The 115,012-nt window shown below is 51.8% G+C and overlaps 9 protein-coding genes across 20 annotated transcripts in view; 3 read left to right on the top strand and 6 right to left on the bottom strand.

Moving 5' to 3' along the window:
• WSCD2 (WSC domain containing 2) overlaps nucleotides 1–9,090 on the top strand; it is a 25,973-nt gene extending 16,883 nt beyond the window's left edge. Inside the window, exons 6-9 of the mRNA XM_027652099.1 lie at nucleotides 189–363; nucleotides 1,243–1,407; nucleotides 3,200–3,400; nucleotides 5,166–9,090. Coding sequence (XP_027507900.1) covers nucleotides 189–363; nucleotides 1,243–1,407; nucleotides 3,200–3,400; nucleotides 5,166–5,518 — 894 coding nt within the window. The 3' untranslated portion in view covers nucleotides 5,519–9,090. The remainder of the gene's footprint in view (nucleotides 1–188; nucleotides 364–1,242; nucleotides 1,408–3,199; nucleotides 3,401–5,165) is intronic.
• Nucleotides 9,091–10,921: 1,831 nt separating this feature from the next.
• Nucleotides 10,922–24,855, bottom strand: CMKLR1 (chemerin chemokine-like receptor 1). 8 transcript variants are annotated; one of them, XM_027652103.1, is made up of 4 exons: nucleotides 22,499–22,694; nucleotides 16,675–16,826; nucleotides 15,206–15,325; nucleotides 10,922–14,741 (listed from the first exon to the last, which is right to left on the bottom strand). In XM_027652103.1, exon 4 carries the CDS (start codon nucleotides 14,692–14,694, stop codon nucleotides 13,600–13,602), a length of 1,095 nt encoding a protein of 364 aa, XP_027507904.1. In that variant the 5' UTR covers nucleotides 14,695–14,741; nucleotides 15,206–15,325; nucleotides 16,675–16,826; nucleotides 22,499–22,694; the 3' UTR covers nucleotides 10,922–13,599. The 8 variants fall into 8 exon arrangements, with proteins under 8 accessions (XP_027507904.1, XP_027507907.1, XP_027507901.1 ...); XM_027652106.1 differs by lacking the exons at nucleotides 16,675–16,826; nucleotides 22,499–22,694 and adding an exon at nucleotides 24,803–24,855; XM_027652100.1 differs by lacking the exon at nucleotides 16,675–16,826.
• Nucleotides 24,856–26,578: 1,723 nt separating this feature from the next.
• Nucleotides 26,579–32,514, bottom strand: LOC113951212. 2 transcript variants are annotated; one of them, XM_027651924.1, is made up of 3 exons: nucleotides 31,258–32,514; nucleotides 30,797–30,969; nucleotides 27,195–27,580 (listed from the first exon to the last, which is right to left on the bottom strand). In XM_027651924.1, the coding sequence occupies exons 1-3, from the start codon at nucleotides 31,669–31,671 to the stop codon at nucleotides 27,565–27,567; spliced, it is 603 nt and encodes a 200-aa protein (XP_027507725.1). In that variant the 5' UTR covers nucleotides 31,672–32,514; the 3' UTR covers nucleotides 27,195–27,564. The 2 variants fall into 2 exon arrangements, 1 of the variants encoding a protein (XP_027507725.1); XR_003529089.1 differs by lacking the exon at nucleotides 27,195–27,580 and adding an exon at nucleotides 26,579–27,137 and having other exon boundaries at nucleotides 30,797–32,514.
• Nucleotides 32,515–38,313: 5,799 nt separating this feature from the next.
• Nucleotides 38,314–43,476, top strand: FICD (FIC domain containing). Of its 4 annotated transcripts, none has more exons than XM_027651921.1 (3): nucleotides 38,314–38,328; nucleotides 38,956–39,291; nucleotides 40,762–43,322. In XM_027651921.1, the coding sequence occupies exons 2-3, from the start codon at nucleotides 39,006–39,008 to the stop codon at nucleotides 41,835–41,837; spliced, it is 1,362 nt and encodes a 453-aa protein (XP_027507722.1). In that variant the 5' UTR covers nucleotides 38,314–38,328; nucleotides 38,956–39,005; the 3' UTR covers nucleotides 41,838–43,322. The 4 variants fall into 4 exon arrangements, 3 of the variants coding, with proteins under 3 accessions (XP_027507722.1, XP_027507721.1, XP_027507720.1); XM_027651920.1 differs by lacking the exon at nucleotides 38,314–38,328 and adding an exon at nucleotides 38,381–38,508; XR_003529088.1 differs by lacking the exon at nucleotides 38,314–38,328 and adding an exon at nucleotides 43,340–43,476 and having other exon boundaries at nucleotides 38,692–39,291; nucleotides 40,762–41,916.
• On the bottom strand, nucleotides 43,473–58,647 carry SART3 (spliceosome associated factor 3, U4/U6 recycling protein). The gene is made up of 19 exons (XM_027651918.1): nucleotides 58,451–58,647; nucleotides 57,420–57,546; nucleotides 56,491–56,595; nucleotides 55,988–56,172; nucleotides 54,959–55,064; nucleotides 53,947–54,071; nucleotides 53,338–53,493; nucleotides 52,414–52,552; nucleotides 51,925–52,032; nucleotides 51,410–51,487; nucleotides 51,141–51,199; nucleotides 50,233–50,342; nucleotides 49,858–49,970; nucleotides 49,349–49,425; nucleotides 48,799–48,964; nucleotides 47,640–48,088; nucleotides 46,998–47,150; nucleotides 45,701–45,879; nucleotides 43,473–44,837 (listed from the first exon to the last, which is right to left on the bottom strand). The coding sequence occupies exons 1-19, from the start codon at nucleotides 58,616–58,618 to the stop codon at nucleotides 44,657–44,659; spliced, it is 2,784 nt and encodes a 927-aa protein (XP_027507719.1). The 5' UTR covers nucleotides 58,619–58,647; the 3' UTR covers nucleotides 43,473–44,656.
• A 541-nt stretch (nucleotides 58,648–59,188) lies between these two features.
• Nucleotides 59,189–61,999, top strand: ISCU (iron-sulfur cluster assembly enzyme). Its single transcript, XM_027651925.1, has 5 exons — nucleotides 59,189–59,301; nucleotides 59,376–59,489; nucleotides 59,684–59,794; nucleotides 60,448–60,526; nucleotides 60,937–61,999. The coding sequence occupies exons 1-5, from the start codon at nucleotides 59,218–59,220 to the stop codon at nucleotides 61,029–61,031; spliced, it is 483 nt and encodes a 160-aa protein (XP_027507726.1). The 5' UTR covers nucleotides 59,189–59,217; the 3' UTR covers nucleotides 61,032–61,999.
• Nucleotides 62,000–62,677: 678 nt separating this feature from the next.
• TMEM119 (transmembrane protein 119) lies at nucleotides 62,678–66,020 on the bottom strand. Its single transcript, XM_027651923.1, has 2 exons — nucleotides 65,839–66,020; nucleotides 62,678–64,162 (listed from the first exon to the last, which is right to left on the bottom strand). Exons 1-2 carry the CDS (start codon nucleotides 66,018–66,020, stop codon nucleotides 63,391–63,393), a joined length of 954 nt encoding a protein of 317 aa, XP_027507724.1. The 3' UTR covers nucleotides 62,678–63,390.
• Nucleotides 66,021–69,397: 3,377 nt separating this feature from the next.
• Nucleotides 69,398–71,365, bottom strand: SELPLG (selectin P ligand). The gene is made up of 2 exons (XM_027651922.1): nucleotides 71,312–71,365; nucleotides 69,398–70,552 (listed from the first exon to the last, which is right to left on the bottom strand). The coding sequence occupies exons 1-2, from the start codon at nucleotides 71,324–71,326 to the stop codon at nucleotides 69,398–69,400; spliced, it is 1,170 nt and encodes a 389-aa protein (XP_027507723.1). The 5' UTR covers nucleotides 71,327–71,365.
• Nucleotides 71,366–72,711: 1,346 nt separating this feature from the next.
• Nucleotides 72,712–97,460, bottom strand: CORO1C (coronin 1C). The gene is made up of 10 exons (XM_027652156.1): nucleotides 97,261–97,460; nucleotides 86,716–86,838; nucleotides 81,204–81,333; nucleotides 80,239–80,420; nucleotides 79,534–79,653; nucleotides 78,559–78,663; nucleotides 77,528–77,673; nucleotides 76,845–76,902; nucleotides 76,516–76,761; nucleotides 72,712–75,311 (listed from the first exon to the last, which is right to left on the bottom strand). Exons 1-10 carry the CDS (start codon nucleotides 97,453–97,455, stop codon nucleotides 75,192–75,194), a joined length of 1,425 nt encoding a protein of 474 aa, XP_027507957.1. The 5' UTR covers nucleotides 97,456–97,460; the 3' UTR covers nucleotides 72,712–75,191.
• Between the last annotated feature and the right edge of the window lie 17,552 nt (nucleotides 97,461–115,012).

The following is a 115,012-nucleotide window of genomic DNA, read 5'->3' on the forward strand; positions in this document are numbered from 1 at the left end:
AGGGTGCTGGAAGGGTGCTGGAATGATGCTGGAAGGGTGCTGGAATGGCCTGGAAGGATGCTGCAAACCAGCCCGCACCACACAGCGGGACCAGGTCAGCGAGGACAGGCATTTGGGGCAGAGGAAGGATCTGCCATGGGGAACAGGGGCAGTGCCACTGGCTGCCCTCCATGTGCCCATCCCTGCAGGAATACCCGCTGTCAGCCCTGGCAGGGACCTTGTGCCACTGCGGATTCCCCACGACGCTGTTCCCACTGCACGAGCGCGAGGACGAGCAGCTCTGTGCCCAGAAATGCCCCGGGGAGGAGTTCGAGAGCTGCGGCACCGCCGACTTCCTCCTGGTGTACCAGACCCAGGTGCAAGGTGAGCTGGGACAGGCAGGGACCACTCCAGCACCCTTTTCCCACCCCCTTCCTGAGAATGCCGGCAGAAAGCGAGTGTGAGCTCGCAGAATCTTCCATTAAAAATTAGCATTTCTTTGAATTTCCTGGGAAATTGGTCCTCCTCTGAACAAACAGGTGTAGTTACTGCCTGACTCAGCTGCAGGGAAGAGCAGTTTTCCATCTGCCTCTGGCAGGGTCCCTCCTTGCCAGGGCTTTTCTCACCTCCTTGGCACCGGTTGGTGAACCCACAGAGGGTTCACCATCCAGAGGGGATGAGCTCCAGGGAATAATATGGGGGGAAAAAAACTGTGACCAGGCAGAAATTCCCCAGGATGCTGCACAGAGAGGGCTCCTGTCCTCTGGCATTGGGACCATGGAAACAGGGAAGCACAGAGAAAGGGGAAAACTTTTACTGGGAGAGGAAAGGGCTGAAGGGAACAAGCGAGGACCCAAATTCAGGTGGTTTTGGTTCAGAGCAGATCAGTCTTGTCACGATCCCACCTTCAGTGTTTGAGGCCATGCTGGAAATGTTTGTTCATTCATCCACATAAAAAGCAGGAACGTTGCTAGGCACACGCATCCCTGCTACTCACTCTTCCCTAAGGATGCAGGCAGCAAGGAGCTGATAATGGCAGAGAACTATCTTCTCCTTGGGATTTTTTGGGGTGTTTAGGACTCCTTGAGGTGTTCAGGACCTTTTGGGATGTCCCTCTGTGCTTTGGGCAGGGCACCTTTCCTTGTAGCATCCGCCTCCTCACTGTTGCCCCTCCATCCTCGCGGGAGGCAGAGGGACATCCCTGTAGGAAAACCATGTTTCCATGACACATTCCTGATGTGCCATGGCTGGTTCTCACTGCAGACAACCGTTGTATGGACAGGAGGTTTCTCCCCACCCGAGCCAAGCAGCTGGTGGCCCTGGCCAGCTTCCCTGGAGCTGGCAACACCTGGGCACGACACCTGATCGAGTTGGCCACCGGCTTCTACACCGGCAGCTACTACTTTGATGGGTCTCTCTACAACAAAGGTGAGGGGAGGGTGTCATTTCTGGGAGTGCACCAGTCCCACCTGAGCTGGGAAAGGTCCTGGTGACACCCCGTGGGTCTGCAGGAAGGGGAAAGCAGGGCTGGGTGTAAGCGATGCTGCTCCATGGGGTGGTTGGACTGAGGGTGTCCTGGTCAGATATTAGGAGGAAATTGTGAGGGTGGTGAGGCCCTGGCAAGGGTTGCCCAGAGAAACTGTGGCTGCCCCATCCCTGGAAGTGTTTCAGGCTAGGTTGGACAGGGCTTGGAGCAACCTGGTCTAGTGGAAGGTGTTACTTTCCAAGGGGGTCGGAATGAAAGCTGTAAGGTCCCTTCCAACCCAAACCATTTTGGGATTCTGAGGTTGTGATAACCCAGTTCATTGCAAGGGGAAGGAAAAACACCAGTTCCCCCATTTTATAGCCTTTTACAACAGTTTTATTTGTGGATCTTGATTTCTCCTGCTCCTCCTCCCCCTCCTGCACCTTTGAGAGGAAATCCTCTGCTCCTCCTTGGCTGTGGTGAAGCTGGGATGTGTGCCTGGGGTACTCACAGAGCTGGTGGGGTACCCCCTAAACCCCTGTTTGCCCAACACCACAGGAATTCCTTTGAATTTGCCAAACCCATACTTCCAGAGATAGAAATACTCAGCCCTGATTCAGGGAGCGCAGACTGTTCCAGCCCCTGGCACCCAGTCCCGGGTGCAGCCACATCTCAGAGAGCAGAGCAACCCTGGGAAAAAGCCTTGGCTGGGTTTTGCTCACCCACCCAAGCGTAGGTTACGTGTTAATTCCGTGTCAGAGGGGCCGGGAGGTATCCAGGCAACTGGCAGGTCAACCAGCACAGCCCCGCGTCGCCCGGCACGGCCCAGAGCAAATTACACTTCTATAATTGATGTCATACAGCTCCTTCCAGCTCATCTCCCCCTTGGCTCTGCTCCAGGTGGTTGTGCTTTGCAAGGATTGGGAGGGATGCTGGACTCAGCCCTGATGCTCCATGCAGGGCACAGGGGGTGGTGGTCCCCTCTGTGGACCCCTCATGGCATCATCACAGCCCTGGGCTCCTCCACAGCCCCACAAAAAGGGAGGTTTCCCCCTTCTTAGTTTAATGGGAGAGTTTAAATGCTGTGGTCAGGGAGATTATAGCTATAAAATATGTTCTTGACCCCCCAAAACAAGCAGGAGAGCTGAGCATGGCCAGGGAGATGCAGCTCTGAGCAGCCCCTGTGCTGGTACCCACCCTCTCACGAATTTTATGTGACTCATAACTCGGGCAAATAAATGATTTCCATCTGGGAGAGGGATGGAAATCCTCCTTCACGCCCCAGCTGCTTTTATCCAACTGTACTTTGCAACCTGATATCTCTGAGTCATTCTCTTTCACAGAATCCTGGGATCATTTGGGTTGGAGAGGACTTGAGATCATTGAGATCTATTCCCCCAGCACTGCCAAGGCCACCACTAACCCACGTCCCCAAGTGCCACATCCATATGGCTTTTAAATCCCTCCAGGGATGGTGACACCACCACTGCCTTGGGCAGCCTGTGAAGGGCTGGACAACCCTTTCCATGAAGGAATTTTCCCTAATATCCAACCTGAACCTCCCCTGGCACAACTTGGGGCTGTTTCCTCTTGTTCTATCGCTTGTTACCTGGGAGAAGAGATCGAGTCCCACCTGGCTCCACCCTCCTCCCAGGGAGCTGTGGAGAGCAATAAGGTCCCCCCTGAGCTTCCTTTTGTCCAGGCTGAGCCCTCCCAGCTCCCTTTTATTATTCCCACTGGACTCTGTCCCGGCAGGATTCAAGGGTGAGCGGGACCACTGGCGCAGCGGGAGGACGATTTGCATCAAGACCCACGAGAGTGGCCAGAAGGAGATTGAGTCCTTCGACTCTGCCATCCTGCTCATCAGGAACCCCTACAAGGCCCTGATGGCCGAGTTCAATCGCAAGTACGGGGGACACATCGGCTTCGCCGCTCACGCCCACTGGAAGGGCAAAGGTAGGCCAGGGGTTGGGATCTGATGGGAGAGCTCCAGCCTGGCCACCAGAGCTGGGAAGTTGGTGGTAAAGCCCAGTAGAGCCTGAATTGGGTCTCCATTGGGGAATCCTGGGCTGTGCCATCACTTTGGGGTCACCATGTCCATCTCCTGGCGTGACCCACAGTATCATCTTGCATGGCCGAGGGCTCCCGCACTGGGTGGGATGGGGTGGGATGGGATGGATTAGAATGGGGTGGGATGGGTTCAGTGGGATGGAACAGATTAGAATGGGGTGGGATGGGATGGGACACAATGGGATGGAACAGCAGGACCACGCTGCCCTGGGTGGGGCCAGAGCAGGGATGGGCATCTCCTCTCCCCACTGTCATCAGAGGGAGTGGTGGCTGTCACAAGCCCATCCCTATGGACAAGGTGGTATCCAGGTGGGATTTCCGTGTGCCCGGCTGCTCCAGAGCCACCACCTTTCCCATGCACAGGCATGTTGTGCAGGCTGGTTAATTACAGCAATTTACAAATTGCTGTTGTGGGATTGACTTCATTGGAAAGAGTTAAAATATTTAGCTTGATTGAACATCTGCTACCCTTAATTCTGAGTTTATTTAAGGGGAGCTTTTGCTGCTGTGGCTGTTTTGTGTCTGGATTTCGTTATCTCCATGTGCTCACAGAGCCAGAGACAGCCCAGCCCTGCTCTCCCCATCCCATAAAACCAGGAGGGAGTGATATCCCCCAGTCCTTGTCTCCCTGTGAAGGTCTCTGGGCTGCCACTGCCCCACCGTGGTGGGCCAGGAGCCTCTTGGTAGATTTTATCCCTATCCAACTGCACGTAGAGATGGAGAGGGGATGTGGGACCATCACTCCAGCACCACAGGGACCATCCTGACTCATCCCAATCCCAGCTCCCTCCCCAGCCTGTCCCATGCCTCATGCCTCCAAGGGGAGGGGCAGGCCAGGCAGAGGGGACCATTCCCTCTGCCCAGCACCTTCTCATTTGGATGTGCAACAAAATACATCACCAAATTCTTTCTGGAGGATGTACAGCATAACTAGGTTAATTGTCAGAACTTGCTGGGAAAGATGGAGATTTTCCATTGTTTGGTCGGTGAGGCCCATTTTGCTGATCTCGTCTGGGCTCAGGCTGGGTAGACTCTTGGCCATGGAGGAGGAGGGTCCCATCTGCAGTCTTCCCTGCAGCCCAGCTGTCCAAATAATTTCCTTCTCTCAAGAACTAATTTGGGGGCAAATTTGGGAAAAAAAGCACCATGACCTCTCTCCAGCCTCACCCTCAGGTGCTGGTGCAGAGAGGGGGGATTTCCTTCCCCCCCATTCCCAGCCCTGCAGAGGCCAAACTCCTGTTTGGTTCCATGACGTTAATTTTACGATATCCCTGGAGCGGTTCCAAAGCAAAGTTTTATGTGATATGATTACACAAGGTGAATTGTCCTGGATCTGCTTAATGAAACAGATCCTGTGTTTAATGATTCCTCAGGGAATTAAACCCAGCTCAGCAATTAATCAGGCATTGGTTTCGTGGGAAGGACATGAGGAAGAGGCCGATGTCCAGAGCTTTTATGTGTCGTGAATGGGTCTGTGCAGCACCATCGGGAGAGTTGTGGCTCATTATTGATGTTTCATTACCCCTTTTACCACCTGGTTTCTACGGGAGGATCAGTTAGCCAGTAGGATAACTGAGAGATCTCAACAGGGGTGTGGGAGGGCACAGGGCACACCCACCCACCCACTGTGTCCTCTGCTCCTTCTTTCCAGAGTGGCCGGAGTTCGTGGCCAACTATGCGCCGTGGTGGGCAACCCACACCCTCGACTGGCTGCGCTACGGCAAGAAGGTGCTGGTGGTGCACTTTGAGGACCTGAAACGAGACCTCTTCGTGCAGCTGCAGCGGATGGTGGGGCTGCTGGGCATCACTGCCTGCGAGGACAGGCTGCTCTGTGTCGAGGGCCAGAAGGACGGCAACTTCAAGCGATCCGGCTTGAGGAAACTGGAGTACGACCCCTACACCCCTGAGATGAGGAAGATGATCAGTGGCTACATCAAAACAGTGGACACGGCTCTGAAGCTCCGGAACCTGTCGGGGGTCCCGGACGATTATTACCCGAGATGATGGTGATGACGGCGGGGGGGACCTGACCCTGCTCCCGGCCTCTGCCTAATTCCACCCAGTGGGTGGCTCTGCTTTTAATTCTCCATTGCTGCTATAGCTGTTGATCAACTCCCTGCATGAGCGACGAGTGGTCCCCAGCCAGTGCTGAGCTTGTTTGACCATCACAGACCCCGGCAAGGCAGCAGCACCGAGGGGACACGGGTGCCTTCACCACCACAGGGTTCCTGCTCCATCCCACTCCTGTTCCGGCTGCTACAGCCCTCCTTGGAAGTGCAATGGGTTTTATCCGTGGTCCTTGGAAGTGCCCTGGGTTGTTTGTGGTCTCCTTGGGCTGGCTCAGGGACACAGGCCATGCCTGACGGACCCTGGAGCTGAGCTCCCAGGGGTGGGTATCCCCAAACTCCTTTCACTCCATGGCCAGCCCTGGGAGGCATCTGCTTGTCCCTGCATGGAATCCATCAGCATTAGGCCAAGGGGTGGTATTGCGTGAGTGTTGCTCCCAGGGATCCCATCATTCCTGATGGGAATCAGGAAGGCTGTGCTGGGGAGAGTAATGTCCCCAAACAAGGTGGCTGTGCCCCCATGAGCCAACCCTTGGCTCCCTTGGCTCCCTGGAGCAAGGCTGCATTCCCCGGTGCTGCCCTAGCACCAGGCAACATCGCTGCTCCAGCCCTGGAGGAGTCCATGACCCCCACCTGGGTGGCTACAGGTGGGATCTCCCCCCTCCACAGGGAAGATGCTCAAGAGGGGGACGTTGGCCCTGGACTGAAGAGCTTTTGCAACCCAGGAGCTCATCTGTGCCTCATTTCAGGAGCTCACGAGCCAGAACAGCCCCCCAGCAGCTGTTTTGGGGGCCAGGAGCTGCAGTGGGGAGCAAACCTTGGGGCTGAGCTTTGGGAGGGCTGAGCCCCCCCGAGCCCCAACCCAAACCAAAGGATCCCGTGGGCACAGGAAGGTGCCATTTCCAGGCTGGCTTTGTGCAGAGCTGCATGTGATCCCCAGCCATCCCCTCATCCCACGCTGCCCTCCCAGCCTGTCCCTGTCCTGGCTTTGCCCCAGACAAGCTCCCCTAATATTCCCAACCTGTGAGTTCCCTTTGGGTGTAGGTGCAAAAGCCATATATTGTACGCAGCCTTTTCTAGATTAGATGTTGAACAATTGGCTTTTAACTCTTGATCTTGATAGAAACACAGGCACAGGTCAAATCGAGACACACCACTCGATCTATATTTAAAGAGAGAAGAAAATTCCATGGAGAAAAAGGAGAATTTAAATAAAAATATATTTTTCTAATGTGCTTGAGGAGCAAACATGGGCTGGGGGGCTCCTACTCCCTGTTTCTTTTGCACGGAGGTGGGTGAATGTGTTCAGAGGGAATAGCCGCCCTGGTTTTAACTCTTCCCTTGTCAAATGGCTGGAGGTTTTTTGGGAATGGAGCTGAGCCCACGCTCCTTCACTCACAGCAGCCCTGGGGCTGTTTACCTCGGTCAGAAAAAATCCTCAGGTCAATCCAGCTATTAAAGGAGAGATTTTGTTGCTATTCTGCCTCCCCGTGTGTTTGTGGGGCCACCTGAGCACCTCCTACCCATCCCAGACCAGAGTGTCCCACAGGATACGGCTCCTCTCCCCCACCTTTAATCCCAACAATGTGATTTCTGTATTTAAACCACTGAGAACAGAACCAAAGGGGCTCCTTCTTGGGAGCTTTAGTACCTTTAGAGTGTCCTTCAGTACCTTGTTGGGGTCTATGGGGAGATTCACTGCAGGCTTTATTCCTGGTGCCTCCCAACCTTCCTCAGTGCTGGAGCAAGAGCAGGTTCAGTGCAATTTATTCCTTATTTCTGATCAGGAGTTGGTGAAATCCCTTTTTTTATAGCAGCACTGGGTGTGCAGTGATGAAGACACACATCAGGCGTGATTTGTTCTGACAGGCCGTGGCTGCCAAAGGGGCAGCGTTCCCTTCCGCCCCTTAGAAATAATTAAACCCCAAAAGCCAATTAATCTCGGAGATAAAACAATTAAGAGCTGACATTGCGTGCAGCCAATGTGCTCAGAGCCTGGGCTACAGCTTGTCAGGAGGAAGGGAGGGCGTGGGGAGGGGGACCCCACATCTGCCCCACCGCCCCCACAAACCCCTTCCCAACCCACGGCAAAAGGATTGATGGAGCTCCCTGAGCACCAGCAGATTCAATTCCCCTCTTTTATTTTTTTCCTCCTGCCTTTATTGCGCCGCAATTGCTTTTTTTAAAATTTAATTTGCACTGAAATGGAGCATTTGGAAGTCATTAGGTCCCTGTCAGCGTGTGCTGCACATCTGGCTGCACCTCTGGATTAGGGGGGGTGTCCCTCCTTCCCTTCCATTCCACTGACGCAGGAGCAGCTTCTCCCTCCTGCCAGGAGCTGCTGTCCCTGCACGCACAGAGCCGAAGCTTCATGCTCTCATTTATTTTTATTTATTTATTAAATGCAGGGTTATATTTTTACCACGTGGGACTGGCACGCACTAAAAAAATCTCCATTCCCCCTGGAAAGAGGAGCCAACCATCCTTCCTGCATCATTTTCCTGGGCAAAACTCTTGACATTTAATAGCCTCCCTGCTCAGCTGCCTCTGTAATGCCATTAGCCCGGGGTAGGCAACACTCAGTCTTTCCACGAGGACTGGAAAAGCAGGGAATCTTTCTGCTTGACTCAGCCCCAGCGAGCCCTGAGCAATCCCTGGGTAGGCACAACCATCTCGCCCAGCCCCATGTGGGGTTGGGGAGATCCTGACCCCCCTCCCTGGATTCCTGCACTGAAAATCATCTATTTCCATCAATCTCTCATCCCTGGGAGTGTTTCCCTCCCTCCCGGTCCTGCGCTGGCGGAGGCTGCAGCATCCTCCCTCCTGGGCTGGATGGGTTTCTCAGCGGTTGCTGTGGCAACGGCGGCTGCACCAAAACCGCCTGCATTTCCCCCAGTTCTGTGTGGGTTTTGTGCTCAGCGGTCCCTGGAACAGCGGCTGCACCAGAATCACCTGCAATGCCCCCAATTCCGGGGGGGGAGGTTTGTACTCAGTGGTCCTTGTGGTGCAAGAGATGATTCTGGAGATGATGACCAGAGCAGCTCAGGTTGGGGGTCCCTCCCTCATCAAAGGCAGTGGAAGCCCCTCTGGGGTGAATTCAGGGGGTTCTGGGCAATGACCCCAGAGATGTTGGGGGGCTCAGAGCAGCTCAGAAGGAAGGGGCTCCCCTTCCTCCCAAATTAAATCCCATGAAGTTCCTGCTGCGTTTAAATGAGAGGGAAATCATCCCCCTCAGCAGCACTGTCACAAAAGCCCCTTAATGGGGAGATGTGTCATAAATCCGAGAGCAGCAACATCCATCACTGATAAAACCAACATGCTTATTTATCAGCTTTGCTATTTTCCCCCAAATTTACAGCTGACAATCTGCCTGAATACAGCAGAGATTATTTAAACATGGCTCCAACCTGCCTGGCTCTGAGGAAAGGGAGAGGGTAACATGTTTATTCCTTTTTTTTTTTTAATTTAATTCCAACTCCAAATAAAGGAGTGATTTATGGGTGAGGTAAAGCATGGCTCTATTTCAGGGCCATGACAGCCAAGTGAAAAAGAGCCATCATTAAGGCCGGTAATGTGCTCCACAGAAATGGGATTGGAGTATTCCCAAGTCATTTCTCACATGGAATGAGACCCAGCCCCAGGTTTGGAGGGGTGGGAAGAGGACATGGAGAGGTATGAGGTAGGTTTGGGATGTGCTTGGTGAGGAATGGTCCTGCCCAGGCTCCTGGTGGGCTGCAAAAGCATCGGGGGCTGGGGGTGCTGAGCTCCTCAGCACCATGGGATCATGGGGTAGGGAGGGGTGGGATGGCTGGGGAACAGGATCTGGGGTTGGGGATGGGGGTTCACAGGGTTGTGAATGGGGGTTCTGGGCTGAGGGTCAGGGTGTTCCTGGGATGTCCCAGGGCTGGGGATGGGGGGTCCTGGAGATTGGGGTCCTGGGATGAGGATGAGGGTCCTGGGCTGAAGGTTTGAGTCCCAGGGCTTGGGATGAGGGTCCTGGGATGGGGGTTGGTGTCCCATCTCCAAAACCTGCTGCTCTTCCCCCACAAGCCCTGACCTACCCTAAGCTCGTGATCCCCACAGCTGCCTTAATTGCAGGTTTAACGGGGTCAGTGGCAGGTCTGCATCCCACTCACCCCTAAACTCTGAGATGCTAAACCCTCTGCATCCCTAATTACCAATTTCACCAATTTCTGCCCCGAAAGGAGCTGGGTGGTCACACTCAGGCCAGCACAGAGCTGGGACACCAGCCCTGGAGCTGCAGCTCCCACTGAGCCCCTTCCCTGGATGCTAATTCCAGTTTGTGCACATCCCCCTGGAGCTGGTCATTAACCTCCTGCTGTCACTAATCAAGAGCACTTCGTTAATTCATAGAGGACTTCATTAATTCATAGCTAAGGACATCTCCATCTGAGCGGCCCAGGGGGATCAGGATCACTGGGATGCATCCAAGGATCCTCAATTTAATATATTGAACCTTCCCCTCACCAACACAGCAACCGGAGCCCCCTCCCCTCCATGAACAAAATAACCAGCACTGCAAAAAAAAAAAAAAAAGGAAAGCTGACAGGATACATCTCCAGCACCCTGTGAGATTCCTGCTCCTGCAGGATTTAGGCAATATCAGAGGAATGGGGATAATATTGAGCTGCTTTGTTTGCCACTCTGCCAAAAAGGGAAGAAGAAAACCTGGCTGAAGGGGCTTGAGCTGCTGAAGTTTTAGGAGGAATATTTTTGTCCTGTTTATATATATATGGTCTGTTTGCTGTGATCAGTGGGTGACACAGGAACAGGAATCACTTATATTCCCTGGGGATTTATCGCTATTTCCTGGCTTCTTCAAAATCTGGGAGGTTACAGGGTCCAGCTGCAAAAATTCAGTGGATTTTTCCCTTTTTTCTCCCCATTCTCACCCCAAACCCTGCCAGCATGGGGAGAACCAGCAGCAGGAGGGGATGGAGCAGCAATTCTGGTGTCTGGTGGATGCTGGGATGGAGCACCGGGAGCCCATTGGGAAGCAGGAACCAACCCCTTCCCTGCTTCCCTGTCCCCCCAAAACAGCCTCAAGTACTGGGGGGAGTGGGCGTTGAGGGGTTGTGGGGTACAGGAGGTGATGGGGAAGAAGCCCCTGCTGGGGGGATGGAGGGAGATCCCACAGACAGATCCCACACAGGGACCAACTCAGCACTGGTATTAATAATTCCTTGTTCAATTTGGAATAACAGAGCATTTTCTGGATGTGATCCAACAGGGATCCACATGTGGACACGGGGAAATTATGCTCTTCCAGCTGCTTTTTACACACAGACACGTTTGGGTTTTTTCCCCTAAAGAGCCATTTGGTCTTTTCAGGGACAAATTAAAGTGGGAATCCCCGGAGAACATCTTTGGGACATTTCCCATCCAAAAGGCTCAGAGCACCACACTCCCATCTCGGTTGCTCAAGCCCCAGCCCTGCAACCCCTCTGCTCCTGGCCACTTTGACAATTCCAAATTCAATAGCAGGGATCAGGAATGCACACTGGGAAGTGACTGCTCAGTGGAAAACCCTGGGATCCTTCTCACTCCATGTAATGATCTTCAGCACATACCAGGGTATTTTTATGGAAAACAGGTTCTTTTATTAAATAAGTAAACAACTACAAGGATGAACTCAAACATTTGGGAAACTTGGGATTCCCAAGCTGTTATTATAGTGATGATTTAACCCCAGGTTAAGTACCAAGTCACTGTTTTTTTTGGAAAGCTGTTTGCAGGAATAATAGATGAGCTTGCAAAATCTAGCCACCAAAATTAGTGAGGAGCATCCCTGCTCCAGCATCTGCCATGGTTATGGATTGTGCACTGGTTTTAGGGAAAAAAAACATGTGGATTTGGGCTGGGAGTAGCCCTGGGCTTGGCCACAGGACACGGTGCAGCCTAAGAATGTGGCATTGCTCCCTGGGGAAGCAGCTAATTCCCAGCTCCCAGGAGATATGGAAACACCTGGAGCCAGGTGCTGCATGTCCTACAGCCCCCTGTGTAGTGAGAGCAGCATCCAACAGGTGAAGTCAGTAATTTTACATTAATTTCCCATTAATTTCCTTTATAAACCTCATCCCGTGCTGCATTTCCCTTTGGGGCTCAGGCAGGATATTCTTAATTTTCAGGATAAATCTCCCACTTCTAGCAGACTGGATCCACAGTGGTGGGAAGGAGGTCACCCCCTTGCCCTGGCTTCGGGGACAAACTTGCCCCAGCACAACTCACACCATCAGCAGAACCAAAACTGTATCCAAACACACCAGATCCATCAGGATCCCTGTTCCAAGGCACGGATGCTGCAGGCAGCCTCATCCCAGGGAAGGATAGATCCAGCTCCCGTGGTGTGGCTGTTCCCCTCTCCCCATCACACTAACGAGGTTATGCAGATCAAGGCAGAGCAGGAAGGCAGTGCCAGGGTGGAGGGGGCGCCTGATAATCCCTCTGAAATCCAGCTCCCGCTGCAGCATCCGCTCTGATCCGCAGCATTCCCGCAGCTCAGGGCGGCAGCTCAATTACCAGGGCTTTGTGGTTCAGTTTGTACCTGTCTGGCACGATCTGCTGCCACCAGGAGCCCGTAAATAGCTCTCTGCCTCTGCCTGGGAGCTGCCTCTTCACGTTTTTTTCTGTTTTCTGATTTTCAAGAAATGCTATAAATAAATATTTCAGCCTTTGTGGGCACCTGTGAGCAGACTTTCAATTGCCAGCGTGTCAATCCCTGCACAAAGCTCCTGTGGGGACCTCCTGAAGTGTCCCTGGTGCCACTGGGGCTGCCCAAACCCAGCTCCAGGGCTCCTCACTTACCTGGGAGAGAGAGGCTGTGGGTGACATGGAGAAACCAGCACATAAATAAGCGTGACACCAGTGTCATAGTCAAGAAGCCCTAATGGAGAAGGAGCTCCCAGATTAACTGTGTGTGAAATTGGATGGAGACAGTGGCTCAGCCCACCCTTCACCTCAGAGATTGCTGTGTGGCGGCAGAGTCTCCCACGAGACTCCCAGACTCTCCCAAGATGGGTTTGCTGCCTGGTTGGAAGAGAGAAAATCATCCCATAGGACCAATCAGTCCCACCAGGGAGCTGCTGTCAACGGAGCCAGTTCCCAAGGCCATCTGGATGCAGGAGAGGAGAGCAGGTCCTTTGCAGGAGCTCATTCCCAGCCCCTGGGCCCATTCCCTGCTGCCAATCAGGCCCTTTGCAAGGAATCACAGGGACTCCTGGTCCCAAACATCAAATCACTCTGCAAAATGTACCGTGTGGAACGCGCCCATCAAAGGGAGAGTTGCTCAAAATACACTTCAAATTGATCTTTCCCTCTTTTTTCTCTCAGTTTTCCACATCAGTGACCCTGTGCACAAGCCCAGCCCCCACCCACTGGGTCTGGATCACTTAGAAGACATTTGAGACTTCCCAGTTCATTGAGGTGGGATATTCAAAGCCGGTATGAGGACACTTCCCAGGGCCTCTCAGGGTGCAAAGTGCTCCCAACAGCTACAAACACGTTGCACTTGTACCAAAATACCTCAGGATTTAACACAAGTAGCCAAACAGAGACATAGGAGAGGAGTGTCCCCAGTTTGGCCATAGCAGGTATCACCTGTGGTGGTGCCCACCCACCACACACCTCAGGAGGTGCCTTCCCACACGTGTCCCCCACCCCATCACAATGTCTCTGGAAACACCAGGAATGCCCTTCCCAGGTCAGAGAGTGCAAAGGTTAGACAGGAACACCCTGAAGTGTTTCCTTAAATAGTTTGGTGCAAAAATCTTTGCAATGACAAAGATTAAGGGTGGTTGTGTCTTCTCCACGTGCACATAGTGGTGGTCTCCAATCTCTTCCAGCCCCCAGGCAGCAACACCAGTCAAGGAATAGACTATAGGACAGCGTTGGACCATGCTTGTCTCACATCAGGGACCACCACAGTGGTGGCCAGCATCCCAGTGGAGGGCATGGCCAACACCAGAGGACTTTGTCCCCCCTGAAGGCACCAGGTTGAATTTAGAGCACTGTCGTCTCCTTCTCAGTCATGGAAGAGATCTTGGAGAAGCTCCTGTGAACGATGCTGGAGTGGCCTGTCTCCTCACTGAGGGCATTCACCAGCCTGGAAAGGATGGTGACCTTAAACTTCTTGAAGTCCTGGCCCATGAAGACGTAGAGCACGGGGTTCATGCAGCTGTTGGAGGCGGCGAGGGCCGTGGTGATGGGGATGCCGACCTCAAACACGGAGGGCGGGACCATGCCCGGCTCTGTCTCCAGCAGGTTCAGCAGGTGGTAGGGACTCCAGCAGAGGAAGAAGGTGACTATAATGGTGACGATGATCTTGAAGGGCTTTTTGGACTTGGCCAGGCGATTCCGACGCAGGTTGAAGACGATTGCGATGTAGCAGAAAGTGATGATGGTTATGGGGAGGATGTACCCGCCGAGGAACCTGGTGATGTTCACCGTGCGGTGCCTCATCAGTGCCAGGGCTTGGTAAGACTTGTTCCTGGAGAGGGAGAAGTTGCTGAAACAAATCACGGAATTTCGGGTTTGTGCCGTGTCTCGGAAGACAAGGGAGGGGCAGCTCATGATGATGCCGATGGTCCAGATGATCAAACACACTAAATACGCCAGGTTGGTCGAGCGGTGGTTTTGGGACCACACGGGGAAAACCACCGAGATGTAGCGGTCGAAGCTGATGGTGGTGAGCAGCAGGACGCTCGTGTACATGTTGAGGATGAGGAGGAAGGAGTTGAGCTTGCACATGACCGTGCCGAAGATCCAGTTGTAGCGCATGGCCGTGTACGCGATGTTTATGGGCAGGAAGATGTTGAAGAGGAAGTCGGCCACGGCCAAGTTGAGGAACCAGACAGCATTGACTGACTTCTTCATCTTCAGGGTGATGATGGCGATGACGAGGCCATTGCCCAGGATGCCCAGTACGCAGGACACGGTGTAGATGATGACGGAGAGGATCCTCGCAATGTCCTTCGGGTCGTGGGATGGGTCTACCCACACACTGGTCACGTCCTCGTAGATGTAATCCTGGTAGTCACTGTAGTTGTCGACATCATCCAAGAAATTGGACAAGTTGGAAAGGGCCATTATCTGCATAAATCACGGCCTGGGTAGCCCCAGGATCTCCAGCCGGTGATGTTTCTCTGCTGGGCAAACACATGGTGTCAGCCACAGTGGGAGGGTCACAGCTCCCTGACACAGGTGGTGGGCAAGAGGGGACAGGGAGCACACACGTGTGGGGGATCCCATGGGAAACCCACAACTGGCCCCAGAGAAAGATGTTCCTGCAGCTCCTCACCGAGTTCCCACCCCCTGACCCTGAGACATCAGGACATGATTCAGCCCCTCATCTCCACCAGGATGTGGCTGCAGCCTCATCCTGCAGAAAATGTCTATTACCCGCCTACTTCCAGTAGAAAATCCAGGATAATGCTTATTAACAGCTCATTATGAGCTTTGAGATCTTCCAATCTGCAACACGTTATGGCTCTTCTGTATTTTTTCTCCGGAGCGCGCAGTAAATTAGACTGAAAATCCAGCAGGCAGCTCCCCATTTGCCCCATTGATGCCTCCCCATTTGCCCCATTGATGCCAAGCACTGTCTCACCTCTCACCTCCCCTCTCCTCTCCGGTGTGGTGGCCGTGCTCCAGCAGGATGGGGAAGAGGCAGTGGTTCAGTGTCCCACAGCACAAAGGCAGCTCCCTCCACACAGGCCTAGGGAAGGAGCTGTAACATTAAAGCCAAGATCAAACAAAGGCCATTAACCCTCCAATGTGGAATTAAGGGAGGAAACAGACTCGGCCGCTGCAACTTAACCCTGTGCAGCCTCCGCTGGGAGGGCTGTGCTGGCCTGGGGACCCTCCTCGCCACCAGTCTGGTGAAGTTGGGGTCCTATCCTCATCTCACCAGCTTTTGGAGTAACCCAGGACAGAAATCCTGTACTGTACAGTCAGTACAAGCACCAAACAGGAGCAGCATCAGTAGGTGCTCACAAAGAACCGACAACTAACCCCACAGCCACGTTACTATAAATAAAGACATAAATGTGCATGAGGTGCATTACCTGCATTATCTATTTTGTACCCTGGACTCTCATATGGTTATCTTTCCAATTGAACTGGTGTCCTGTGTGTATCCAAATGTTAATTGTGATACCCAACAGTGTCATTTGCCATCATCGGACTCCAGTCTCCAGCAGGTACTTGGAGCCCTTGTTCAACAGGTTCAACCACCCCCTGTGAACCATCACAATGAACTAAAGCCAAAAGCCACCAGTCTGAGCAAGCCCTGGCACAAGGAGCAGGATCTGTGTGAGCCCCAGCACAGAGCATTGCACCCGGATGTGTCCTGGAGGAGGGATGTGGCTCTGCCCGCCCAGGGACACTCCCTGTTCCCAAGGCATTTCACCTCGAACGTCCCCTCAGCGTCACCCTCCCGCCAGCCCTGCTTTGAAATTCCCATGGTGTTTGTGTTGGAACTTATTGTTTCTCCCTGGGCTTTTCCTCCTGTTCCTTCCTGCCATTGCTGCTGCAAAGTTCCTGGCCAAGGGGTTAAATCCCACCCCATCACCCCCCCCCCGCCCCCACTTGCTGAACTCCAGGGGGTGATAAGAGGCCAGAATAAGTGAGGTATTAGTGCAAAGTCTGGGAATTAGCTGGAGCTGGAAGGAGGTCTTGTCCTGGCAAAACCTTGATGGTCAAGAGATGAATTAAAGTTGATGATCCAGTGGAAGAAACAGAATCAGCAGAACTGACTCCTAATGTTAATGTTCCTGGGTAATGAGTCGCTACTTTATGGAACAGCAGCTTTCAGGTCATCACCTTCCCAAAGAAATGTGGGAGAACCCAAAACCACACATCCATCCCACCCCACCCCATTGCCTCATATCCCGTCCCACTTCATTGCATCCCAACCCACCACACCCCATTGCATCACATCCCATCCCACCCCACTTCATTGCATCGCATCCCATGCCATCCTATCCTGTTCCATCCCACCACCCCTCACCCAGAGAGCCTCAAAGCTCCCAGAACTTGCTCTACCACAGTGGAGAAACCTCCAAAAATACCACCCACCCCCAGTTCCACCACGGTGTCACCTGTGGGATGGGAGATGACCAGGGCTGGACCACCACCCCTCACCACCACAGGGTCACCCAGACCCCACGTTCAGCCCCTGCTCCAGGTGGGCAGGAACAATTTCTCAGCTCCACAGGTTCCTCTTCCCACTGTGACCACTTATATATTTTTAACACAAAATCTCCTTTTCATTATTATTTTTAACTGCTGAGCCTGAAGACTTTCAGACATTCCGAAGCTCTGTTTAATAGATTATTTATTTTGTCTATTTATTTTGCTCTGCCACGTTGGGCATCAGGTTGGTCTCAGTCCCCAGCTGGGATGAGGATGACAGAGATCAACAGGAACATCAGGATTCTATTTCCCCATGGGATTTGGCATGGGATGGGTTTGTCTCCAGGGCTCATAAGCAGCAATCCCAAACCCCACAGCAGCAGACAGGCAGCTGCCAACCCCACCATGAACATTCCAGATGGCTCTGGAGAGCTCAGGGGCAGGATGGGCACCGGGAGCCCAAACCCACTGGAAAATCATCCAGCAAATTCCCACCTGCCTCCCTGAAATCCTCCCCAAAATGGAAAGGGCAGCTGCATGAAACCTCCTCATTTCTCACTGCAAAAAAACCCAAAGTCTGGGAAAAAAAACCCAAACCATATAATACTACAAGTGTTTCATCGCTGCTCTGCGGGATGAAAATTCCCAGCTCGAGCCAAAACCACTGTTCTCCCTTCAGTCTATTCATCTGTGTCCTCCTACCTCAACAAAAATGAGCACAGGATTTACCCAAAATAGCCTCTTGGTCCGACATTCCCGCAGCTGTATTTGTCTTGGTACCCAGGGAAGGCCGAGCCCAAGCCGGGGCGCCGGCTGGGATTCCCGACGGGCGGCACATGGGCAGCATCCCGCGGATGAGGTCAGGGATGTTGTTCTTGGGAAGGCAACAGGAAGCGGAGAGAACAGCAGAAAATGTTCAAATCCAGCTTTTCTGGGCGAAAACTCTTCCGTGGCCAGCCCAGACGGGCGGGGGACGGATGTGAGTGGGGAAACGGGGGGAGCTTGGCTGGATCCGCCTGCCAGGGACACAGGGAGGGCAGGGGATGCTCGGCACCCTGGCGGGAGGGACCACCGGGCACGGGCGGTGCCGGAGCCCTGCACCGAGATTTACAGAGATGGGCAGGCTGCCAGCACCGCCTCCTGCCCTCTCAGTGCCCGCGGGCCAGACTTTTTACTGGAGGAACCGGTACAGGTTGCGGGAATAAAAGTAGAAGCAAATCAAATCAAACCAGCAGAGCAGCTTTTGAGCACATCAAGTCCTTCCTGAGCTGTCTAAGTGCATCACACTTTTATCCACATCATGCAATGAAATCGGGCTGGGACCTGCCTGTGCCGAGTCTGCAGCCCTGGGGAAACTGGGGGTGCCCCCGGGTTGGTGCTTGTCCCCCCACAGCACCCGCGGGGTGCAAGGGACACCCGGGGACAGGACGAACAATCCCCTGGGAAGCAGGTGGGTGTCAGGGTGGGCTCTGCTCGCCCCTCCCGCGCAGCTGCTCCGCCTGTTTCTCCTTGGAGCACTTCCCTCCCTCCTTCCAGCAGCGGCTTCCGAGCTCCCAGCACACCCCAAAACCCCAACCCACTTCCTCCGGCGGGTGAGAGGCAAAGGAGTTGCCCACGCAGCCCCGGCACAGCCCCACTCCCCGGGAGAGGGGAATTGCCAGCAGATGTTTGGAAGAACAAGCGGTCTCTCAGCTGAGGAGTTTTGGGAAGGGCACGGGGCAAAAAAGGATCTCTATGTCCCCCTGAACCTGCTGGTACCGGCCCCCACTGAGCGCTGGTGCAGTCCTGGATGTGCCTGGAGGGCAGGGATGTCCCTGGGGACATGTGGATGCCGGTCTCAGTCTCATGGGGGCTGATTGCTCTGGTTGAGTTTGAGTCCCACTCGCAGGCTGGATCCCAAGCATCCCTAGGGATTCAATGGGCCAGATCTCATGCTCCAGGGAAGATGGATGCAGGCCCCATCCCAGGCTGGCACCTGGAGCCACCCCCATCCATCCCTTCAGCATCCACACTTTTCCAGCCCAGGGTTACATGGGAGAGACTTCCCTGCCGGGATCTAGCTCCCGCTCCCACACGGGAATTGCCAGGGCTCAATGGAGCAAAACACCAAAAGGAATGGGAAAGCAACTCTGGGGACCCAGCTCCAACTCCCCCTTATTTTGGCCAGAAATTGCCATGGCAACAGCTGCTGCGGGGATGATGCTGTGCAGCATCCCACTCCCCACTGGGATGCCTGGGATGGAGCCCCAACTGGGATTTACTCCCGGGTGTAAATCCACCACCAGCCCATCAAAAGGGAACTTAGACTTCACCAGTGCAAAACCCTGAGCCCTGGCCTGCCCAAAGCTGCTCCTGGCCACAGTCCCAGCCCTGCCACCATCCCTGATCCCTCAGTCCTGCTCCAACAGGCATCCAAAGGGATGCAGGATGCCATGGGAGAAGCAACAGCAGGTTCAGCACAGGCTTCTGCCAGTGAGGATCCAGGCTGGAAGCTCTCCCAATGAGCTGGGGGTCTCCAGTGCAAAGGGAGGGGCACAGCCAGTCTCCACGGGGGAAACTGAGGCATGGGGCTCTTCCCCAAGGCTGAGGGTGGTGGGAAGCCTGATCCCTACCTGCATCCATGGCACTCAGACACATCCCACTTCACCAACACAGAGCCGGGACTCGCAGCCTTCGGCATTCCCGGCTGCTCCAGACTTCTCAGCTAAGGCTTCATCCCCCGCCCCGTGTGAACGGCACAGGAAAAAAAGGAATAGCTGGAAAAGGCAGCCTTAAAAAAGTTGCTGTGCCCAGGGTGGGACAGAATAACATGAGTCAGTGTTTATCTGGGCAGCGCCGGCCAGGCTGCGCGGGATGGGATGGCTTGGGATGGGATGGATCCCATGGATACCCTCCAGCCATGGTATGGGGTCACCTCGATAGGGAACACACCCTAGTCCAGGCAGAAACTGGTGTTTAACCTCAAAAATCGGGTCATGAAAGGCTCTTGCCAGGGTGAAACTCCAGCAGGATCCAGGCAAAGGAATGTATCCTTCCCTGGCACAAAGTGTTGTTAATAGCCGCCCTGTTACTAAAATCCCAGCCTTTTGCTCCATCCATTCTGTTCTTAGGGAGGTTTGAGGATTAAAGGGGAAAATCTTGGGCGTTTGTGCCTACACAGGCAAAGATTTTCTTTGAAAAGGGCAGTTTCTGTTTCTGAGCTGCTTAAGATGACTTGACTTCCAAGATAATAAAAGTTCTTTCATCTCCTCTCTTTTTTTTTTCTAATAATCTGAGGCTCTCCTGGCACTTTTCAGGCAATAAAAAGAGCAATAAAACTCCCTTTTTTGCAGCATCCTCCCTGCTACATCCCACCAGCCCAGGGAGGGATGTCCCTGATCATGGCTTGGGCTTCATCATGGCTGCATGGGGACAAAGCCTTGGGGACATCACTCCGGATTTGGAGGGTACAAAGAACAAGGAAAGCAAGAAAAAGGAAATAAGTCTGCTGGGGGACGGACGTGACCGTGAGAGGGACGGATGGGGCAGCACAATCAGTCCCCTCGAGTGAGAAAGTCCCCCCGGATCCGCAGGAGCATCCTTGCAGCTGTGTTTGGCATTCCCAGCTGAATGCTGATCAGCACGGGAAAGAAAAGCCCCCCTGTTCTCCCTGTCCCCACTGAGGTGACACTGCCACACTGTGAGGACATCACCCCCCCAAATTCACATCCAGCTCCTCTCCCTTCCATGCAGTTTTCCCACCATTAAGGGTTTCTATCACCACAGGCTGCAAAGCCCAGCTCCAAAAGAGGTGGGGATTTTACGGAAAATTAGGGAAAATATGGGGTTTGGGGTGGAGGACAGCAGGGATCCCAGAGGTCCTCACCACCCACCGTCCTGTGCCATCCCAAATCCACTTTATAACAACAGGGGAGCAAAAAACCTCAACTGGTTGCAAATCTGCAGCAAAACTCTCCTCCCAAATCCCTATAAAAATAAAGAAATTAATACGTATATAAATCCAGAGGTGTTTACCTGAGATGGATAAATCCCCAAGGATTTTTCAGCATCTGGAGGCTGGATTAGACATCCCTGCTTCTTCTACACCCACATTAGGGCTGGCATGGAAATGACCCCAGGGTTGGGTCAGTTGCTGTCCAAGCCGGAGCTGACAGGGATATTGTGGAAGCTTCTCATTCTGGGGACATGCACAGGGAATGGGAGGATGAGGAAAATACATGCAGCTGGTGGGATAAACGAGCTCAGCACAGAGAGCCTGGGAAGGGGGAAGCAAAGCTCTGTGGGAGGATGTGGGATTTGGACCATGGGTTCAGCCGGACACGAGAGGGGATGTGGCAGTGGCTGCCCTCAGTGACGTGTCCCATCCACCACCCTGTGCTGCCCACAGTGGCTTGGGAGCCCCATGGGACCCCTCAGGAAAGGTTTGACCATCCCTCACTGTGGTTTTGTTGCTCCTGCTGAGGACAGCCAGAAGGTCTCCTCGGGCTTCTCCACCCCTGGATGCCCCTCATCCCTTTTCCCCAGTACCTCCATCTCCCTTCCCCACTCCTGGGATGCTCCTGGCCTCACACATGCAGGAGTGGAGTAACCCAAAGCCATCCCTGGGATGCATGGAAAACACGGACTGTGTCCCCGCCTCACCAGGTCCTGCCTGTTCCCAGCTGTTCATCCAGCTGGGTTGAGGTGGGATCCAGCAGTGTGTTCCCAGTGATGAATCAGCCTGTCCTGGTTTGCACTGGGACCCCAAGCAGAGGGTCACCAGCCAAGGGCCATCCTGACCTGGACCCTGTGAAGAGGTGGGAATTGCTGGTGGTGCTCACGGTGCATCTGGTGACCCGGATCAGGCTGAGCCTGGAGGGACACAAATCCCTGCCCTGAGCCAGGAGAGCCCATCCAGAGGGAGATACCAATGCCTGGACCAAAAGCTGGCGCTGTGCACCTGCACCGGAGCATCACTTACACCACAGTAACCCCCTGCTCCCACCACAAATATCCATGAGATTTCTGATTTCAGACACACACAAGGGAGATATCCCAGTTTCCTCAGAGCTGCTGGGACAACTGGAAAACTGCCGCCCAATGTGACCTGGAATCAGCAGGTGATGCCAGCGGAGAGCAATTCCCTGTGGGAGCTCACAGCCATCATGTCCCGTGCAGGTGGGGACAATGACCCCCTGTGCACATGGCTGAACTCCCACAGTTGCTGAAAAAGAGGAATTGGGGCCGGGGCCCACTTTGCACAACGGGACCATGTCGCAACATCCCCGAGGCTGAATCAGGAGGAAAAGTGCTGATGTGCCAGATCAGTGGGGCCAGCGCAGGGAAAGGAGAAGAGACCCAAAACTCCAGACGTCTGCACCAGGGGGGATGTGCCAACTGGGCAGCTCGTGACTGGCACGCTGGGGTCCCTCTCTCCCAGGACCCCTGGGATGGGGCAGCAGCTCCATAGGGTGCCAGTGCCAGCAGCACTGCAGGATGTGCCACACTTGTGGCATCTGTGGCAGGTCCCCAGTGGGGTGCAGCCCCTCTGTCCGGGGGGAGCAGCGCCCCCATGACAGTGGAAAATGCCACTCACTTCCCAAAGTAATAAAAACTAGGAAAAGTGTGGTCCTGGGCTGGGGAGGGGTCACAAGGGCTGGGTCTTCCCCATCGCTCTGCTGCAGGTCCTGTCCCATACACTCCACAGTAACACACCCAGTCCCCCCAGTAACACACCCCAGTGCTCCCAGTATCCCGCAACAAGCCTTCCAGTCACCTTTCCAAATACCTCGTGTGGTGCCAGGCTCTCCCACTGTTCCCTGTTGGGTAGGACGAGGTCAGGGTGCCCAAGGTGTCCAGGGTGGCAGCGGGATCCCATTCCCAGGCGGATCCCGGTGCAGCAGGATCAGGCGCAGGCACGGGGCCGCTCCCCGCCGGTTTTAAGTGCGAGGGGAGTGGGAAGGAGTCCTGGTTGCATCCATCACCAGGGTTTTCTTGGCAGCAGGATGCTCGGCGAGCAACAGCTGGGAGAGGGTGTGACGCCGGGAGCTGGGAACGCTGGCCCGGATCCTGCCACGGCCCAGCGTGAGGAAGCAACAACTGCTTCCCAAGGGGCCTCCTTTCCTGTCCCGTCCCCCAGGCCGGGATCACACCGCCCTAAGGAGGGATAACAGAGCACAGAGCGCTCCACAGGGATGCTGCTCCTCCAGCGGGAGGCAGGTGGCTGCCAGCCCCCCCCCCCCCCCGTGCTGTCCCCACCCTGGGTCAACCGCTGTCCTCTGCCCCCCCCAACGCCCCCAACTCCTTCCAAGACGTTGAGTCACTTCCCCTCGGCAAATCTGGCTCCCAAACGCCGCTGCTGCTGCTCAGGGGCTGCTTTCCCGATGGATTTCATTAGCACCAGGATGCTGCAGCTGCTTCCAGGCAGCACCCCCAGCCCGCAGGGGCTCTGTGGTGGCAGCTCAGTCCCCCACAGCCCCAATAACACCTGCAAGGAAAGTCCTTTGGGGGCACAGGGCGGGCTGAGAGGGGCACTGGGTTGCCCCGGGCAGGAGGGATGGGCAAGGCTGAATGCAGGGATGGGGTTCAGGGGGAGCCTGGCCCCAAACAGGAGGTTTTCTGGGGCAGGCCCTAGTTTGGGAGCACTGAGCAGCACAGCCCCCACCCACACGGAGCAGGAGGTTTGGATAACTCCACACTTGATGTGGCACTGGGAAAATTCCTTCCCTCCCCACGCAGTCCCTGCACTCTCCAGCTGCAGCCATCCCAGTCCCAGGCTCACCCCAGTGGGATAAGAGCCAGTGCAGGGTTTGGGTGCAAAGGCATCACCTTGGAAAGACAAGGAAGCTTGAGGGTGACACCCCCATCTTATCCCCTCCCAGCTTGCAGAAGGGGCAGGATTTGCTCCAGCACAGGCCCAAGCAACACTGGCCCTGGGCTTGCCCCAACCAGTTCAACCCTCTCCCCAGCAGAAAGGAAGTTCATATATTACAGGTGATTAATTAAGGTTAATTAAGGCCACAATCCTGTATCCAGCCAGCAAGGGAGAGAATTAACCACCAATTGATGTTATCACCTTTGGTGTGTCCTGAGTCAAACAATGCCACAAAGGGACGCTCATCCCAGGCAGCTTCGAGTGGCACCATCCCCGTGCGTGGGGTGAGAAACGTGGTGGGACCTGGGGGCTCCTCAAAACCACTGCAGGGTGTGGTGGGGCTGGGAATGACTGAACACAGATGCTCCTGCATGTGGCCTTGCCAAGGGCTGATCTTGGGGCATGTTAACACCCAGGGGTCCCGAGCCAAGGGCCAGCACAGTCCCAGTGTTCCCAGCAAGGGTGAGCTCTGCACACCCACAGCACTGGGGCAGGACCCATCCTCTTGGCACTACTCCTTTCCCAGGCACCTGCCTCTTCCCCTGGTCCAGGCAGGATGCAGGATCCTTCCCCCAGGCCCTTATCCCTGTGCTTAGCAAGATGGTGAAACAAAAACACGCTGACTGGGGACTCAACTGTCGCCTCCCGAGCATTTGCCCTGGGCTGTGGTTTGGGGTTCCCTCCGGCATCGCCTGCTCAGCAAAACACTGCCGACAGCAGCGCCTGCACCAGGACAAACGCCCCATTCCCAGGGATGGTGTTGGAGCAGAACCATCCCGGCACTGCAGGAGCAGCAGTTCCAGGCACTGGAGCCAGCGGAGCCTTTGGCAGCCGCCCTGTCCTTGGCGAGCACCGAGTGCCACCCACACCGAGCAAAGCAATTAGAGCTCTAAATTGATTTAGGCTCATTAAAACCCCCGGAGCTCCTCCCTGCCGAGCCGGGATGCACAGACGGAGCCCGGCAGACCCGACCCCGCCGGCACAGGCGCTCGCCCTCCTCTGCCTCCCCCGTGGGCGCTGGGAACCCGCCTGACTCAGCCCAAAACAGATGTCACACTTAATGGGGAAGAAACTGCATGAAGCTTTTCCCTCTCCAGGGGAGCTTTGTCCGTCATCCAGCAGAACTTTCCCTCGCCCCAGGCAGAGCCGTGGGGATAAATGGGAATGGCTGGAAAAGGAGGTGGGTTGAGCTGAGAGGACACAGCACAGGGCTCCTACCACATATCCCAGTGTTTCAGGGCTGAGTTTATCCCTTCCTTTCCCACAGGGAGCTCATCCCTCTGGCTCCCAGCTTCACACCCACTGTGGTCCCGAGCTCCGAATCTCGTCACTGCCTCCCGATCCAAGTGGAAATGAAAAGTCACTGCAAAACTAAAGAGCCCACATACAGGATGTCAAAGAGACATTTCATGTTCCCTATTTCGCTGATTTGATACAATAATGGAAAAAACCAGTCCCAACCTTGTGCAACTCGGGGCTTATAAACAGCTCCGTGAGCCCGGGACTCGGCGGGGCTGGGATGGGGCTGCCAGATCCCACTGTGATCCCGAGGCTGCTGGCACCATGTCCCACTGCATCCCACCGCTGGCAGGGGCAGGTTAGGGCACCTCTGCGTGGTTTGCACACAGAGCTGCTGGTTCAGCCCCAAACCACCCTCCCAGCACCTTCCCCACCTGAGCGTTTTCCCATAAATATCCAGACTCTGAGCATTTGGCTGAATCCTTTGGGATTCCTTCCCAATTTTCCCCGGCGCCCTTTGCTTGTCTGTACAGTGCTGCAAACTCCTTCATTCTGTTCCCCTCATGGAGTGTGGTTTGGAAACACGAGGGCCTGAAAGCTGGATTTCTGCATGTGGTGCTGCACCTTCATTTCATGGCCTTGATCTAATTTTAAGGAATTTTATCCCCCAGCTGCTCGGTGGAGGCGGGAGCCAATGTTCCAAAGGGCAGAGGAAGCAGCACATGGGAGATGCTCAGTGTGTCCTTGTGCTTTATTATCCTTAAAAGAGGTTCCTGGCCAGGCAGATTCCAATACCAGCACAGGTATTCCCTGCTCTGCATCCCAGTTTCCCCCCCCCGATTGTTAGTTTTGCCAGAAATGAGTGTTTTCTCATCACCCTAAGCCCTTTCCTGCAGCAAATGTGTCATCCATCTCTTTTCTCCCACTCATTGTGGGTTTTTTTAGTGTTACAGCTTGTGTGGGAACCATGGAGGCCAGGACTGCTGGTGTCTGCAGCTCCAACAAAAAAAAACAACAAGCTCTGGGTTTGGAGAATGGGAGCAGGAATGTGGGGGGGTAGAATCCCTCAGCTCCCCACTCTGCACTCAGTGGCACAGTGAGCACCAACCCCTGGGCCTGGGGGGATTTCAGATGGAGAGGGAATAATTTAGGATGGAAGAGGGTTAAACAGCCCTGGCAGGGCTCCAGGTTTGGATGCTGAGCATCCCACTGGGAGTGAGGTGATGCTGAGAGGTCTCCAAGGCCTTGTGTTGGCTACAAAACTGCTGGAGCTCAATTCAGGCTCATCCTTCACCCTAAAACCCTTCGGCATCACCCTAAAATCCCTCTGGATATGTTTTTCCACAGCTGGTGTCCCATGTGCCAGGATCACAGTGAGCAGTCACTAAACACAGGCAGATTCCTGAAATCTCCTGGAAACAGTAGACCCATCAATGGGTCCTGTATGATAAAGCCCTCGGTAAGCACCCAATATTCTTTAAGGCACCAACTGGATTTATCTCAATAACAAAAACTTAAAACCAAAAGGCTTCAACTTCCCAAACATCCGTAAGAAAACTTGCTTTATTTATGATTTTTATAACAAATAAACCCACCTTCTTTGCAATGAACATCCAGGCAAATCACTGCTCCACAGAGCAAGGCTTTGCAGAGACAACTGTTTTGGAGGTGACTGTGCCCTCCAGCTTTGCCAATCCTGCTTCCCATCACTGGGATGGGCTTGGGAGCTGCTCGGCTCCAGACTGGAAAGTGGCTGGTTCCTTGCGGGAATCCTCAGCATTCCTGCCAGCTCTGAGAATGCAATGCCATTTTCAGGCCTTTTTTGGCCAGGGGTGGCCTTGGTGCAGGTCCCCTGAGCTCCAATTCCTCTGGAATTTTTAAAAATAACAGCAAAATATTCCTGAGCTCATGCCAGTGTGGGGCTATTTCTGGAAGGAGAGAGTTGCTGGGCAGTGCCAGGGAGATGTGGGGGCACCTGTGCCCTCATCAGGGTCCCCCCACAGCATCTTCCTCTGGGCAGAGGCATCTTGAGCATCCCAGTGCTTAAAGCTCATCCCGTGCTGGATCCAACCCTCTCCCAGGACTGCCACAAGAATCCCATTCCCGAAATAGCCCCCTTATCTGAGAATTACTTAAATAAATATATAAATTTTGGGATCTGTCGAAAGGGTGCTGTTGATGGGAGCCAGATCCAGAGTTTGCCTTGGGAAACAAACAAATCCAAACTCAAAGGGAGCATGAGGAGGGAAACCTGTGCCGAGGAGCCGCGGAAATGTTCCATGTCACATTATCCAGGATTAACGTTCCGGATCGTCTGTGAGGATGGAAAGGTTTTATCCTAAAGATTCAATTAAGGTTCCTCAGAGCCTGATCCATCCTGGGTAGGACTGGGGGGGATCCATAAAACTGCACAGCAGTAAGAGGCAAGAAGATCCCCAGAGATGAGGGATTTAGGATCATAATTCCTGAGGGAGAGGTAAAGCATTTCCATGGATATCCCATCTTGAGTGTATCACCCCCAGCCTGGCATCAGCTCAGCTGTTGAAGAGCTTCTGCTCACGGAAAACAATGAATTAATGGGATTTAGGGGGAAGAGGAAAGAGGTTGGATGTAATCAGACCCAATTAGTGGATGGGTCAATAAGAGGAGAGGTGGTGGGATCATTGGTGGTCCCCATGTCCCGTTGGTGGATCAGATCCCAGGTGCTCCTTGTTTGGAGGATCCCACTTGCTCATACCCCATTACTGCTCCTGGAAACTTCCACCAAGAAGGGTTTAAATTAGTCATTTACCAATTACACGTAAGGTTTGGCAAATTAAAATCGGTCCTCTTGTTTAATTAATAGGGCAGCTTTATATTTGGCAAATTAGGGAGACTCTCGATGAGCTAATTTGTTAATTAAGGGAAGCCTGGAGGCTCTTCCTTCATTAGACTTTGGCAAATCCTTTAATCCAAACTGTAGCTCCTCCTTTAGGACCCCCAGGCTTAGACCGGGGAATGGCCCTGGCAGCGACATTTGCCATGGGAGAGCTTCTGGAATGGCCCTGGTTTCCTGGGGTTTATGGCAGCAGCTTATTTCCCTTCCCCTTTCTCTTCCTTTGGGAGGATTTCTGTTGAGGAAGAGCATGAGATCTCACAGCCACGGCTGCTGCTGCCAAACAAAGCCCAAAGCTGCCTCCAGGAAGGAAAGAGGGAAATACATGTATAAAAAAAGAAGGGAAGAAAATCTTCTGGCCCAGTTCAGAGGGAAATTTCACTTCATTATTTAGGACAGAGCTCCCTGTGAGTGGAGTTAATGAGATAATTAACGTTAATTGGGGGTGATGGTCAGGGTGTCTGTGCTGTGGAGAATGGGGGTAAATCAGTGGCGCTGCTGCTGGAGGGTGGAGGATCCAGAGTTCATCCCAACAGATCCAAGTATCTCATGTGTCCCCTCGTACCAGGCAGTGCCTACCCTGCCCATGGCCAAAGCCACTGACTCCCAGGGCAAATAATCCTCCAGGTATATCCAGGCTCAGCAGATCAGCCCTTTCCCCCATCCCAGGTTGTAACAGGCACAGCCACTCCCAGCAGCCCCCTCCCACTGCTTCCAGTACAAACCAGTAGGTGCCAAGGCTGGGTGGGCTCTACTGACCTGCTCCAAGCGATGCCACCAAGAAGGATCCCAAAAAAAGCATTAGAACCAACCCCAGGGAGAGCAGGACCAGTAATATCAGTAAGAGCAGTACTGACCCGTGTGGGCAATCACACCACGTGCCTTGGGATAAATACCCTGTTATGGATGCAGTGCTGCAAATCCTGCTCCACGTTAAAAAAACAGGATAGTGATTTCCCAGGGTTGCATGATGGACCATATCCCTCCAAACCAGATTATCCCAGACCCGATGGAGCAGCTCACTCCCTATTTTTAGCCATCGGTGCCTCTGCACTGGCCAGCAGGTTATCACATAAACATGGGAAAGCAGCCTGCCAGGAGCGGACCCAGAGACTCCCTTATCCTTGGTTTTAATGTATTTATTTTCAGCCTCTAAAAAGAAACACCAGGTTTGCTTTATACTGCACAAGTTTGCCAAGTTTCCAGCTTTCACTGGAACTTTTCCACTGTGACAGGTCTGGGACACACAGGGAGCAAGCAAAGAGGGCAGAGATGGCTGAAAACAGCAATAAAAATATCACATTGAATGGCAAATGCCTGATTTATTTTCCACATATTTGGCCAAAAAAATAAGGTTGCTGTTGAAGCTGCCTGGATTTGGGTGCCTTTTACAAGAGGACATGGATGGTTTGTGCTCCAGTGCTCCAGCGCTGGCTTCGGAGTGTTGGCCACAACAAGCTGGAGCTCAGGCTGAGTAAAAGCACACTTGTATTTGGAGCTATTTGGATTAATCATGGATTAATTGAGGTTGGAAGGGGCCTTGGAGATCCTCAGGTCCGAGCAGACAGCTCAGGACCTTCTCCAAGTGAGTCTGAGCATCCCAAGGATGGAAATCGCACCACCGCTCTCACCCCTGACCTGGGGTGACTCCTCCAATGCAAAGGGGTTTTTCCTTATTCCCAGTGGAACATTTCCTCCTGCCATCTTCCTTTTGCCTGTCACTGCTCCCAGGCCATCACAGGCTGCCAAAGCCAGGGAATTCTCTCCTTCATCCCAAAGGATCCATGGGAGCTCCAAACTCAGCACCTCTGTCCCTCCGTGAGCTCCTCAAATCCAAGGAGTCACGAAAAAACTGCTCCCTGATCTCCTTCGGTGACAGAATCTCGTGTGTTTTGGGATAAGGTGCACTCAGCTGTTTTCCCATCTCTATTTCCTCCCACTCCAGCCTCAGATCAATAAATTAATTCCAAATCATCTAACGAGCCCTCAGCCTGTAATTTGTTTTTCATAAGTGTAAATCCAATTCCTTCCCAAGGCTGTGCCTTTGGGACCCTCACAAATTAGGGAGCTGCTCGAGACACTTTGCTGGCATTACTTAGGCAGAGAACATTGGTCTGAAAATAATAATAATCACACCAAGCTCTTTCTAAAGATGGTTTTTAGGGCCCCAAAACATGTTTCATTTTCTTTGTTCCTCCACTTTCCCTATTTCCAGCGGTGCCTGGGGAATCATCCCGAGCAATTCACTCCAGTCTTTAATAGCCACTATAAAATGAGGCTTGGAGAAGCCTTAAGCTGGTGTGGCTTTTATTGTGATCCAGAATAATTCTTATCAGGGGAACAGCTCCTGCTTGAGCTGTCCTGGGCCTGTAAAACACACACAGACTTCAAGCCAGGGCCTTTAATTCCCGCTCGAGTCGTGGTGGCTTCGCTTTGGTTTGGAGAGCAAAGCAGACTCTGGGAAACATAAAGAGCCAATTCCAGGCTATTTTAAGCTTCAAAACAAGAAATACCACAACTTCTCCAATGTCTCCACAAGCCAAGGGTTGCTCAAACTCAGGGCTTTGTCAGGAAAATCAGAACAGGAGAGAGAAAGGGGCAGGAGGGTGGCGCAGTTGGAGGCCACAGTTAGATAGGATTTTGGGAAGGAATTCTTCCCTGTGAGGGTGGTGAGGCCCTGGCACAGGGTGCCCAGAGAAGCTGTGGCTGCCCCATCCCTGGAAGTGTTCAAGGCCAGGTTGGGGTTTGGAGCAGCTTGGGATAGTGGAAGGTGTCCCTGCCCGTGGCAGGGAGTGGAATGGGGTGATCTTTAAGGTACCTTCCAACCCAAACCATTCGATGATTCTGAGATTCAGGGAGGGTTGGGGGAGCTCCCTAACAGCCTGGTACTCTCAGCTGTGGTGTTAAAGCATTTACAAAAGATCACAAAGATCTTCTCATCCCGGTGAAGTAGAGGGAAAACAGACTTTCAGGAATCAAAGGCCATTGCACGCAGCAGATGTGTCAGCACTATAAGGCAAAGCAAGGCTTTCAGAACCCTGATTTCAGCTTTGCACAAATTAGACAAAAAAATTAACTCAGTTTCATGCCATCCTTACCAGCTGTCAGCTCGGTAGTCACCAGAGACTAAATACAATAACAAGAAAATGAACACAGGGAAGTTTGGGCTCTGCAGAAGCTGGTTGGGAGCAGGCTTATGCTCTGGGAAGTCAAGCTGCCCCAGGCTGATGGAACACCAAACTCTGATGGCAGAGGAGTCTAAGGGAAACACCTGCAAATAAAATAACCCTGAAAAATGAGGCTCTGACAGTCCCAACATTCAAAAGTTCCCATGGGAGCTGCTGTTTGCTGTCATTCATTTGGTAGCTGGACTAATGAGCCAGGTGATCACCAGGCACCTCCCCACCACCTCCATCCTCAGGTTTTCCCTTCCCTGGTAGCCCCTGGACATATCAGCTGGAAGTCCAGGAATGCAGAACCAAGAAGCAGGGCCTGATCTCACCCAGGTGCCACTGTGCTGGGCTGGGCTTTGGGCTCACCTGGCAAGAGTTGATCTTACCCACAAACAGCTGGAATTGCAGCCCCTGGGGATGAGCACCAGGCACAGAAGGAAGTCCAAGGAGGGAGGGAAGACCTGGAACTTGGCCTGGAAGGCTGCAGGGGTGAGATCCGAAAGCCAGAAAACAGGGAATGAGTTGGCTACAAGGGAAGAAGCAACAGTGAAAGGTTTCCTCACTGCAGGTTTGGACGGATAACCTGAGCTGACAGAGGAGGAACCAGCCCGTGCATGTGTGTTCCAGCTGGGCTGGATTGATTTCCACAGCTCTGTGTTGCATTCCTGAGAAAAGGCTGCACCCACGTCCCACAGGATTCCCACGAGGCCTGGACAGACTTGGCACAGGAGCATCAGCACATAGCACTTGGCTTCTCCCATCCCTTCACCTAGCCCGAACAGGAACCTACTGCAGCCCATTCCAGCATCATTCCTTGTGGGAAGAGGCAGCCAGAGGCTCAGGGAGGGACGAGGAGCCCGGCACCTGCACAGGGAGAGCACACGGAGCTCCCTCACAGTGCTCACCTCAGCAGCACAGAGGGATCCACACACAGCTCCTGCTCCAGCTCAGCCTCTACCTGGTGAAGCCACAAAGCCCAGCTGAGAGATTTAACATTCCATCTCCAAAGTAATGAAATCCAGGGAGATGTTTCACAGCTCCTGGTTTTGAGGAGCACTGGAAATACCTGATAAAGGTGGAGTTACGCTGCTGGTGACAAACAGAGGCTGTTCCCTGCTGGCAGGGGGAGAGGGAGCCTGGGTTTAATTTGGAGGAATTCCAGAGGATCCATTTTATCTCTCAGCATGCAGGAAAATTAGCAGAGCACCACGGAAAGCTGGGAACGACACATGCTCTATCTTTGTAATTCCAAGGCAGTGCCTGAGCTCTGCTAGAACAGCAGAGGTTTGCAAATCCTTTTCTTCCACTTGCTTTACAAATCTCTGTTTTCCAGCTTTCCAAGTGCAGGTGCTGAAGGAAGAGTTGTGCAGAGCCTCTGAGATCAGATCTCCTCACTGTTACCCACCACAGAGGTGCTTTATGACTGCTAAAGGATCATCCACCTGCTTTGGTTTGGATTCTTAACAATCAGCACATAGAAAGAGCCATTTGAATATCCAAGGCTCTGGGAACCTTTGGAAAATTAGATCCATAGAAAAGCAAAACTAAAGTGGGAGGTTTCTCTTCTCAAAGTTCCTGTTTCTCTTCCTGGGATTTAGGAGCTTAATTGAAGGCTGCATTCAGGAGTATTCCCTTTACCAAATCCTGGCGGAGCAGAGCCCCTCACAGGCAGCCAACACTGACTGAAATGTTGGGAATTAGCCCAGGATCAGGACATCCTGGCCTCCAGCAGCATCCCCAGCACCTCTGCCAGGGCACTGGTGTGTACCCAGCATCCCTGAGCTGCAGTTGCCATGGTGACCGAGCATTGTCCCCTCTCCTGGCAGGAAAAATATCCCTTTCCTTTAAGGAAGAATGTCCTTCCATATCTCTCCACAGCACAAGGCTGACCCAGACCACTCTCAGGTGGCTCTCTCCTGGCCTCATCCTACACCCAGGACATCCTGGTCTCCCAGGCCAAGCCAGGCAGGACAGGGACTGCTGCCCACGAGGAATTTGCTCCAGCTGGACACCGCTGGATCCATTCCCAGCAGCCAAAAACCTCCTGCAGCTGAACATCACCAAGGAAAAAAAAACACAGGCAAGAGTAACAAGGATCCAGTCATTCCCAGATCTAAACAGGGCAGGGTTTAAAGTGAAATCCAAGGAGGGAAGAGCTTGAGGTTGTCCAAGACTATCAGGTGGCCTTGGAGCCACCACTGTCTCCACTCCAGGACGGTCAGTGGCATCGGTGCCACCCCGGGATCAGCAAGAAGTGCCACCTCTGAGTGTGCTTCCCTGCCCTCCCAAATCTCCACGGGACCCCCGCTGAGCTCTGACAGCTGCCAGGACCTAAGCAGGGGGCGAGCTGAGAAGCTTACAAGGGAAAATAGCTCCTTTTGTAATCTGCTCCCACAGCACACCCACCCTCAGCCTATTTTAGCCTCCTCGTCCTACATTCCCGCCCTGGAGATGGGAAGTGTGAGGAGTTGTGACTGTTAAATGATGTCTCACATGAAGGGGTCTCCCAAAAGGGTGGCTGCTGCAAGAGAGGTTTCCACCCTTCTCTGCCACGCTCTCCTGATCCCACTGCTCCTCTGGCACCTGGAAAAGATCATAGAATAATGGAATCACAGGATGGTTTGGATTGAAAGGGACCTTAAGGATCACCTCATTCCATGGGCTGGGACACCTTCCACTATCCCAGGTTGCTCCAAGCCCCATCCAGCCTGGCCTTGGACAGTTCCAGGGATGGAGCAGCCACAGCTTCTCTGGACAACCTGTGCCAGAGCCTCACCACCCTCACAGGGAGGAATTTCTTCCCAATATCCCATCTAAACCTCCTCTTTTTCAGTTTGAATCCATTCCCCTTGCCCTATCACAAGCAGGGAAGACCAGGAGGTTGTTTCCCTCTGGGTGACCATTAGAAACCCAGATGGCTCATCCTTGTGTGGGATCCTAAGCAGGTTTCCCTGCTCTCCAATGTGTCAGAGATCAAGGAATCTCCGTGCAGGGGGGTGGACACTGGGAGCCTACATGGCCACTAAATCCCTCTTAACAAGCATCACTTTTCATTTCAGTTTTAGCAAACAAACATCACATTTCATTTTTAGCTGATTTTCCCCCTCTTCACTCAGCCAGAGGAGCAGGGAGGTAAAAGCAGGAGATAACTGAGCATCTTCCCCTCGAGAGCCCTCATTATCCCAGGAGGCCTCCACTGCCTCGGGGAATCAATTAAACGGACTGGAGCTGGGATACCCGGCACTTCACAGGATCAAAACCCAGAGAGACACAATGAGGCAATTTCCCTCCTGTCACTGACATGCAAATCATTCCTGCAGCAGCTCCTGGGTTTAATATATCTCCAGATTGCCTGGCGTGGAGTCCCATTAGCTGGGTCTACGTGGCACTTAGTCCAAAATGACTCTGGGAGAGTCAGCATTTCCACCTCAGCCTCAAGGACAGGCAGGAGATGAGTGTGCAGCCCCTTGGCTTCATCCCTCTCTCAGGTTCCCTCTGAGGCAGGAATCCCACAGAGTTTGGGATTCTGAGTAAAACAACTGAGAAATCCATAGTGAGGGACTGAGATCCCCGAGAAATGTCCTCATCAACGCTGGGAACATCCACAACTGTGCCTTTCTCCAGCCCTCGACTTCCACATGGATGAGGAAGGACAGCCAGCAAGGGCAGGATGTACCACGAGAAACCGTGCTCTCTCCCACAAAATATGCTGGGTTTTTTCCAAGATTTTCTAGGTTTGCTCCCCATTCTCTGTGACTGACAACTCATCACTAACTTAGATATTACAAATAAATTCTCCCCTGTGAGGGGAGTGAGGCCCTGGCACAGGTTGTCCAGAGAAGCTGTAGCTGCCCCATCCCTGGAAGTGTCCAAGGCCAGGCCAGATGGGGCTTGGAGCAACCTGGCATAGTGGAAGATTTCCTTGCCCATGGCAGGGGTGAGATGAGATGAGATGAGCTTTAAGGTCCCCTCCAACCCAAACCATTCTGTGATTCTATGAAATATGAGAAGAGGGAGGAATTCCAAGCACTGCCAGTTCCACCTCTGTCCCTGCCTGGGGACTCTCTGCTCCCTTTAGAGTGTCCCACTACCTTCCAGACCCTCACACCAGCAGCCACACACGGCTGACTGGAAAACCACTCTGACCGCAAATGCAATAATGAAAGAGCTTTTCTCCCACACAAATGGGACTCCTTGTTCCCTTTTTCCCACTAAATTGCTTTCCTCATTATACCCAGACCCTGCAGAGTAGCTTTGCTGGGGCCCTGCTGGTGCGATGTGAGAGCAGCTCTATCCCAGGCCAGCACTGCTCTGAACGTCTTCCTTTTGTCCATTTATTCCCAGTGCCACAAACCAATCTGTCTGAGAAGCTGCTTCCTCATTATTCCTGAGGAGATCCAACAAAGCCCTGTGTTCCTCACTCTCCAGGAGCTTTGTTTGGAGCTCTCTGTTCCCTCTCTTTGTGTTTGCAGATGAGCTGTAAGTGGCTCCCTAGCCTTGAACCCCCTCGTTTACAGTCAGGAGCAACAACCATTACAGCTCAATCCAGCTCCTGCTTTTGGTTTATCCTTCCCTTTTCTCTTTAATTAAAAATCCCTCTGGCCTTGCACTTGGATTTTGGGATGTGGTTTCCCGTTGCCTCACCAATGTCACAGCCAGGAATGTCAAATCTGTTTTTCACAACCTTGCTGTGACCTGGCTGAGCTTTTCCCAGGTAGTTCATCCCTTCCTTGTCCATCTGTTCATCCACTAAAATCCCACATTTAAATCCAGTTCTTTCTCCTGATGACAAGACCCTCTACAAGCCAGGAGCCTTTCTCAAGGGATGTTCCATGGTCTCGGTTTAACCCAACAGCTCAAGGGCAAGACACTTCCCAAATGCAGGAAATAAAAGGAATGAAATCCAGGCAAGGGGAGACAAAAAAGACCCCCAGCATGGAAAAATTCCCAGGGATGCTGGGCCTGCAGCTCTCCACCTTCAGAGCCTCAGCTAAACCGGAGGCTGGAAAGGGAGAAATATCCTCCCTTTTGCAAAAAATTAATTATTTTTTTTCCCTTTAACATGTGGCCCAGGCAAACCAGAAAGAAACGACATTGATGTATCTGCCTTATCACATCTTCCAAATTTATGCCAGGGAAGATTATCCCGAGGATCAGCCCAACAGCCATGGCACAGGACAAGTTTTGGGAAGCATGAGCTCCATGTCTGCTGTTCCATCTCATCAGCACCAGATCCCAGGAACCTCCTGAGCACAGAAAGGCGATTTTTATCCCAGTACAAACAGTTCCAGGAGGCAGCCAGAGCCTTACTCAACCTTCAAATATGCTTTCCGTGATCGGTGCCTCTAAAGGCAGAAGGCGGAAAGGTCCTGGAGAGGCTGCATCCCGCTGGGATGTTTCCATGGAGCAGGAGATGAGTCAGTGCCATCTGCCGGCTGCTCCAAAATCCACCGGATTCGGCATCAGATATTGGGGATAAAACCCGGGCTCTTACACACTTTCTCCCATGGTAACACTTCCAGCATCCTTCTGGAATGCTGCTTCCAATGCAAATTCCCCTTGGAGGTTCAGGCTCCAGATGGAATCCCTTTGGTGCATCCATGTGACCCAGTGGGACAATCCAGGCTGCGGATCCAGCGTTTCACAGCCCTTCTCCTTCCTGCCATTGGTATCTCCCTTCCCTGTCCCTGATAAAATCAAAAATAACTCTGGTGTAGGATGTGCTGGCTATGGAATCCCTTGAGCTGGCCTGGATCCATGCTAAGAAAAGCTGTGGAAATGCCAAGGATTCACAGTGCCATTGGCATTCCCAAGGGATTGGCTTCTACCTCAGCCTGGACCATTCCAAGGGTACCAAAGAGGCATCAAAGCCGGGATGAGACACCAGGCACTCCTGGCTATCCCTGTTGTTCCCTTCTGTTGGATCAGATTTAATTGGGGAACAGGTTCTAAATGTGTTTCTCCCCCTTTTTGACAGGAAAACACATCAACAGCTCCGTAATTATTCCCTAATTGTGTTTAGGTGCCTGAGGAAAACACACGACGCTTCCTCTGGGAGCAAAGAGAGATTTGCTCATCCTTGAAATGCTGATTATCCCCAAAGTTCCCTCCCAGCACTTCCAGGCTCTGGCAGGCTCAGAATGGCTGGAATTGGCAGGAATTCAGTGCTGCAGGGATGGCCCTGGGCTCCATTTGCTGTGGAGATCTCAGAGCTGAGGTGCTGTCAGGCTGTGTTTGGGATGTTGGTTGAGCCGAGTCCATCCAGCTGCTTTTGTCAGTCCCGGTAAAATCAGTGAACATCTGAGAGAGCCCCAGCTCCCAGAGAGGGATCCTGCCTTTCCCACTGAAATTGAGCATGGAAAGGAAGATTTCTCTGGAAGACTCCATGTGCAGAGGAAGCAGAATGGAGTAAGGGCAGCACATGGATCAGGATGCTGTGCATGGGCAGCAGCCATGCTTTGGGACAGCATTCCCACCTCTGGGCTCTTACCTGAGCACGGGCAGAGTGTTCCTTGATTATCTGGACTCAAAGGTAGCTTGTCCTCATCGTTGGAAGTGCACCAGGCAAAGAGACCATGGAAACAACATCCTCTGAAAGGTTTAGCTTCATGGAATATCCTGAGTTGGAAGGGACCCACAGGGATCATCCAGTCCAACTCCAGGCCCCGCCCAGGACACCACAACAGTCCCACCCTGTCCCTGAGAAGCTACAGACTCTGATGAGTCTCCTCTCAGCCTCCTCTGAAATACAGTTCAAATTGCCCCAATTTATTTCTGACAAACCAGGTTATTTTTCCCTATTGGTGGTGATGTGCTGTGTGAGCATCTGGTAGAAAACTGCCTTATGACTTTGCTAGATGCCGAAATCTGGGGGAGTTACCTGCAATTCCTTAAAATATTCTGTTTTCCTTCAGCTTTTGTCCAGTGTCTCCCCATTCCTAGTCTCCAGTCTCTCCCTATTCATGGTCTCCCGTGGGTGCGGAGCACCAAGTTACGGTGCTGCTGACACTCTTAAGGCCAGAATTAAAAAGTATTTTTCCAGAAAGGCCTGGAATGGGTGACGACAACTCTGTACCCAGCAGAAAAAAAGGCGTTTTTCCATGGAAACAAACATAGGAATAATCAGCTCTCCCCACGCACCCGTCGCGCAGCAACGGGGACGCCTTGCCCTTATATGGCGAAAGTGCCCGCCCTCTCCCCAGTCTTCCTTGTTATTGGCTGCTCTGCATATGATTGACGTGCACTCTCACCAGTCACCGCCCTCCACGAGCCTCTCCCGCGCCCGGGGTGCGGCGCCACCCGGAAGACGCTGCAGGAAGGGGAGGGGAGGAGCGTCCGCTGCGAGAGCCAATGGAAACGGAGCAAGGGGGCGGCTCAGCCAATGGGAGAGCGAGGGGGCGGTGCTTGTGTGGGCGGGGCTGATGTAGCCGGGACCGGGCGCGGCGGGGGCGGCGGAGGTGACGGGGGGACAAGGGGGGATATGGGGGGACCCTGGGCAGGGGAGGGACGGGGCAGGACTAGGGTCCCGGGCAGGGAGGACCCGCGGGGAATCTGAAGGGACCCGGCCGGGGCAGCAGCGGGTGTCCCGGGCAGGGAGGACCCGGGGGATCCCGGACAGGAGAGGGCTGAAGTGCCGGGTGGGACTGGGGGTCCCGGGCTTAGGGGAACCGGGGATGAGGGGGTTTAGGATGGGGAGGGAGCCCCGGGGGTGGGAGTGGTGCTGGAGGGGAACTGGGAGATGGGGGGACCTGGGGGTCTGCGGAGGGAGAGCCTTGGAGCCTCTGGCCTGGGGGGCCGGGGGACGTGGGGGAAGCTCCTTGGTCCCTGCAGAGTCCCGAGTCCACCCTGCTCCCGGGCATACCTGTCTCCTCGTGCTGCTGCTGTCACAGTAACGCACAGAGGATTCCACATGGATTCGTGCTCCGCTGGGAACTGCCCTGATGTGCCGTGGGGTGGCAGGGAAAGGGATGGGGATTCCTGGGACAACCAACCCCCCCATAGCTGTCACAAGCCCCGAGCACGTGTGCTCACATCAACCCTTCCCGGTGACACGGAGCGCTGGCTGAAGCTGTGTGTGTTCCCAGGTGGGAGCGGTGGGAAGGGAGATGCTCCCGGTGGCCGTGCTGGAGGCAGGATGAACCTCGTGGCGATGGCGACGGACCCGGAGCTGCAGTGGGTGACCCTGTGGGTGCGGGTGCGCTGGGCGGCCGTGCTCGTGCTGCTCCTCAGCTCCCTGGTGATGCTGCTGCTCCCCCTCGCTGCCGTGGAGAACCAGTGCCACGCCCTGCTCAGGGGGATCTCCTTCCTGAGGAGCAAACTGGGCCCCTCGGGAATGCCCAGGATCACGGGACAGAGCACGGAGCTGAGTGTCACCTCCCGGGGGCTGGAGCTGCTGGTGCTCAAGGGAAAAGCCTCCCCAGGTAAGGGGGTCCTGGGGGGTGCAGGGGGACAGAGGAGCTCCTCAGTACAAGGGAGACAAGGAGCTGCTGGAGTGTCCAGGGGAGGCCACAGTGATGAGGGGTTTGGAGCATCTCTATGGTGAGGAGAGACTGGGGAGCTGGGCCTGGTTAGTCTGGAGAAGAGAGGACTGAGAGAGGATCCCATCAATCCATACAAATATCTCCAAGGGGTGTCAGAGGATGGTGCCCAACTCTGTTCAGTGCTGCCAGTGACAGGATGAGGAGCAATGGCCATAAACTAAAACACAAGTTCCACCTCAACATGAGGAAGAACTCCTTGCCATGGAGGGTGGCAGAGCCCTAGAACAGCTGTCCTGGAAGGGTGTGAAGTCTCCCTCTCTGGAGACATTCCAAATCCACCTGGACACGTCCCTGCATCACCTGCTCCAGGTGACCCTGCCTGGGCTGGGGGGTTGGACTGGATGATCTCCAGAGGTCCCTTCCCACCCCAGCTATTCTGTGAGTTGTTGTATAAAACAATCCCAACCTGGAGATCTCATCACCTACCTGGCCTTCTCCTGGAGCACATGATGGTAAGGAGCTCTCACTGCCACCTGCAGTGAACACCAGCTTGGAAATGCCCCCGAGGTGGAGCAGGCCCTCAGCAGCTCCATGACTGCATTCCAGGGCCCTGTGCCAGCGTTCCCTCCTCGCCACTCTGTCTCTCTGAGGTTTTTCCTCATGTTTTCAGTACTAGTAAGTCCTGTGGAGGTAACCAGAACACAGAGAGGTGGTTTAATACACAGGAATCTGGGATATACAGCGTTAAATCCTGAAATCCTGGCTGGCATGAAACAGCCTTTCAGGCAACAACAGGCTGCGGTCATGGCCTTTATCAGCCAGGATGTTAATTTGGAAAACACGCAAAGGAATTACGATTCCAGCACTTTATCTTTGTTTATAGTAAAGCTCTTACTGCTGGGAAAATGTTAGATAGCTCAGTGAACAAACAGAAGTGCTGGTAGCAGCCAACACAACAATGTGTTAGAATTTCACCTAAAATAATGCGAAGAGGAATGTATTTGACACATTGTGTCCTCCCACATGAAGCAGTTTGGTGGCCACAGTGAGTTTGGCTGGGATGGCTACACATCTTTGGCCACCTTGAGCCAGCTGCTCAGAGGTCCTGCCTCACCACACTTCCTGCCAGGAATGGCTCTGCTGCCTCGTGCTCGGCCTGGAAACATGGCATAAACCTCTGTGATTGTAGCCTAGCAAAGACTGGAACACAAGTTCTGTTCCAGTTCTTAGAGGCTGGTTTTGTTTAACTTTTATATCAGTGAAGAGTGATGGTCATAGAATCATGGAATATCCTGAGTTGGAAGGGACCCACAAGGATCATGGAGTCCAGATCTCTACAAGTTTTCAGTCCAGATCAGTTTTCAGTCAAACCCAGCACCCTGTTCTCTAACCATTTTTGTTGTGTTCCAGAAGTGAAGTTGGAAGCCAGGGCAGCTCTGAACCAAGCCCTGGAGATGAAGCGCCAGGGGAAGCGGGAGAAGGCCCAGAAGCTCTTCCTGTATGCCCTCAAAATGGACCCGGATTACGTGGACGCCCTGAACGAGTTTGGGATCTTTTCTGAAGAGGAGAAAGACATCCTCCAGGCCGACTACCTGTACTCCAAGGCACTGACCATCTCCCCCCACAACGAGAAGGCCCTGAGCAACCGGGGCCGGACGCTGCCACTGGTGGAGGAGATCGACCAGAGGTACTTCAGCATCATCGACAGCAAGGTGAAGAAGGTGATGGCCATCCCCAAGGGCAACTCCGCCCTGCGCCGCGTCATGGAGGAGTCCTACTACCACCACATCTACCACACGGTGGCCATCGAGGGGAACACGCTGACACTCTCCGAGATCCGGCACATCATCGAGACCAGGTACGCGGTGCCGGGGAAGAGCCTGGTGGAGCAGAACGAGGTGATCGGGATGCACGCGGCCCTCAAGTACGTCAACACCACGCTGGTGTCGCGGATCGGCTCCGTCACCATCGCCGACATCCTGGAGATCCACCGGCGCGTGCTGGGCTACGCCGACCCCGTGGAGGCCGGGCGGTTCCGCACCACGCAGGTCTTCGTGGGGCACCACATCCCGCCCCACCCGCGCGATGTGGAGAAGCAGATGCGGGAGCTGGTGCAGTGGATGAACTCGGAGGACGCCATGGGGCTGCACCCCGTGGAGTTCGCGGCCCTGGCCCACTACAAGCTGGTTTACATCCACCCCTTTGTGGATGGCAATGGCCGGACCTCGCGGCTGCTGATGAACCTGATCCTGATGCAGGCGGGGTACCCGCCCATCACCATCCGCAAGGAGCAGCGCGCGGAGTACTACCACGTCCTGGAGGTGGCCAACGAGGGCGACGTGAGGCCCTTCATCCGCTTCATCGCCAAGTGCACCGAGACCACCCTGGACATGCTGCTCATCGCCACCACCGAGTACTCCGTGGGCCTGCCTGAGGCGGGGGGAACCACTGCTGGGTGCAAACAGACCATCCCCATCAAGACTTGACGCTCAGGAGCCAGTGAACCCATGGGAGAGCAGAACTCCAAGCCACTCAGTGTTCCTGCTGGGAATAACTGGACAGGAGGTGTCACTCTTTAGCATTTCCTTTATTTAAAGTGTCTTACATCAGATTAAATTAATATAATTTATTTATATACGTTACGCCGAGATGGAATGTGACCTGTTGATGATGGCTGTGCACTAGAAGTTGCTTGTGCTACTGGAAGGAGATGGGGAGAGGTGGCAGAGAGGCTCAAAAAGGTGAACTAGGATTTAATTTCTCCTTAAGTTAAGCTTTGAGGAGCTGCTTCAATCACAACCCTTCACCCAGACAGCTACTGCAATGTCTGACCTTGGCAAGAAGCTGCTTGGCAAAGTCTAAACTGAATTATTTTTGTGTTATCTCATCCCTGTTGTTCAAAACCACCCCAAAACACATGATGGAGGAACGCCACTCTCCCAGCTGTGTCCATCAGACACTTTCCTGTCAGTCACACAGGTACTGAGCAGGAAGGAGGCTGAACTCTACTTCAAAGCCACCTCTCCCCTCCCATTTCTGTAGCACTTTGCATGTTTACTTTCAGCTGCCTTTCCTGGGGCCAGTTTTGTACAAGTGGGAAGTATTCGGTGTAGGATTACAGGTGGTGGGAGTGGAACAGGAGGAGAAATGCTCTGACTTACTCACTGCAGGGGGAAGGACTCCCTGGTGCTCCCAGGCCTCACCTCAGCAAGCAGGAGCCCTGGGAAAGCACAACTGTCCTCAGACATTTCAGTTCAGGGTCTAAAGGAGCTTGTGTCTGCAAAGCTGTGGGCAGAAAAGGTTGTTAGACAGGAGCTGTGCCAGTTTGGTGAGAATGTGTGTAAAAAGTTTGCCAAAGCCTTCAGTTTCTTTAGTCTACATAAGGGAACTTTCACAATTAATCATTAGGTCACATTATTACTGCAATAAATGGGGCAAGAATCACTCGAGGTCTCTCTCTGCTGCAGTGGCAGTTGGTGCAGTACCTCGAAACTGCTGAGCAGTTCAAAGAATCACTTTTATCTTTGTTTTTTTTAAGGTAAAAGCACCCCCAGAACAGCTCCCTCCCCCCAACTGCCAGGTGTGTAACAGCAGCATTGATCCCACCACCTCCAAGTTCAGAGAAATTCCATTTAAAATCCCCTTTTAGGGTGCTGTTAAGCTTAACTCCTTTACAAAAGCTGTTAGACTGTCCCAGGCCAGGGTTAATTTTCTTCCCTTTTAACTCTCTCTTACCTGCCAGGGACTTAGGACATGTTTTATACAAGCAAAAAGCAGGATGAGATTGGGAGTTCTCTGGTCACTGCTGTCCAGGAAAAGCAGACAATACCCGAGGAAGGGTGTTCTGTCCTTACAAAATGTGCTTATTTTTGTAGTGCAACCCGAGTATGAATAAAATCTGCACTTTAGAGCTCTGGGGGGGTGAAAAATGTTATTTTAGTAACAGATTAATAAACTATTTTAATATTAAAGTCTTTGTTTGGAATAGGTTGTTCTCAGAACGCTTTGCTGCAGTGAATGAAGTGGCTGTGGAGGAGGAAGGCCCATGGTGCAGATCTTGGCTCCCTCAGGCCTGTGATATCATGACCAGACTCATCATTTCAAAGTAAAGCCAAGTGAAATCAGCACAGAAAATAGTGTTTATTTGCAGAAGTGTTTGTGTGGTACAAGTGAACTTGGTACTGGGGTCCCCCCTCACATCCACCCCTGCATGTGGTGACTTCCAGAATAGGAGTTGACAAGCAGGAATATTTCTATCCCAGATCATCCCACATTCTTGGAAAGTCTGAGGTGATTACTGATTTCAGGATATTCAGAGCAGATGGAATGAGCTGCTTAAAGGCAGGAGTGACACTATCTGAGCACACCTGAGGTGAAGTACATCACCACTACCCAGCTGCCAGAGGATAAGTGCAGTTCCAACACCCACATTTAAACAAAAGCAACAGTATGTATAGAAAACCTTTGAGAACTTGAGTTTAATAAACCAAGAAACGTCAGCTTGCACTTCACATTTGTACAAAACCATACAGAAACCACCTGCAAAAGACACATGAGCTAGCTAACAAAACCAACCAAAAAATATGGTCCTTAGCAACAGCACAAACAACTTTATGGGAAACAAAAACTACCAGATCTAAAGATTAGTTCATGACACTTAAAAATAATCATCTGAATGTCTTTTACAAATACACCATATAAAAAACAGGTCAACTGGAACAGAACGTGAACTGAATACATATATATGTATATCTGGGTATCTACATATACACACATATGTATACAAACTCTCCCAATACTAAAATAGGCCATTGTGGTGAAGTTGGAGCATCTGCCATTGGACTCTGCATGGAAGGAGATGACTGTCCCTGCGTGCGTGGGGTTGGGTGGAAAATGGGCTTGTTGCCAGAGAGAATGTCTGCAGTCACAATCTGAGCTGACCAGTGGGGCTTGCCAAGGGTCTCACATTGCATCTCATTCGTTAATGAAAGAGAAATAGTTGGAAAGTACTCAAAAAAACTCCACATGGCATCCAAGCTGGACAGGAAATATTGCCCCCCTCGTTACCCTCAATATGAGGAATCATAGAACGCCATTTTACCAGAACAAAAGTATAACTCTTTGCTCTTTAGAGGAAAACTACCTGGATTTGTGCCATCCTACACTGATCCCATGAATGCAGCAGTCCAGAACAGCATTTCCATGATTGTGACAGGCTTTCTCTCCTTGCCAGCATAAGGACACAACATGGCTTCCATAAAGGCATTTCACATTGTACCAGACCTGCTGATTGCAGACTTTTTGCTCACTTTTTCAGTAGCATCTTGGCAAAATCAGCATTGGACATCTTTTTAGGCTCTGCAGGGGGCTCAGATGAAGTTGCTGGTGAGTTCTGGACCATCCCATTCTCAGCCTTGGCCATGGGGTTGCTCTGACGCTGTAACGCTCGGGGCATCATGGACAGCTGTGTCCTTCCCTTGCCTCGCCTAGAGGGCAAAAAAATCCCATTTAAACACACTCTTTTAACTTGGGGAAACAACAAAGACTTTGTTCATTATGAGGAACTCTCATTTAAATGTTATTCCTGTCATTTGTTTCAGGAATAAGCAGTGCAAAGGTTTCAGTGGGTGGCTTTGAAACACAGACCCGAGTTCTGGCAAACAACTGCCTGACAGCCCCCAGAAGTTGAAGCTGTTTATCCACAGGGCACCTACAACACAGGAACACTCCAAAAAATGAAAGAGCAGTCTGAATGCTCACTCTGAGCAATGGCTGGTTCTCCAGAACGAGAGGATGTGGAGGTTATGAGGTGCCAATGCCTGATACTCTGATCACTACAGACCTGTTTCTGTTGATAAAGAGGAAAAATCTTTTCCTCATCGATCCAACAATCCATTTTTTTACGGTTCAGCACCTTTTAAACATTCTCTCATATTCATAAAACCCTATTACGGTTTGGGTTGGAAGGGGCCTTGAAGATCACCCAGTTCCACCCCCCTGCCATGGGCAGGGACACCTTCCACTATCCCAGGTTGCTTCAAGTCCCATCCTTGAACGCTTTCAGGGATGAGGCAGCCACAGCTTCCCTGGGCAACCTGTGCCAGGGCCTTACCACTCTCACAGGGAAGAATTCTTTCTTAATATGCCATCTAAACCTGCCCTCTGGCAGTGTGAAAACATTTCCCCCTTGTCCTGTCAGTAGCTGCCTATATAAAAAGTCCCTCTTCCTCCTTCTTCTAAGCCCCCTTAAGGTACACATTCCAGATGAGACTCCTAAATTTTAGTGTACAAGAAACCCAGCATTTCCTTTCCCAGCAGTGCCAGCAGCCCCCTCCTCCCTCACACTTACGCTCCATAAACCTGTCGAGGAGCTGGGAATGTGGAGGCCCTTCCAGCCTCGGGCAGCTTCCGCAGGGGGGGGTTGCTGATCATCACCTTGATCACGTGGTCCTTCACTGTCAGACCATCCATCTTCAGCACAGCCTGGGAGGCCTGGGCTTCATTTTCATATTCCACATAGGCCAAGCCCTAAATAAGGAAAAGAAATTAGTTTTAGTGCTTCTGTATCTCCAGTATTTTACAAGTCATTCGGCCAACTGGAAGGAAATCATACAGAAAGCAAAGCTAAACGTGGTTCAGAGCACCAGTATTCTTCTAAAAAGAATTCTTTTTAGAACTTGAATTTCTTCACTCTCATTCATGATGCCCTAATTTGTGGAAGGAAAAAAAAAAAAGAAATCCTATTAAAATAAATATAATGAAATATAATGAGGGATACTGGCTGGGAGGCATCACCTCTCACTGCTGTTATGCTTTCAAATGACATTCAAGCCCTTAAGCTGCATTTTCAGATTATCCAGTTTCATAGGAAATACATCAGGTTTTACATAACATTCCCTAAGTACATTTATGTGTGGTTTAGCCCCAATCCCAGCTCAAACTAAGCTCAGAACATGGATGGCAAGACTTGGGGTACATGAGAGCACTCGTTACAAGGTGTGCATGAAACAGGAACTGCCCCTGAGATGGTGCTAAGGGTTAGAAAATCCAATTTAATACATGCACAGCACCCCCAGGATGACACCTGTGAGCAGGGCCCACCACAGACACAGCCCAGGTGTCAGGTAGAATTTTGGCAGAGCAGCAGCTGGTTTAGAATCACTTATTTAACAAGGAGTCATTTATTCCAGGATGGAAATAATGAGCCCTGTGAGAGAGAGGTGGCTCATTTCTCACTGGTGAATCTCTTACTGCAGCAGATGTTGGGAACAAAGCCTCCAGGAACGGAGGAAAGGGAGGATGGGAATTGGTTGCACCAGGTGAAACCCATCTACTCAGTTACTCTCAAAACAAATCCTTTGCAGACTTGCAAATACCTGTTTGTACTGTACTGAAAGTGCTGCAAATGTCTTCCCCTCCATCCCATTTTTCTTGTGCCATTTAAGTATTTTGAAAAAATTCCACTTTCCCTCTTTAGTTAGTTATCAGCACAGACACCCTGGGCTGTATAAATCCAAGCATTTCCCCAAATTTTAATGCAAAGCCACACTGGCAACTTACTAAAACCAACTTTTGGTATCCAAACTTCACGACGAGCTTCTTTTTGAAGGATTTCTTGAAAATAAGAGTGTATTAAGGATGCCTACCTTGGGTTTTCCAGCTCTGTTGGTGACCAGCCGAATGTCTTTCACATTCCCATGCGCTTTACACACCTCTTCCAGCTCTTCCTTAGTGCAGGAAAATGGCAAACCAGATATAAACAGCTTGTGTTTCTCCAGGGTAGTGCTATACCTGAAAACCTGGAGAAACAAAAAGGATGTTAGTTATAAACCAGTCAGAGACTCCACAGATTTCAATCTTACATCCCCTAAAAGTTATCAGAGTACTTGATATCTGTGTGATCCAAAACTACCTTAAAGTCACACGTGGCATCTTGGAAGATATTTCCATATAAACACAGGGATACTCTAAGGACTTGCAAGTAAATGCTTCTAAACATCCATGTCTCCTTCACAATGAGGATGGTCACAGATAATCCTAGAATATCCTCAGTGGGAAGGGATCCACAGCTATCCGAATTAGCACATTTCTGCAAGTCTTGAATAAATTGATGCCAGTCCTTGTTTATGGCAAAGTAAGGGAAGATGCAAGAAATCCCCAAAAAATCAGTTTGACCATTCCAAAGTAGCACAACACGAGCTCATGGGATGTGAGCACTCTGGACACAACATGCTCCAGCAGCTCCCCTCTGCAGACCCACCGTGCAACCTCAGCCAGTAAAACTTTACCTTAAAGTCTGGATTCTTGTTCTTGTCCACACATGGGGACACGAACATGGGCCTTCCCTCCACAGCCGTGCGATCCAGGCCCAGGGCCTGCAGAGCAGATTCCTCCTCCTTGAACTGCACGTAGCAGTAGCCCCGGAAGGTGCCCTTGTTGCTGAACACTGGTCTGATCTCTGCCACCTCCCCACAGCTCCCAAAGAGCTCCCTCAGCTTTGCCTCAGGCTCAGCCATGGTGTAGGCAAGGTTGCTGACAAACACAGTGACTTTATCCTTGCTGCTGTCATGGAACACTTTGGGGATGTCCTTCCGACTGGTCGATGCCCTTTCCTTGGGGTTTGCTGGCCCATCTGGCTTTGCAGGGGCACTTCTCCCAAACAGCCCAGTCTCCACTTCCATGTCTTCCTCAGGAAGCACACCATCATCCTCTCCCCTGTGCCTCTTGCTGGGTAGCTCTAAATAATGAAATTAAAAACCTTATTAGAAAAAATTACCTCATTTCATTCACTGTTGAAACTAATACCTCCTCCATTCCCACTGTGCAGCTTGGAAATGTCATTGTATTTGTGGTTTCATAAAAGACACAAAATAAAAAGGTTTTAAATAACAACGACAGATTATTCAACCAAGACAGCTTTAGATGAAAGCAACAGGAATATTTGTTCCTTTTGTCAGTCAGTTACAACTGACAGTTGCTGATTCATGTTCTTTTGTTTTGTCTAATGGGGTTTTTTTAAAAAAAAAAGAAAATCTAAAAGCTCCCAAAACTCCCAAGGGCTGCAACCTATTAAAGTCTTCTGTTATCAACTTCCTAGAGCCTGCTGCAATAGTGAATAACCCAATTTACACACATGGCTTGGCGTCATATGATGAGTCAGAAAAATGACTTAAAAAAAAAAGAAGAAAAAAGAAAAAAAAATATTTCTTCAAAATAAGAAAAGTCTAGAAAACTCTAGAATTCTTAAAAACATGTATTTCTGTTGGTCAAAAACCACCATTTAGCTTTGCTTTCATTCCATCACCACAACAAAAACCTGCCAGGAGAGAGAAGCCCTGAAAGCACAGCAGCTCTGAAGACACGAGTAATGGCAATTCCTCATCTGCCTCTAACACAAAATAACCCTGTTGCCAGAGGTCTGAGATTTTAATTTTATTTTATTTTTACCTTCTTCCTGTCCCCATTCCCCCTCATCCTCATCGTCTGCCTTGCGCTTGTCTCCAATCCTGGCTTTTTTAGCCTTTTTGGAAGCTTTCTTTTCTGCCCGAGCCTGTTTTCGTTGCTCAGCTTTCTCCTCCTCCTGCTTTGCCAGAGCAGCTTCTTTCTCAGCAGCCTACAAAGAGGTAAGGTTTATTTATTAATTTTTTTTCCAGTGACTGCAGATGGCAGAGCATTTTCTGGAGCACTGGGCCCAGAGGGTTTTCTCCTGAGCTACATTAACCACAGCACTAATGGGAACATCATTTAAAGCACATCTCAGTTATTTGCTCTCCCAGCCTTCCTGGAGTGCACAGCACTCTTGTATCCACCCAAGGGTCAAAAGGGGAAAGATGAAAAGCATCAAGAGGTTGTTAACCATAGTTTTAAACCAAAAATCAATAGTTCTGAGGCTTTAAGACAAGTCAGGCTGGGAAGTAACAAGAGAAATCTGACATTCAGACGAGCATGATCTTAATTAGGGTGTATAAACTGTTTTGGTAGCTCACAAAGTTCTGACCTTTGCTCTTTGTTCATTAACTCGAGCTAATCTGTTCTCTGTTTTTTGAACAGCTGCATCCCAGTCTTCCAGTGTTCCTGATTGATAAAGTGAAAATAATTTTAGAAGTCTTGTATTTAGCTCTCTCAAAAATACAATTCTGGAAAAATAAGAGTGATTGACTTCAAGGAACTTGCTCTTAATATTAACCTTTACACATGAAAATTTTAACTAGAATGAGTAGCTTTGAAGAAAATAAAAACAGGAGCCAAGCAGAGCAGAAACCCCTCATTTAGACTATGATACTCCAAAAGGGTATGGAAAAATCCAGTAATTTTAGCAGGCTCCAAATCAGGCCAGAAGAGAAGGAAAGAAGACAGAGCTGTGAGTGTACAGGACAGCAGTGAAAGGAAAGTGAACACAAAAACACCGGATCAAAATTCACTCTGTGTCATCACACATTAACCAGGCTGGGTAAGATGAGGTGAGGAGCAGGCAATTAATTACCCTTCTCTGAGCCAATTAATTACCTTCAATCCTCTCCAGGGTGAGCAGCACCTCGCAGACGTGCTCGGGGTAGTCGCTGGTGCACTGCACGGCGCGGTGCAGGGCCTTCCTGCAGTGCTGGGTGTCCCCGTGGGCTCTGCAGGAGGGGAGGGCACTGAGGGGCCAAACCTCACAGCAGGGCCACAACACAGCTACTACATCCATGAAAACCTTCCCCCTCCTTCCCCAGCAGCTCCCATTTCACACTGGTGCTGTAGCACTCCTGGAATACACAGCAGAGCTGCTCCAAGAACCTCCAAACCCAAAAGAAGCAAACCCGTGCTAAGCTAAGCTTTGTCTCACACAGATGAGGAAATTAAAAGGGAATTAACTCTCCCCCCCCCCAGCCAAGCTCTTACCTTTCCAGGTTATAGTACTCCAGCCACATGTTTGCATATTTGGCATTTCCTTTAGTCATAATGTTGTCCCAGAGCTCTCTGGCTTTCTGCATGTTGTTACAGAGGCGAGCCTGGAACAGAGCACCCAAAATACCCAACATCATTTAGGATCATTTGTTCAACACGATTAAATCCCAGCACCCAAACCAAGGGAAGACCACAGGTGATGCAGACAGACCCAGGAAGATACACCCTTAGATCAATTCTACTCCTTAATAATACTTCCCTGCCCACCTCAAACATCTGCCTTGGTTCTGCCTGCCACGTATATTTCTTTTTTGTCATTATAAAAAAATATTTGATAGTTGCTTCTGAATTTTTCCTTTTGTTGTTGATGAATGTACCTAATAGAGCACTTCAGCTCTTCTCCCAGACTGAGAGCTTGCTTTGTGTTTAGGAAGAGGGTAAATGGCTTAGGAAACCCAAGCTGGATTCACTTGATCTGACTGTGGAGGTCTATCAATACACCAGACAGGTGACTTAGAACTGCTTTAGCATAACCTGAACCACACCTAGATGTACTTATTTTCTCCCTCCCTAACTGGGCATGAAATGAAATAATTAATTCAGCTTCAGGCCCATATCGTTCAGAGGATTCCAATGGTCAACACTTTGGCAACCCATCCCATGCCCTGGGCCCAGAGAAATTACAGCACCCAGGTAACACGACTCATCCCAACTCCTAAGAGCCCATGGCAAAGGAAGGAAAATAAAACATCCACTTGTAGTGACTGCACCAGCACATTTACTCATTGAAGCAACCCAGACAAAATTCTGAAGTAGAAAAGGAATTTTCTACTTGGCTGCAATGTTAAAACAATCAATTTTATCTAGTTCAGTAATTTAAATACAGCAGAGAGAAACTTCACCTCAACCCTTGCCCAGTTCTGCATGATGGTGCAGGATGGATCTCCACTTTCACTGAATCCTAGGAATAAAAACAAAGACTGTTTGTTGTACTTGGCTCTTGAAAATAAAGTGTTTATCAAACAAGTTCTCCATGGAGTTGAAATGCTTATCTGGAGCTTTCTTAAGATGCTCAAGACCCTAAAAGACAAGTTAAACGTTGTGTGGAGAACTGGCCTTATAAAAATTATTCTGAACAAGAGAAAACAACATATTGGATGATTTAACTCACTCTCTTCTACTTCTTGTTTCAAGTACTCCACAGCACGTGCAAAGGCAGAGCGCAGCTCCTCCAGCTCTTTACTTGAGTCTTTAGGGGAAAAAAAGAAAGAATTACCTTAAAATAATAATTAGTTTCAATTTCTCATCCACTAAAACATTTTCCTTAACACCCACAATGATTTTATGAGTTAGTGGTGATTAAATTTATTACTTCTTCTTCTTACAGCTATTATTACTTAAATTTATTACTCACTAACAAAAACTCACTACATGCATAATAAAAAACCATTAGGTATCAAAAATACAAGGCAGGGCAGATTTGCAACAGCATAATCTACTCTGTCAGCAAAGAGCTGCTTTAAACCAATTAAATTCATATGTTTTATAGACACTAACTGGCCAGAAAGTAAATTCTGTGAAAGATGAAAATACTGTTATTTAAAAAAGCCAAACAGTAATACCACTGTTTCAGAGAAGCACATAGAAAACAGTTTAAATACTTATTCCCACATTTATCGTACAGACCTTGTGTAAAATCCACTCTTCTTCTCAGGTAATCCAGATATGCCTGCCAGATCTCTACATAGTCTGTTGCTTGGATAAAACCTGCATTCAGAGCTTTTTCAAACATTTCTGAAAGAAAGCAGGGGAGAAAACCCAAACACAATTACTTTTCATCCTCAAAATTAGCAAACTGCAGTCATAGCACAATAAATATATACACATATACCACTGGTTTCTGGGAAAACCAGAGAAGACAAGAAATTCTACAAGGTAAATTGGTTTAAGAAGTGGATTTAAAGCCAGTTTAATTCAGGAATGTTCATTCCAAGTTGTTCATTGCTTGCTCAGAGCTGCAGCTGCTCACCAAAAGCTGCCCTAGAAGCACTTGCTGTACGTGGCAGCGGCTCTGAGACTGCAGCAGGTGGAAACAAATCCTGCAAGTCCCACTTGCCACAGGTTATTCAGAGGGCAGAACTGTAAAGAAGTTTTGCTGAGATGGCCTTTCTTTACCAGAAATGATGCTGTGATCCACCCTGTGCCTCTCCATGGCCAGGAGGTACCTAATCCACAGCCCAACTGTCCAGGGGCAGTTCCTGACAGCGCGGTCGTGGGCGGATAAAACCAACTCCTTCACTTTGAGCTGCCGGTCCTGGAAGAATCACACAACAAAGTTCAAGTTCCTGTCATCCAGAGAGACCATCTGAGCCAAATCCCAGCTTATAAAGAGCCAGCACTTGGAAAAAAAAAAAAAAAAAAAGGCACTTTCATTTTGTATTTGAAAAGCTGAGCTGGGTGTTTCAAATTCTATATTCCCAAAAAGCCAGGGAACACCTTCAAATGAGCAACACAAATTGGAACTACCAAATCTGTGAGGTGTTTTCTGCCAGTGAGATAATGTTTATTTTAAATTTTAAATTCCCAACTGGGATGTAAGAGGAGAAGAAAGGATCACACACAGCCTACTGATGCAGGTGCTGTTCCACCTGCAACCTGCTGTCTCCAGCTGGGAAGATAAAGAGATGACGAAGCAACTGGGCCTGGATGAGCCTCCTGCAGGGAGTCACCCTGATCCCTTAATCCAGCCACCTTCTGTCCTGCCTCTGGAGCTCAGGATTGGTTTCAGACTGCACTAACCAACCCCATGGAAACATGGGCTGAACAGCTGGGTTTACTTCAGTGCATTGAATTCTGCAGAGAAAATACACAGCTCGAGGAAAGAAGTGTTCAAATGCTCACCTGATTAATAAAGACACCTCTAAAAACAGGAGGAAAGCAAAAGTGAGGAGAAAAATCAGTTTCTGGAGGATTTAAAGACTAAAGGGCAGGACTGAAGTAGAACTTACTGGCTGTTTGTCAGTCACTGAGATTAAAAAACAACAAACCAGGGAAATAAAACTGCACACATTTTCCTTATTTTTAGGTTTATTTCCTTACCAAATACTGGTTGTAGCGTGCCCAGAGATCTGGGACAAGGCAGTTCTCAGCCAAGGCTCTCTCATAGATCAACTGAATGCGAGCTGGATCACCTGCTTTCATTTCAAAATCAATGTAAGCCTGGTATTCTGCCAGCTTTGGTGTTTCAGCACCCAGCTGGGAAACAAACAAGGAGACAAAACATTAAACTCTTAAATAAAACACAATTCAAACAGTTCAGCTGTTCCCCAGAGCAGGTCTCATGCAAAATTTCACATAAGAAACTTGCCTCTAAACATCAGCAGCTTTTGATTTTCACACACCTCTGAACACCATCCTGCTCTGAAACCACTCAGCTGCCTACTTGTTATTCCTCAATGCTGGAAAAAACAGCTGGAACACTCATGTGCACCTTAGGGTGGCCTGACACACTCAATAGATTCAATAATTTCCAGTATTCCCAGTTGTGAGGCTTCTTCTGCCTCCCATTGCTCACAGCTCAACAGGTCCCCCAGCAACACTCAGCTGCTTTATCTCTGGGATTAGAAACTAATAAATTTGGGAAAAAAAAAAGTCACCCCAAAGCAACTCACTCTTAGTTTTAAAGTAAGATACAAGTGACAGCATTACCAGTGCCTCTTCATAGGGTTTGCACTTCTCCAATTGCTGTAGAGCTTTTTTGTAATTTTTGATTGTTGTTTCTGGAATTGGCTCTTCTGACCACTCCTCATATTCAGCATATGAAGCCTCCATGTCTATGAGAATAGACATGAAACTTCATTAATAATGCACTTATGAGACTAAAAAAATCAGATTTCAACCTATGTTTGGCTCTAACATATATTCCTACTGCTATTTATATAATATTTATAATAAATATTTACTTATCCGCTTTTGGGATCTATCACACTACTGCACACTTCAAGGGTTCAGACACCTCACCTTAAACAGTATCCTACAGCAAACTCAGGGCAAGTTATATTAAACCTGCTCATTTGGAATTAGAAAACCAAAGGGGCAAAATTTTCCCCAAGGCTTTAAAGAAAATTTAAGAAAACAAAGTCTCTCTATATGGAAATGAAGTCAAAGAACTACGTTCGACTTTCTCTTGTGAGCAAAGCAGCAAGAAAAGGGACTCAGGAGCTTAAAATAGGAACTAGACAAGGGAGAATTCCAACAATCCAGCTGCCAGAGATACTCCCTACCAAGGTTTTTATGCAGCAATCACAGCTGAATTCCTCATTTCTAATGGTCCCGTTTTGTGCTCATCCCTTGCACTTTAAATAGCCTCAAATTATGCTCTGAGCAACCAGATACACTAGGTTTAAATAAATACAAATATTTCTGGTCCAAAGGGATTTGTGCCTCATTCATGAGGCAAATTCCTCATTTCTAGTGGTCACATTTTGCGCTCATCACCTGCACTTTAAAAAGCTCTGAGCAATCACATAACCCAAGTGTCAATAAATAAGAATATTCCTGATCCAAAAGGATCTGTGCCTCACTCACAAGGCAAATGGCATTGATTAAAGGGAACACAAGAATTCCAGCTGCAGCTTGTGTGGCTCTACCAGAAGAACCCTGGTGCCCAATGGCTGGATCAGTGTATCCCAGCTCTTCCCTCCCTCCCTCCAGCTCTTACCCAGCAGTGGGATCCCCAGCTGGCGCCGGAACAGTGTGTGGATCTTCTCGAGCTGGCTGCACAGCACCTGCTGCTGCTCCGGGGATGGAACACTGCCAGGGGCTGGCTACCAACAAAAGGAGGGAATTCAATCAGCTCCAAGCTGATGGACACGATGGGGGGTTGTTTATGAGCTGGGGGAGCCGAGATCCAAGTGGACACACACGGCCAACTCGCATTTCACTGCTGGGAAAGCTAAAACTTGGAGATCACTCCACTGGGTCAATGGGAAAAGCATTCCTGACTGAAAGCTGACACAGGCACAGGGAAATGATCAAGGAGAACAAGTAACTGTGCTGCTTCACAAACCACCAAAGAGGTTTCAGTAAATCCCTGGGGTGTGGAGAGATGATTTAGAACTTCCAGTTTTGATTGTGTTTGGGAATGAAAGGGCATTCTCCTGTTACCCCTTTGTTAGGGCATTTCAGAGAATGGGGTAGGAAAGGACCTTTAAAATGAAATAGTTCCTACCCCACCATGAGCAGGGACATCTTTAACTTCCATCTCTTATGTTGCTAACTATAAAAATAAAAAGAAATATTCACATTCTGGCCACCTCGTAAAAGTATATTTTGCAGATGTCAAACTCTACTTTCCAGGGATAAAATACCCTCATCCACAAGGCACAGTGTGGAATAATGGATGAGTTAAAAGCTGAAGTAGAGAACAGCCTAGAAACTTAAAACAAGATTGACTCTGTGCAGAAACAGTCACTGGCAATATTGTTTGATAATGGAGCTCCTCAATTTAAAGCTGTTCTCGGTAATTCAATCAACAGAGGGAAACTTTCCTCCTGGATTTGAGATTTTATGATTTTATTTAAGCACAAATCCACTAATTTATCAACCAAATACACAGAATGGCTTTCTCAGAGCAAAGGGTCATTTTTTAGACCTGAAAAGGCCCTTTCCTCAGAGGAGACAGCCCAAGGTGACTCCAGGAGCTGCTCCACAGCTTGTCTGGGATGAGAGTCCTGGGGAATGGCCTCACCTGTGCTGTTTCCAGGATGGCATTCTCGAATTCCCTGTATGCTTCCCACAGAGCTGTGCCCTTGGTCACGTGCAGCCCCACTGCAGTCAGTGCCCTCTCAAAGATCGACCGCACCTTCTCGATCCCTCCTTCCTGACCAATGCCTCCAATGGAATACTGGGCATATTCCAACCAGATTTCAGGACCTGAACAAAGGACAAATAGATGTCTGGGTTTCATTATTTTTGAGGAGATCAAGTCAACTCTGCTTCCCAAACACTTTATTTGCTGCAAATAAATAGACCAAACACATGACAGTTCTCTTTATTTTCTTTTTTTTGTTTATCCAGTAAAGTTAAAATATTGAATTTATGCTGCATCACTTCACACGAATGTTTCAGAAATTAACTTGAAATGTCGATCCAATTTCTGCATTGTAACAGAAGGAAAAGACTTCTCTATAAAAAAAAAAGCCAAATCTGGATGTAACACTAGACATTTTACAGCATTTATTAAGGACTTACAGATGTAATCCTTGACAGCTCGTTCAAACAGCTCATAGACCTTCTCTCGCTCATGGCTCTCCGAAGCCATTTTTATCTCATCCTTCAGCCAGTCCAGCCAGATTTCTAAAAGGAAAAGATTTGGAACACATCACTACTGTTCAGAAATAACAAGTTGCATCCACTTGGTGTTTATTAGAGTTTTTAGGAATAGAGTTAAAATCAGGCAGAGGGCCAAGGCAAAGAGAGGAATTTTAACTTCCATGACTACTCATAATTAATTTAAAATTAAAGTTGGATGGAGATTTTTTAAACTAAACAAGCACCCTTCTACTAAGGGAGAAGTTGCAATTTATCAGCACCTTGGGCAGAGGATCAGGATGTACCTGGAACCAACCTGTCCTCACACTTGTGACAGTAAATGGCTTTGGAGGCTGCAAGATTCCACAGACACAGAAGGAAACACGGAATCATGGAATGGGTTGGATGTAAAGGGACCTTAGAGATCATCCAGTTGCACCCCCTGTCATGGGCAGGGACACCTTCCACTATCCCAGGCTGCTCCAAGCCCTGTCCAACCTGGTCTTGGGCACTTCCAGGGATAGGGCAGCCACAGCTTCTCCGGGCAACCTGTGCCAGGGCTTCCCTTTCTAAGACCAAAATCCCACTGGCAGAGCAGCCTCTGCAGTACTTACACTGTCTCTGTGTTATGAATAAAAAGGAGATACCCATTTCCAGGGCTGCCCACAGTTTCCACCAACAAGGAATATTTTTGCTGCCCATCTGTGAAATGCCACTTTCAGCAGGAGTTTGCTGGGATCTGGGTCACACTCCCTGCCTGAGGGTGCTTAAACCTGGCACGAACATGCTGTTTCACCACTGAACCAGCAATTTCCATAGGTGAAGTTTCCCTTGTGGGGGCTGTAACAGGAGCAGAGGATGCTCAGTACCTTCAGTGAGGGGGAAGAGTTCGCTCATCTTCTGCCGAGCTCTGCGGAGCTTCACCAGCTCTCCCTCCTGACGGAGCAGCTTGATCAGATCCAAGTGACAATTGTAGTCAAAGGCATTGATGGACAGCTTAAAAAACGATAAAAATCAATTCCAAAACCGCTGCTGAGTGACGGACACGAAGAAATCAGAAAATAAATCATAATCTCCTCATGTGTTCACAGAGCCAAGACAACGGAGTTGCAACAAACTTCACCCTTGTTTGTAAGGTGTTTCCAGGTCACGCAGAGACATTTTTAAAAAACACTTTCAGGTCTAAAAGAGCTTTAAGTTAAGCTTAGTGCTCAGCTCAGGGCTCTTAGCTCCCAGGGTTACTGCTCATAAATCCCAATGCAGCAGGAGCACGACAGATTCCAGCTGCACCCGAATGAACAGTCTCTTTTTAAGAGCCAACTCATGGAATATCCTGAGCTGGAAGGGACCACGAGCATCATTCCAGGCCAATTCCCGGCCCTGCCCAGGACACCCCAACAATCCCACCCTGTCCCTCAGAGCGTTGTCCAAAAGCTCCTTGAGCTCTGGTAGCCTTGGGGCCGTGACCATTCCCTGGGGAGCCTGTTCAGTGCCCCACCACCCTCTGGGGGAAGAACCTTCTCCTGAGATCCAACCTAAACCTCCCCTGACACAGCTCCAGACGTATCCTCGGGTCCTGTCGCTGCTCACAGAGAAAAACGTGCTTTAATTTCTTCAAAGGCAATGAAGCCCCCCCACAGGCGGCTGTGCTGCCTCAATGAGTACAAACGGCGCGCTGGGGCTCCACTCGCTGATTTCCCTCGCAAAAAGCCACCCCAAATGCTCAGTTTTCACTTCAGACTCCAAACACTCGCGTCTTAAAACTACGGAATATCCCGAGTTGGACGAGACACGCTAAGGACCACGGAAATCCACATCTTGACACTTCCCAGCATCAAAGTACAGGCACAGTCGTGGCTTATCCTCCGTTCCCGCCACACCCGCTGCCCGCCGGGCCCACCTGCTCCTCCAGCCGCTGGATCTCAGCCTCGTTCTCCTTCTCCTCATCCTCGCCGTCGCCGGAGGAGTCGGAGTCCCCCTCGTCATCCGAGTCTCCGCCCGACTCGGGGTCTCCCTCCGGCAGCCGCTTCTCCTCCTCGGCCGCCGCCTCAGCTCCCGCCGCCGCCATCTTATGCAGCTCCACTCGCCGGCCGCCGCGCTCCGCCGGCCGCCGCGGCTGCCCAGGCGCTGCCCGTCCCGCCGTGCCGCGCCGCCGCCACTCGAACAGGACGGGGAGAGCGGTGATACTCCGCTCGCACCGTCTCGCTCTCGGCCACGCAGCGAGACCGAGCCGCGCTGAGCGGAGCGGCGGCGCGACCCCTTGTATTCCGGAGTGTGGCGCAGGCAATGCTGCGGGCACCCCGCTGCGCGGCCCTCATGGGGCCTCTGGGAGGGTCCGCGGCGTGCGCGGTGCGGCTCGGCCGCCATATTGAGTGTGGCCGGCGCGTCCAGCACACGCGCCGGCTATCGCGATAAAACGCCTGTCGCGACAGAAACAGCGCTTCCATCGTTTATTTACTTATTGATCGTTTAAGAAGTAGCGTGAGGCCCTTCCCGCGGGCGGTCTCCAACGCTCGCTCGGTCTGCGCAGCGAAGCCGCGGTCGCGGTGAGAGCCAGGCGGCCGGCGGCCTAAAGCAAAGGGGCGCGGTTGTGGGCGTGGCCTGGGGCGTGGCTTCCCCGCCCGAGGTTATAAAAGGGTGCCGTGCTCCGCCCGCCCCTCAGTCAAGATGGCGGCGCTGAGGGCGGCGGGGGCGGTGCTGCTGCGGCCCCGGGCCGGGTCCGCCCCGGCCGCGCTGGGCTATCACAAAAAGGTGAGGGGCGAGCGGGGCAAGGGGAGGGACAGGGGGGAATCTGGATGGCTCTCGGTGACACTGTGCCTTCGTAGGTGGTGGATCACTACGAGAACCCGCGCAACGTCGGCTCCCTCGACCGCAACGCCAAGAACGTGGGCACCGGCCTGGTGGGCGCCCCGGCCTGCGGCGACGTCATGAAGCTACAGGTGACCTTGAGGACCCGCTGGCACCTGGCAGAGGGGTCAGATGGGGCTGCTGGGAGGCACACACCTGCCCGTGTCCCCTCAGGGCACAGCGTGGCCTTCCCGCACAGCCGCCCTGCCCGTGCCCTGTGCCCGGGGCAGGGCCCGCCCTGCTCCCCCCGGGCGGGCACTGAAGTGTTCCCAAAATGTTCTCACAGGTGGAGGTGGACGAGAACGGCAAGATCGTGGACGCCCGGTTCAAAACGTTCGGGTGCGGCTCGGCCATCGCCTCCAGCTCGCTGGCCACCGAGTGGGTCAAAGGGAAAACGGTGAGGGAGCCTGGAAAAGCTTCCCAGCTTCACACCAGCCTGTGCTCTTTGTCGGGGTCACCCTGGCCAGGGAATCCCAGCACTGATTTGTGCTGTAGCTTAAAAGGCAGTGACTGCCAGCCCTGACTTAGAACAAGAGTTGCCTTTTCCAAGACTCGTCAGAGAATCATTAACGTTAGAAAAAGCCCTAAGAGCATTGAGTCCAACCATTGCCCCAGTGCTGCCAGGTCCACCACTGATCCATGTCCCCAGGTGCCACATTTTTTGAGCACTTCCAGGGATGATGATTCCACCAGGGAAGTACTTTGTGTCTTATGCAATGAGCAAAACCAGGCTGATGGCAAGTTCTGGAAGAAAGTTTAATTACAGAGAGGTTTGAGATCATTTAAACCTGTTCTACCAGCAACAAATGCACTTCAGTGTTGTGGTAGGGGATCAGCAGCTTAAGTAGTGGCAGTCTGTGACACTAGTGTGTGTTGGTTCATTCCTGCTCTGTCAGATTCCTTAATTCCAACATTCTCCCTGCCCTGGGCAGCTGAAATGTTCTGCCCTTGGGATTCTGTTGGCTCTGGATCATTAAACCCTCTTAGCAAACCCCTTTCCAGCCTGTGTTGTACGTACCAGGACCCCTGACCACCCTCCCTGTGTTCCAGGTTGACGAAGCGCTGAAAATCAAGAACACGGATATTGCCAAGGAACTCTGCCTTCCCCCTGTCAAACTGCACTGCTCCAGTAAGTAAACACCTGGGATTTCAGGAGGATACTCTGGGAATAGCCCAGATGCTCTGGGATGTTGTTTTCCAAAGAGTTTCTGCACAAGGTTGGCCTCGATGTTCAGATTTCAGGGTTAATTTAAGTGTTTTCAGATCCCTTTAATATTCTGGAGCTGTAGCTTAGCGGAGTGATAATAAATGTTCAGATTCCGAATTATATTATCTGAAATTATATTACATAAATTTACATTATATGGGTTCAGTATTCTGTGGATTCAATATTATATGGGTTCTGTTCAGATTCTGCCCCTTAAATCCGACACATGTTGCCTGTAGCGATGGTCACTGCTGCCTGCTCTTGTTTTTCCTTCATCTGTTGTCCTAAAAGCCTTCTAACGATCCTTAAAATCCCACGTTTTTGGTTTGCAGTGCTGGCTGAAGACGCCATCAAGGCCGCCCTGGCTGATTACAAACTGAAGCAGGATCCCAACAAAGAATCCGAGAAAAAAGCCAACAATGCCTGAACTGACTGCGGAGCTTTTCCTCCTTCCTCCTCACTTTGCAGTGCAATTCCCGAGCTGTAGTAGGACCCAGTGCACTACTCAAGCTGTAAGATACGCACAAGTTACGCACAACGTGTCCCTGGTGGTGTCCAGCCACTCCATAGTGCTCACACGGCCGGGATGGGGGGGCTCTGTCCCCACTGGAATGCCACGGGAAGACTCTGCTCCAGAGAGAAAACCCTGCTGGCCGGTACTGGAAGGGCTGCACTTTTTCTTTTTTTTTTTTTTTTGGGGGGGGAAGATATCTAGTTTTGCCTAATATTTTATGGAGTTTAATGGGAAGCATTGCCTTGGTGTTGTATGTGTGTGTGAGCTGTGCTCAGCCCGTGTCCCACTGAGCTGGGGTTGGTTTTTCAATCTGGGTGCAAATTCCTGCTCTTGGAGTTCTGGGAGCCTTCAGCAGGTGCCAAAGGGCAAGTAGCGGCCAGGGAGCACAGACCTGCTGGCTTCTGCTCCCATCCTGTCACCACTTAAATTTTTTCAAGCTCCTGTTAAAAGAACAGCTGGAATTTTGGGGTGTTTTCTCTAAGAATTCTACCCTTGCCCTGGCCAAGTGCTCTGTTACAGCTGTAAATGCTGGGCTAAGGGAAGGTGTCCCTGACGAAGGCAGGGAGTTGTAACTGGATGAGCTTTAAGATCCCTCCCAGCCCAAAGCATTTCAGGATTCTATGAAATACCCCCTCAGACTGGAACCCAGTGGGGAATAGTGGAGCTGGGATATGGAGCTGAGGGGGAGCTCCCAGGATTCCTCTTTTCCAGGGGAAAAGACACTGGAAACACACTGGAAACACACAGGCAGAAAACACACTGGAAAACTTCACATCTTTAGCTTCTCACTCCCTCAAAACACTTCACTTCCCTTTCTTCTTACTGAAGGTGTTGTTAAACGTTTAAAACCACATTTAAAAAACAATCGGTTCATTCTGGTACATCTGGGCACAATATTTGTCATTTTTAACACAAAAAACACCTGTTGCTGCTGTGGTTTGTCCCTCACAAGGTCCCTCTTGTACCTCAGCTCCTGCCAGAGAGTGCCTCACTCCCAGGGAACATTCCTGCTGTTTCCCAGTTAAAAAAAAAGAAAAATGAGGAGAGAAACTTCAAACACCCACATCTACTTTGGGGCAGAGTCAGCTCTTTGTGCTGACAGGCTCTTCCAAAGGGCAGGTTGTCCTGAGGCAGGGACATGTGGACACATACTGACCTCTCCTGTGGCTGGGACAAGACGCAGGGGTCTGGGTTGTAAGGACAGGGGGATGTAGGGAAGGAGGGAGTGGGGATGTGTTGCATTCCGGGCAGAACAGCCTCTCACCTTCCGGGTTTACCTTCCATCCCTGTCGGAGCAGCTGCATCCCAGTGCTGTGGGACAAGGTCCCCCACAGTGCCCCTTTGATCCCCACAGCCCCACTTTACCCCCCCCCCCCCCCCCCCCCCCCCCCCCCCCCCCCCCGCCCTGGGCTGTGGGTACAAGATAAGGGTTTCCTGGAACCAGTGCGTGACGTGCAGATTTGGGGGGTGATACGCAGCCTCCCCAGGGTCCCACTGCCGGGCTCCAGAGAGGCCAGAGCCCAATCCAGCCCGGGGAGGGTCCTGTAGGAGCAAAGGGACACTGGGAATGTCCCCTGGCCCCCCACAGCTGCAGAGAAACATGGAAAAGGTCTGCAGAAGAGATGTTTATTTCTAGCCAGAGGGGTTAAGGAAATGAGGCAAAAGTCCAGCTGGGCTCTGGGACATGCTTTGGGGTGAAAAAAATGAAAGGATGGGCCCTTGTCCCTAAATCCTCATCCCTCCTCCCCTCGGGTGGCCAAGGGCAGCCTGTCCTTGTGGCCTCAGTGCCAAAGCCATGGGCAAAGCCACCCATGATGCCCATGGTCTCATGGAGCCCCTGCCCCGCTGCCCAGGGAGGGGACAGCTACAGATCTTGGCCCTGGTCCTGTCCCTCTTCCTGAAGGGACACAGCTCCCAGCCATGTGTCCAGCCCAGGAGACTGATCAGTAAAATAATGTTTGGGAGGAAGCTGTTGGCACAGGAAGGGCAGAGCCAGAGCTGGGGTGGGAAAAGCCCCTTGGGCAGCAGGAGCAGGGGCTGCTGGCATTCCAGCCGTGGGGGAAACCAGCAGCTACCAAAAAACCCCGTGGATTTACCACAGTGTCCCATTGGCACAAGGGGGGGGGGGCTCAAGGGGGCTGGGGAGGGTGAGGGAGCAGGGTCTTCATCGGGGCTTCCTTGAGCCACCACGTACGTACGGAGCGTTGATCCATGTCCATCACGTGTCCCAATCTGGCGGCTCCTCAGGCTCACCCGGGACCGTGTCCCTGCCTCAGACTCCAGAGGGGGCTGAGGAGCCATCCTGGGGCACGTCAGGGGTCTCCTTGCCCCCTGCTCCCGTCGCTCCTACCACTTCCTCCACACCTGGGTTTTGGGGAGAGGGCTTAGCAGGTTGGTCATCCGCCAACTTCTTGCTTCCTTCCTCTTCTTCCTTCTCTTCTTCCCCGGTGGGATTCTGCTCAGCCTGGGCCCCGTTGGCCAGCGGTGCCCTGGGGGGTGATTTGAGGCTCTGGGCCGCTGCCAGGATGTCCGCCTGGAGCTGCCGGCTGCCGTCCAGCGGCTCCTCCGCGCCCGGCTCGGGGGCCTTGTCGGGCACCTCGCTGAAGGCCCGGGGCCCCCCCACCTTGTCCCGCTCATCCACGTACTTCTGCTTGGGGAAGGACGAGGGGTAGTAGGCGGAGGCCTTGTGCTTCTGGCGCACGATGACGGCGGCGCAGATGATGAAGAGGAGCACGAAGGACAGCGAGCCCACCACCACCACCAGCAGCAGGTACTCCTTGAAGAAGTCCACCAGCCCGTCCAGCACTCCCGGGGCAGAGCTGTTGGTCACGGTGGTCCCCCCTGCGTCCCCCACCGTGGGGCTGATCCGGGGGGTCGCCGGGGGGGCGGGTGGTGTGGCTGACGCCTCATCCCCGTCCCCACTGCCCCCCGTGTCCGGCAGCACCAGGGGGTGTCGGGGAGCTGCCGTGTGTGCTGGGGCTGCCAGCAGCGCCAGCAGCAGCAGCCACATCGCCGACCCCATTCCCGGGATCGTGCACAGGGACCTGTGGGATGCAGAGGGGAGGGTGGAACATTAACACCCCACAGAGCAAACCCCCCAAACCCTGCCTCAGGCCAGCCCCCACCCCAAACCCCCCAGCACAGGGGACTCCGACACTCGCTATTCCACATGCCTGAACTTCCTCGTGGAAATCAAAAGGCAGCTCCGGTCCTCTTGCTCTGCCAGAGGGAGGGGCTCCGTTTGTCTTCCGAGGATGCGGAGCAAACCCAGATGGAAGGAGCTGAGTGGGATTGCTCAAGGCTGGGGAGCCAGGGCTGCTGCCAGCGACCAGCTCCAGACAACAGTCATTGGGCTGATTAGAAAATTCCTGAAAAATGGAGGTTTGCAGTGGAAACTTTGACATGAGCGACGCTGCAACGAGGCCGGGCGGCATTTCCCAACTGCCCGTCCTGGACCGTTACACACCATTCCCAGCTAAAAATAGGCTGGGGCAGGATTTCACCCTGGAGCCGCCACGGCGGCCGAGTGGAGCCGGGATGGGACCCTCTGGAGCCTGTACCAAGGGGCAGCCCCGGAGCTGGGACACAGTAAAGGGGGGTCTTGGGGGTCCCAGCTGCCTGGATGTCCCCAGGGAAGGGGGAAGACCAGCTACATCCGTGTGCTGGGCTCCACTCCCCCATGGGGTTGGATCTGCCCAATGATGTGCTGTAGGACACGGGATACACGTTTCCCATCCCAAAGGAATGGCCCCTCAGGGGTTTGGGAGAGAGATGTGACCGTCCCCACCACGTCGCGACACATTCTCAAGGGACGTCAGCGTGTGCCACGCCACGTAACACCATGGAGCCATTCCCAGGGCTCTTCCCCTCCACACGGCTCCATGGGAAGGTCTTGGGAACCAGCATTCCCCGGCTCCATGAGCAGGGACTACCCCCCTTAGCAATTCCCCCCAACCTCAGGCCCCCCAAACCTCAACCCGCCTCCCATTTCTCCCCAAACAAATCCAGCCCAGCAGTGCTGCGGGCCGGGAGGGATCGAGCAGCAGGACTTGGCTTCCAGGCCCCTTCCTGGCTGTACAATCTGGTTTCCATTAAACCAGAGCAAACAAACGGCAGCAGAGGCAGGAGGTGCCCCTGGACCCCCGACCCTCCCGGCTCACACAGGCATCAGTGCTGGGCTCAGAGCAGTAACCAGCTCCTTGAGGATGAGGGTTTTTGGGGAGCTGGAATGAGCCCCTTCATCCTCCCCCTTCACTGCAGAGAGGGGCCCCTCAGCAGGGAGAGGGGTCCTGGGATGGCATCAATTCCCGATCAGCAAACGGAGCTGAGGAGCAGCCCCTGGCATGGAGGGGCTGAGTGGAGCCCAAAGCTGTGCCAAGAGCAGGGCCTGGCACCACGGCCACTGCCAGTCCTCCATCCCCATCCCAACCCCAGCCCAGCCCACCCTCACCCACCCAGACCGACAGAATGTTCCTGGCTCCAGTTCTGCTTCTCTCTGCTCCCAAAACACTCCAGAAATTCAGGATTTCGGTGTTGTCTGGGCACAGCACCCTCTGACTCCCGCCTGGGAACACAGCCATGTGGCCAACACCAACCCATGTCCCGCCGTGGGGACCATGCCCAGCCCTCACCGCAGCACCCCCGGCCATAGGGCTGCCTGTGCCCCCCTAGGAGCCCCCCCAAAATCGGGGACAGCCTGGCACAGCCGTGGGATCCTCACCTTGCCTGCAGCTGCTGCGTCGGCAGAAGGGAGAGGGGAACGCAGGGTCTGTCCCACACACCTCGAGCCCCTTTCTGCTGCTGCTGGGATGGAGCCTCCTCCTTCTCCCTCTTCTCCTCCTTCTCCTCCTCCTTCTCCTCCTCCTCCTCCTGCGTCGCAGCCCAGGACCAGCTTGTTCTCATTAGGGCCGGGATGGGGAGGGGGTGTGGGAGGCCAGGGAAGGGCAGGCAGCCCCCAGCCCCCTCCCAGACGAAATCCAGCTGGGGTTGGGGATGTTTCCTGCTTTCTTTCCCTGTCAGCAAAAGGCAGGAGCCCTGGTGCTCACCATCACCACTGTAAGGGGCCACTTTTTGGGGTGCAAGTGGGGAAGGGGATCACACAAGGGGGGTGTTGCAAAGGTGTTTTTATCCACAAGGGGGTAGGTAAAGCCCCATATGAGGGTCTGAGGAGGGCAGAGAAGGATGTGGGCTCAGTGCTCTGGCATTACTGGCGGCTGGCAGCGGGGTAAACAGGGCTTGGGACCCCCTATGTTATTACAGGAGACCATTTCCTAAACAACTCAGCCTGGAAATGCTCTGGCACGGGCACCTCTGCCTTGGGGGTCAGGCAGGAACACAAGCTGGGGGTCCCCGCGGTTCCCCAGACCAACGTGGCAGTTCCCCAGGATGTGGTCTCCAGTCTGGGGGTCCGGGGGCGTCGCCTGGGCCCCCCCACCCGCCGGGGCTCTGCCTCCCCCCACCCTGGTCCCTCGTCCCGGGCTGAGGTTGCTCAAGAGGCTGCAGCCGCTGCGTGACCTCATCCTGTTGCTATTTTCCTCTGCTCCTCCCTGGGGACCTGCCAGACCCCTCAAAAAGCCCCCGCCAGCGTCCGGGGACCGCGGGGCCGAGGGAGTCTGTCCCCGTGTCCCGCGGGAAGTGGCGCCGTTTGAGGTCCAGCCGCCGGCGCTGCTCCCGAAATAACGGGTCGGTCCGTCCGTCCGTCTGGCTGCAGCCGCGGCTCCGAGCAGCTGCTGGGGCGGCTGTTCCCGGCCTTAAGTGCTCAGTGATGAAATCTTAGAGGGGAAGGGGGAAAAGCGAGGGGAGGCCGTGGCGGGGGTGAGCGGCCGCGGCCGAGAGGAGTTCCAGAGGCGTCCGGGCTCGCTCCTGCAGCCCAGATGGGGATGGGGCTGAAATTCCCCATCCCATGCACCCAGCGATGCCGGCATTGGGCTGAGTCTCCTTACCCAGGATCCCCATCCCAGTCTGCCCTGGGTCCACATCACTCCTCATCCAGAGTCCCCATCCTTCCTAGCTCAGGGTTCCCATCCCTCCTTGTCCCAGGTTTACATCCCACGTCACCCAAGGTCCCCATCCCACCCTGCTCAGGGTCTCTATCCCTTCTTCTCCAGGGTTCCCGCTCCTCCTCGCCCAGGATCCCCCTCCCCCCCCGCCCAGTGTTCCCTCCTCCCCGCCGGGATCCCTCCCGAGCCGGGCAGTCTCGGTGCCAGCGCCCACGGGCCATTACGATGCCGTTTTTGATTGCGGCGGGCGCGGGCTCTGCCCCTCGGAGCTGGGCAGGGCCGGGACCGCCCGACCCGCCGTGTAATTTGGGGCCGCTGGAACGCGGGGCCGCGCAGGGCTCGGCACGACGGCACCGCCCGCCCGGGGAACCTGCAATTTGAGGGATTTCGGCCCCGCTCTGCTTCTAATTTACCTCCTGGGGCTGCGCTTTGCTGTGCCAGCAAAATACTCCGAGGGGACCCATCCTAAGGAGCTGCACGTGGTGCATGGAGCCCTGTGCCACCCTCCACCCCGTGTCACCCACAGCCTGGTGCCACCCACGGCCCTGTGCCACCCACCACACGTTGCCCTCCCGCTGCCTGAGGATCCTGCTGTGACACCGCCCTGGCTTCCCGCAGATTCCTGTGCCGTGAGCTGGGCGGTGGCAGCCCCACAGGACCTGCTGACGATTCCAAATAGGGCGATTCCCAGCTCCTGGCAGCTCCAGCGGTGGAGGAAAGTTTATCCTCGCTGGGCTCCTGCTCCAGAGCAGTCGGTGCAGGGATGGGAGAGCAGGAACAACCTCTCCAACCTACATCCCCCCACCTCCTCGGGACACACCGGCCTCATCCTCACCTGGAGTGGGGGCAGGGGCTGGATGAGCCACTGCGGGGTGGAGATGGATAATGGGAGCATCCCTTTGCCTCCTGTGGATGTTCTGTCTGGCAAGGGCCTGGTACCCACCTGCGTGGGGACACAGTGGGACAAAGCAGGGTGGCATCACCACGGACAGCGTGTCCCACCTGGGGACCAGCCCTGGCCAGCGGATGTGGGTCAGTCACCCAGCTGACTCACCCGTAAACATTTACATTCCCGGTGGGATCAGGGCTGTGCAGCTGCCAGGAGCCAGATGGAAAATATCCCAAGCACAGTGTGAATGTAAACAGGCAGCGGGGCTGGGGTGCAGGTGGGACACTGTACTGGGAGACCCCCAGATGGACACCCCAGAGGGGCTTTTGAGGAGGCTGCAAACTTGGGGACATGGGGATGGGGATATGGGGATGGGGATATAGCAATGGGATGTGGGGATGGGGATGCTGAATCTGTCAGGGTGGGGATGGAGAGATGGGAACATTGAGTCTGGCTATGGCAGGAATGGGGATGTGGGGGTGGGGATACTGAGCCCAGGTGGAACAGGGATGGGAAGATGGGGACACTGAGACTGGCAGGGCAGGGACAGTCTTTGGCCACTTCTGCTCCCTTGAGTGGCTCCCTCATCACTGAGCACAGGAAGGGGGCCAGTTGGTGACCCGAGGAGTGACTGACTCCTGCACACGGGTGGAGGTGGGACCTGGGAGCAAACCTGAGCCCCCTCCAACCCCGGTGGGACTCTTGTTGGCTGCTCATGGCTTTGCTCTCCCCATCCCTTCCATTCCCAGTCCCGGGTAGGCAGGGACAGCCAGGGACAGCACCACTGGACGAGGCCGAGACCCTGCGGTGCTCCGGCAGCAGCAGCCGCACCTGATCGGCAGCCACAGCCCCGAGCCGTCGCTGCAGCGACCGCAGGCAGGAACACGTTGAGCCACGAGCGGTCCCGTCCCGTCCCTTCCCCCCCGGCATTTCCGCCCCGGCCCCGCCGCCCCTGCAGCGCCCACGAGGCCGAGACCACCGGGGAGGGGTACCGGGAGTTGCGGTCCCCAAGCCCCTGGTCTGGCCCCTGCCCGGCGAGGGGCGGCCGCGGGTTTCGTTTCTGCTCCCCCGGGGGGCCGCGGGAGGAGGATGGAGAAGCGAAATTTGGGCAGCGGGATGTGGGCAGGCGACGGGGCGGGGAGGGGGCTGGGGCTGGCGGGCGCTGTCCCTGCCAGGAAGAGACCACCGCGTCCGCGTAACACTTTAATGGGATCAGCCTCGAGGGCTGAGCTCGCCGAGGGGGAAGCGGCTCCATTACGCCGGTCCAAGCGAAAACATGAACCCGAAGGGACGGGAGTCCCCTGCCTGTGGCTCGCCTGGGAATCAGGCACATGCCCCTGGCACTGCCGCCGGTCCCCCAGCACTGTGGGATGCAGGACCCATCCCGGGGCTCAGGACTGCTCCGGCAGGAAGCTGCTGAGAGTCAGGTTGTCCCCGTCGGGCTCGGCGCTGCCGTCGTGCAGCCGCTTGTGCCGCCGGGCGGGGACAGGCCGGGGCCCCGCGGCCGCCTCGGCGTCGGCCAAGAGGGACGAGATACAAACCATCTCGGTGCGGCTGAGCCGGCGGTGCCCCGTCCGCGCCCGCCGCCACAGCAGCGCCCCCAGCACCCCCGTGCTCACCAGGAAGGTGGCGGCCACCAGCCCCAGCAGCAGGATGGCCAGCAGGCACTTGCCCATCACCCCGCTGGGGTCCCAGGGCACCGCGGTGCCCGTCGGTGTCGTGTCCCCAGGGGCCGAACGGGTCGGTGCAGGGGGAGCTCCGGCTTTCTTGACTTTCCTGTACCCCGTGGTGGTGGGGCCGAGGGCTGGGGGGGCTGTTGAGGGTGGCCCTGTGGAGGAGGTGCTGTCCGTGCCACCAGCCACTGTCCCCTCCTTGCCAGGTGGTGTGAGCCAGCTGGGGGTGGTGCTGATGCTCCTTTGGGGGGCAGCCGATGTGCCGGGCCCCAGCAGCTGGTCGGGATCAGGGGAATCAGTCTCATCCGTGGGAGTGGCTGTGGCTGGCACTGTGAGTGCCTGGTTCAGGCTGGCGTTGGTGCTGGGGGACGGTGGTGCAGAGCTCAGCAGCTGGTCGGGATTGGGGGAGTCGGTCTCATCCACGGGATCAGCTGTGGTCGACACTGTGAGTGCCCAGAGCAGGCTGACGCTGCTGCCAGGCACTGCTGCTGGTGGTGCAGAGCTCAGGAGCAGTTCGGGATCAGGGGAATCAGTCTCATCCACGGGATCGGCTGTGGTTGGCACCCAGAGCAGGCTGGCGTTGGTGCCGGGTGCTGGTGGTGGCACAGAACTGCCCTCGGGCTGCTCACTGCTGATCAGCGCGGTGGCAGCGTGGCTGTGCCCCGGTGTGGCTGCGGTGGCACCGAGGTCCTGCCCACCGTCGTCCCTCTTCCCGCGGGAGAGGGGCAGCGCCCGCCCGGCCGCCTCCCAGAGCCACTGCCCGCCCCGGGGCTGCCCCGGCCCCGGCTCCAGCGCAGCCCCGCACACCCGCGGGGGGCTCAGCACCAGCATCACCAGCAGCACCAGCACAGCCCGGCCCGGCGCCATCGGGACCTGCAGGGGACAGAGCGGGCAGGTGACATCGGGGTCCTGCTCCCGCGGGAGGATGCTGAGCCCTGAACTGCTCCAAGGTGGGATCGCACTCCAGCCAAGGATCCTCCTCCCCTCCTGGAGAGGGGCCCTTGGGTTTGGGAGCCGGAGGATGCGCCCACCAACCTCCTCCTGCCGCTGCCCCGCCGCGGGAGCTCAGCCCCGGGGAAGGTTTTGATAAGGAAGTTGAGTGTCTGGAAATGGGAAATCAGCCGTGATGGAGGCGGGCAGTTGCGGGATGAGTCTCCGTGTGGAAATGAAACCACAGGGATCTCGCCCACGTTTCGACAGACCCCCCACCCCAGGGTGCCCGTCCTGCCCCTCTGCCCGCCAGGCTGGCACAGGGCTCCAGGGCTGAGGCCACCTTGTGCCTGTGCCTCCGTGCTGGAGCGGGAGAGTCAAACCTCCCCCAAACCCACCCCAAAGGCCCCCAAAATCCCCTCCTTCCATGTCCATCACCAATATCCCCCCTGGTAGCCCCAGTGGGCGGAGGCCACCGCGGTTCCTGTGGCTCCACATCCAACAGCATCCAGACATCCTCACACGGACCAACGCTCTGAGCATTCCTGGGGGGCTCCCACATCCCCAAAGCGCTCACCTGCCTCCCAAAAGACCCAGGGACCAGCCCTGGGCGTGGCACCCTCAGGGACCCCGAGCACTCCCTTTGCACCCACAGCATCCCCAGGACCGAGCCCAGTCCAGCATCTCCCCAGCGGGGCTCACCTGTGCCGGGGACATCGCGGGATCCGAAGCTGCAGCGGTGACGGGATCCACCGGCGAGGGCCCCGCACGGGGGGCGAGGGCAGCCCTGGCACCGGCACCCGTAGGGTGTCGTGGGCCACCCTCCCCTGCACCTCCCGGGCGGGGAAGGGAAGGAGCGCAGAAGGGCGGCTGCGGTTTCGGAGAGCGGCGGGGGAAGGACGTCACTGAGAGTGGGGCTGCGGGTACCCACCGGGGAGGGTGGCAGGGGGTGGGGTGCGCCCCAGAGAGGGGCCTCTCGCCCTCGGCGTGTCCCTGGTGCCCGGTGGGAGCCCCCGGCCCGGCCCCACCGGCGGCCCCGAGGAGCTGCTGCGTAGGGGCTGGTGTCACCCTGAAAGCAGAAGTGACACAAACCTGGTGCCAGGGCTGCCACCCCTCGGGCACCGTGTGGGCACGGCCGGGGAGGGGGTCATGGTGCCCTCAGAGAGAACATGAGGGTAGCCCAATGAGGGAAATGCCTTTACACATGAGGAGGAGGAGGAGAGTGAGGGCCTGAGGATGCTTTGCAGAGCTCTTGTACCAGGGTCCTCCTCTCAGCACCGTGCCCAGGATGTCCTGAGGGGCTCTCAGGGGGCTGCGGGGGCTGTTGGGTGTTGTCCTGGCCTCGTGGCGTCGGCACGACAGGAAACCCCCGCCCCAAGCGCGGGCACCGGGCGGGAGGCGCGGCCGCAGGAAGGTGCTGCAAGAGAACATCCGCAGGAACGGGCTCGGGGCGTCAACAACCCTCCCCCCGAAACCCGAGGCCGCGGTCACCCCGGCCCTTCTCGGAATAGTCTGCCCATGGGGCTGGGGGAGGGAAGAAAAGGGGTTCAGGTCTGAGGGATGAGCATCCCTGGGGATGGATCCACGGTGCCTCTCCTGGAGCATCCCTGCCCTGCTCAGGGTGGGGGGGTTGGGGTGTTCCGGAGGCAGCTGGAGGTGGTTGTGCAACACCAGCGAAACGCTGCAGCCCCGGGAAGGCTCAAACCTGGGCGGGATGAGTGATGCTCTTTCCAGCCCAGGCCCTCTGCCATTCCAGGCCTCTGGCCCTATGGAAGCAGGTTTCAGCTCAGGAAGAGCAGGGCATTCCCAACCAGGGCTGTTCCTCCCACACATCAGCCTGGTCTCAGCCACCCTGAGACCCCCCCAGGCCATCTGTGCCATCACATCCCACATCCAGCCAAGCTCTTGAGACCACTCACTGGCAATCACCGTGTGTGACGTCAGGGATGGGCCCTGGGACAAGAGCGGGGGGTCCCAAAGGACCCCTCAGCGCCAACCCCCCACTCAGCTGTCCAACATTTAATTTCCAGGTTACTGATCAAACCTGGAATGCCAAGGGCAGGCACAGGATGCCGAGAGCCAAAGAAAAAGCAAAGCAGAGGCAGTTTATAATCAATGACTTTTATCTTTTGAAAATGGAAGCAATATTTGGACAGATACTCCGGCGCTCTATAAGAGCGCGTCTCTCCGGACTGGGCTGGTTCTCTCCCGGGATATCACGGCTACAAAAAGCTTCAGGCACTGACTCCGGTTGAGCCTGGCGAGGCATCAGTTCATTTAAATAAAATACAGACTAAGAACTAAAATCCAGGGCGGCCTCTGGGACCGTCTCCCACACCCCCACCTCTGGGCATCTCAATCCAGCGGCTCCCAAAACTGATTTCCTTCCGACTTTAGGAACAAACCCGAGGTCCCCAAGCACACAACCCCGAAGTCACACGTACAAATCAACACAGAAATCACCACTTTGGGGGTAACGACCTTCGGGTTTGGTTTCCAAAAGAAAAATTCATAAAAATACACATCTCAGGCATTTACTGCAATACAGAAACGTCACCAAACAGCCAAAGAACCCGGAGCGGCCGGATTGTGGATCCACGGGCACAGGGCAGGGGATGCCACTTGTCCCTAAAACACAGAAATCCCACTTTTCTGAAGCTTTCATGCTCTGCCATCCTCCCACATCCTCCATCTCCTCCATCCCATCCTTGTGCCTCTCCAGCTACATGACCCGGCCGTTCCCACGGCGCGGTCCCACCTCCACACACACACATCCCTCCACAATAGGGAATCCTTAACCTGGAAGTTCTGGACATGCAAACACTGGGAAAAATGGAAAAATCGGAGAATTCCTAGCTAAACTAATGGAAAAAAAAAAAATCAATCACTTCAGCCTGGCCGAAGGGACACGTGTCCCGCCGGGATGCTCCGGGCAGGGGATGCGGGGCAGAGGCTCCCACGCACACGTCACACACACACGGAGCTGCCACAGGCACAGAGTCCAGCTGGGAGAGGGATCCAGAGCTCCTGGACACCTGGTGGTCTTTGCCCACCTTTAGATTTCAGATGGGCTGTCACCACTCCCTGGCTGTGCCGGGATGGGCGACACCAATCCAGCCTGGCACATCTTGCTGGGGGGTCCTGGATCCCATTCCCAGCACAAGGACACGGCCTGGGAGCAGGGAGCCAGCCTGCCCCATCCCTGACAGCCCCCTCACAGGGGAGACCCCACCTGAGCAGAGCTTTGCTGAGTCGAGGCATCCCTGGGATTCCAGGAGGAGCTTGCCAGCCTGGAGCACTCACAGGGCCTATCCCCAAAGGAACGTGTGAGAAACCAGTTCTCCAAACTGGGATAAAACCACCCTCCCCAGTCCCTTCCACTCAGAAGGGGTGCAGGGAGGCTAGGGTTGGAAGTCACTCATCTGGTTCGGGAACAAATCCTTTCCTGCAAAGCTTTCCAGCAATGTAGGGTGGGAGGCAGGAATGATGGAGAGGAGAAAGCAAATTATAAAAAAATAACAACAGAGGCATTTTGTCTGGGAAGAATCATCACGGAAAAGTCACCTTCCTGCTGCTAACACTGCCTTGGAAGCAGAGAAAATTCCAAACATCAGCACCGGTGTGAGAGGCTGACTGGGATTCCAAAAGCTCCTTAAAATCCATGAGTTGAGGAGTGTGGGGGGCAGGAACAAGGATTTACAGCAACCACAGAGCTGAGATGGGCACCACAGAATTCCACCACCTGCTGGAATCCCACAGCTCACCTGAAACTCCTTCCTCAAAAAAAACATTCCTGCACAGAAGTAACTTCTGCCTCCAAATTGAAATAAATCAGCAAGTAAAACACATGAATTTAGTGATCCCAATCAAACCTTGGGATTATTTTAAAATGGGAATGTGGTGCTGGTTTAGAAGTTCTGTAGGACAAAAAGAAAAAGGAATTTGTGGGATGAATCCCTTCTTTCAGAACTATATATTTATATTTTTCTGTCAGACAACAGGGCTGGGAGTAGGAAAGGCAGCTCATTCCAATCTCCAAGGGGTCTCAGCACGGAAGGGAACCCACCTGATTGTTCCAAATTGAGGATTTATATAAAATAGCTTCAGCTTTGTTCTCTGCACAGTGTAAACACCCACCACACACCCCCTGTCCCTTGGAATGGAAACACAAATACTGCAAAGTGGCAAATAAGAAAAATAAAAAGCGATTTTTTTCTATTTTTTGGCAACTTTAAAAAAAAATGGTTAAGAACAATGTGGCATTGGTCCCTAAATCTAGAAAAAGGTATTTGGGCACGACATCGAAAGTCAGAATGGATTTGTTTTTCAAGGATTCATCATAACATCTGGAAAAAAAAAAAAAACCTGTAAAAGTAGCACTTGTTGTTTTTGACTTGGTTTGACACAGTCACAGAAATTCATCAGAACATCAGGAAATGAAAAAATCTTTCACTAAAAAGCTTGGCTTGGAATCATCGGCTCTCGTTGACGTGGGTTTAGGAGAACAGGAAAGCTCGGGCTGGAATGCTGCAGGCTGCTGCTGGCTGCACTGGGAGCTGGGATGTGCCTGGGCCGGGGCCCCTCAGTCCCCGATCTTTGCCATCTGCTGCTCCAGCTTGGAGATGCGCTCGTCCTGGGAGGAGATCATGTCCTTGATGGATTTCAGCTCTTTCAAAATCTCCTCCAATTTGGCTTCGTTTTGCTGCAAGGCAAGACAGGACATGTGTGAGGAGAGCTCTGCAGTTTTCCAAGGAAAGGGCTCCTCCCAGTGGGATTCTCTGAAGCATGAGGGTGTGATGCCCGCTCTGGAGCAGCCGGGATGCTCAGGGCAGGGACTGGCATTTCCAGCAGCACCAATGAACACATCCAGGACATACTGGACCAGTACCTCCCCTTTAACAGGAAGTCTGAGGAATGGCTGGACTTGATGGTCTTAGAGGGCTTTTCCAGCCTCAATGATTCCATGATTCTGTGATTTAAGGACCTATGGACTGACCTACTACACCTCATCTCTGGAAGTGTCCAAGGCCACGTTGGATGGGGCTTGGAGCAACCTGGTCTATTGGAAGGTGTCCCTGTCTGTGGCACGGGGTGGAACTGGATGAACTTTAAGGTCCCTTCCAACCCAAATCTGTCTGGAATTCCATGTGTTAGCTACAGCCCTCAGTTCCAGACCTGTACAACCTTCTCTGGACCTGAAGAGCCAGAGGTTCACTGTCCATGCTTTACACAAAAAGAGGAGCACAGGAGCTCTCCCAGGCAGGGGCTGGAACAACAAGCCAAGTTTTCCCTTGTGTCCCAAAGGACATGGTTTGAGGACATGGCTTAGTGGGGAACATGGTGGTGGTACTGGGTTATGGTTGGAATTGATGATCTTAAAGGTCTTTTCCAACCCTTACTATTCTATGATTTAGAAACCTTAGAATCATAGAATCATGGAATATCCTGAATTAGAAGGGATCCACAGGGACCATCCAGTCCAATTCCTGGCCCTGCCCAGGACACCCCAACAATCCCACCCTGTCCCCGAGAGTGTTGTCCAAAAGCTCCTGGAGCTCTGGCAGCCTTGAGGCTGTGACCATTCCCTGGGGAGCCTGTTCAGTGCCCAACCACCCTCTGGGGGAAGAACCTTTTCCTGAGATCCAACCTAAACCTCCCCTGACACAGCTCCAGCCCTTCCACTGGGTCCTGTCCCTGCTCATAGAGAGCAGACACTGGTGCTGCTCCTTGGAAGGAAGCTTTGGACACATTGCCTGGAACACCATAACCAAGCACCACCTCAACTCCAGGTCACCCAAATCCTTGATTCACACGTTCTTGAGCTTTGTTAACCTATTCCTGAAGAAGCAGCACCCCGATATTCCCACCCCAGGCCACCACCTCCAAAGCTCGTGGAGTTCACTCACGGGGTTTGAGGCATCCGCTGCTTTCTTTGGAGCGTTGATGAGATCACTCTTCTTGTTGGCCGCAGGTTTGTTGTCCAGTATGTTCTTCTTGACCACCTTGAGGTCCCTGTTCTTGCCTGGAATGTACCCGTGCTTCAAAGAGATGAGCAGGGGGTCTGCGTTCTTCCCCTCGAACCACTCCTCTGCCTCCAGAGCCGCTTCTGGGCCGGCCGTGTCCGGGTACAGGTCGTCCTGGAAGAGGTCCGACTGCAAGCCAGAAGAGATGGATTGGTCAGGGGCTCTGGGAGGCACGAGCTGGCTCCAAACCTCGTGCCCAGGGCAGTGCTCACCTTGCGGGGAACCGTCATGATGATGGGCTCACACTTCCTCTCGTGGAGCTTGAAGAACCTGCCAGGGGAAGGGAAAAGTGGGACTCAGAGTGAGGACTAAGGAGAAGGTCCACACACACAGAGCAGTGGACCAGGGGACAGAGGAGATGGGAAAGGAGCAACCCCACGGAATCACGGAATTACTGAGGTTGGAAATGCCCTCCAAGATCAAGTCCAACCATTCCCCCAGCACGGCCAAGGCCCCACTAATCCATGTCTCCAAGTGCCACATCTACACGGCTTTTAAATTGCTCCAGGGATGGGGACTCCAACACTGCCCTGGGCAGCCTGTTACAATGTCTTGACCACCCTTTCCACAAGGAAATTTTCCCCAAAACCTCCCCTGGCACAACTTGAGGCCGTTTCCTCTCATCCCATCACTTGTTGCCTGGGAGAAGAGCCTGAGCATGTTCCCTCCCAGCAGAGACACATTCCCTCCCAGCAAAGACATGTTTCCTACCAGAGCCACTGCAGTGACAGACCTGCTCTCCTGAGATGTTTCCTGCCTTTCCCATGTTTTCTGAGCCACAGTTGCCCTCTGCTCACTGCTCTGCTGCTTCCACCACTCCCGACATTCCCAACCCCAGCTTCCAGCCCGCTCGCTGTGCAGGGGCTGATCCCAGCTCTGGGGTCCCTCTCCTTACCTAGCAATCTCACACTTGTTGACGTCGAGGCCCCTCTTTGGCATGAACCCCATCCCCCTCTGCGGCTCTTTGCTGCTGAAGGTGTTGAGGTAGTGAACATACGGGGACTCATCCGTGATCTCGAAGTAGCGGATGCTGCTGTCGCCCTGCAGGGACGAGAGGAGACCCTGCAGAGCCTGGGGCAACCAGCAGCCTCATCCACAGCCTTTCCTCCCAGGAATGCTGCCACACACAGCTTAAAGCTGGGTTTTTTTAAGCTAAAACTTTAAAGCAGCTCCCTGCTGTAACAGTTCCTCAAAGTCCTGCTCAAAACACTCTGGTAAAGAGACCTGAGCTGGTGCCTCCAGGCTGAGAGTGTCCCCTTCCACATGATCTCTTGTGGAAAAGCTGAACATCCTGCCACAATCAGGCAAAAAGGCTATAAACCAGTTTATCCTTAATTCCAGACACTAGGAACTCTGAAACAGCAGGAGAAATAGCAGATGTAAACCAAATATTCCCCATTAGCTGTTAGAGAGATGGGATTCCTGAACGTACTTGTACTTTCTTTTGTTCATTGTGTCTTCGGCTCCTGTTTGTAGGAAGTCCATCACAAGTGGGAACTTTAGAGCATAAATTGCTTTCAGAAAGGAGCACCTGATTCTAGTTTTCTATTATTTAACCCCAAAAAATTATGAGGAGTATTGCCATATGCTCCATCATCCTCAGGTACAAGGAGGGGAACATCTAAAATGTAACTTCCTCCCACACCAACGTAAAATCATCTGGGTCAACACCAACAAGAGAAGTTTTGGTAACAGTGTGGGACTTGTTGTATTAAAGGCAGCTTTATCTAAGTCAATCCATGTCAAAGAAACATCCAGTACACTCCAGACCTTCCCAGGCCCTGCACAGTGAGGGTCAAACCCATTCCAGAGCAGCCTGGTCCCTCTGCAGAGCTGATTTTTTGGTTTTACCTCCCCCAGCTGAGACACTTGGGGAACATTCAGAGACAACATTCCCTCCACAGAGATTCCCAAGCCTCTCCTTACCTTCCCACACAGGTAAATGATGTTGGTGTCCGGGTCATAGAATGGCAGCAGGACCCCATTACTGGTGTCCATCTCGTGAAGGGCAATTGGCTCCTCCATGTTTTTCTGGAAATAAAGAATGCCAGGGATGTTAATGAAGGCTGGAAAAGCTCCTGTTACCACAGGATCTAAATTATTAACAGCCCTGTAGCCAGTGAGCTCCCAGCGGTGTCTGCACCACCTGGAAGGATCCCTGTGTTACAACAAGTGCTGGGAATGTTCCCAAGCTGATTCATTCCCCCAGGGGCATTTCAATCACAAAATTCAATAAAAACAGAAACCAAGAAAATCCACCAAGTCAAGGGAAATATGTGACATAGCCATGATAGTGCCTTGTGTCAGTGTGATGGGATGGGTGATGGATGAGGGGACAGAGGCTCCTTCCCTGGAGATATTCAAAAGCCACCTGGACACAATCCAGGTGGTCCCTTCCAACCTGAGCCCCTCTGGGATTGTTGTTGTCCTGCTCTGCACATACAACATACAGAGTGAAGTGACCTTCCCACAGCCCCTCTGCTCCCTGTGCATCTTCCCAGGCTCTTCCAACCTGCAGCTCCCTGATCATTGCTGCTCTTGGAGAGACCCAAGAGAACTCAGTTCCTTCACTGAGTGACCTTCCAGCCCAAATCATGGAATACTTTCTGGCATGGGAGCAGGCAGTATATGGAAGAGTATATAAACTAGGAATTTCAGAAGATGCACTGGCACAGGTTGCCCAGAGAAGCTGTGGCCGCCCCATCCCTGGAAGTGTCCAAGGCCAGACTGGACAGGGCTTGGGGCAGCCTGGGATAGTGGAAGGTGTCCCCGCCCAGGGGTTTGCAACAGGATGAGTTTTAAGGTCCCTTCCAACCCAAACCATTCCATGACTCCATGACTGCAGGGGTGGGTTAGTAACTCAACAGAGGTGACCAGGGCAGGAAGGGGACAGGGACATACCGGGTTCCACAGGGCCAGCTGCCGCTCGCTCATGCGGCTGAAGCCGGTGGTGAAGATGTTTCCATCAGCCAGGAAAATGGCTCTCATGGGCCGGGCTCCCTCATGGGTTTTCTCTTTCTCCTGGAAGAGAGGAGCAGGTCAGTCTCCAGCAATGGACAGGAAAACCCACGGCGTGGTGGATCCTCTCCCAGCTTCATGGAACCACTGCAGGACACGCGGCTGCTCCTTGCAGGATGCGATCCAAGGAGCAACATGTAACTATTTTTCCCTGATGCTTGAGGGAAGAAACCAATTGCTAAGCCACAGAAGAAGTGGACATTCCTGGCTCTTCCCAGCTTTGCCTATCAGCCCCTTGCAAAGAGGTTTTCCTTCAACCTTGCAAGCTACAATACACACAGGCTGCTAAACCTCTGCTTCCCAGGCACAACTCTGGAACTGTAATTATACAAAAGGATTAGATGTGGAATTACACTCCTTCAGGTTTTAAAACTGAGCCCTAAAATCCTAGTTCAAACACTAATCCAAATAAACCCAGACAAATCCTTCAACTCCTGCTATTTCGTCTGTAATTTTTGCCTCACTTTGAAAAACACAACTGAACATGGTGTGAAAATACTGAGCGAGAAGGTTCTTTCTCCCAGTTCTCTTGCTAATTCTCTGCTGGAGTGAAATCCAACTGTTTCTTTAATTATTACGTGAACTTACAGCAACAATTTCTTGTTTCCTGGGGTCAATAACTCGGACTTTCTTGTCTTTGGAAGCTGTACAGATGAGGCTGCCGTTGCGGTTCCAGCTCACGTTGTAAATCATATCCACGTGCATGTCATCCAAGTTGATGAGGGCTTCTCCTGTCCCCACATTCCAGATGATGATGGCATTGTCACAGCCTAAAAGGGAAAATAACAGCTACAGTCAGAGCACTGGTGAAAAAAGTCACATCAGGAAACAAGCCAGACGTGGGGAACAAGGGATAAATCCGCTGCAGCTCCAAAGGTTTTTGGGGAAACCAAACACCAAACTGGGAGCTGAGAAGGGATTTTTATCAACAGGAAAGACTCAGCTTATCCAGCAGTCCAGCTGAAAGGACTGGCTGCTTTCCTTGGGATCCAACCTACAGGTCAGGCTATGGAAGCCTCAGACTACGCTGATGGATAATTAATTATCCAATTTATTTCCATAATGATGTGACAGACTTTCAGTGGTGAAAAGAATCTCATTCCATGGACTGTACCAGCCAAGGAGACAATTTGGAAAATGCTGACAATGAAAGCTTGTGGGAGGAACAGCAAGACTCTGGGATACTTTGCAGGGATCAAGGGAAAGAGAAACACTCAGCCCATTTACAAGAGTGTATGAAAACAGGGATATGAGAAATGCAGAGGTAAATAGTTGCAAATAGCTGCAAATCAAATAAAGTCTGGAACAGCTTTAATACTCTATTTCATTCTTCCAGACAATTCCCTGGTGCTTGTCCCTGTAAAGTGAAGATAAAATAGGCTGAGATAAGGAGGGGGCTGCCAGCCACATGTCCCAGTGTTCCCAGGCACTGCTGGGAGTCTTGTGATTCACAGGGATCTAAGCAGCTGGGATAGGAAAAATGAGAAAGGAGTCAACACCTCTGCTCCAAAATTCCTGGAGGGAGATGCCTGTGGCCCCTCCCAAGGCCGTACCTGCGCTGAGCAGCACATTCCGGGCCGTCGGATGCCAGGCCACAATCCCGACTCTCTTGGAATGGCCTTCCAACACCACCACTGGCTCTGTCAGGGACAGGGTGAGCCCGTTCTCAGGAATCTGCCACACCTGGGAAGGGAAAGGAAAGGAAAGCTGGTTAACCAGGCCATCCCCTCTGAAGAGCGTGTGGCTCGTCTGCTTCCTGCATCCCACAGCCGGCGGCCAAGCTGTCACTTCTCCGTATAAACAGGAAGAGGGAATCGTTCCCAATAAACCCTTGGCTGATCCATGTGTAACATCCTTCCTCACTCATGTGCCAGCACCAAACCACCAGCTCCTGATGCTGCAACTCCCTGTTATCACCATGTCCAGAGACTTGTTCAGCTCCAATCCTGCTGAGGAGGAGTCAGAAAAACCTGCCTTGGAGCTCCAATTCCATGTGAACGAGCTGCTGTTTTTCCAAACTGTGCTTGTCCGTTGGAGGGATGATACTGCAGCTCTACCAGTGCCTACTTTTCAATCCTCTAGAAATACCGGCAATTAGTTTTCCTGTTAGATCCAGGCTCCTTCCAGATCCCATTCAATCAGGGAAGCGCGGGCTGGTCCTGGCAGAGGTTGGAGCAGCCCAAACCAGCATTGCAGTGGCTGCCTGTTCACTTCTGCCCTGGTTACACAACCCTTCTGCTGCAAACATCCTCAGGGAAGGGCCATTGGGAGGAGGAACAGCCCCGAAACGATGCCAGAGCACTGGAATTCCAGCTGTGGAGCCCAAAGGAGCACCAAAGGTTTATTCATGGAGGGAGGCGTGTTCTGTATCTGGCAGGGATGGGACAACAAACCCATCACCCCAGGCAGGATCAGCCCGACCAAAACTATTCCTGCAATTCAGCCCTGGACAATCATCTCGGAATTGAAGTTGACCTCTGTGTGATGCATTAACAAATGCAACGGAATCAGATGCCCCTCAGTGAGCAGTTGGAGCTGCTGGAGGCAGGTGGCAGCATTGGAGCATGTTTGCTCTGCTTCCCATTGTTTCCTTTTCCTGGAGTTGGAGAACAGGGCTCGCCAGACACTGCCCACGGTGCCCAACAAGCTGTGGGAGCCGGGAGATGCGAGGGAGTGGATTTAGGAAGCGAGGCAGACGTACATGCATGAGGGTGACATGGATTTTTGTGCTAATCCCAGTTTTTCCCCTTCTCCCAGGGATGGCTGTGCTGCAATAAAACCTAACGAGATGCAGATCCTCAGTGGGTCCCAGCTCACCTCTCAATAACCCAAAAATGATTTAGCTTTTCATGGACACAGCACTTGGCGCTGTCCCTCCCAGCACCTTCAGAGTCCCAGGAGGAATGACCATGATGGGAACACCGCCTCAGGAGAGGATTCCAATAGGAACACCACCTCAGGAGAGGATTCCAACAGGAACACCACCTCAGGAGAGGATTCCAATAGGAACACCACCTCAGGAGAGGATTCCTCTGCAAGGGAGAAAATGGTCACAGTCCCAAGGCTGCCAGAGCTCAAGGAGTGTTTGGATAACGCTCCCAGGCACATCATGGGATCGTTGGGGTGTCCTGTGCAGGGCCAGGAGTTGGACTCGATCCCTGTGGGTCCACTCCAGCTCAGGATATTCCATGATTGTATGGAAATCCCTCTCTCCCTTCCTGCTTGATGGAAGAGCGCTGGTGACACACTGACAGAACTGAGGCTTTTCCCAACGTGATTTTAAACTGGGGATACAAAGAGGAGCTGCTCAGCCTGGAGAAGCAGGATGTCATCCCGCTCCCTTCCCATTCCCTCCAGTTCTGCCACTGACTGTGATTATCCAACCTCTCCGAGGTTCTCCTGAAACACGGCATGCTCACGAAGCACAACAAATCCCTGCACCTGTCCCGACACCTAAAACTGGGTTACAAATGTGTCAGGATAATGGAAACAGCTTTTTTCCTGCCAGTCACGGAGTAACAATGTGACAGCAGCAACAGTTGGGAACATGTTTGTGTTGGGAATTCAATGTCAGTCTGAGGCATTTAACTCTGTAACCGTGTGAGGTCTCTGATGAGCCCTCGGGGTTTGGTGGGTTTTCTGTTTCTCATCATCTGTCCTCCTGCATCTGTAGGGTTAGTTTGGATACTGGGAAGAAATTCCTCTCTGTGAGGGTGGTGAGGCCCTGGCACGGGCTGCCCAGAGAAGCTGTGGCTGCCCCATCCCTGCAAGTGTCCAAGGTCAGGTTGGAGGGGGCTTGGAGCAACCTGGCATAGTGGAAGGTGTCCCTGCCCATGGCAGGGGGTGGCACTGGATGATCTTTAAGGTCCCTTCCAACCCAACCCATTCCCTTACTCTGTGAACAGTCACTTCTTCCCATGAGAGAAAAAGTAGGATAAAGGGACCTGCCCCACTCCCTCAGCCTCCCTCTCTTTGTGGACAAAGCCTTGAAAAGGGAATTTATCCACCAAAAAGACCCAGGAATAGCAGAAGCTTATGGGCCAAGTGTGACCTGCAGACCAGCCAGGTAGGGGCAGAGCAGCTCCAGCCAACATTCCTCCCTGTGAGGGGCAGCAGCAGGAAAGGGACAAGATTCCCAGGATCTCTGATTCTGTTCTGCATCATCCCAGTCAGGAAGGGTCCAGGGATCCCTCTGAGCAAGTGCATCTTAACAGCAAAGGAATAAAAAAAACCCCAGAATCAAGTTTAAACATCAGCCAGGGAGTGCAGGGGGTGGGAGGGGGAAGGGAGACAAAATACCCACGAAAAGGGTTTTTTTAAAAGCCTCTGGGGAAGATTTTTTTTCCATCAGGGAAAGCCCCAATAGTTTGGAGCAGCTGCAGAGCAGTGTAATCCTGGGCAGATTACAGAATATTGACCCAATAATCCTGCCTAGTATTCCAAGAAATAATAAAGAAATGAGTGTGAAAGGTCAGGGGATGGTCCCAAGTGACCTGGCCCCACGTTCCAGGGTGCAATTCCAGCCTCAGTATGGGATCAAATTCAATTCACAGGGAAACTAAGGAAATTTGGATACAGGACCCAGCCTGGTGAGGGTGAGGACTCAGGATAAATCCCAGGAAAATGCTGCAGGATTAACTGGGCATCAGTAAGTGTTTGTCAACTCTCTGATCTGGGAGTTTTGGGTGGTTTTGTGGGTTTTTGGGGTTTTTTGAAGTCAGCAGGGCCGGTTTGTTTGTGCTGGAGGAAGTGAAGCCGTGGAACAGCAGAGGTTTGGGTTTGGGTCTCACAGGAAGGGCAGGAGGGGAAGGTTTTGCACAAACAGCACGTGAGCAAGAAAACAAAGCAAACTTTTTTCACCCCCTTTAAAGAGAAGCAAAAACTGTCTCTTCTGGCTCTGCACAACCTGCAGAGAACATTCAGTCTATGTCTAGAAAGAACACCAATTCAAAGAACATCAATTCCTATATCATAAATATTAATTCCTATCACCTTAAGTGAGGAAACAAATGAGTCTGAGCCCTGGATTTATCCCTGCCCTTGCAGGAAGAGGCACTTTGAGCATCCTTTCTGCAGCTCTCAGACCTTCTCCTGGTTGACCCTGTCCTGGTCCCAGAGGTGCCCACAGGTTGGTGGCCCAGGTCACTGCAAGGGCTCTGCTTCAATTCTTAAAGCAATTTGCTCAATCCCATGAGCTCTGCTCTGCCCATTGCACCCAAACTCATTAATATCCACCCTCTGATGAAGCAGATTTCCCATATCTGAGGAAGGGCCTCGACACCATCTACAAGCCTTTCTCCAATAAAACATTTTCCAGCTGAATTCAAAGCCTGCTGTACATTCCAGCCATTCAGCACCACACCAAGCAGGAATATTGAAGTAATTCCTTATTTGCTGGCACAAGGAAACAACTCTTCCAAGGGATGTTCTTTACACACTAAGGCAGTTCCCAACTGCCCCAAACAATCTGGCATCCATCATTTCTCATTTTAAACCTCCTTAACACACACACATCTTCCTGCATATCCCTGATCCTGTGAGCACACCAAGGACTCACCTATTTCACCTTCCACTCCAGACAGGTCACACCAAGAGGTACCAAACACCACCACGAGTGGGCAAATCCACAGCCAGCTCCATCCTGATGCCTTTCCACATATGTGCTGCCTCCAGGGATGCAGTGAAAGCTCATCCCCACTTTGGGACATGCAGAGAACTCCCCATGAACCCACACAGCTCATTCAGTTGGAGGCACAGATTCCCACAGATGGTTTGTGGCCACATTAGGAGCACTTGGACAAGCACTTGGACAACTTGTAACTGAACACTGTTGGTTTTTCTCCATAATTCAGTCCCCCTGGAGCCTCCCAACATAGTTCTCATTGCATTTGGATTAGAGGCTTATTTTGCCTCCAAGAAGGCAGCTCTGGACCTGCTGATGCTCATGTTTCAGAGACCCTTCCAATGCAGCCCTTCTGCACCCTGGTACTGAGAGGAACATTCCTGCATCCTTCAAAAGTTAGTTCCAGCCCAGTAGTGAATGTTACAAACACAGAAGCTTGTTGTTTTGTGTAATATTCAATATAGCCCATTTTGTTAACATGCTTCAGCTTCCAAGACTGAGAGATCATAGGCAAGAGCTGTCCCAGGAAAAGCCTCTTGGGATGAATCCCCTCCCAAACATTTTAACGATGAACAGAAGCAAAGGAATTTATCTGACATGATCTATAATAAGATTTCAATATAACATTCAGCCTACAGCATTTCTAAATATGGCCAAAGATCCCTGGAGTTATTTGGCATTATTTCATCTTCCAAGGATTTTCTTTCACTGGTTCTGCTGTGTTTGCATACACGGGATTCCACATCTGTCACGGAGTGAGCCCGGCTCCTGGGCACTGGGCTCTGCCTGAGGTGAAACAGGTCTCAGGACCAAGCCTGGCAGATGCAGAACTTGGATTATTTTTATTTGTTCACTAAAAAAAGCCCTTCTGACACCTGCTCACAGCCTGCAGAAAAAGGAAGAACTTCAGGCATCCCCCTTAAATCAAGGGTTGAAGCAACGCTGAAACCTGGTGGGCTCGTTCCCTTCCAATCCCTCCCTCTTCCCAACACACACCACTGCATCCATGGGGATATGTGAGGTCTTCTGCAAAGCTCTACAAATCAGAACACCTCACCACAGACCAGCACTCTTCCTTCTCATTCCTCTTTTCAAACATCAGACAAATCCTCAGGGGAAGGAAAAATGGGAGAAATTCTTCCCTGTGAGGGTGGGCAGGCCCTGGCATAGGTAGCCCATAGAGGTAGTGGAAGTGATGGGAGTGCCCAAGGCCAGGTTGGATGGGGCTTGGAGCAGCCTGGTCTAGAGGAAAGTGTCCCTGCCCATGGCAGGGAGAGGAACTGGACGATCTTTAAGTTCCTTTCCAACCCAACCCATTCCACAACGACTCTGCCTTGCCCTGACTCTGGAACAGCAGGTGTTTTCAGGAACACAAGTGTCCTTTGGAGCAGGATTTTTAGCAAGGAGCAAAGCTCACCCCACAAGGCCCAGGGAACACTCACCATGACAGTACAATCCTCGGAGCCACTGGCGATCACCTGGTCGTTGTGGGGACACCAGTCGATGTCCAGCACTGGTCCCGTGTGGCCACACACCGTGGGGTAGGACTTGTCAATCCTGCCTGTCTGGAGGGAGAAAACAAGAGAGAGAGCTGTGATATTGAAACAGAGCAAGGAAGTGGCTTCCCAGTGCTACATTTGCTCCTCCAGTATCCAAAATTTCATGACATTTGAATCAACTCATGGATCACCAGAGGAAACAAACTGGTAACTCTGGGAACTCCCCAAGGTGCAAGAAAAGGGTTCAGAGGTTTGGTACAGCAGCTGTGCTCCCATGGCATGCAGGGATGCTTTCCCACCCAAATCTCAGAACTTGCTATGATGCCATCCCTTTGTCCATTCCCAAATTTGGGGGAAGAACAAAGCTCTGTTTTCATCTGTGTTTCCCAACAGTGGCCAGTGGTGGCTGAAGATAAACAAGCTCAAATTTGTATTGAAGGTGTTGCTGCTCATTGAATTACCAAGTCTCCCTGCTTTTTTCATTATAGAAGGATTTTGCTCATATGGGAAGTTTTTAGTTGTGCAGAGTAAAATACTGTTTTCAGGAATAAATATTGCTGACATGGACTGGAACAGCCAAAGCCACACCTGATCCATCCATGGCCAGAGGACCAAGGCTGCCAGCTGCCAAGCTCATCCCAGGGACAAACCTCCCAAGAAAATGAGCTCATGGGACATTTAAACCTGAACTGAGACAAATCAGTGATGCCAAGACAGATGATGCAGAGACACCAACTTTGCCACCAGGTCTATGTTTTGCTGAGGAGCCCCTGAAGCACCTGATCCCCCTCAGCTGCTGATGCCGCCAACAGGGAAGCAAGGGAAGGACAATCCCTCTAATCATGGTTCTCTCTCTTGGTCAAGCCTTGCACAGATGGAAAGCAATACTTAAAATACTGCAGACACACAGCAGTAGCAGCAGGGTGAGCAGGACACTCCTCCACCTCCAGGGCCAGACCCCTGGTCCTGCTCCAAGGGGTTTTGTTTCCAGGGAATGGCCCTGTCATGATGAGTGATGGGAGAAGAGAGACAGGAGGGAGAGGTCCGGGATGGGGTCATCTTCTTTTGTGTTTAAACATGCAGAAGAAATGGTTGGAATTTCATTTTTGCCATTGTATGATAACATTCCCCAACCTTGGAGATGACATTCCTTAATATGTGCCTCCTACCAAGCTCCATGTGGGAGGCTGGGCCTATTCAAGCCTGTTTTAAAGCAGAATAATGCTGGATACTGGTTTTTGAGGACAACTGACCTGAAGGCTCCACTATCAGCAAAACAAGACCTTGATCCAAAAAATCCCACTATTTCCTAAATGGCCAAATTTAGGTTTAAAAAAAAAAAAAAGAAAAAGTCTCAGTGATTCAACAGCATTTGAAATTCTTAAAAGGCAGAAAGAGTTGTGGATGAAAAGCCATAAAGCTGCCATTCAAGAATTAAAGCCTGTGTAATCCCTCCTGGATGCCATAATGTGAAATAGGATTTAAAAAATTAATACACCCAACTGCCACATTCAGTTCATCCATTTTAATGGACCTAATTAAAAAGAGAACCATGCAGAGCACATGGACATGGATGTATCACAGGAGGCACAGAACAGGCCACAAAACACAGGCCTAACCCAAAAGGGCCCACAAATAATCCCAGAATCACTTAAGCTGGAAAAGACTAGGAAAAGACTAAAAAAACCAGGATTATTAATGCAAAACGTCAGTGACTGCCTGTCCTGGCTCCTGGCAGGAAGCAGTGGAATCCTCCAAGAGGAGCCCCTGGTAATTATTTCCAGGTTGCATGAGCCCTTGTTGTTTTAGTTTTGAGTTTTTACAGTCATTTATTACTCTGGAGAGGGGAAAAAAAAATCAATTTGAACAAATTAAAGCACAGACCTCACTTTTCTGTTTGATCAGGATGAACCTGCACAGCCTGAGCAGGAGCAGCCAAGAGCCTGTGACAGCCAGTGGAGAGCAGGGACCAGGCATTGTCCCTGTGCCACCACCTGTGCTGGAGCTCGGAGCTTAAACCAAGGATCTGGTACTTCCATAAAGAGCAGTGCTTGTGGAATCATGGAATGGGTTGGCTTGGAAGGGACCTTAAAGATCATCCAGTTCCACCCCCTGCCATGGGCAGAGACACCTTCCACTAGCCCAGGTTGCTCCAAGCCCCGTCCAACCTGGCCTTGGACACTTGCAGGGATGGGGCAGCCACAGCTTCTCTGGGCAACCTGTGCCAGGGCCTCACCACCCTCACAGCCAAGAATTCCTTCCCAGTATCCAATCTAAATCTACCCTCTTCCAGCTTAAAGCCATTCCCCCTTGTCTTGTCCCTCCTGGCCCTTGTCCAAAGTCCCTCTCCAGCTCTCTTGGAGCCCCTTTAGGCCCTGGAATGGGCTCTAAGGTCTCCCTGGAGCCTTCTCTTCTCCAGGTGAACACCCCCAGCTCTCCCAGCCTGGCTCCAGAGCAGAGGAGCTCCAGCCCTTGGAATATCTCTGTGGCCTCCTCTGGACTCGCTCCAGCAGCTCCACATCCTTCCTGTGCTGGGAACCCCAGAGTTGGAGCAGCAGTGCAGAGGGGTCTCACCTGAGTGGGCCAGAGGCACAATAACCCCTGCATCACCTGCCAACACCCCCCCACCCCTGCCTGCACGAGCACCCAAATCCCATTTCCAACAGGGAAGGGACAGTCAGGATGGGGAAAGGAGATGTTATTTAGCAGCAGCGTGGGAGAGACAAGAACTTTCAGAAATCTCAAATGTATTTATTCACCAAAAATTACCAAACCAAAACTACCAAACTAGAGGACAAAACAAAAGAAGGAGATGTCCCACAGCTCCCTGGGGTCTGGCAGAGGAAAACAATGCTGGGGAGATGAACAGCCCAGGGGCATCTACACTTGGGCACGAGAGGAGCAACTCTGCTGCTCATCAGGGTCCATAAATAATCCCAGAATCAGCTAAGTTGGAAAAGAACTCCAACATTATCAAATCCAACCTGTGACCCATCACCACCTTGTCACCCAGACCAGAGCTCTGAGTGCCACATCCTCGAACGCCTCCAAGGATATACAAAAATCAGTATAAAATGAGACTAAATAAGGATGTAAATGGGCTCTTCAAAGCCCCAGCTGGGTGAACACTTGCAGAGAAGCTCCTGCCTTGTGGTCAGAGGCACAAACTCGTCTCTGCAGAGCAGAGGAAACCACAGGACCTTCCAGAGCGCGGAGCAGAGTGAGGGCTCTGCTCAGCAGCACTTCCGAACCCACCTCAACTGCCCTTCTCCTCAAAAAAACACACTTATTGCAGAGCCTCACCCCCCAGAACTGACTGGGGAGCCATCACAGGACAGTAACCCATGTCACCACCCCAGGGCCTGACCCAGCAGGGTGAGAAATGAGCAATTTTTAACTCAGAGGTGTTATTTTATCACCTCTCTACATCCGTTTGTCAAACACCACCCATGCAGGACACACCACAGATTGTGCTCTCCGGAGCAGGGAAACCCTGTTCCTGGAATTGCACAGGACTAGTTGTGCACAGAAGAACTTGAAAAACAATACTGGGGGGGGATGTGTGTGTGCCAAAAAGGAAAGACCAGGAAACCTCCAGTAGGGAATTGAAAACCAACCAGGCTATAAAACGCCCAAATTCCACGTTTCTAAACACAATTCCTTCCCAAAGAGACGCCTCTGCCAATGGAACACCACAAGGCTGGCAACTTGGCTGCCAGCTGGGGGAGTTTCCATGCTCCTGTAATGCTCCCAGGTTTGGGGATTTATTTATTTATTTGTAAAATGTAATCTTTTAATTAGGGCAGGATTTAAAATACAGCTCAAGTGCTGCTACACAGCTTAAAATTAACTCAGTGCGACTTCCAGAAATTAAACCCTTCTCATAATCCACAATGACTGTGGTTGGGTAACACATCACAGTAATAACTTTTGAAATTTGGAGCTGTGTGTGATAAAAAGTTGGCCAAAAAGGTGAATTTGAGGATTATTAATAAGTTGGAAGGTGTTGACTAGAAGCACACTCAATATTCAGGTCCTTCAGCAGGGGGTGAACTGACCTTACTAAATGATTTTTTTGTGCTTTCATGTATCCCAGCTCAGAAAAAAAAAGTTAAATAATCAGAATTATTAAAGCCAGATCAGAAGAAAGTCACAGATGAGAAGAAAAAAAAATTGTTATTGATTCCAAAAGGGGCAGAGAAGTAACACAAGAAAACTGTTCCTAAAAGTGGGAGTTCTATGAATTAATTTGACTGTCTTGTGATCCTTTCTCTGCCAGAAAAGGGCAATTGGTTGCAGGAAACAGCTCATGGATTATGGTAAAAATATCAGGGAGAGCAGCTGCTTCCCCAGCCCGTGGCTGCTCATGGAAATCTCCATTTAAATTGGGGAAGTGGCATCGAGTTGCACAAGGCAAAGCAACCCCCCCTCACTCTGCACAAGTTTGAGGAAGGAAACCAGGTCACAACTGCAAAGTTTGAAATACCAACCCACTGCACCTTTTCTCTGCTAGAGAAAATACTCCCTTTTTCTTTAAATTGTGTCTTTGCCTTCCAACAACCTCAAGTTTCACCCAGTGCAGGGAGGGAAGCTGAGCTCTGGGCATTGACCCTCCAGCACCAGCTGGCCATGGAGGAGGCACTTGGGACAAAACGCTGGGATGAAATGGAAGTGCTTGGATCTCTCCTGACCATGACCAAGAGCCATTAGTCACCCACAGACCAATCAAGGCATCCAGAACTAATCTGGAAGATTTAGGAAGAGTTATTCCCAAAAGGTCCACTGGAGAGTCATGCAATAGGAGACTCCTGTAACTGTGCTCTCCAAGAATCCCTCAGCACTGCTCCTGCTCTCTTTACCACCTTGACACTGGATATTGGGAAAAATTCCTTCACTGGAAGGGTGGTCAAGCATGGAAAAGGCTCCACAGGGAAGTGGTGGAGTCACCATCCCTGGAAGTGTTAAAACACAGGCAGACGTGGCACTTCGTGATATGGTTTAGTGGGATGGGGGTGATCAAAAGATTGGGCTTGATGACCCTGGAGGTCTTTTCCAGCTTTAAGGATTCCATGATTCCATCACAGGCTGCCACAGAATGCAAACAGCTCCTTGTTCTGGAGCTCCCAGACCGGAATGGATGTAGAAAGAGGAGGGAAAAAACCCATGGTGACCAAGTACACCTGAACCTGGTGATCCACTGGAAATGAGCTGACAGGGATAAATATAAACTTCTTTTTATAGAGAAACATCTAAGGTGAAATAAAAGGACAAAATCCATCACATTCTTCTTAAAATGGCTGTAGGGGCGCAATGAATTCACCACAGGAAAACCTCCTGATTTTATTTTACACACAGTTTAGAAAAGGAGGAGTTTCATTTCCCAATGCTTCCTGGAGGAATGAGAATCGGGAAGAGCTGCTTAACATGTCACATATGCCAGGGTTGAACACCAAGGCACATCACTTGCAGAACAACATATTCCTTGGAGAAGATCATTCCCGAGGTGTGCACACCCCCACCCACATGCCAGTTGCCTCCCGGGGCACCAGCTGATCCCCGATCCAGCAGGAATGCTGCCAGTGTGGGGGGAGTGCAGGAAGGAGTCAGGAAAATGGAAAACCTAATATAAGGTATATCCAAAGGGAACTGACTAAACCTCTGCTAAAGGCTTTATGTAACACAACTCGTGGCTGAAGGAATCTTTCTACGCAATCCGAAAGAGAAAGGGAACATTTGCAGCAGGTTTTCCTGTGCAGACACAAACTGCAAAGGTTTCTGGAGGAGGAAAAAAGAACTTTGTATCCTCTGAATGCACGTGGTTTGCATGTCACTGTCCCCAGCACATCAGGAAACCCAGAGAATTTTCAGCTGGGCTGAAAAACGGGGATCACCCATGGAGTTGGGGGACGTTGTCCCCCACACCCCCCTGCTCTGACAGGGAGGGCTCTGCTGCTGTTTCCATCAGCGTTGGAGGGGAGATGAGCCATCAATCCACCTGCACCAGGGATCTCTGGAGGACAGGGCAGGAGAATCACTCCTTCCCTTAACTCCCTGACTCTTCTTTAATTTCTGAACAGTAGGGATTACCTCCCATGGAATGGTCTGGGTTGGAAAGGACCCTACAGACCATCTAGCCCCACTCCCTGCCATGGGCAGGGACACCTTCCACTAGACCAGGTTGCTCCAAGCCCCGTCCAACCTGGTCTTGGACACTTGCAGGGATGGGGCAGCCACAGCTTCTCTGGGCAACCTGTGCCAGGGCCTCACCACCCTCACAGACAAGAATTCCTTCCCAGTATCCCATCTAACCCTGCCTTCTGGCAGTGGGAAGCCATTGCCCCTTGTCCTGTCCAAAGTCCCTCTCCAGCTCTCTTGCAGCCCCTGGAATGGGCTCTCAGGTCTTCCTGGAGTCTTCTCCTCTCCAGGTGAACAGCCCAAGCTCTTCCAGCCTGGCTCCAGCCACTGGAGTATCTCCATGGTCTCCTCTGGACTCTGTGCTGGAGGTGATCTCCACTTGACCGACTGGTACAAGGCCACCACAGCTGAGGCACTGTCTGATTGAAGAGTTTTATATTTTGACTCCTTCCCTGTGTACCTACAGTTTTCCCTGGGATCAAGCTCAAAGAAAACGAACTCTACAACCCAGCCTCTCACTGCCCAGAACAGGCAGGGAAGTTTCCTGTCTTTCCCTGGTGTGTCCAGTTAATGCTGATCACCCTGACTCTTATCACCTACACAGCACTTAAAAACTTACAGCTTTTATAAACTATGTGGCTCATTCCAGCAGAGGCCAATGCTCCAGACCAACCAACCTGTGGGAATAAGATTTTCTGGTGCCGGAGCATGGGAATGGCGAGTTCCTGGCACGGCCCCTGCACATGTGCGTGCAAGAAAACAGGAAGTTCAGACAAAGCGTTTCCACAGCCAGCAAAGCCGGCTGGGCTGCACCGGCCCGGCCCCGGCTCCACACCGGGCTCTGGGAGCCGCGGAGATGGAGGGGGGATGCAGCCCCCTGGATCTCCCGTCTCTGCGTCCAGGGGGTGCTGGAAGGACCCTCAGGGCCGGGGGCCCGGGGCTCAGGACACGCCGAGGCTGTGGGTGTGCACGGGTTAACCCCCTGCGCCAGGGGCTGATTCCCGCGCACACGGGTTAATTCCCGTGCACAATTCCCACACACAGGGGAATTAACCCGTGCACAACTCCTGCGCGCGCGGGTTAGTTCCTGCGCAAACGGGTTAATTTCCCCGCGCACTGAGGTTAATTTCCACGCACGGGTTAATTCCGGCGCTCAGGGGTTAATTCCCGCGCGCAATTCCTGCGCTGACGGGTTAATTCCTGCCCGCACGGGGGGTTAATTTCCACGCGCAATTCCCACGCACGCGGGTTAATTCCCGCGCTCAGCGTATACGCGGGTGTTAACTTCCACGCACGGGCTGACCCCCCACTCCCGCACTCGGGGTTTAACCGAGCCCCGCGCCGCCGGGTTAATGAATTCCCGCGCTCGGGGTTAATTCCCGCGCACTTGCCGCGGCCGCGCCCCCGCCCCCGCCAATCAGCGCGGCGGCCGCGAGCGCAGCCATGGCCATATACGGTAAAAAGCCGCGGCCGCCGCAGTGCCGCTGCGGAGGCTGCGCGCGCGCGAGGGGGCGGGGCCTGCGCCGAGAGGGGGGCGTGGCCTGCGCCGAGAGGGGGCGGAGCTTCCCCTCAGTGTCCGCTTCCCCCCCCCCCCCCCCCCCACCTCAATCGGCCCGGGGGGCTCAACCCGCCCCAAAAACACCCCCAAATCCCTACCCAGGGTAGGGAGCCGCCCTCCGGCAGCAAGAAACCTCTGCCGTGTAACAAACCCCTGCGATATCGCCGGAAACGGCGCCAAGGAAAAACACGTTAAAATGAGTAGAATTCCCCGCTTTTCTGCACTCCTAAGTAATTCCCAGTGGTCTGCACAGCCCTGGCTTTGAGTGGACACGATGCCGGTTACGGGCCGTTTTCCCCTGCAGAAATGCAGCAAGTGTATTTTTTACGGCTCAATTTTAAAATCAACTCAAAGCCATGGTTTAAAATTGCTTTCCCCAACCCCTCCCCCTTTTTTTTTTTTTTTGGTTCCCCTGAAAATAACATGGGGTTTGCTGCGGGGGACTTAATAAATATCCCTGCTAAACGGGCTCAAAGAGAAACCCAAATGTTATTTAGGGTGTTGAAGGAACTGAAGGAACAATTTCATCAGCCCAGGCTGTAAAAATAAACGTGGAACACAGGAACTGGTTCGAGCTGAATTGCAAAAGAACGTGTCAGGCTGGGGGTGAGGGACACAGCCCCTCCAGCTTTGCAGGAACCTCCTCAGAGGTGGATATTAAAGGGCTGTGCAAGGCAGGAACGCAGCTGAGGGCACCAAGGAAATGAGAAATACAGGGGAGGGTGGGAGGAATAACTGAATAAGCATAAAAATAACCCCAAAGATAAGATAGTGCTTCAAACTGCAGAAGCACAGGTCACTCAGAATTAGCAGGAATTTCTGCCAGGAACTGAGAAAACACAGAACCATGGAATCATTAAGGCTGGAGAAGCTCTCTGAGACCATCAAGTCCAACTGTTCCCCCAGCACTGCCAAGGCCACCATGTCCCCAAGTGCCACATTCACACGTTTTTTGAACACTTCCAGGGATGATGATTTCACCACTGCCCTGAGCAGCCCTGTGCCAGTGCTTCACAACCCTTTCCATGAAGAAATTTTCCATGATCTCCAATCTAAACGTCCCCTGGCACAGCTTGAAGCCATTTCCTCTCATCCCATCCCTTGTTCCCTGCGAGCAGAGCCCGATCCCCTCGGCTCCCCGCTCCTGTCAGGGAGTTGCAGAGAGCAAGAAGGTCCCCCCTGAGCCTCCTGTTCTCCAGGCTGAGCCCCCCTAGCTCCCTCAGCTGCTCCTAGTGCTCCAAACATTGGGATACAGGAGAAGAAAAGAGGGATGCACATCCCCTGCTGATGGTGTCTGTGCCATGATGCAACATGGTTGCAGCCGGTGCTGTGCTGAGCAAGGAGTTCCTGCTCCAGGTCTGCTCACCACCCCATGGTCTGGGCAGGAGGAGGACTTGTGGCCCCAGGATGAGCCCAAAGGGCTGTTCAAGAGCAGCAAACGGAGCTATTTTGGGAAGTTGGGGTTTGGCTTTGTTTTGCAGGACTGAGAAGCCGCTGCCTCTGCTCTGCCCTCACCATGTGGGAGCTTGTGTTCAATCCTGGTCACTATTTCTGTATTTAAGGGCAGAGCTGGAAGTGGAGCTGGGAAACAAGCACAGGGTTGATGACAGACCGAAGACAACTTAACTATACCCTTAAGAGAGAAGTTTGAGGGTCACAAAGAAAATAATATTGCAGAAAAAGACTTTGATCACGAGAATTTGCTGGTTAAGTGTCAGAAAGGGATGAGAAGAATCTCCAGCAAGGGTGGAAGATGGATGTGATTTTTCCACGGAGTATCAGGGGCAACAGGGATTTATTTCATTCAGACCCAGCTCCTGCCCATTTACTCCTAACACAGTACTGGAAGGGGCTCCAGGAAGGTCTCTCCTCCCAGTTTTTCAGCCTCAGAACCTTTGATCCAGCCCATCTCATGGCTGATGGACAGGAACCCACCTTCTCTTGATGTCTGGCAAAGCACAGCCCTGGGGCTCTACAAAGAAATCCAAAGGAGAAGGGAAAGAGCAGAGTGTATGTGGGTTCAATGGAAGATTATTTATTGGAGACTTGGCAACATCTTGGCAAGAGAGAACATTAAAGAGAGGGTCTACCTGCCCAAGAGGAGATGAAGCCCCTCCCTTCATTTTTCCAGGTATTAGGGATAACAGAATCTGGCCAAAGTATAATAAAGCCCAAACACAGCCCGGTGATCTGGGAGAGCTCCAGGACAGCTGTGATGGTACCTGGAGGAAATGTTTTCTTACCAAAATTATTTTTGTCTTATGCCATATAAAGAGCATCTGAAGGGGCGGGCAGCAGCCTGGACCAGCTCAGATGCCAGGGCCACCAGCCTGTGGAATTTGCATCCTTCCAATGAGAGGCTGCAAGGAGCAGTTGGGCTCAGGTGGTTCCTGAATTAATTCTGCAAGGAGCAGTTGGATTCAGGTGCATTCCTCAGTTAATTCCAGAAGGAGCTGTCGGGCTCAGGTGGTTCCTGAACAAAGTGACACTTGCAGAGCTCAGAAAGCTGAATCCCTGACAGTGGAAAAACTTGACGTGATCACAAAGAGGCTTCTAAAATATGATTCTATGTAGAAGCTTCTGCCAGAATTGGCTCAGATTAGTCAAGCAAACAGCTTGTTTACTGTGTTTAATGTACAGGAAGCATCAGCCTGATTACAAACATTAAACATATTCCTACATGGCAGTGTTTGTCACCACAGCAGACACTTCCCAGCCTTAATGTTACTCCCAAACAGGCACCGAAGCGACAGCAGAGCTGAGCAGGTAATCCCAGAGGCTCCAAAAGCACTTACCTTGTGCAGAGGCAGCACCAGGAAGGCTCCCCCGCCGCTGGCATCGACGATGATGGCCACGAAGCGGGGGTTGACTGCACAGAAGGAGCTGTCCCAGGTGACCCGGGACACGCGGATGTCGTCGTAGCACTGGTCGTTCTTCACGGCCTGGCCGAACACGTGCCGGAATTTGCTCTGTCGTACCACTCGCCTCATGGTGTCTGCGGGGCATGGAAAAGGGACATCAGTCACACAGGCAGGACCTCTTGCTTGCCCAGGAGATCCCTGGCCAAGGGCCACCACAGGATGCTGTCCCCGGGTCCATTGCTGCGCTTCCAGCAGCGCGGAAACGCGGCTTCACTCACCGTTCAGAGAATTATGGAATGGTTTGGGTTGGAAGGGGCAGAACCACAGAATCACAGAATTGTTAGGGTTGGAAGGAGATCAACCAGTCCAACCCCCCTGTCCAGGCAGGGTGACTCAGAGCAGGTGACACGGGAACGTGTCCAGGTGGGTTTGGAATGTCTCCAGAGAGGGAGACTCCATGCCCTCCCCAGGCAGCTGTTCCAGGGCTCTGTCACCTCCATGGAAAAAAGTTCTTCCTCACATTGAGGTGGAATTCCTCGTGGTTTAGTTTATGGCCATTGATCCTTGTCCTATCATTGAATACCACTGGAAAGAGTCTGGAACCATCCTGATACCAAAGACCTTAAAGCTCATCCAGTCCCACCCTTGCCATGGGCAGGGACACATTCCACTAACCCAGGTTGCTCCAAGCCCCATCCAACCTGGCCTTGGACACTTTCAGGGATCCTCTGCCTTGCTTTAGACCTGCCAAATCCTCAGCCAGTTTTGCCTTTTCCTTTTTTTAACTGAAAATTCAGGTTATTTTGTACCAAACCCAACCAAACTGCATTTCCAAGGGGGTTTTGCCAGTTAAGCATCAATTTTCCTCTTGTAAATGTACTCTCTGACTGCAGGAAAGGAAGTTCCTAATCCTAAAAGCAGTTTTTAGACAAGTCTCCACATATTTTCAGGGATAAATCTAGTCTTGGATTGAACTTGTTTACTTTCAAGTCAGACAGGGGCCAGAAGATGTAAATAAAAATGCAAGCTCCCAAAATCCGGTGTTCCTGTGAAGTGGTTCCACATGTTCCCCAGCTCCCAGTTCTTTCTTCTAACTCCAAAATCTCCCTAAAAAACCATAAAATGCATTTCCTAGGCAGAAAGGAGTAATGGAAACAAGTTAATGACTCCAATTAACTTGGTGTGTCTGCAGCATTTCTTGAGAAAAATTATTTTCAAGAATGCTGAAGTTAAAATAGAGGGAGAGGGATTGGTGTGGAAAATTCCAGCACCTGAGACCTGGAAGAAGACTCGGGCACAACACCATCCTTGGATCACACTGCAACCTATGGAGCCCTCACATCTGGGAAGGGCTTTTCCCAGCCTTCCAAGATTTTCCCCTTCAATTCGTGCTGGCAGAGGAGGAGCCTCCATACAGCATCTTGCTTTTACATATGGGAAAAATATTTCTGTCCCAGTCTCCAGGGAAAGCAAAAAAAAAAAAGGGGGGGGGGGGAATAAAAATAAGTAGAGTCCACCTCCTATCTCGCCTCCCAGAAGGTCCCCAAGCACATGGAGAGGATGGGAAAAACTGCTCTGCCCATGGAGCTCCTTGCTCCAGCTCCAGATGCTCCAGAGTGAGAGACTGGGAATGTGGCTCCATCCTGACTCGCTGTGCACAGCCTGTCTCCTGCAAACGTGATTAAAGCTTGTAGGGCTGTCTGTGACTGCAAAGCTTTGCAGGAACATTGATGGCTGTTTTGTAGTCTAGGAGGTTAAATAAAAAATTAACAGCGACAAAAAGCGGAATAACTGGAGAGAAACGCTCATCAGAGCCGGGAAATGCACAGCCCATAACGTGTCTGAAGAGGAGAAGAATGTTCCAGTTAAGGGAACAGACAGCTCAGGAGAGACACTCCAGCTCCACAGAGATAAAGGAAAATAAGCAGAGGATTTGTTCTCCACCAGATCACATTCGGGATCTGGCACTGGCCACCTCCACAGAGACTCCATCTCCAGGTGGGGCAGCTGCTGGGATATGGATCCAGTGCCACTGGAGCCACCAGTGTGCCCAGCCCACACCAAGGGTCACAGCAGGAACCAGCTCAGGGAAAACCAGCTCTCACAGAATGTTCTGAGTTGGAAGGGACCCCCAAGGACCACTGAGTCCAACCCTTAAATGAATGGTCCATCTGGGGATGGAGCAGGGATTGACCCCGTGGCCGTGGCGTTGCGGGCACCGTGCTCCAACCAACTGAGCTTCTCTGCACACAGATAATAAATGCACTGATTTGAGGGTCATTTTTGCAGTGGAGACACCTGTCCCCAGGTGTGTGGGGTGGAGGCCACCAACCACCTTCCCCTGGGCCACATGGCTGGTGATGGCTTTGAGCCACCAATGACCTGAGTCCCATGAGCTGGTGACACAGAGCCACGGGCTCCGGGGTCATTCCCAGTGGTGGGTACTCCCCACTGCCTTTCTCATGGTACCTTTTCTATACTGATGTCCTGATATTTTAAGGGCAATTAAGAATGTCTAAGAAAAAACAGGTGTTGTTTTAAAAGCAAAATTCTGTGAATATCCGGGGTGTTTAAGACATCTATGTAAAAAAGCTATATGGAAATTATTAGGGATTTCTATCATAGATAAACTTGGGCTTCCTCTGTGCTTTTCATCAGTTAATAGAATTGCATAACACACCTTCTGCCAAGTGTTTCCCTTACAGCACAAGGCCTGTTCCATGCTGGACACACCCTGGAACACCGGAGTGCAATGGGAAGTCACAAACCAGGAGCTGCTCTCCAGCTCCAGCCAGAAGGTAAGAGCACAAAATAAAATCATGGAATGGGTTGGGTTGGAGGGACCTTAAAGCCCATCCTGCTCCATCCCCTGCCAGGGGTGGAACAGGATGTCCCCTCTGCAGGACACCTTCCAGTAGACCAGGCTGCTCTGAGCCCTGCCCGACCTGGCCTTGGATACTTCCAACACAATCCCAGCCTCACAGAATCATGCCCAAAGAAAAGGTGAATTTCAACTCAAAGATGCCCAAAAGACATGAAACACGCTGAACTTCCGAAGTTCAATAAGATATATCATAAAAAAAATGCAGTTCCACACCCAATTACTAATTTGTGTCGACTCATCCCAGACCTGTCAGACACTTCCAACCCCAAGGGCTCCTCCCAGAGCCGGGAGGGCTCAGCACTCATGGCTTTGACCCTGCCAGGTCCTGCAGGCCACACCATGCAAGAGCAGCATCACCCTCATCACCCCCTTCCACCACTCCAGGTGACACTAGGCCACCCTGAAGACATTGGGATGTTCTCCAAAGCCCAACATGCCACAACAGCACCCAGCTCAGCCCTGTCCCACCTTGCAGCAAATCCTACTCAGCATCCGCCTGCACGACTCATCCAGGAGCAGGGAAAAGTCCCCTGGCTTGGTGCACATGGATTTTCATGGCAGGGAAAAGTCCCCTGCCTGGTGCACAGTGGATTTTCATGGCAATGTTCCCACCCTGCTGTGCATCAAGATTAAAATCAGCTTGTTGAGAAGAAGGTAAAATGATGGTTTGAACTCGCCGTGCTGAGCCAACAGGCAGCAAATTGCCTGGTGCCACCATCCCACAGAGCATGGGGTTTGGGAACTTCTTGGCTCTGATGCTGGGAATTCAGATAGGATAGTTATGATTATACCTTTTCTTCTCTTGATCAATACCAGAACACCACGAAAAAATGGTTATTTCAAATATCAGATACTGGGGGATCTGCTACCCCTTCCACCTTCATGGAAGAGAAACCTCCTTTGTCCCGTGGTGAAATCCTACTACTTTATTTCCCTCATTTTTGCCGTGTGATGAGAAGGGTAATCATTTGGTTTTCTATAAATGACTTTCAAAAAATGCAAAGAGTTCAGATGCATCCAAAAATACCCTGATTTGTTCCAAAGGGATCTGTTGGAACACACCTTCGCTGCCCTCTTCCCCACCTACAGCTCCTCATCCTTAGCAGGAACTCTGCTGAACACATGGTGAGCAGCCTCCAAGTCCTCATTTCCATAGCAAAGGGAGTGATTCTTGGCGTTGGATCACAGCCATTTTGATCTGGCTGCTCTCCAAGGAGAAGGAGGGGGGGAATGTGCAGGCTGTGGTTATAAAGAGCAGCGACTGCAGATCCTTGAGAGCACCAGAGAGAGCAGGTGAAAAACAAAACAGGGGGAGCTTGAGCTGAGCACCCAAAAAGAGTCGTCTCCCCACCGCAGACTCTCCTTAAACACGAAGCATTCAGTCTCCTTAGTTGTTTTCCAGTACCACTGTGCAAAGGATCCCCCCTCCTCCTTCTCCTCCTCCTCCATCTGTAAGCAAATCCACAGCTCAGTTTGGTTGCCACAGGTTCTCTCAGCAGAGCCACGTGCAGTGTCCAGACAGGAAGGAGCTCCAACCTGGCCAATTCATGGAATAGTTTGGCTTGGAAGGGACCTTAGAACTCATCTCATCTCCTGCCATGGGCAGGGACACCTTCCACTAGACCAGGTTGCTCCGAGCCCTGTCCAACCTGGCCTTGGACACTTCCAGGGATGGGGCAGCCACAGCTTCTCTGGGCAACCTGTGCCAGGGCCTCACCACCCTCACAGACAAGAATTCCTTCCCAGTATCCAATCTAAACCTGCCCTCTTCCAGCTTAAAGCCATTCCCCCTTGTCCTGTCACTTCATCCCTTGTCCAAAGTCCCTCTCCAGCTCTCTTGGAGCCCCTTTAGGTCAGTGGAACGGGCTCTAAGGTCTCCCAGGAGCCTTCTCTTCTCCAGGTGAACACTCCCAGCTCTCCCAGCCTGGCTCCACGGCAGAGGGGCTCCAGCCCTTGGAGAATCTTCATGGTCTCCTCTGGACCTGCTCTAAGAGGTCCATGTCTTTTTTTGGTGCCACTTTTAGGATTATCAGGAGACATACCAACACCTGAGATGATTCACCACAAGGAAAGACTGATTCAGGCTCTACCAGCCATGTGACAGGATGACCTGGGCAGTTCAGGGAGCCTTGGGAAGTGACTTTGTAAATACCAGAGCTGGCAAGAAAACATATCCATGGCTAACAGGGCTGTGCTGGGGTTTTACCACTAGGAAGTGGACTTGGAGCAAGACTTAAAAAAGGAAGTTAATTAGATCATTGTGCTGTTAGACCTTGGCCAAAGAGCTGGAACGATCTGCACACACTTGCTAGACAGAAAATATTTAGGGGGGGGGGGGTGGTAAAGCACAACTTTGGAGGATTTAAAACCTCCCAACTGGGAGCTGAAAGGCGTTTAAATTTTGCCAGAGTTACAACCCTCAGCAAAATTAAAACAGAAGCGTTGGACACCCTGCAAAGACCACGACAATAGAAGTGCTGACAGATCTATGGCGGCTGATCTCCTGGATCCCGCTCAGCCACACACGGAATCTTGGTGGGGACAGAGGAGCGAGCCCTCAAAACTCTTCTTTCCCTAAAATGTCAAGTGACTTCTAGCTGAATTTTGCCACACACTGGAGTTCATCTCCCAGTCTGTGCCTGCTGTCCAGCCCAGCCCTTGTGTCAGCATTTCAAAGGCCCTCAGAAAGGCAGGATTCCGGCGGCCGCGCTCGCACAGGGAGACTTTTCATTCCACTCCTTTCTGATCTCCCATCATGATGTGTCACAAGAGTTACCATGAGTTTGCCCATTTTCCTGTTTATAAAGGATTTATCTGTCTCAAGAATCCAACAGATGGATTTCTGTGGCTTCGGAGGGTTTTCAGGCTGCTTATGCAAGAGGAAATGCATCCTGCTAGGGAACACTGACAGGAAAACCCCCCACTAATGGCAAAATCCTGCTCAGCCCGTGTGACTGGGATCCCTTCTGGAAAGGGAGACATTGGAAATAAAAGGCCAGTTGAAGTCACAGGCAGCCTGAGGCTACAGTTAAAGGGGGGGGTGAGAACACAAATCCAGTGGATAGGGAGGACAGCATTTATAAAAGTACTTGGGACTGGAAAGGCTCTTCCTTAAGTGGAAAATGTCAAGTTGCAGCTCTTGGTGAATCCCCAAACTCACAGTCAGAGCCTTGCTGAAGAGCTTGGGAATAAAGGTGCAGTCTCAACTATTGACAAACAAGAAGCAGATTAAAAAAAAATTAAAATCAAGAGGTTAATGGTTGGACTTGATGATCTTAAAAGTATTTTCCAACCTAAATAATTCAATGGATCTATAGACAATGCACCAGCACCAGGTTTGAATGGTGTTATGGGATGGATGGGGTCAGCAGGGACAGGGGATGGTCCCACTGGTGGAACTACAACATGGGACTGCCCAGGCCATGGGTTCCTGAGCGGGAAGCCCAGAGGATTCTCAAGTCCCATCCATGCAACCCACGGTCTTCCTGAACACCTGGGCTGAGACACTTGGGCCTCATCTGCAAAAGCAATGAGTGCTGAGAGCTGGTTTTATAAAAAAAAAAAATAAAATAAAAAAATAGGAAGTATGTTCCAATCCTAAGCCAATAACCAGCCCACAGGTGTTCCAGCCTGCCCCCTGCATGGAGAGAACACCCTCCCTCCCAGCAGGGCTGCACCACCTCTGTGGAGCAGTTGGACATCAGGAGATAAGCACTGGAGAAAAGCCCACAAGGAATGTGGCAATTCACCCTTCAGAGCACTCTGAACATCACATGGAAGATAAGGTACAGAGCCACATATGGCAGAGGGGAGAGAGGCACTCAGAGGTTTTTAAGTCTGAGAGAGACCACGATCCCACTGTGCTTCCTGCTCCTCACAGCCAGGACAACTCCACCTCACCACGGCTATGTGGCCAAGGGAGCAGGGGCTGAGCCAACAGCTGCACCCCACTGCCTGGGAAAAGGGGAACAAACACCACCAGGTTATTTCCTAATCCCTCACTTCTGGCATTTCTCAACTCCAGGTTGTGCAAGCTCCCTGGTTCCTGGTGACTCAGGCGTGTGCATGGCACGCTGGGCACCGGGACATGGATGTGGGCATGGATGTGGGCATGGATGTGGGCATGTGCCAGGGCCTCACCACCCTCACAGGGAAGAATTCCTTCCTGATATCCAATCTAAACCTACTATCTCACTTTGAACCCATTCCCCCTTTTCCTGTCACTCTATGTTCTTGTACAACTTCATCTCCCTCTCCAAGCAATCAAAGGATTCAGTCTTGTGATACGAAGTCCTGCAAGACTTGGGCAAGGGAGGAAGTGGGAGAAAAAAATGTATCACAGGATCACCAAAACTTCACCTCACCTCACCCCAGGACTTCACAGGAAACCTCCAGCAGAAAAAGGGAACAGCAACAAATACCTTTTAAACACAATGATGTTCCCTCCATGCATCCCTTTTCCAGTCACTCCATTTTCAGTCCAGTTCTGACAGAACTGTTGTTTTCAGAGTTGTCCAAACCAAAGGTGAACACTATTACAGATGGTCCAAATTTCAAAACACATCATATTTGTGCACAGATTATTCCCAGTCTTTGGTTACTTGAATCCAGGTTGAGCAAGACACTGCCATCTGATTTCACTTCATTTTAAAGACAAAAAGCTGGAATATGAACTTAATACTGAAATTTCCAGCTGTTCCACCACTGGCAAGATTCTATTTTGGGATGGGAACCTAAACCACAAACTACCAGGGAATTTGATTATATCTCAACTGGGGAGCCCAGCACATTCAAAAATGTAACACAACTCAAACTTTAAATAAGCTGAAATTTCTGTTCTGGAAGAAGCACAAGGTGTTGGCTGTAACCTGTGAAACACTTGATATGATTCTGGTTTTAGCTGGAACCTCAAATGATTGTATGAAAACCTTTAGAATATGAAGAACTCTGAGTCAGAAGCCACCTGTAAAGCTCAGATCTCCCAGGGATCACCCAGAGGGATGTGTTATTTCCTGAGGGTTCACCTGTGTGCTCATCTCACTCCTCCCACACTGTGGCTATTTTCCTTTCAAGATTTCCAGGTGTACAATTCATTTTCTTGAGGAATCACCTGCTCTAGTGGAAGGTGTCCCTGCCCATGGCAGGGGGTGGAACAAGATGAGCTTTAAGGTCCCTTCCAAGCCAAACCAATCTGTGCTGATCTCTCCACTCCCACCACTTTGGAGCTGTATCTCTCCATCCACCATTACATCATTTATCATAATTTACAGTGACAAAAGGACACCGCAGTGGAAAGTCATTACCCCGAACTGAGAGAGTTGTCTGGCTTCATTTAATCTGTGTCATCTACCATAAAGCCAGAGCAATGAATGCACACAAAAATCATTACACAAAATAACTTCTCAGGAACCACAGCAGGATGGGCAACCAGCAAAGGGAAACACTGCAGCAGTTACCCAAATCCTGGACCTGAGGCAGCTGAGGAGCAGGAATGGGAATTCTCCCAGCAGCTTCCAAACAACCCCCCTCTTTTGAGTTTATTTCTTTCATAGCATCTTCTGTCAGCTGGCACTAAAGTTGCCCCAACCTCAGAGATGATGGGAAATGTTGGGATGATGGTAATTTAGCACAGGCTGGGTAAAAAAAGGTTAGTAAAATGAGAAGAGAAGGAAGGAGAGCAAAGTGGAGATTAAAAAAAAAAGGATTGAAACTCAGGACAAAACCTCATAAAGACAAGTAATGTACAGAATACAGGGATTAAACATCCCAGGTGCTTCAGTGCATTTAGGGCCAGATTGGACAGGGCTTGAAGTGTGGAAGGTGTCCCTGCCCATGGCAGGGGGTGGAATGAGATGAGCTTTAAGGTCCCTTCCCACCCAAACCATTCTTGGATTCTGGAATCTCTGCATTTCAGCTCCACTTTTGCTGCCAGCAGAGACAGTTGTTGGACACCACACAAGCTTTACTGGATAAGGAAAGGGAAGCCTCCTCCACACTCCCACCTCAGGCACCGCTGTTCCAGGAGCTGACCACAGAAGGCCGTGGCCTTTCACATGCTCCCCTCCAAAAAAACCTTCCTTCTCCTCTGCTTTCTCCACTGGCACAAACACCAGAGAAGCTTCTCTGCACACTGTATCCTCATCCACTGCCAAGAGACAGAGTGAATCCTCCCAGGGCTCAACAGAGCCCTGTGAACTGCAGCCACAGACATCACACCAACCCCGGGGGTGCTGCTGACACCCCGGGACCGGCTGATCACCCCCAGTGTGAGCAGCACCTGCCATGGGGAGGGAAAAACAGGGCTCAGCCCACCCCAGGGCCCCGAGGGAAACACGAGGGAGAGAGCAGGGCCTTGCTGTGCAGAGCTGGGAGCCAGCAGGGCCCTCCCAGCGCCAGGATTCCAGCTGAGGGAAGGAGGTGATAAAATGCTTCTCCCCAGCACTGACCTAGTTCTCTTATCAGGGCTACTAGGGAAGTATCAATGTGCTCAGAGCTGCCACCCTGATCCACTGAATTCTCCTCTCTTGAAGGTTATGTGCAAGTTTCTTCCAGATCCTGAGATACATCACAAGCTTCTCTTTTTCTTAAAATCTGGTTTTGGGCAAAGGATGGTGGTTATGAATGGAGAAAGAGCTTTTCCCCACCATAGTTTCATTAATTTCTCACCAATCACCAGCAGATCCTACCCTTCCCAGCTAACTAAGCACTTTTTTCTAACAGAGTGCTCATGGCAGAAAACAAGTGTATTTTCAACTTGATTATCTGAAATAATTAGCAAACATAAATCTTTATGTGTGTGACAGAGGAGCTCAGCAGTGGCCACTAGACCTGGAACTCAGCCCCTGATACAGGATGTGTCTGTCCTCTCTGATGCTGAATTTAAGCAGAATTTAAGCAGACAGGTGCTGGGACCAAAGGATGGAAAGAATAAGACCTGCAGGATTCCCCATTCTGCTGAAGTCAAGAAGAGGTGCAGACATGAGGGGATTTGATTAACATGATATTTTCTAAGGTAAGAACATGTCCTGTTAAATCCAGTGGTTTTAAGACATTGCTGGAAACATTAAGCTGTAAGTGAGGGGAGGCAGTGAATTGGATCATTCCTTAAAAAATGACAAAAAGATTTATTGAAATTAGAAATCCCAGAATGGTTTGGGTTAGAAGGGACCTTAAAGCTCAGCTCATTCCACCCCCTGCCATGGGCAGGGACACCTTCCACTAGCCCAAGTTGCTCCAAGCCCTGTCCAGCCTGGCCTTGGACACTTCCAGGGATGGGGCACCCACAGCTTCTCTGGGCAGCCTGTGCCAGGGCCTCACCACCCTCACAGGGAAGAATTCCTCCTCAGTATCCCATCCAACCCTGCCCTCTGGCAATGGGAAGCCATTCCCCTTTGTCCTGTCACTCCATTCTTTGTCCAAAGTCCCTCTCCAGCTCTCCTGGAGCTCCTTTAGGCACTGGAAGGGGCTCTAAGGTCTCCCTGGAGCCTTCTTTTCTCCAGGCTGGACACTCCCAGCTCTCCCAGCCTGTCTCCAGAGAAGAGGGGCTCCAGCCCCATCTCCAGAGGAGTTGACAAGCTGGTTTCTATTCCTCGATTACAACATGCCATGGTATCCACAGGAAGAAACTATAAAGTTTTTTTAATGAGATAAATAAGGAGATAGACAGTTGCAGGTCTCAGTTCCTGCAGAGCTGCAGCCCAGGAGCCACCACAACCTGCAGAGCCCTCAGCTCTGAACACTAAGTTGCTTGGGACACGAATTCCTCCCGACTCCAAAATAAAGCAGAAACAACAGATCAGCACAACCAAGGCTCCCAACCAGCCCAGCCAAGAGTGAGTCAGACTGACCAGGCGAGGAGGCACATTCTCCACATGGCCTGGCCTGACCACAGCGGCTCCACTGGGCTGCTGGACCCAGCACAGCCCCAGGCCTGCCCGGAGCCTGCGGAGAAGCCGACGCTGCCTTGGGAATGTGACCTGGGAGGAGCAGGATGGCCAAGTGCAGCCACACATCAGTGTGGTGGTGTCTGGAGTGTGCTCCCAGTCCTGTAACGGCAAATGGGATGGGCTGGAGACCCGGAGAACATCCCAGGTAGGCTGGAGGTACAGCACAGACCAGCACTGTCCATCACACACCAGCGTGGTCCATCACACTGGAATTTTAAATGGAGACACTCAACTCCAAAAAGCAACAATGAGCTTGGTTGTCACCTCCTAAAAAACATCTTCATCCAGTCAGAGTGACCTCCACTGCTCACCACCCACCCAACAGGTGAGGCACTCACTGAACCGCTTTTGGTGTTCTCCAAATGCACCCAACAACAGTTAATTGTCAAAGGCAGGACAATATCCTCCCACAGAACGTGGGAGTTCGGGCAGGACAACGCAAACATCTCGGGTTTTAATGCAGTACAAACAAGCTGCAAAATGAATCTCAGTTCTCCCAGTTGGAGCTGGCATGTGTTCCTCCACATTTCCATTTGCTGTCCTGCCAGCTCTTCTGGCCAAGCAGCCTATAATTCCAAGAGCACCATTGTCATTCTGTCCCGTTTCCGTAACGTGCAATTTGAAATCAGGGCTGGGGGAGGGAGGGAGGGACCGGAGGAGGCTGAAACTCAAATCCAGATAGTTCAATCTGCTCACTTGATTTTAAATCCCTATCTCGTGGTACCAATTACAGCCCCTCAAACATCTGTTTCAGCAAAGGCTTCCAAGTTCAAACACATTTCCTCTGTCCTACAGATGTTCCTTGTCGCTGATCTGTCGTGGGGCAAGGCTGCTGTCCCTGGCACCAACCTGCTGTCAAACCATGAATGCAACACAAAGCTCCTGTCTCACCAATCTGGACAGGCAAGGAAACAAAAATTATCTCAGGAAAGTGTATTTAGTCTGTTGACGAGCTTTAATAAACATTTCTGCTGTGCTATGGAGAAAGATTTCAGATCCAAAAAGGAAAAACATCTTCCTACACCCTGTGCCAGGGATGAGGGTCACCACTGTCCCTGACACCTCTTCCCACCCCCTCTGCCAGGGATGAGGGTATCACTGTCCCTGACACCTCCACGGCACCAGTTCCATGTCCCTGCCTCCCTGACAGGGAGAATCACACCCATCCCAACACACTCTGGGCAAAGGCAGATTCCTTGGGGAATTCTTGGACCTGCAGCTGCTCTCAGCTGGAGAACCGGTTCCCAGCAAGGGGTGTGAAGAATTCCAGCCTGTGCCTGATGACCTTTAAGCTTTACTTACCTGTTGGCTTGGCAGTCACGCTGCTGCACGTGCAACCCACACCTCCAGCCCCTCGGGAATCCCTGTGGCATTTACAGCAGCTCTGGAGGAGCCCGGCCAAATCAACAGGCACAATTCCACCCAGATAAGCCCCAGCTGGTTTTTCTGTGAGCTTTCCAAGCCCTTCAGAATTCCTCCAGCAGAGCAGAAGATCGATGTGGCAAAGCACAGAATATAAAGAATAAAAAGATAACCTTTACCCCCCAAAAGAAACATCAGGGAGCAAAGCAGAGTAGAGAGATAACCTGACCCTTCCCAGGGGTGCCCACCCTTAAACAGCAGCACCTTAAAGCACCACACAGAAAAAAAACTGCATCAGAGAGGAGCAATTTTCCTGGCAGCAGCCAGGAAAGAGCTGCTGGAGGCACAGCAACACTCAGCTAGAAGAGTTTTGTGCCTACACTTCAGGCTGTGCTAAAGCAGAATATATTGCAGAGGAATGTCTGGCAACTCTTGGTTGTCTGAGCTGGCTCAGGATTTTTTTTCTTGCCTTGCAAATTGATCTCAGCAGATTCAAAAATTAAAATCAACCTTAAAAAATATCACTGAAAACTCAGAAAGAATTTAATCCACCTCCCGTTCTGAACAAGGCAGTTTTGTCCCCATTTACTCCGACCTGCAAGATATGGTATAATTAATGTAAGTACTGCAGAAAGGAATTAAGTGAGAAATTAAGAGTTGAAAAGGTGTAAGTGTAAGAATGGCCATTTATACACACACACACATCCCACCACATGTGCTGGGTCAAATACCTGAACCATGTGTAAAACAACAACTACCCTTAGTAGTACATGCTACAAGTATTCCCCAGACCCTGAGTAAAACATGAAACCTCACATTCCCAACGTGGAAAAGAAGGATCCCAATCTGTTTGACACAGGTGTGGTGAAAAATGCCAAGTAAATGAGTCAGCTGGGGGATCAAGATTCCAGCAGGAACCAACAAACCACCATGAGGGTTTTTAAGTATTTTAAGTAAAAATGAAAAAAAAATAAGGTAACTTCAGGGGCAATCCCAGCCCTGAGTGGTGCTCTGTATGGAGCTCTTGCTGATGACAATCCTCCCTATCCTACCATCATCTGTCCAGCCTGGCCAGTTTGCCCAGCTCCCACAGGACACAGTGCTTCCTATGGACTGGATTTGTTATTGCTGCTAATCCCTGGTGCTGCTAATTACACCCATTAGCAGTTTGTCCAGGATCCAGATCTGCAGCACTGTAGGATGGCAAGTCCCCATCAGATTGTTGGAAGGGACCTTAAAGATCACCTAATTCCACCCTCTGCCATGGGCTGGGACACCTTCCACTAGACCAGGTTGCTCCAAGCCTCATCCAACCCGGCCTGGAAAACTTCCAGGGATGGGGCAGCCACAGCTTCTCTGGGTAACCTGTGCCAGGGCCTCACCACCCTCACAGGGAAGAATTACTTCCTAAAATGCGACCTAAATTTCCTCTCTTTCAGTTTGAACCCATTTCCCCTTGTCCTGTCACAATGGTTCCTGATAGAATTGAAGACTTCAATGGAACAGGGCACTGCAAAATGTGATGCTTCAATAGAGCAGGTTTATATATTTATTTAAGATAAACAATGGATTTTCAATGGCTCCAGAACACTGTCTCTATGGCAACTATATGCAGAACTGGGGGGGAGGGAGGGGAAGTTCCCATATTTCTAAATACTCAAACCAGAGTGATTTGAAATCCATTTTCCAGAGGATTACTTATCCCAGGAACTGCAGGTGCAATGCACTGCCCAGGTTTATATAGGGATGCAAACAAGCAGTAGTTTCAGGCACATCATTCCCATGGAGTTGTAGGGAATCCTGCTGAGACATATTTTATAAAGCTGTGGAAATGGCTGCTGTCATATTCAGCTAAGAATTATTATCTATATGCTTGTTCCTACATAGGAACTCTCATTCAGAGATGTTATGGGTAGCCAAAATCTGGAAAACCACAGGGAAACCCTGGTCCTTCCTACAGGGAACACTTGGCCTCAAGCACAGCTCAGCAACACTCCAAAGCAGAGCTGGGAGCTCAGCTCTGCACACCCAGGCTGAGCCTTAATCACTTTAAGTCAGATCCCACCACTGGTTTATTTCCATTGCTCCTTCAAATTCAATTATTAAAAAGGAAAACAAGACAAACCTAATTATGCTGGACTGAGAGGCCCAGCTCAGTGTCACTCACTGGAACTTCCCTCCCAAGAGCCAGACCTCAGACATCATTACCCACCCAGAGCAAAAAGCACATTATACATCATTTATTGTTATCACCAACAATACTGAGACAAAGCCAGGGATGTCAAAGGAGCAAAATGATAATGCTGAAGAAATTCTCCTTTCTCCAATGCAGGTGATTCTACCCCAAATTCATCAGCAAAGAAAGGCACAGAGGAGAAACGGTACAACAGCCCATATTATACTTTATCACCTCCAAATCAAGGAGATTCCTTCTATCCACCAAGAGCACATCAGAAGGTTGGCAGCTTTCAAAAACCATGGTTTTGCCTCTTTGGAGGCAGTAGCAGATACAATTTTCAGTATTTCTCAGTCAAGTTCCTGACCCACAGAGAAGGATTTTAAAGCTTTTAGGATGTTCCATCACAAAATCTTCTTGCATCTCAGGAGCACTTTGTGACTTGTTAGGTTTGTTTGCTCCAAGGGATCACCCCTGTTTTACTGACACCAGGAATTACACAGGAGAGGGGTAAAATTATCCACTTGCCCAACAGTCACCTTCTGCTTCATAGGTACTTCATCACTCCATCCACATCCAGCCATTAATTCTGACTGGATTTATAGTCCCTACACAAACCCAGGCAGGCACATACACAACTAGGGGCTGGTGATACAACTAATGGTTGGTATATTCCATTAGGATCCTCTCCAGCTTGCTCCTCCAAGGACCAGCTCTGAAAAGCATTTCAGTGTCACACTGGCATTTTACAGGTCTATATGTGGTTTTAGATGATAAAACCCCCACAAAAAGTCATGTGCTGAACAATTATAACCTCAAAAAGAAACAAATAATCCATTTTTTGCAGAGTTACTCACAGGAGGAAAATCAGAACAAAGCAATCCTATTAGCAGATAAAAAGAAAGGGCCCAGTGAACAATTCCCAACCATACTGGTGTATCCAACACATTCAGAAAAACGGACTTTCACTGCTGCTTTCCTGAGTCACTCAGCTAAGCTAAGCCAAGCCTTTTTCTGCTCAGTTTTGACTCGGCTTTCACCCCACCAGCACCTGCAACTGTGCATAACGTGACAAAACCCCAGCAGTTCACATCCTGTCAGCCTAAAGCCACCAACAATCTGACTTTTCACACGCGGCTCCCGGACCAGGGTGACTAAACTGAAGCTCTAAGCAGTTTCTAATCAGACTAATTTCAGAGTTCACCACCAGAATACACCAACCCAAAAATATTAAGCAGGGGAGACCACAGGGAAAGAGCTAGAAGAGAACAGAGCCATTTAATTCTTGTTCATATGCCCTGTAAAGGCTTAAACTGGGGCACTTCAAATCCTCAGTGAGTTTCTGTTCCAACACATCCTCAGAGAAGGGCTGAGATTATCACAAAAGCCTCAGTAAAGCAAAATCAAAACAAACAAAGCAAGACTTTAAAAGTCAAGTGAAAATGTGCCTGTGAGCTTGCCCGAGAGGACATTCCTGGCGCTGGGAGTGGTGCTCTGATGACCTCACCGAGCTGCAAACCCAGGCCAGGAAGTGTTTTGCTCATGTCTTCAAAATAGGAAGCTGGCACTCAAGTGATATTCCTCAGAATTGATCACCAAATTAAACCCAACACCATAAATCCTCTTCCCATCATAGCACAACGTTGTGCTTTAATGAGCCATGTGACGAAGCCGTCGGTAAAGTCCAATATTGGCCATGGATGTGATGGATGGAGCAGCCACCGAGGGCAGAGCCCAGTGCCCTGTGCTGCATCACCCATGGAAAAGCTGATATTTCCCCCTTCTGCGCATTCCTCCTCATTGCCATTAAACTGAATCCCTGCCTTTCGCTTGGAGTGAGTCCCAGAAGTGACAGATGCAATAAGCATGAAGATTTCACTTGAAAAAATCTGATGGTGTTTGAAAAGACAGCTCGGGAGAAGACACAGCAATGCCAACAGGGAACACAAATGCTGATTAAAGCAATCTGGATAAAAGGCTACAAGTGACCACTGAAAAATTATTATTATGAAGTGCTGGATTAAAACAAACACCAAGCAAATGCTCCCTGAGTGGGTCAGGTCTTAGTGGGGCTACTGAAAATACAAAAAAACCTATATAGCCAAAATAAACACACAGTGCCACAACAATATTTGATCTACCTTTGTGTACACAGTCTTTAGCAAACATCACTATTAGCTGCAATGAAATGTCTCGGGGAGTGCAGAGCCATCTGTTTTCTCCCCCCCCAGCAGAAAAGATGATTCAAGGCTTGTTATTCAAATGAAAATGGAATATCCCCTGTCCTGCCTCCCGCACAAAACACCCGCTGCTTTCTCCACATCCCCACACGCTTCTCCCAGGACACACTGTGCCATTCACACCATTTTCCCACACTCCAGAGCTTCCCTCACGCAACTGCTCGTGGAGGAACACGGAGGGAGAGGGTGGTGCCGGGTAATTTGGGTACAGCCTGGCCTAAAATTAAACCAGAATGGGGAAATTCAGCAGCAAACTGACAAATCAGCCCCAGCCTGGTGTGTTCAGAGTGCCCCTCTCCTATTTTTCCACCATCCTTGGTCTTGCTCCCACACACATCTCCATGAACAGGCTGAACAGATGTGCTCAGACCAACTCCAGCTATAAAAAAAACCCCAACCCTAATGTGTATCACTTATCCTCAACCATAAAACTGCATCAATCAGTTTTGTTTCCAGGCAGCTTTCACTGCCTTTTTTTTTTTTTTAAATACATATATTTTTTTAGACCTATCTCCTGTGCAGTCAGTCAGTCGCAGCATCACATTGTCTGTCCTACAGCTGCACCTCTGCGTGGTGGTGTTGGGACACCTCCCCGTGTGTCCAGCACCTTCCCGGGTACCTTGAGTGGAGGGACCGGGAATTTCACAAAGCAAAGGTGAGGACTAACCTTTAAATCCCATCTTTGGCATATCACCGTTAAACAATGTTCCTTCCTGCACAGGAAAACAAAGCCCCCCACGGCGGGGGGTGGGATGAGATGCTCGTTAAGGTCCTTTCCAACCCAAACCATTCCGGGATTCTCCGACGATCCCATGACATGTCACACATCCCAGGGACTCCGTGCATCTCCTGAACAGCCTCGAAAGAACCACTGATAACGGCGTGACCAGGACCTGCTCCACGGGAGCCTACGGAAAACACCCCCAAACTAACCCCGCATCGGGGCGCTCATCTTTTGTCCTCCGCCTCGGTGCTCGGCGGGCACGGGCGCTCCGGGGGCGGCACACGCCGCTGGCACCGAGCGGCTGCTGCATCGCCGGGAGGAAGAGAGGGAAGGGGGGGGAAAAAAACCAAACCA

This window comes from Corapipo altera, unplaced genomic scaffold (assembly GCF_003945725.1).
Source record: "Corapipo altera isolate COAL_440 unplaced genomic scaffold, ASM394572v1 67, whole genome shotgun sequence".
NCBI lineage: Eukaryota > Metazoa > Chordata > Aves > Passeriformes > Pipridae > Corapipo > Corapipo altera.

Bases quoted from the DNA above. Each gene is read 5' to 3' on its own strand.
- LOC113951212 (XM_027651924.1), bottom strand. From the start codon at position 31,671: ATGGGCTGCAGTAGGTTCCTGTTCGGGCTAGGTGAAGGGATGGGAGAA. The intron at 30,970-31,257 runs GTAAGATCAACT...TTTTATTTGCAG, and splicing joins GCAATTCCAGCTGTTTGTGG to GTGTTTCCCTTAGACTCCTC.
- CMKLR1 (XM_027652106.1), bottom strand. From the start codon at position 14,694: ATGCAGATAATGGCCCTTTCCAACTTGTCCAATTTCTTGGATGATGTC.
- ISCU (XM_027651925.1), top strand. From the start codon at position 59,218: ATGGCGGCGCTGAGGGCGGCGGGGGCGGTGCTGCTGCGGCCCCGGGCC. The intron at 59,490-59,683 runs GTGACCTTGAGG...ATGTTCTCACAG, and splicing joins GCGACGTCATGAAGCTACAG to GTGGAGGTGGACGAGAACGG. The intron at 60,527-60,936 runs GTAAGTAAACAC...TTTGGTTTGCAG, and splicing joins TGTCAAACTGCACTGCTCCA to TGCTGGCTGAAGACGCCATC.
- TMEM119 (XM_027651923.1), bottom strand. From the start codon at position 66,020: ATGAGAACAAGCTGGTCCTGGGCTGCGACGCAGGAGGAGGAGGAGGAG. The intron at 64,163-65,838 runs GTGAGGATCCCA...TGCATCCCACAG, and splicing joins ACGCAGCAGCTGCAGGCAAG to GTCCCTGTGCACGATCCCGG.
- FICD (XM_027651919.1), top strand. From the start codon at position 38,781: ATGGATTCGTGCTCCGCTGGGAACTGCCCTGATGTGCCGTGGGGTGGC. The intron at 39,292-40,761 runs GTAAGGGGGTCC...GTTGTGTTCCAG, and splicing joins CAAGGGAAAAGCCTCCCCAG to AAGTGAAGTTGGAAGCCAGG.
- SART3 (XM_027651918.1), bottom strand. From the start codon at position 58,618: ATGGCGGCGGCGGGAGCTGAGGCGGCGGCCGAGGAGGAGAAGCGGCTG. The intron at 57,547-58,450 runs GTGGGCCCGGCG...TCGTTTTTTAAG, and splicing joins TCCAGCGGCTGGAGGAGCAG to CTGTCCATCAATGCCTTTGA. The intron at 52,553-53,337 runs GTAAGGAAATAA...TGATTCTTCCAG, and splicing joins CACGCTACAACCAGTATTTG to GACCGGCAGCTCAAAGTGAA.
- CORO1C (XM_027652156.1), bottom strand. From the start codon at position 97,455: ATGAGGCGAGTGGTACGACAGAGCAAATTCCGGCACGTGTTCGGCCAG. The intron at 81,334-86,715 runs GTGAGTGTTCCC...TTCCCTTCCCAG, and splicing joins CCGAGGATTGTACTGTCATG to GTGTGGCAGATTCCTGAGAA. The intron at 78,664-79,533 runs GTATGTCCCTGT...CTTTATTTCCAG, and splicing joins AGCTGGCCCTGTGGAACCCG to AAAAACATGGAGGAGCCAAT.